The sequence below is a fragment of the Callithrix jacchus genome, chromosome 5, assembly GCF_049354715.1.
Source record: "Callithrix jacchus isolate 240 chromosome 5, calJac240_pri, whole genome shotgun sequence".
Lineage (NCBI taxonomy): Eukaryota > Metazoa > Chordata > Mammalia > Primates > Cebidae > Callithrix > Callithrix jacchus.
The window spans coordinates 70,314,068-70,455,854 of NC_133506.1; the positions used below are offsets into that span (position 1 = coordinate 70,314,068).

Below are 141,787 nucleotides of genomic sequence, written 5' to 3' on the forward strand. Positions count from 1 at the left end.
ATCTTGGTGGCAGCAAAAGGGCCTCCATTTCACATACTTCTCTCTTTTTAGGGGGACAAACCCTTCCAGAAATCTCTCTGCATTGTTAACTAAACAGTGTTATGTATCCTCTTGGATCAATATCTGGCAAAGGGAACAGCAGTGACCAAGATCGGCTTACACTGATCTTGAGTCCTTCCTGGTGCTGGACACATTGCTGTCTAACCGAAGGAGGATTTTGAATCAAGGTGGGGGAGTATCTAAAGGATAGGTGATTAGTGATTCTTGCCCCTGATGTGGTGTCCTGGGTCCAAGCTCTTCCAGAACGCTCACTGTTTCTTGGGCATTTCTGAGATACATGTAGCTCTGTGGTCAGCCTGCTTTTTTGTAGGACAATCCCTATATTCTCCATGTTTGGTGATCCATAGCAGAGGCTTGATTATGTGCAGTTCTATAACTCTGTGAACTTGCTCTTTAGCGGGGTTAGTGTGCACAAGAGTCAATGTCAAGGGGAGGTGGATGGGGGCAACTTTGCTCGCCAAATCCTGCACTATGGCATGGCGTTGTATCTGTTTGGAGGTAGGAAGTAGGAGTATCTTGTTGCAATTCGCACAAAGGCAGTGTAATGTCTGTGGCTGCTCTGTCTTCCAGAAAGGCTATACTAGCATGGTGAGTGTAGAATGGACTTAAGCATGGACATGGGGTGGACGTGAGAATGAACATCTGTCTATATCCCCTCCATTACTAGGTATAATCACGCTAGAAAATCTTTTTTTTTTTTGAGACGGAGTTTCGCTCTTGTTGCCCAGGCTGGAGTTCAATGGCGCGATCTCGGCTCACCGCCACCTCCGCCTCCTGGGTTCAGGCAATTCTCCTGCCTCAGCCTCCTGAGTAGCTGGGATTACAGGCACGCGCCTGTAATTTTTTGTATTTTTAGTAGAGACAGGGTTTCACCATGTTGACCAGGATGGTCTCGATATCTTGACTTCATGTTCCACCCGCCTCGGCCTCCCAAAGTGCTGGGATTACATGCATGAGCCACCGTGCCCAGCTAGAAAATCTTTGATAATCTTTTATCTGGTCCCCTTGGCTCTAGCCTTTCCCTATGCACTTGATATCTACTCCCAGATTTACCTTGCCCCAAATCTCAAAGCAGTTGCTTCCTTGCTTAAAATCTTCTGTGACTGTCTATTTTTTTTTTTTTTTTTGAGACAGAGTCTTGCTCTGTCACCCAGGCTGGAGTGCAGTGGTGCAATCTCAACTCACTGCAACCTCCACCTCCTGGGTTCATGTGATTCTCCTGCCTCAGCCTCCAGAATAGCTGAGATTATAGGCACGTGCCATCACGCCCGGTTAATTTTTTGTATTTTTAGTAGAGATACAGTTTCATTATTTTGGCCAGGCTGGTCTCAAACTCCTGACCTCAAGTGATTCGACCACCTCGGCCTCCCAAACTGCTGAGAATACAGGCATGAGCCACCGCACCCAACTGTGAGTGTCTTATTAAGTATTCATTAAACCCCTTACTTGACATTATGGGCTCCTCAAGATCTGGCCCCACCCTATGCTCCCAGCCTTATTTCTCATTATGAATCTGTCATCAGAGCCAATATTTTTTTTTAATGCCGTTCTCCACCCTCACATTCCTTTCTTCTTTTCTGCTCATTCTTGAAGGCATGGCTCCTATCCCATCTCCTGCGGAAACATTCCTTGGCTGCTCTAGCCTACCCTCTTATCACCTCTGAATTCCTTCAACTCAGCGGTTCTCAACTTTGGCTACATGTTGGGATTACCTGGGGAGCTTTAGAAAATACCATTGCCTGGGTCCAGCCATAGACCTTCGGATTCAATTGATCTTGGACTCTGGGATTTTTTTTTCCATAAAATACATTTATAACTAGTGCAATTCTTTTTTTTTTTTTTTTCCTATGTGAAACGCTTCCTTCCCTGGCTTTTTTTTTTTTTTAATTTATTTATTTTACTTTAGGTGCATACTATATCTGGCATTTCTCCCCATGTTATCCCTCCCCACCCCCCACCCCCCACCGTCTCTGGGATATTTAAAGACTCCCTAGGTGATTCTAATGTGGAGCCAAATTCCAGGACTCATTTGGACCTTCTGTGTTGCATTTGGGAGCTTTGAAAATCAGATTCCTCAGCTGCACCTCCAGAGGTTCTGACATCAGTATAAAAGCTCCCCAGGTGATTCTAAAATGAAGCTTGATTGAGGGCCACTGTTCTATGCTTACATGTTTTTATTAATATTTTGTTTTTTGCTTTTTGTGTTTTTTTAAATGGAGTTTTTCCTCTGTTGCCCAGGCTGGAGTACAATGGCGCCATCTCAGCTCACTGCAACCTCCGCCTTCCAGATTCAAGTGATTCTCTTGCCTCAGCCTCCCAAGTAGCTGGGATTACAGGTATGTCCCACTCCTGGGCTCAAGCGATCTGCCCGTCTTGGCCTCCCAAAGTGCTGGGATTATAGGGGTGAGCCACCACGCCTGGGCCCTGACTCCTGTCTTATAACAGTTTTTTTTTTAGCGCTCACTAAAATCCCATTGTATGCCTACTGTGCAGTTTTTATTCTCTTGAATATTCAGTTCATTTCCACTTTTTAATATTACAGAGAATCATTGCAAGTAATACCTGTGCATCCTTTTTTTCCCCTCTCAAGATAAATTTCTAGAAGTGTATTAATGGGTCATGAGGTTTGCCTAATTTTTAGAGCTTGTAACTCAAATTGCCCAGTGGCCCTCCAGGAAGTACAGGAAAGGGCTGCCCACTTCTTGCATCCTTGCCAACACTGGGTATTAAAATTCCTTTCTCAGCCTCTGATTCTCTGAAGAAAATTAAAAAAAAAAAATTTCTTTTAATCTTTGTCAGTATGATGTATATTTTAAAATATTTTAAACTGTAATTTTAATCCCATGGCGTCTTAATTTAATGGTTTCTGTCACCACAAAACTGGTGTTTGAAGATCATGAAGCAAAGATACAAGTGTCCTTTGTCTCCAAGGTATTGGCTTTGACATGCTGTGAAACTGCCCTAAGGGACAATTAGATAAAACAAATGACTTGCCTCAGAAGCAAACCCTGTCTGTCAAGTTATTGGAGACAGGCTGAGACCCCAGAACCACTGCTCATAGGTGAGTATGCAGTGGAGAAGGTAGGAAGGTTGCTGTAAGTCTGAAGTTAAATACCCTCTTTCTCTCACCTCCAATAAAGGGAGACATATTTTGGAACTTACCTAAAACTGTCTTTGTGATTTTGCCCTAAAAAATACACCTGACTCCTTTAAGTCTAGGGGGGCTGATGGGGGGTGTCCTGTCACACAGGAGGTGGTGCTTTGTGTGGCTTCTAGTCTCTGCTGGCTCTTTAGGAATTCAGAGCCTAAAGGGAAAGAGAAAAATCAGGCAACTTAAGTTGCTGCCATCAGTTCCTGGGATGAATGGCTAAGAGATGATGCTGATAAACAATTTGCATCTAAGAGGCTGTTTGGGAGTTGGAGAATAGCCCATGATTGCAGGTAAACACCACCTACCATGCTGTCCACGTGGCCCCCCTCCTACTTGGGAGGGAGAGATTCTCCTTTTCCTTCTCTCTCCATTGCTTTTATGCTAATGTTTTGGAGCTGGATGAGAAAACTGGATTTATAGGAAGTCTAGTTGGTTCCTCTGGAAAGAGCCATTTCCAATTGAGGCCTGTCTATGTTTTAACTAAATCAGAGAAATGGTGGCTGCAGAGGCTTTAAAAATTTTTTTTCGCCGGGCGCAGTGGCTCACGCCTGTAATCCCAGCACTTTGGGAGGCCGAGGTGGGTGGATCACAAGGTCAAGAGATCGAGACCAACCAGGTCAACATGGTGAAACCCTGTCTCTACTAAAAATATTTTTAAAAATTAGCTGGGCATGGTGGCGGGCACCTATAATCCCAGCTGCCTGGGAGGCTGAGGCAGGAGAATTGCCTGAACCCAGGAGGCGGAGGTTGCGGTGAGCCGAGATCGCGCCATTGCACTCCAGCCTGAGTAGCTGGGATTACAGGCACGCACCACCACGCCCAGCTAATTTTATTTTTAATTTTTTTTGAGACGGAGTTTCGCTCTTGTTACCCAGGCTGGAGTGCAATGGCGCGATCTCGGCTCACCGCAACTTCCGCCTCTTGGGTTCAGGCAATTCTCCTGCCTCAGCCTCCCAGGCAGCTGGGATTATAGGTGCCCGCCACCATGCCCAGCTAATTTTTAAAAATATCTTTAGTAGAGACGGGGTTTCACCATGTTGACCAGGTTGGTCTCGATCTCTTGACCTTGTGATCCACCCACCTCGGCCTCCCAAAGTGCTGAGACTTACAGGCGTGAGCCAAGGCCTAAAAAAATTTTTTCCGTTTTTTTTTTTTCTTTGTTTCATTCAAGAATTTTCTTCCTAGACCAAACATTTTTTTTTTTTAATTTATGTTTACCCTACTTTCGAGCCAAAATGTTATTTTATGTTTTTATTTGTTTTTTTTTGCAAAGGCTCTTTCCCGGTCCTTGATGGTTCCCTTTTTGTGGATGGTGGACAACATGCTTGTTGGAATGCAGATTCCATGGTCCTACATGGGATCCCTGGTAGGCTGGGAATCCGCATTTTGATAAGCTTGCCTAGGTGATCTCATGAACCCTGAGGCAGTGGGTCCTAAACGTAGGTGAGCTCATAATTAATTGGAGGGGGTTAAAAACTATAGATCTTCAGGCCCCACTCCCTGGAGATCCTGATTCCACAGGCTGGAATCTGTGCATGGGAAGAGTTCTCCCAAAGGACTCATGGAAGCAGCCAGGTCTAGGAATCACTACCTTAAGAAAATTGCCAGAGGTGAAATACTCAGACTCTCCTATTCATTCTACAAGACCTAGAGCAGAATAGGCCAGGAAGGGGTTGGAGGCACCAGGATCCTTTCTGCCGCTGCCTGTATGTTCCTTTTTGGACCTGGGCTGATTGCTTGGAGCCAGGCAGGCATTGACTACACAGCTTAGAAGCACTTGTTTTTTTTGTTGTTGTTGTTTTTTTTATTTTAGAGACAGGGTCTCACTGTGTTGCCCAGGCTGGAGTGCACTGGTTATTCACAGGCGTGATCCCACTACTGATCAGGACAGGAGTTTTGACCTGCTCCATTTCTGACCTGGGCCGGTTCACCCCTCCTTAGGCAACCTGGTGGTCCCCCACTCCCGGGAGGTCACCATATTGATGCCAAACTTAGTGCGGACACCCGATCGGCATAGTGCACTACAGCCCAGAACTCCTGGGCTCAAGCGGTCCTCCCACCTCAGCCTCCCGAGTAGCTGGGACTACAGGCACGCGCCACTGCGCCTGGCAGAAGCACTCTGGATCAACCCCGCATTTGCTCCTGGGAGGGAATTGCAACCTCAGAAACTCATTTCATCACTGAGCATGTCTGAGCAGGGGGAGGATATGGGGTGAGATGGCAAGGGCATTGGACTAAGGAGGCCTAAAATATATTTTGTTGTTGTTGGTTTTTGAGATGGGGTCTTGCTATGTTGCCTAGGCTGGGCTTGTCTTTAAAAAATGGGAATTCTGTAAATGGTCCATTCTGAAACTTTCATTTGCACATAGGTCACAGGTGGGATGCCTCTGGTCCTGGGCAGAGTTCTGCCTCTGATTGGTCCTGGGCAGAATCCTTTATTTGTATAGAGTGTAACCAATCAGAGGTTCCTAACGGGTGCTTAGGGGTGTTACCATGCTATTTTAATTCAATAAAAATCCCAAGAAACATTACAATTGGGGTTCTTGAGCCACTCTGTGGAGTGTACTTTTACTTCAATAAGCCTATGCTTTCATCTTCCATTGTTTTGTCTGTGCATGTTGTTCAATTCTTTATTCAACACGCCAGAAACCTGGACAACTCGCAGTCAAGACTTCCCACCCTATAACACAATGAGCGATGATTGTGCCACTGCACTCAGCCTGGGTGACAGAGTGCGGCCCTGTCTCTACAAAAAATAAATAGATAACATAAAAGTAGATTTGTGCAATGGAACACTATGCAGACATTTAAAAAATCATTCATCATGAAGCCCATGTAGCAACAAGGAAAACATTTATAAATGTTAAGTGAAAATAGCAGAACCCCAGATGGTACGCTCTTTGACTATAACCACGCACATGGAGAGAGAGCCTGTAGGCAGGGCCAGGAGGTAACATACAAAACAGAGTAGCTATGCAGAAGGTGGGCTTATAGGTACTTTTTTCTTTGCCAAAATTAAAAACAATTAAAAAAAAGGGGGGGGGTGTTAAAAAAAATGACCAAAAAAAATTTCACTGTTATATTCTTTTTTTATAATATAAATAACTAATTTCTGCCCTTACCATGCTGGCTTGTTAGGGGGACCAAATGAAAAAACAGAAAACTGTTGTGTCTTCCTGTAGGACGTTGGAGGTGAATCTACCATGCATGACTCATTTTCCATGCCTATCTTTCTGGGTAGGGAAGCAGCACGCTGAGGACTCTGGGTCCTTTCAGGCTCTAATGACAATGCACAGCCAGCATTTGTGGAGTATGTATATAGTTCTCTGGGCCAACTACTGTGGGAGGAGGAAAAGAAGTCATTGCTATAGCCATCAAGAGCTCACACAACAGAGATGCAGACATCATTTGGGGGTGTCTGTTTATCCTAGTTATTCTCAACTGAGGTTGATACTTTAAAAACATGTTTTTCTTTTCTTTTTTAAGTTTCGAGGTTGATACTTTTGATTGTCACAATGATTGGCTTTTGATTGTCACAATCATTGGGAGGTTTACTGCTACTCAAGTATAGTGAAGGATGGGATAGTCCTACATACAAAATTAGCTGCAAATGCCCTTAGTGTCTCATGAGGAACACTGATCTATTCCATAGTCAGGGTTGCCAGGTATGGGTATGCAGGTTGCCTACTGTACAATTCTTTTTTTTTTGTACAATTCTTAAGGGAACCATTCACCTCATGACTAAGTGTGTAAAATTCTGAAACCATACTGCCTGAGTTGAAATGCCAACTGGAACTGACCCCCATCCTCTACTCTTCTTCTTCTTTTTTCAATACTGAGTCTTGCTTTTCCACCCAGGCTGGAGTCCAGTCTGCTCACTGCAGACTCTACCTCCTGGGCTTAAGTGATCCTCCTACCTCAGCCTCCCAAAAAGCTGGGACCACAGGCACGACTATCACACCTGGTTACTTTTAAATTTTTTTGTAGAGATAAAGTCTCCCTATGTTGCCCAGGCTGGACTCGAACTCTCAGGCTTAAGCAATCCTCCCGCCTCAGTCTCGTAAAGTGCTGGGATTATAGGTGTGAGCTACTGGACCTGGCCTGGAAGCTTTTGAATATATTGCTTATCTTCTATGGACCTCAGTTTCCTCATTTGTAAAATCGGAAGAGCAATAGTAACATATTTCATAATGATAACATAAGAATAATATGGTATCAGTAATGTCTGTGACTGGCACATAGTAAACATTCAATTCATAGTCAATGATTATTGTTCTCCGAGATCTGACCTCCTCATTGACTGTGGTGGGGACCTGGTGCCTACCCCCTGATACAGACCATGTATGCCTGGATTCCTGCTCTCCCTGAAGCTTAACTTTCCTGGTTCCACCTTTAATCTTACAGAGAACTCCCCTTGTTGCCTAAACTTGCTTGAGATGGTTTTTGTAATCTACAACCAGAAGTCTAATAACTAAGACAAGGAGAAAAGACTCACCTGTAGGAAATGCAGTAGATAATGCAAAAGCACTTTCTTTTTTTTTTTTTTTTTTTTTTTTGAGACGGTGTTTCGCTCTTGTTACCCAGGCTGGAGTGCAATGGCGCAATGTCGGCTCACCGCAACCTCCGCCTCCTGGGTTCAGGCAATTCTCCTGTCTCAGCCTCCTGAGTAGCTGGGATTACAGGCATGCGCCACCATGCCCAGCTAATTTTTCGTATTTTTAGTAGAGACGGGGTTTCACCATGTAGACCAGGATGGTCTCGATCTGTTGACCTCGTGATCCACCCGCCTCGGCCTCCCAAAGTGCTGGGATTACAGGCGTGAGCCACCGCGCCCGGCCTGCAAAAGCACTTTCAAGTAAGTATGAGATTGCTTGGCATAGAAAGACAATAAATGCCACTGACAACACCTAATCATAACTGAATGAAACAAATTCGAACAACAAATTGTTATGTGAATGGAATGCAGCTAGCTAGGATCCCATGCTCTGTTCTAAGAAAACAGACAGGCCAAACAATCAGGACCAGTCCAGACAATGTGTCTGGGAAGTTAAAGGAAAGAGAGACCCTGTCCCTCAAAACCTTCCTTACTAGTATCTGAAATTCCATCATTAGTGACTCATCCCTTTGTTTAGCAGGAGGTCTTCTTTGAAAATATGAATGTTTCTGGGAAGGGTAAATCGGAAACCTACTGACCCTCACTCTACTGAGAAGATACTTACTTTTTTTCTTTTCTTTTCATGTCTGTTCATTGAGAACACAGATAATCAATCAATCAATCAATTAATTAATTAATTTGAGATGGAGTCTCACTCTGTTGCCCAGGCTGGAGTGCAACGATGCAATCTCACTCACAGCAACCTCCACCTCTTGGGCTCAAGCAGTTCTCCTGCCTCAGTCTCCCAAGTAGCTGGGATTATAGGCACGTGTCACTGTACCTGGCTAATTTTCGTATTTTTAGTAGAGACGGGGGTTTCGCCATGTTGACCAGGCTGGTCTCGAACTCCTGACCTCAGGTGATCCACCTGCCTTGGCCTCCCAAAATGTTGGGATTACAGGCGTGAGTCACTGCACCCAGCCAGAGAATGTATTTATTAAGTGACTTTCTCTCTCCTCCACTTCCCAACCCCAGCTACAAACAGGGCAGCAAGAGAGAGAAAGCCTGGGAAGAATAGAAGAAGCCATGTTTTGTAGAATGGATCCTGCTTTGGAATTGCTGATCTTATCAACCACATGTTTATAGAGCAGTGGCCCTTAAGGAACCAGAGAGAATGTTCAGATTTGCTTCTTTCTGGCATGATGAACAGCAGGAATGACTGTAGTTGTTCTCTTTGCCAAGGGCAGATCTGATCTGATTGCTTTGAGGTGAAAGTGAGGTAAAGTGGGGCGGGGATTCGCTTTGGGCTCCCAAGAATGGTTGCTCATCAACCTCTTGCTAAGCCCGTGATTCTCAAATTTTGCTGCATGTTAGAATCACCTGGGAAGCTTTTTTTTTAAAAAAAAAAAATTTGGCTCACGCCTGTAATCCCAGCACTTTGGGAGGCTGAGGAGGGTGGATCACAAGGTCAGGAGTTTGAGACTAGCCTGGCCAACATAGTGAAACCTGGTCTCTAAAAAGAAAAAAGAAAAAAAAATTGGTACCCAGGTTGTATCTCGGACCAATTAATCAGATTGTCTGGGGGTGGTTGCCAGGCATCAGAAGTTTTCAAAGACCTCCCAGGTCCCAGATGCTTCCAACATGTTCCCACGTCCGGGAACCACCGTCATCAGCATTTATTGTATGAGGAAACTCGGGTGACACACAACAGGTGAGAACCTGGCTCCTGCCTTTCAGATACAGGACTTCATTTACTTTTATTTTTTTAATTATGTAGTACATTTTTTGCTGTTGGTGTGCAGGTCTATGAATTTTTTTGTATACTGCCTGAGTTCAAATTTTATGGTATACCATAAAATTAGTGTAGTATAGCCTAACATTTAACCTTTTATTTTTATTTTATTTTGTTTTATTTTTGAGACGGAGTTTTCGCTCTTGTTACCTAGGCTGGAGCGCAATGTCGCGATCTCGGCTCACCGCAACCTCCGCCTCTTGGGTTCAGGCAATTCTCCTGCCTCAGCCTCCTGAGTAGCTGGGACTACAGGCACGTGCCACCATGCCCAGCTAATTTTTTGTATTTTTAGTAGAGACGGGGTTTCACCATGTTTCAGGACGGTCTCGATCTCTTGACCTCATGATCCGCCCGCCTCGGCCTCCCAAAGTGCTGGGATTACAGGCTTGAGCCACCACGCCAGGCCTTAACCTTTTCAATTGTACAATTCAATGCTCACTTCAGCAGTACTTATGCTAAAATTCAAATGATACAGAGAAAATCAGCATGACTCCTTCTCAAGGATGACACTGTAATTTGAGAAGTGTTTCCATATTTAAAAAAAAATTTTTTTTAAGTGTACAACTCAGCCATATGCAGTGGTTCTCACCTGTAATCCCAGGGTTTTGGGAGGCCCAGGAGGGAGGCTCACTTGAGGCCAGGAGTTTGAGACCAGAATGAGCAACACCGGGAGAACCTGTCTCTACCAAAAAAAAAATTAAAAATTAGGTGGGCATGGTGGCAAGTGCATTTAATCCTAGCTGCTCAGGAGGCTGAGACAGGAGGATCGCTTGAGCCCAGAATTTTGTGGTTACAGTGAGCTATGATCATGCCACTACACTCTGGCTAGGGTGACAGAGAGAGACCTTGTTTCTAAAAAAAAAAAAAAAGTTATCGAATAGTGTATAATTTTCTGTTCAGATCTAGATTTACAAAGAAAAAAATTTTGTAGTTTTTAGTATATTTGCAAAGTTGTGCCACCATCATCACTAATTCCAAAAAATTTTTTCTCATCTCCCCAAAATACCCTGCAATCCACAGCAGCTTCTCCCCATTTCCCCTTTCCCCCACCCCCTGGCAAATATGAGCCATAAAGACTCTCTCTATATATAGCTTTGCCTATTCTTGATATGTCATATAAATGAAATCACACAATCTGTGGCCTTTTATGTCAAGCTTATTTCACTTAGCATGCTGTTTTCAGGGTTTATGTGTGGTGTGGCATGTAATAGGACTTCATTCCTTTTTATTGATGAATATAATATTCCATTTTTATTGATGAATAATATTCCATTGTATGGATATACCACATTTTGTTTATCCATTCATCAGCTGAGGGACATTTGGGTTGTTTGCTTTTTGGCTATTGTGGATAATGCTGCTATAAACATTCTTGTACAAGTTTTTGTGTTAATGTATATTTTCATTCTCTTGGATACTTTTTTTTTCTTTTGAGACAAAGTCTCACTCTGTCACCTAGGCTGGAGTACAGTGGTGTAATCTCAGCTCACTGCCACCTCCGCCTGCCAAGTTCAAGCAATTCTCTTGTCTTAGCCTCCCAAATAGCTGGGATTATAGACGTGCATCACCACGCCTGGCTAATTTTTGTATTTTAGTAGAGACAGGGTTTTGCGATGTTGGCCAGGCTGGTCTCCAGCTCCTGACCTCAAGTGATCTGCCTGCCTTGGCCTCCTAAAGTGCTGGGATTCCAGGCTTGCGCTACCGAGCCTGGCCCATAAATATTTTTGTATAGGGGTGATTTCAGCTTAACATTAGTAGAAAACAATTTTATTTTTATTTTTATTTTTTTGAGATGGAGTTTTGCTCTTATTGCACAGGGTGGACTACAGTGTTGCTATCTTGGCTCACTGCAATCTCTGCTTCCCAGGTTCAAGTGATTCTCCTGCCTCAGCCTCCTGGGTAGCTGGGATTACAGGCACCTGCCACCACTCCCAGATAATTTTTTGTATTTTTAGTACAGATGGGGTTTCACCATGTTGGCCAGGCTGGTCTTCAACTCCTGACCTCAGGTGATCCACCTGCTTTGGCCTCCCAAAGTGCAGATTATAGGCGTGAGCCACCATGCCTGGCCAAAAAAAGTTTCATAAATTTCTTTTCATTTGAGCTATTTTGTAATAGAATGAATGACTGTCTGCTTCAATGGGACTATTTAATTCTACAAATATTATGCCAAGCACTGTTTTTTCTTTTCCATTTGGTAATTTTTTTCCTTTTAGTTGACATGTAATAATTGTACATAATTATGGGATTCAGATTGATACTTTTTTTTTTTTGAGACCGTCTTGCCTTGTCTCCCATGCTGGAGTACGGTCCACAATTAGGGCTCCTTGCAGCCTTGAGCTCCCAGTCTCCAGCAATCCTCCCACCTCAGCCTCCTGAGTAGTTGGGACCACAGGTGTGTGCCAGCATGCCCAGCTAATTTTTATATTTTTAGTAGAGATGGGATTTTGCCATGTTGGCCAGACTGGTCTCAAACTCCTGACCTCGGGTGATCTGCCCACCTCGGCTTCCCAGAGTGCTGGGATTACAAGCATGAGCCATCGTGCCTGGCCCATTATAAATTCTGAATACAAATCCTGTGTTGCACATATGATTTGTAAATATTTTCTCTTTGTGTTTTGGACACAATACTTTTTGTGAGAGAAAGATATTGAATTAACATTTACTGAGCACCTACTATGTGCTAGGCATCGTAGTGGATTACTGGAGGAATAGGGGTAAGTTAGAGTCCCTATCCTCAAGAGAGGTTTCCTGGGGGAGGGGTGAAGTTTGGACACTACTGTCCACACTACAGGCAGAAATTTTTTGTAGTGATGGGGTCTCATGTTGTCCAGGCTGGTCTCGAGCTCTTGGGCTCAGGCAATCCTCTGAGCCACAGTAAGGTAGAAGAAGGGAATGTAGGCTGGGTGCCGTGGTTCACGCCTGTAATCCCAGCACTTCGGGAGGCTGAGGTGGGTGGATCATGATGTCAGAAGTTCAAAACCAGTCTGACCAAGCTGAAACCCTGTCTCTACTAAAATACAAAAATTAGCCGGGCGTGGTGGCACATACCTGTAATCCCAGCTACTCGGGAGGCTGAAGCAGAGAACTGCTTGAACCCGGGAGGCAGAGATTGCGGTGAACCAAGATTGCACTACTGCACTCCGGCCTAGGTGACAGAGCAAGACTCCCTCTCGCAAAAAAAAAAAAAAAAAAAAAAAAAAAAAAAAAAAAAAGGAGGAAGAAGAAGAAGAAGGAAATGTAGAGCCCAGTGGTTACTGTAAGGACTTAGGAGTCAGTTTGTCTGGTCCCACCTATAGCACTTACCACCTGCATGTCCTTGGGCAAGTTACTTGATCTCTCAGTACCTCAGTTTCTTCATTGGCAAAATTAGGGCTGCAATAATGCCCAGGAAGGGCTGGGGGCTACTACATGAGAGGGTGTAGGTGGTGAATGGAAACCACTAATGTTAGCTACTGTGTTCTTATTTATTTGTGAGCAACATTGTTCTGTGGCAGTCAGGGGACGCTACCCTCCATCTCCTGGAGGAGATGTCATTGGAGCTGGACCCTCAAAGCCTGGAAAGGCTTCCAGAAGCCGAGATGGGGGCATTGAAGGGTGGAAGCTGCTCTTTAGAACCATATATATGCCGGGCACCATGGCTCACGCCTGTAATCCCAGCACTTTGGGAGGCCGAGGCGGGTGGATCACGAGGTCAAGAGATGGAGACCATCCTGGTCAACATGGTGAAACCCCGTCTCTACTAAAAATACAAAAAGTTAGCTAGGCATGGTGGCACATGCCTGTAGTCCCAGCTACTCAGGAGGCTGAGGCAGGAGAATTGCCTGAACCCAGGAGGCGGAGGTTGCAGTGAGCCGAGATCGCACCATCGCACTCCAGCCTGGGTAATGAGCAAAACTCCGTCTCAAAAAAAAAAAAAAAAGAACCATATATTTTGCCTCAAACCATATCTTCTTCCCCCAAAGAGAGAAGTTTTCTTGTCTGTTTCTCGCTCCATCCCCTCCCCTCTTCATCCTGCGCTGTCCTCTCACCAAGTCTTTCTTCCTTTTCCCTCTCTGTCCTTCTCACCTGCCGGAGGATTCTGTGGGCCGCTCTGGTGTCCTTGGCCTTATAAAGTCACAGACACCTGGGTCATGGACTGCTGCTCTAAGGCTGCAGGGTCACCTTTGGCCCCTCGATGGGGACTTTGCACCCCACTCAAAACAGAAGCAGGATGCTCTCTGGGGGATTTTTGCCCCCTGCAGTCTAGTGCCCTGGTGCCAGTGCTCAGGGAATGAATGTAGTGCTGGGTCACTTCCAGTACAAATTATTGAGCAGTTTTCTGTGTGGACATCAGGCCTGTGTTGAGACAACAGCTCTGCCAGCTTAAGCTTGTTCCGTGAATAATTTACTGCCAGAGAAATGGGAGTTAAATGAGCCAGGAGGCATATTTTGCATGAACTTTGGGGGTACCTCTCACAGCAATTCATGTAATTTGTCCAGGGAGATACTAAAGCTGTCTGAATTCTAATGTCCTGCCTGCCATGCTGACCCTTTGGATCCATTTTATTACCATGGTTGGCTTTGATTTATGTTTATTTTTTTGCTTTGGTTTCTCTTCTGAACTCATGACCAGAATGGTGGTGCATGTGGAAAATGCTCTGTGAGGAATTAGGTACCCAGGTATGCTTGTGCAAGGAAACAGCTGCAGCTGTTGGTTTTCTCAGCTTGACAGGATTGGGACGTCTTGTGGCAAAACTGCCCTTTTCTAAGTGGCTGGCTACTGTGCATGTGCAGGGCCAGCACCATGGATGTGTGACCCGTGCAGGTGAGCAGGGCCCCATGTTTAGAAGGACCCCCTGCTTGATTTAACACTCTGCTGTTACCATTTAGACAAGATAGGTTTGCTTTTGTTGCCCAGGCTGGAGTGCAGTGGCACAATCTCAGCTCACTGCAACCTCTGCCTCCCGGGTTCAAGGGATTCTCCTGCCTCAGCCTCCCAAGTAGTTGGAATTACAGGTGCTGGCCACCATGCCTGGCTAATTTTTGTATTTTTCAGTAGAGACGAGGTTTCAACATGTTGGCCAGGCTAGTCTCGAACTCCTGACCTCAGGTGATCCAACCGACTCTGCCACCCAAAGTGCTGGGATTACAGGCATAAGCCACTGTGCCCAGCCCGGTGAACTTTAAACTTATTCTTTTTTTTTTTTTTTTGAGATGGAGTCTTGCTCTGTTGTCCAGGCTGGAGTGCAGTGGTGATCTCCGCTACCCACAACTTCTGCCTCCTGGATTCAAGTGATTCTCCTTCCTCAGCCTCAAGGGTCGCAGGAATTATAGACGTGTGCCACCACACCCAGCTAATCTTTTGATTACAGCTGGGAATACAGGCACCTGCTACCACGCCTGGCTAATTTTCGTATTTTTAGTAGAGACAGGGTTTCACCATGTTGGCCTGGCTGGTCTCAAACTCCTGACCTCAGGTGATCTGTCCACATCGGCCTCCCAAAGTTCTGAGATTACAGGCATGAGCCACCATGCCCAGCTGGAGTCACACATTTTATGCTGGTTCCTGACAATTCTATAACCAGCCCTGAGTGTGTGCTGTGGTCCCCATTCCCAGTTCTTTATGTTGAATCTAGGTGATCTGCCAAGTTCATTCTGTCCTTTCTGGGGCCATCCCAAAATCTATAAAGGAGGCTATGGTAACCCCGTCCAAGTGTCTCAGGCCCACCAGCCAAGATATCTGAAAACACACATAAATAAAGTGTTTGTTAAAAAAAAAAATCAGTTGCTGCCAGGCTCAGTGGCTCATGCCTGTAATCCCAGCACTTTGGGAGGCCAAGGCGGGTATAAGAAACATGGCTGTGCTTTGGTCAAGAATAGGCTGAGGCAGGACGTTTCCATCCTGCGTGATTCAGTGAGGTTTGTAGCACAGGCATACAACTCCACATATTATCACAGCCATATAGCCATAACATTGAAAGGCCATCCCTTGGCCCTATGCAGCTGTTGTCTTCAAAGGTATAATTGCCCTGCTGACACTGTACAGGTGCTCACATCCAGAGAAAGAGTCAAAGCTGTCCATCTTGCAGATGGACAGGAGGGAGCCAGGACCCAACTTGTCTGGCTCATGCCCAGAGAGAGAAAGAGTTAAGCTGCTAACCCTGAAGGCAAGGAAAAGCCAGCCATGCAGCTGCATGTTTTAGCTGCCATACTAAGCAGCTGAGACAGGGAGGACAGTGTGAGAAAGTTGTTAATGAAAACTGCTGCTGAATGAAATAATCTTTCACCTGCTTGCGGCCCCCAGAGTATTCTTTTTTTCTTTCTTTCTTTCTTTCTTTCTTTTTTGTAGGTAGATGATCCTTCTTACATGCTGCTGGAGTATTCTTCCTGCTCATCCACTCACTCCCCTCGGACCTCAGCTTGACAATTGGCGTAGTCATGGACCTAACAGCAGGCAGATCACCTGAGCTCAGGAGTTCAAGACCAACCTGTTGCTGGACACGGTGGCTCGTGCCTGTAATGCCAGCACTTTGGGAGGCTGAGGCGGGCAGATCACGAAGTCAGGAGTACGACACCAGCCTAGCCAATGTGGTGAAACCCTGTCTCTACTAAAAATACAAAAATTAGCCGGGCACAGTGGCGGGCACCTATAATCCCAGCTACTTGGGAGGCTGAGGCAGGAGAATCCCTGGAACCTGGGAGGTGGAGGTTGCAGTGAGCTGAGATCACACCATTGCACTCCAGTCTGGGTGACAGCCTGAGGCAGGAGAATCACTTGAACCCAGGAGGCGGAGGTTGCAGTGAGCTAAGATCAGGATACTGCACTCCAGCCTGGGCAAAAAGAGTGAGACTCCATCTCAAAAAAAAAAAAAAAAAAAAGACCACCTTGCCCAAGATGGTGAAATCCCATCTCTACCAAAAAGAAACAAAAATTAGGCCTGGCTTGGTGGCTCACGTCTGTAAACCCAACACTTTGGGAGGTCAAGGAGGGCCGATCACGAGATCATGAGACCAGCCTGGCCAACATGGTGAAACCCCATCTCTACTAAAAATACAAAAAATTAGCTGGGCATGGTGGTTCATGCCTGTAGTCCCAGCTACTTGGGAGGCTGAGGCAGGAGAATTGCTTGAACCCAGGAGATGGAGGTTGCGGTGAGCTGAGATTGTGCCATTGCACTCCAGCCTGGGTAACAAGAGCAAAACTCTGTCTCAAAAAAAAGACAGAACCTTCCTTTGTTAGGGGAGCTTGGCTGTCAGGCAACTATGCCACCTTGCTCCTGGCCAAATAAACCCTCCTTCCTCCTGTATTCGGTGTCTGAGATATCCGTTTCCTGCGGCAGCTCCTGTTACAGTACCACTGCGCTACACTCCAGCCTGGGCAACAGAGTGAGACCCTGTTCCCCCCCAAAAAAAAGAAAGAAAGAAAAGAAAAAAATCAGTTTAGTGTAGATATATTTCAAAATTCAAAAGGTACAGAAGGCCAGGCTAGGCAACATGGCAAACCCCCCTACTCTACAAAAAATACAAAAATTAGCTGAGCATCCAGGCTCAGGTGATCCTTCCACCTCAGCTTCTTGAGAACCTAGGTGTAGGTTGGTGCTCCCCTATTGTTCCCTAGTTTTCTTGTTCCTTTTCTGCAAAAGCAAGCACTGCTACCCATCTCTGGGCATCTTGCAAAAAGTCTATGCTTTGATGAAATATATGTACATATCTCCATATTTATTGTTCTTTACCAGATGGCAGGATAAGTTGTACACTATTTTGAACCTTCCTCTTTTCACCTAACTATGCATTATGTAAAGAATTCCAAGTCTTCATAGAAACCTACCTCATTATTTATTTGGTAACATTTTCCTGTTGTTGGATTTACTATAATTCATTTCATGGGTCCCTTATTGATGGCCGCTTAGGTTATTCCTTAACCTTTTCTTCAATAAGCAATGCTCTTAGAATAGGCTTGCCAGATTGAGCAAATTAAAATACAGGCTGCCCAGTTTTAAATTTGAGATTCAGTTTTTTAATTTGAAATCTCAATTTCGAATTTGAAATGCAGATAACAAGGAACACAGTAGAACCCCCTTATCCGTAGTGTCACTTTCTGGGATTTCAGTTACCCATGGTCAACGGCAGCCTGAAAACATTAAATGGAAAATTCCAGAAAGAAACAAATCATAATTTTTCAATTACATGCTGTTCTGACTACTGTGATGAAATCTCACCTGCCCACTGTGTCCTGCCTGGGACTTAAGTCACCCCTTTATCCAGTGTATTCATGCTGAATATGCTGTCGGCCTATTAGTCACTTTGTAGCTGTCTGGGTTATCAGATTGTCTACTTCAGTATTGCAGTGCTTGTGTTCCAGTAACCCTCAGTTTACTTAATGACCCCAAAGTGCAAGAGTAGTGATGCTGGCATATTGTCATAATTGTTCTATTTTATTATTGGTGTTGTTAATCTCTCTTACTGAACCTAATTTAGAAATTAAACTTTATCAAAGGCATGCATGGGGGAAAAAACATAGCATATAGAGGGTTTGCTACTATCTGCAGTTTCAGGCATTTACTTGGGGTCTTGGAAAGTATCCCCCCCAAGATAACAGGGGACTACTGTAATTCCTTAGTATAAACATGTTTCATACTCACGACCCAAGAGGGTAGGATATTTGAGGAGTAGTAATGCTAAACCAAATGTTGCTGTTTATCTGAAATTCAAATTTTGCAGAGAGACCTATATTTTGTCTGGCAACCCCATCCTAGAACAAAGCCTGGTACATAGTAGGAACTCAGTACAAATTCATTGAGACAGAGTGCTGTGGCTCAAAACCTTTGGGCACTTTGTGGGGCTGAAGTGGGAGAATTGCTTGAGCCTAGGAGTTTCAGACCAGCCTGGGCAACAAAGCGAGGCCCATCTCTACACCAAATTAGAATAAAAAATTAACCGGGCATGCTGGCATATGCCTGTAGTCCCAGCTACTTGGGAGGCTGAGGTGGGAGGATTGCTTGAACTCAGGAGTTTGAGGCTACAGTGAGCTGTGATTGCATACCTGCACTCCAGCTTGGGCAATAGAGACCCTGTCTCTAAAAGAAAAAAATAAAAATGAAGGAATCCGCCAGGTGTAGTGGCTCAGGCCTGTAATCCCAGCACTTTGGGAGGCCAAGGCGGGTGGATCACCAGGTCAAGAGATCAAGACCATCCTGACCAACATGGTGAAACCCTGTCTTTACTAAAAATACAAAAATTAGCTGGGCATGGTGGTTCGTGCCTGTAGTCCCAGCTACTTGGGAGGCTGAGACAGGAGAATTGCTTGAACCTGAGAGGCGAAGGTTGCAGTGAGCCGAGATCGCACCACTGCACTCCAGCCTGGTGCCTGGCAACGGAGTGAGACTCTGTCTCAAAAAAAAAAAAAAAAAAATGAATCCCACTCTTGAATGAAAGCCCATGAAGGCAGCTACTTTGTTATGTCCTCTGCTCTATCTTTGGTGCTTCGCAGGCATTCATTCAATACCTAAACAAATGCTGTAGTGAGTGTCTTCATGAATGCTTCATTTGGCCCATGGGAGAATATGTTCGTAGAATAAATTCATTTGTTTGAATGCCTGTTGGATTCTGCCAATTTGCCCCTCCCGAGGCCTCCAATGCTTCTTAGCCAAGTTGTTCAATTGTATTCCTGCTGTCACCTGAAGTCATTTAACCTTTGGGGAACTTCCTCCTTGAGGCTACCCTAAATGGGGTTCAGAAAGGAACTGAAAGTGCCAACCCCATTATACCACCCCTTTTTGCCTCCTCTATCAATCCACGCTAGGAAATGAGGAATTTTAGATGCAAATGGCAGGACATAACATCTGGCTCATCAGAGCTCCAGACTGTCTTGTCCCCAGAGGTGCCAAGGAGCCCAGTGGGCTCTGCGGCTCCTGATGATGAATGTTCATGTGGGTTGAGCCATCCCAGTGGCTCGCTGGGTTCACTGTCCACCTGACTCCAGTCTTAAAATCTGTCACCAGCCCAGGACACTTTAATCATCCTAATGAGTCTGTAACTGAGTGCATGCTTCAGCACCTCCCAAGGGAAAGTCGGTTCTCCTTCTTTCCCCAGCCAACCCCAGCACATGTGGTCTCTGTTTGCCAACCACAGAGATGCAGGTGGAGGAGGAGCTGAGGTTACACGGAGCAGAGGGGACACAGGGTTCAGCCTTTTGAACTAGGAATTGAGAAGCTTGGATCTGAGTCCCTATTTCACCACTTCCTGTATTAGCTTGATGACCTTGGACAAGTTACTTAACCTCTCTGAGCATCAGTTTCCTCTGTCCATTGTTCAGTGGACAGCATGGACACACTGGACAAAGGGGTGACTTAAGTCCCAGGCAGGACACAGCAGGAAGGTGTGAGATTTCATCACACTATTCAGAACAGCATGTAATTTAAAAATTATGAGGTATTTCTGGGATTTTCCATTTATTTTACTACATTTATTTCTGTAGTAAAATGGGGCTAATAGCCCTGAACTATTATATTTTTCCTCTTTTTTTTTTTTGAGACGGAGTTTCACTTTTGTTACCCAGACTGGAGTGCAATGGCGCGAGATCTTGGCTCACCGCAACCTCTGCCACCTGGGTTCAAGCAATTCTCCTGCCTCAGTCTCCTGAGTAGCTGGGACTACAGGCGCGCACCACCACGCCCAGCTAATTTTTGTATTTTTAGTAGAGACGGGGTTTCACCTCGACGAGGATGGTCTCGATCTCTTGACCTTGTGATCCACTTGCCTCAGCCTCCCAAAGTGCTGGGATTAAAGGTGTGAGCCACCGCGCCCGGCCTGAACTATTATCTTATGGGTTCGTCATGAAATGAAATCAATAACTTAAGGGGAAAAGGGTGTATAAGTTATGAAGCATTCTATAATTCTTTTTTGTTGTTGTTTGTTTGAGTTGGAGGTACTCTCTTGTTGCCCAGGCTGGAGTGCAATAGCACGATCTCAACTCACTGCAGCCTCCGCCTCACGAGTTTCAGTGATTCTTCTGCCTCAGCCTCTGGAGTAGCTGGGATTACAGGTATGTGCCACCACGCCTGGCTAATTAGTAGAGACAGGGTTTCTCCATATTGGTCAGGCTGGTCTTGAACTCCTGACCTCAGGTGATCTGCCTGCTTTGGCCTCCCAAAGTGCTGGGATCACAGGTGTGAGCCACCGCACCTGGCAAAGCATTCTATGTAAAATACTTTGGGGTTGAGAGTGTAGTTGGCAGATGGTCTTAATTGGCTTCTAAGTTATTGTTGTTGTTATTATTATTATTATTTTGAGACGGAGTTTCACTCTTGTTACCCAGGCTGGAGTGCAATGGCACGATCTCGGCTCACCGCAACCTCCGCCTCCTGGGTTCAGGCAATTCTCCTGCCTCAGCCTCCTGAGTAGCTGGGATTACAGGCAGGCGCCACCATGCCCAGCTAATTTTTTTTGTATTTTTAGTAGAGACGGGGTTTCACCATGTTGACCAGGATGGTCTCGATCTCTTGACCTCATGATCCACCCTCCTCGGCCTCCCAAAGTGCTGGGATTACAGGCTTGAGCCACCACGCCCGGCCTACTGTTATTATTATTTGTACTAGCGTGTCTTCAAAATTTATTTCCCCCCACCCCACCCCGAGACGGAGTTTCGCTCTTGTTGCCTAGGCTGGAGTAGTACAATGGTGCTATCTCGGCTCACTGCAACCTCTGCCTCCTGGGTTCAAGCTATTTTCTACCTCAACCTCCAGAGTAGCTGGGATTACAAGCATGTGCCACCACACTGGACTAATTTTTGAATTTTTAGTAGAGATGGGGTTTCACCATGTTGGTCATGCTGGTCTTGAATTCCTGACCTCAGGTGATCACCTGCCCGGACTCCCAAAGTGCTGGGATTACAGGCGTGAGCCACCACACCCCGTCCAAAATTTCTATCCAGTAGGGCATAAAGGGCGACAACATGGAGGGTAAAAGGGGGGCTTGGTGTTTACAAAAGACTGGGGAACAGTATTAATCAATAGTGCCCATCAAAGTCAGGGGGCGGGGCTGGTTGGAGTCAGGCAAGCCTCTCTAAACCATCTTTTGGTGATCCCATTGTCTCTTCCCAGGACTAGGAATTGGGGTCCTGCTCCACTGGGGTCCTCTTTCTCTATGTAGAAGCCTCTCTTCAAGCTGTTCATGGAAACAGGCCATACTAACTCCATTAGCTTCTGAAAACCTGCTATTCTAAGGAGGCAGCTGTCCAACCTAATTTAAGATGGGGCTTCTCCTACATTCTCTTGCAGTTTAAGAAGCCAGTTTTCTCGGCACCCTTGAGGAAGGGAGAGTCTTCCCAGAAGTGGCTGGAAGCAGAAGAAGTGCTGAGCCCTGGGGCTCCGGAGGGTGGGTCATTCTTACATCAGTGAATGTTGAAGAGAAGGTCCTGACCCACCCCATCCCTGCCTTCCAGCTCTGGGGTGTGGCTCTGAACTCCTTTTCCCCTCTAAAGTAAATGGAAAGGTGGCAAATCACTGTGTGTGTGTGTGTGTGTGTGTGTGTGTGTGTGTGTGTGTGTGAGAGAGAGAGAGAGAGAGAGAGAGAGAGAGAGATGCAAAAAGCATCACTGACCTGGCCTAGAGGGGCCCCTTTCTGGTAGTACCACTGAGTTTTATCATTGTGTGAAATGGCAGCGAGCTGCAAATTAAGAATAACTTTCAGCCAGGCTCGGTGGCTCATGCCTATAATCCCAGCACTTTGGGAGGGCAAGAAGGGTGGATCACGAGGTCACGAGATCGAGACCATCCAGGTCAACATGGTGAAACCCCGTCTCTACTAAAAATACAAAAATTAGCTGGGCATGGTGGTGCACACCTGTAGTTCCAGCTACTCGGGAGGCTGAGGCAGGAGAATTGCTTCAACCCAGGAGACGGAGGTTGCGGTGAGCCAGGATCACGCCATTGCACTCCAGCCTGGGAAACAACAGTGAAACTCCGTCTCAAAAAAAAAAAAAAAAAAAAAAAAAAAAGAATAACTTTCAACGTGTCCTTTCAGTGTCAATTACCCCCAAAAGCATCATGTTACCCCTTTGCAGAGCGGCTGCTGGCTGCCCTGTGGAGATGCCTTTGCCAGTTGTTGGGCCTCACACCCAGAGGTGGAAAATACACAAGACTGAAAATGGGTTTGTCTAGACTGCTTAGGTGGTGGGAGGAATTTCCTAAGTGGAGAAAACAAACGGACCTAATGAAAGCAGATCCAACCCAGCTTATCTCACATTGTTCCGCACCTGGGGCAGAAAAAAAATCGGGACTCTAACAAAGCAGGGAAGTGAGAGGCAGTGTTTGGATGCTGGAAAAACTTAGTATACTGTTATAGCATGGGCCTGGATGCCTCTACTCCAGAAAGGGAAAGGTAACGCACCCAGCAGAGGAAGCCTCTGTAGTTTGGACAGGGATGACTGGCTCCCAGCATGGCAGGCGGCAGCACACCAGTGTTTCCTCACCAGCACTCTCACTTCCCTGGGATTTTGGGATTGGAGAACTGTTCTGCTCCTTTCAGGGTTCTGTCCCAGGCACAGGAACTAGGTAAGTAAAAGGAAGTGAAAACTTTCCCCCTCCCAGCACCCCCAGATCCTTCTGTCCAACTACAGTTTGAAAGTTTGGGGACCTGGGCTGGGAGCAGACTCCATCTCAAACAAACAAACAAAAGTTTGGGGGAAGCTGTGAATTTTTTCACAAAGTGTGAGCTCTGCTTTGCTTAAGCTCCACTAGCCTCCTCTTTTTTTTTTTTTTTTTTTTCCAGAGATGGAGTCTTGTTCTGTTGCCCAGACTGGAGTGCAGTGGTGTGATCTTGGCTCACTGCAACCTCCACCTCCTGGGTTCAAGTGATTCTCCTGTCTCAGCCTCCTGAGTAGCTGGGACTATAGGTACATGCCACCACACCAGGCTACTTTTTGTATTTTTAGTAGAGATGGGGTTTCACCTGTTGGTTAGGCTGGTCTCAAACTCCTGACCTCAAGTAATCTTACCACCTCGGCCTCCCAAAGTGCTGGGCTTATAGATGCTAGCCACCGCACCCAGCCCACTAGCCTCCTTTCTATTTCTGGAAGCTGCCTTCCTACCTCAGGGCCTTTGTACCTGCTGTTCTCCTCACCAGGCTCTTGGAGAGGCTCCCCTTCAGCTAAAGTCCCTTTCTCAAAGAAGCATTCTCTGGCCCTGCTTCTAAAATACAATTCCCATCTCCAACCCCACAACTTCTCTCATGTCTAGGAGCTGGAACATAAGGTCCAGTGAACAGGGATCTCTGTCATGTTTTGCTCATTGATTTGTCTCCAACACCTAGCACAGTGCCCAGCGCATTGTTGATACTCACTACAGCTTGTTTGAATTAACGTTGGATGAATGAATGAATGAATGGCCATAGCCATTACCGCTATTGTCAGGGCTCAGAAAGTAATACTCCCAAAATAGGGCGCTTTGGCATGCTGAGCACTTTGAATGAAAGGAGAATAGAAGGCTTCAGAGGCAAAGTCTGCCTGACTTTCTCCTCCCTCCTGTCTTCCACCCCTTTTTCTCCCCTGAAATGAGTCATAGGATCAGAATTTCTCTTCCCCATGGCAGCTCATAGAGGCTAGAACCCCTCTCTCCCAAAGCAAGAAATACTTAGAAAGGTCAAGGCCGGGCGCGGTGGCTCACGCCTGCAATCCCAGCACTTTGGGAGGCCGAGGCGGGTGGATCATGAGGTCAAGAGATGGAAACCATCCTGGTCAACAAGGCAAAACCCCGTCTCTACTAAAAATACAAAAATTAGCTGGGTATGGTGGCGCCCGCCTGTAGTCCCGGCTACTCGGGAGGCTGAGGCAAGAGAATTGCCTGAACCCAGGAGGCAGAGGTTGCGGTGAGCCGAGACCGTGCCATTGCACTCCAGCCTGGGTAACAAGAGCGAAACTCCATCTCAAAAAAAAAAAAAAATTGTTTTCCCTGGGTCTGTGGGTCATTATTTCTGAAGGCAACTTTGATTAAATTCATTTGTTATTCTTTTGATTAAAAGAAAAGTTTGATTAAATTCATTTGTTATTCTTTTCTCTCGTTAATCTGTCTTTTGTTTTGAATGTCAGCCATGACCCTTATGATAGAAGGTGAGGAAAGATAGCACACCTTTCCACCCCATGCTACCAGACACCATCCTGTTTACTTATTGATCTGTGGCCAGATTGGAAGCTCTATGAGAGCAGAGATATTTCTGTCTTGTTTTCCAATGCTTATTATCAGTGCCTGCAAGAAGAGTGCCTGAAACATAAAAGATTATCAGAGTTTGTTGAATGAATGGTCCTGTTCAGGGACCATGTTTGTCACAGATAGATGGGTCCAGATTAAAGAGAATATGCTCTTTAGAAAAAAAAAAGTGTCTGGGTGTGGTGGCTCACGCCTGTAATCCCAGCGCTTTGGGAGGCTGAGGCCGGTGGATCACAAGATCAGGAGTTCAAGACCAGCCTGGCCAATATGGTGAAACCCCGTCTCTACTAAAAATATAAAAAATCAGCTGGGTTTGGTGGCACGTGCCTGTAGTCCCAGCTGCTTGGAAGGCTGAGGCAGGAGAATTGTCTGAACATGGGAGGCAGAGGTTGTACTAAGCCAAGACCATGCCACTGCACTCCAGCCTGGGCGACAGAGTGAGACTTCATCTCAAAAAAAGAAAAAAAAGGAGGAAACTGTTGATGCACAGATAGACTGGGGTTGTGGCAGAACTGTTCCCATTTTTTTATACTACAGCATGGATTTAGGGTTTCTATGGCTAAAATTTAAAAAATAGCTTAAATATGTTTGGGAATATATGAAGTCCTGGATAACAGAGTTTTCTGGTTAAAGGAGGGTTAACAAAAATCTTTTTTTTTTTTCATGCCAGATTTGGTGGCTCATGCCTGTAATCCCAGCACTTTGGAACACTAAGGTGGATGGATCACCTGAGGTCAGGAATTCGAGACCAGCCTGGCCAACATGGTGAAACCCCATCTCTACTAAAATATACAAAAACTCAAAAACTTAGCTGTGCGTGGTGGTGGGTGCCTGTAATCCCAGGTAGTTGGGAGACTGAGGAAGGAGAATTACTTGAACCTGGGAGGCAGAGGTTGCAGTGAGCTGAGATCGTGCCATTGAGCTCCAGCCTGGGCAACAAGAGTGAAACTTCAACCCCCAAAAAACAAAAACAAAAACAAAAAAAACAAGGAAACCTCTTCTTTTAGGATGCTTGTTGTAGGTTTTTGTTTTTTTTTTTTTAAGAGATGGTGTCTCACCATGTTGCCCAGGCTGGAGTGCAATGGCTATTCACAGGCACGATCCCACTACTGATCAGCACGGGAGTTTTGACCTGCTCTGTTTCCGACCTGGGCTGGTTCACCCCTCCTTAGGCAACCTGGTGGTTCCCCACTCCCGGAGGGTCACTGTACTGATGCCGAACTCAGTGCAGACACCCGATCGGCAATGCGCACTACAGCTCAGAACTCCTGGGCTGGATACTTCTTGATTCAGGATCAAGGGGCTTGCTTCGGAGTGATTATGTTTAGCATCAGCAATGATATACATAATATACATAATATACATGACAGCAAATATGTATATGATATTTGGGCTAATATCATAGTGATACCTAAGACTAAACCTGGACTTTACATTTGGGGAGAACAAAGTATTGGGTTGTTCAGCTTTTGTATTTCCAATTAAAAGGGAAGTACTAAAACAAAAAAAAAAATTTTTTTTTTTTGAGGCGGAGTTTTGCTCTTTTCACCCAGGCTGGAGTGCAATGGCACGATCTCGGCTCACCGCAACCTCTGCCTCCTGGGTTCAGGCAATTCTCCTGTCTCAGCCTCCTGAGTAGCTGGGATTACAGGCACGCGCCACCATGCCCAGCTAATTTTTTGTATTTTTAGTAGAGATGGGGTTTCACCATGTTGACCAGGATGGTCTCGATCTCTTGACTTCGTGATCCACCTGCCTCGGCCTCCCAAAGTGCTGGGATTACAGGCGTGAGCCACCGCGCCCGGACTCAAAAAAAATTTTTTTTTTTGTTAAAGATACGCATTGAAATGTGTCTGGTCAGCAGAGATTTGATTTTATTTTTTAAGAGATAGTGTCTCAGCCAGGCGTGGTGGCTCACGCCTGTAATCCCAGCACTTTGGGAGGGCGAGGCAGGTGCATCACCTGAGATCAGGGGTTTGAGGTCAGCCTGACCAACATGGTGACACCCTGTCTGTACTAAAAATACAAAAATTAACCGGGCATGGTGACGAGTAACTGTAATCACAGCTACTCAGGAGGCTGAGTCAGGAGAATCACTTGAACCTGGGAGGCAGTTTGCAGTGAACAGAGACAGGGCCATTGCACTCCAGCCTGAGCAACAAGAGCAAAACCCCATCTCCAGAAAAATAAAAAGAGAGAGAGAGAGTGAGACAGGGTCTAACTCTGCCACCCAGGCTGGAGTGCAGTAACACGATCACAACTCACTGCAGCCTTGAACTCTTGGCCTTAAGCAATCCTCCTGCCTCAGCCTCCAGAATAGCTGGGATTATTGATGTGAGCCACTTCACCCAACTGATAACAGGGATTTTATTGTACATCTGGATTATGCTTTGATACTGTAAAATTTTGAATCCGTAATAGTGGGTGACATATGTCATGCAGATACTATATGCCAGACATGATCCTGAGCTGTGTACATTTATTAACTCATTTAATTCTCACAGCAATCCTGTGTAGGTACTTCTGTTATCTTCCTTTTACAGATGAGAAAACTGAGGCTCAGAGATGTTAAGTAACTTGTCCAAGTTTACACAGTTAGGAAATAGCAGAATCAGAATTTGAATCCAGGAAGGCAGGACTAGGTGGGGTGGGGGCAGAGTTCAGACACTGGCTTCTCCACAGCTCTGCCTCCTTCAGCCACCACATTTAAAAAAAAAAAAAAAAAAAAGAATTTGAATCCACTTTCCAGAGCCTACATTATGCTCTTCTGCTGACGGTGACCAACTTGTCCCAGTTTGCACAAGACTTCCCCAATTTGGCCACTGAAGATCCTGTGTCCTGGGAACCCAGTCAGTCCTAGGCAACCCAAGATGGTTGGTTACTTTGGTCTCTCAAATACAACTCTTCAATGTCAGCTGTTTTGTAAATAAAGCCATAATTACCTCTAGCTTGTGTGGCATTCACTTCGCTACTCATTAACACAAGACAAAGGGGTTGTGAAAATGACCTTGTTAGGCTCTTGCTATTAAAGCAATGTTTGGGCCGGGGGCGGTGGCTAACACCTATAATCCCAGCACTTTGGGAGGCCAAGGCGGGTGGATCACTAGGTCAAGAGATCAAGACCATCCTGGTCAACATGGTGAAACCCCGTCTCTACTAAAAATACAAAAACAGCTGGGCCAGGTGGCGCATCCTGTAGTCCCAGCTACTCGGGAGGCTGAGGTAGGAGAATTGCTTGAACCCAGGAGGCGGAGGTTGCGGTGAGCCGAAATCGAGCCATTGCACTCCAGGCTGGGTAATAAGAGCGAAACTCCGTCTCAAAAAAAAAAAAAAAAAGCAACGTTTGGAAATCACATATGGATAATATATGGGAAAATATCTGTGTGGAGGACAAAAACAGGAGCCAAGGAAATTATTTCCAAATGAACAATAAATGGCAAGTGAGAAAGAATAGAATTGGCAAAGAACTGGGTGTGAGGGGACAAGGACAGCTGGAAATACCAGAAATAATGATGGTGATGGCAGTGTCATCTCTCACACTGGGTGTGTTAGGTGCTAAGTTCTGTCTAATCACTTTGCCAGCGTTAATACATTTAATTCTCAGGCAGCATGTGAGGTAAGCACTACCTACTATTATTTTACTGTGCAGGTGACACAATTGAGGCTTAAAGAAGTTAAGTGAGGCAAATCCTTGTAGCAGGAAAGGAAGCAGCCAACCTCAGTAAGGGATTACTTGAAAAAGCGCCAAGTGCTTGGGCCCAGTGCAGTGGTTCATGCCTATAATCCCAACACTTTGGGAGGGCAAGGCGGGTGGATCAGGAGTTCGAGACCAGCCTGGCCAACATGATGAAACCCTGTCTCTACTAAAAATATAAAAAATTAGCCAGGCATGGTGATGGGCGCCTGTAATCCCAGCTACTCCGGAGGCTGGGGCAGAAGAGTTGCTTGAACCAGGGAAGTGGAGGTTGTCATAAGCCGAGATTGCACCACTGCACGCCAGCCTGGGCAACAACAGCGAAACTCCATCTCAAAAAGAAAAAAAAAAAAAAAGAGAGAGAGAGAAAGCACCAGGAAAAGGGATGTGGACTCAAGTTTGTTCTTGGCTCAAAAAGCTTTTTCAAAATGTTGCCTGCTTGTTCCAGAATTTCTGAGAACAGACACACTTTTTCTAGCCCTATAATCTTCTCAGATTTGAAATGGAAATCAGGATAAGGACTGAGTATCAGCCTACCCCTTTCTCTTACCAAACGATTACTTTTCTGCAATCGGTAAACTTCTTCCTCTTCTTTTTTTTTTTTTTTTTTTTTTGAGATGGAGTCTTGCTGTGACTCCCTGGCTGGAGTGCAATTGCATGATTTCAGCTTACTGCAATCTCTGCTCCCCCGGTTCAAGTGATTCTCCTGCCTCGGCCTCCCGAGTAGCTGGGACTACAGGCATGTGCCACCATGCCCTGCTAATTTTTGTATTTTTTGTAGAGACAGGGGTTTCATCATATTGGCCAGGCTGGTCTTGAACTCCTGACCTCAAGTGAACCACCCACCTTGGCCTCCCAAAGTGCAAGCATTACAGACATGAGCCACCGCTCCCAGCCCAATAAACATCTTTTGCCTGCAGAGCTTGCCACATGTTCCAGGTTTTTCTGAGTTAGTAGGAGTCAAGCATCTCCTGAGTGACCTGGCCAGACAAGTGGATGTCAATGAGTGACTGATGAGAATACATGGAAACAACTGCCCCCATTGGATATCCCAGTGTGCAGGAGAAGCTGTGCTGATATCTGTGCTCAGGCCTCTTTGGAATGCCATTATAATTTTATGCACCAAGGTGTATTATTTTAAGTGTTTCAGTTACACTTAAGGGCTTGCAATTAATTTTTCACAATTGAGTTACAAAAGAGTTACAAATAACTCCCTTCCTAGTGTTCCACAAAAGTCTTTCCTTTTAAAATAGCCGGGTGCAGTGGCTCACACCTGTAATCCCAGCACTTTAGGAGGCCAAGGCCGGCAGATCACCTGAGGTCAGGAGTTTGAGACCAGCCTGGCTAACATGGTGAAACCCCATTTCTACTAAAAATACAAAAAATTAGCCAGGCATGGTGGGGCATGCCTGTAATATCAGCTACTTGGAAGTCTGAGGTAGGAGAATCGCTTGAACCCAGGAGGCAGAGGTTGCAGTGAGCCAAGATCAGGTTTTCACTCCAGCCTGGGCAACAGGAGCAAAACTCCAGCTTGGGCAACAAGAGCAAAACTCCATTTCAAAAAAAAATTGAGCTGGGCATGGTGGTGCATGCCTGCAATCCCAGCTACTTGAGAGTCTGAGGCAGGAGAATCGCTTGAACCCAGGAGGTGGAGGTTGTGGTGAGCTGAGATCATGTCATTGCACTCCAGCCTGGGCGACAAGAGGGAAACTCCGTCTGAAAAAAAAAAAAAAAAGCCAGGTGTGATGGCTCAGGCATGTAATCACAGCACTTTGGGAGACTGAGGCAGGCAGATCACCTGAGGTTGGGAGTTCAAGACCAGCCTGACCAACATGGAGAAATCTCATCTCTACTAAAAATACAAAATTAGCTGGGCATGGTGGCAGGTGCCTGTAATCCCAACTACTCGGGAGGGTGAGGCAGGAGAATCGCTTGAACCTAGGAGGGAGAGGTTGCACTGAGCTGAGATGGCTCCAGTGTACTGCAACCTGGATGACAGAGCAAGACTCTGTCTCACCAAAAAAAAAAAAGAAAAAATCCTTTCCGGAATGTTCTCATCTTTCCTAGTACTTATTCTCGGTGGATGTTCTAAGAATGTCTATTAAATGAATTAATTGCCATAATGTGACTCACTTCCTCTATAGATTATAAAAAGAAAGCTCTTCCCAGCCAGGCACAGTAGTGCACGCTTATAATACCAGCACTTTGGGAGGCCGAGGTGGACAGACAACTTGAGCCCAGGAGTTTGAGACCAGTCTAGGCAACATAGTGAGACCCTGTCTTGGCCGAACGCAGTGGCTCACGCCTGTAATCCCAGCACTTTGGGAGGCTGAGGTGGGCGGATCACAAGGTCAGGAGATTGAGGCCATTCTGGCCAACACAGTGAAAGCCCATCTCTAAAGAAAAAAGAGAGAGAGAGAGAGAGAGACCCTGTCTTTAAGAAAAAATGTAAAAATTAGTCAGGCTGTTTACTCGTGTTGTCCAAAAAAAAATTAGTCAGGCATGGCGGTGCACACCTATAGTTTCAGGTACTCCAGAGGCTGAGGTGGGAGGATTGCTTGAGCCCAGGAGGCAAAGGTTGCAGTGCACTCCGACCACCACTGCACTCCAACTTGTGTGACAGAGCAAGACTCTGTCTATGAAAAAAAAAGAAGAAGAAGAAGAAGAAGGCTTTTCTTCGAGGCTGCATTGAGCTGTGATTGTACCACTGCACTCCAACCTGGGCAACAGAGCAAGACTCCTGTCTCAAAAAAAAAAAGAAAAAAAGGCTTTTTGCCACTGTTAAATCTTCCACAGCTCCTAGCACATACTGGGTGCTCAGTTGCTTTTATCATTTGCTTGCTTGCTTGTATGACAAAATGCCTAGAGCCACCCTGCAACCTGGGATACATTTGAGTTCTCATTTTTCCCAGAGCTGAGAGGGAGCCCAGGCTGGTCGTGGCTGACCTGGAAGAGTCTGTCCAAAGGAGCAAATCATCTCCCCATGAGGATTATTCTATTTATTTCCTCAGTATTGGGTCTGGTTGGAATCTAGCCAGGAGCTCAGATGGTCCAAGACAGATTTGAGTTAGATGTTCACACCCAGCACATTCTGCCTGCCCGGGGAACAGGAGCATCTGTCAGGTGCCAGGAAAGTCAATGACAGATGTCTCCCTGTGAGTGCAGGGAGCACTTCTGTAACTTCAGCTGAGGGAGATTCCCCAAGCGACAGCACTGCCTCCGCCCCCATTTACATTTTGATCTAATTTCTGCATGTGATATCAGAACTGATAGTCTTCTGGTGGCAAGGGAATAAAGCAATGACAGGCCTGAATCATCTTCATGTGCTCAGCTGGGGAAATCACATTTTTCTACCGCTGGGATTGCCTACTAACAGAAGGGCAGGGTTTTCACCTCTGTGGGTTTCAGGCAATGGAATGTCCCGCTGCCTCCTCAAATTAGCTTCACATGCCACCGAGAGCAGCAAAAGGAGCTTGGGGCTGCGTGTCGATTCATAAATTATTTGCTAGCCCCTGTGGTATTCCTTTTTTTTTTTTCTTGAGCGTTTTTGTGCTCGAGCCATAGGTTTCGGATACAGCTTGCTTGAGAAGCAAGACCTTTCAATGCTGGAAGATCTAATCATTTCTAGGGTCAGCAAGCATTTATTTGAAGAATTTTCTGCAGGGCTGGCAGGCATGAGAAATGCCTCTTTCATGCAGTGGGGAATTAAGGTCTCTGAACTTGCAGTACATGAATCCAAGAAGCCGGTAGAAATGCTCACACTTTGGAATTTAGCTTTGTGTATCGTGGCCAGGGCAAGAAAACCCAAGTTTAAGTGCCTCCTCTGCCCCCTTATTAGCTGTGTCACATCGGATGAGTCACTTCATGCCACAGAGCCACATTTGTTCATGCATCATATGGTCACTGAGCATCCAAAGAACATGGAATGAAGGAAGGAGTGTGCTGAGCATCTGCTCTGCCCCTGGCACTGTGGCAACCGTTTTTTCATAGTTTTCTGTAAAATGTAGTTGATACTATACCTGCTCTTTGTCCCTCTGGGATTGCCGTGAGATTCAAAACAAGATAATGTGGGAAAGTACATTGGGAGCAGCAAAGCATATAACCATGTAGAGGCCTGTTACCTTTGCCTTAATTCAGATTTTCCACATTCTCTCATTCTCCCAAGTATGTAGGAGCTTGCCTGGGTGTGGCTTTGTGGGGCTGATTATTCATCATACCCCATCCAAGTTCAGTGTAGACACACAGCTGGGAGTGTAACATTTCCTTCTGAACCCATGCCCCTAGGTGTACACGTCATCTTGAAATGTACACCACCAGTAAGAACATCAGTTTCCCACATGCTGTAGAAGGTTGAGGCTGAAATGGGCATGAGTCACGTGAAGTTGAAGGGCTGGGTTTGGTGCCTTTGTGATGTTCATTCCCATGTTGTCAGGGATAAGATCTGAGTGATTACATGAAACTTGGTCTCCTGCAGTGAAAACAGCATTGGCTCAGGAGTCAGACTCACCCATCAAGGCCTCTTTGCTCGCCAGTTAGTAGTTGTATAAAGATGGCTTGGCCCAGTTTGAGCAAAAAGGAGAATGTAGTGGTAGGATTCTAGAGCATCTAGAATAAGGGCTAACTGGAATGAGGACTAAAATGTCCCCAGCATACTCCCTCCTGGTTTTCTTTGCGCTCCCTGCCCCCCACCCCTGACATGTTGGTCCTTCCCCTCCCCTCCCTTCCCTTCCCTTCCCCTCCCCTTTCCTTCCCTTCCCTCTTTTTTTATGGAGTTTCACTCTTGTTGCCCAGGCTGGAGTGCAATGGCACAATCTCAGCTCATCACAACCTCTACCTCCCAGGTTCAAGCAATTCCCCTGCCTCAGCCTCCCAAGTAACTGGGATTACAGGCATGTGCTACCACATGCAGCTAATTTTGTAATTTTTTTTTTTTTTATTAGAGACAGGTTTCTCCAGGTTGATCAGGCTGGTCTTGAACTCCCGACCCCAGGTGATTCACCCACCTTGGCCTCCCAAAGTGCTGGAATTACAGGTGTGAGCCACCACGCCTGGCCTGGCTTTATTCTTTCAGTCCAGCTTTTTCCCCAGAGAGGGGATCATGGCTTTTGGTATCTCTTGTGTCTCATGGACTTAGCTTTGCTATTGAAGAAGGCCTAGTCTCTTCCCTCAATTCCGTTTCCAAAAATCCTGGGGCTTAGTGTGGTGGTTTTTGCTTGCAATCTCAGAGCTTTGAGAGATCAAGGTGAGAGGACTGCTTGAGCCCAGGAGTCCAAGGCTACAGTGAGCTGGGATTGTGGCACTGCATTCCAGCCTGGGTGACAGAGTGAGTCCCTGTCTCAAAAACAAAACAGAACAGAAACAAAAGCAAACTTATCTGAATAATATTATAAGAACATAATTGAATGTGAAATTTTTCTGTTTTATATAAATTATGTTTAAAGCTAATAAAGGGGAAGGTGAAATGTAGAAAATTATAAACAATTTAAGAAAATAAATCAGGAACTTAAAGATATAACAAACCAATACATTAAAATAGATATCATTATATATGCAATTTATAACATACAAGAGTGTGTGTAATTAGTCTTTCTTTTTTTTTTTTCTTTTTTGAGACGGAGTTTTGCTGTTGTTACCCAGACTGGAGTGCAATGGCGCGATCTCGGCTCACCGCAACCTCCGCCTCCTGGGTTCAGGCAATTCTCCTGCCTTAGCCTCCGGAGTAGCTGGGATTACAGGCACGCGCCACCATGCCCAGCTAATTTTTTGTATTTTTAGTAGAGATGGGGTTTCACCATGTTGACCAGGATGGTCTCAATCTCTTGACCTTGTGATCCTCCCGCCTCGGCCTCCCAAAGTGCTGGGATTACAGGCGTGAGCCACCGCGCCCTGCCTAGTCTTTCTTTTATATTTACAGAAATAGCTGAATGGCACCCAAAGAGCAAATTTCTCTGTGTTCTAGAGGAAGAAAGTTATCATAAGGAGAAATTATAATAACTTTGAGCACTGTCTCCTGAGTAGCCAAGGGAACAGTTTCTTCATCACAAACCCAGCTGGCATTTACAGATAGCTGTGAAAGACTAGATCAGGCCTTGGCAACTGGGGGCAATATGGCTCTTAGAAGGAACTGAAGGATATAGTTCAAGGCTTAAACAGCCCTGCTCAAATTTGCCTCTTAAAAGCAGTCAAAATTGAGGCCCCATCATTTGAGGTCTGGCCAAATGGCCTCGCCGCCTCGCCTGTCTCTCCACCTCCCTGTAACTTGTTATAGTTTCTATCTACTTTGTAGGGTCATGGTAAAAATGGTGCAAGTATCTAGCCACATGCCCTAAGTAGGTACTCAATAAATACTGCTTCACTTTCTTTCTCCTATGGCTCTACATATTGTTTTTTAAAAAATCATGAGCACAGCCAAGGCCAGATGTGTTGGCTCACACTTGTACCCAGCACTTTGGGAGACTGAGGAGAGCAGATGATGAGGTCAGGAGTTCAAGACCAGCCTGGCCAACATAGTGAAACCCCATCTCTATTAAAAATACAAAAATTAGCCCGGCATGGTGAAACACACCTATAGTCCTAGCTACTCAGGAGGCTGAGGCAGGAGAATCACTTGAACCCAAGAGGTGGAGATTGTGGTGAGCTGAGATCAAGCCACTGCAGTTCAGCCCAAGCAACAGAGCGAGACTCCATCTCAAAAAAAAAAAAAAAAAAATCATGAGCACACAAACAAGGTCGGCTGTAGACATTTCATTGTAAGAGCCGGCTACATGGCTCAGATATTGGCTGTGGTACCCTCTGCTTTGTTTAAATAGGATCCCATAGTGATTCTCAATTTGAACTGAGCAAGTGCAGTTTGAAATATATCTTAGTATTCTAAATGCTTTCCTGGCCCATAAGGAATCAGGCAGGCTACAGCATGTTTGGATAGAGATTCACATCTAACCCATGAACATATATAAAATGCTTATATTAGTTTTCTTGTATTACACAGGCACAGGGACAAAATTATAATGTACGGTATGCCAAAGGCTCAAAATAGCAGGACAGTTATTTAAATTGCAGTTTAGAATTCCTCAAATCACTACCTTTTCCTAAGAAGTCCATATCCTCATGACATTGTAAGCTCAAAAAAGAAAGGAGGAAATATAGTATCTATCATCTGAATGTGCAAACCCCCTTCACGTGGCAGAACATTTGTAGCTAGCCACGTGGCTTTGGGCAAACCACTTGATGTCTTCAATTTGAAAAACATTTGCATACCTTCCTCATGCAAGGCTTTGAGGTGGACTTCTGGGGGATGACTCAGACCAGCTTTTAAAAAGAAGGGCCTGCTGGATATGGACTTTTGGTAGAGTTAAGTACAGAATCTGCCATAGTTCTAGAAGCAGAATGGTATATTCGGGAATGGGAATAAGCAAGTCGTCTGATTTGGTTGAAGTATATGCGGCGTGCAGAGACTGCAGGGGGCTAAGGTTGTTAGGGGGCTATTTATTGGGAGGAGAGACCATCAGATGGGGAGACATCACAGATTTGGAGCCTAGGTGATTTGGAAAACAGGTTGCCTTTTTTTTTTTAGATGGAGTCACCCAGGCTGGAGTGCAGCAGCACAATCTCAGCTCACTGCAACCCCTGCCTCTGGATTCAAGTGATTCTCCTGCCTCAGCCTCCCAAGTAGTTGGGATTACAGGCGCCCACTACCATGCCTGCCTAATTTTTGTATTTTTAGTAGAGATGGGCTTTCACCATGTTGGCCAGGCTGGTCTTGAACTCCTGACCTCGGGTGATCTGCCCACCTCATCCTCCCAAAGTACTGAGATTACAGGCATGAGCCACCACTCCCAGTTTTAAATGTACTAAAGATCCTAGGTTTTAAGATCCTAATTGGACATTCAGCTGGAGTGTCCAAAAGGCAGCTGACATGTGGGATTGGATGTTGGGAGTGTTTCCGAGGGTGGACATATAGATCTGAGAGCTGCTGAAAGTGAAAGTTGAACCTGATTGGGTCTTAACAAGGATGTAGGTTCAGTTCATGCAATCGTGACACCAAAATAATGGTAGGCTTACACCAGACAGAGGGTATTTTTTTTTTCTCTTTCACATAATTCAAGAGTAAGCAGTCTAGGGTTGGCATGGTGGCTCTGGGATTTCAGAGACTCAAGTTCCTCCTATCTTTTCGCCCCACCAAACCCAGGGTCATGCCTTTGCTCATATTTTCCAAGATGGCTTAACACTACTGTATCTGTAGTTCCAGCCAGTGGGAAGGAGAAAATGAGTTAAAAGTATGACCTGGAACTACTGCAGAACTGGAACCCTGGTCTTTAGCTAAACTCACGCTAAACCCACAATAAAGATTACATTTCCAGTCTCCCTTAAAATGGCCAATCAGAGGCGAGCCAAATACGTATGAGCAACTTTTAGATCCATTCTACAAACATCTTTTGAATAGCACTATGTCCTTCCATACTGAGTCACAGAGAACAGTGCTCACTTCAGCAGCACATTTCCTAAAATTGGAACCACACAGGAAGATGAGCATGGCCCCTGTGCAGGGATGACGTGCAAATTCGTGAAGTGTTGCATATTTTTTAAAGAAAGGCCAGACACAATGGCTCACGCCTGTGATCACAGCACTTTGGGAGGCTGAGGTGGGGGGATAGCTTGAGCCCAGGAGTTCAAGACAAGCCTGGGCAACACAGCAAGACCTCATTGCTATTAAAAAAAAATGTTTTTTGGCTGGGCGTGGTGGCTCACGCCCGTAATCCCAGCACTTTGCGAGGCTGAGGTGGGCGGATCAAGAGGTCAAGAGATCGAGACCATCCTGGCCAACATAGTGAAACCTCGTCTACTAAAAAATACAAAAATTAGCCAGGCGTGGTGGCGTGTGCCTGTAGTCCCAGCCACTCAGGAGGCCAAGGCAGGAGATTTGCTTGAACCCTGGAGGCGGAGATTGCAGTGAGCTGAGATCATGCCACTACACTCCAGCCTGGCAACAGAGTGAGACTCTGTCTCCAAAAAAATAAAAGATAAGAAGATGCAGGCCAACAAGGCCACGGCCATGAGTGCAGGTGCTGAGGCTATCAAGGCCCTCATAAAGCCCAAGGAGATTAAGCCCAAGATTTCAAAGGGTGTCAGTCACAAGCTTGAGCCACTTGCCTGCATTGGCCACCCCAAGCTTGGGAAGTGGGCATGTGCCCGCATTGCCAAGGGGCTTAGGCTGTGCCGGCCCCAAAGGTCAAGGCCAAGTATCAAACCAAGGCCCAGGCTGCAGCTCCAGCTTCCGTTCCAGCTCGGGCTCCCAAAGGTGCCCAGGCCCCTACAAAGTCTTCAGAGTAGTTATCACCGTCTGCCAACATGAAGCCAGAAGGAATGGTGTGACCCCCACCCCCCGGGCTGCCATCCACATGGTGCTGGGGTCCTCCTGTGCTATTTGTACAAATAAACTTGAGGCAGAAAAAAGAAAAAGAAGAGTAAGCTAGGTCAGAGGGAATTTCATAGATTGAGATTTAGAAATTGAGCCACTTTAAATAATGATAGAATCTAACATGGCTGGGCATGGTGGCTCACGCCTGTAATCCAAGCACTTTGGAGGCCAAGGCGGGTGGATCACCTGAGGTCAGGAGTTCAAGACCAGCCTGACCAACATGGTGAAACCCCATCTTAAAAAAAAAAAAAAGAATCTAACATGTGAGTTTGTTTATATTATCTCCTAAACTCCTTCCAACTCTAAAACTCTATGAGAAATATGAGTGAGTGAATACTGCACTTACATCCAATCCAAATGGCTGACAGTGTGACCCCAATCAATCCTTGTTACATGTGAAATCCCAAGTCCAAGTCTATCCCCATAGACTTGGACTATTTTAGGAATTTCTGCACGTGCTCAATGATGAGGATAATCAATCACCACTATTGGACCTCTATGTCTTTCAAAAAAATTTTTTTATTGAGACAGGATCTCACTCTGTTACCCACGCTGGAGTGCAGTGATGCCATTATAGCTCACTGCAGCCTCAAACTCCTGGGCTCAAGCAATTCTCCAGCTTCAGCCTCTTAAATAGGTGAGACTACAGACATGAGCCAGATGCCCAGCTAATTTCTAAATTTTTTGTAGAGTTGGGGGGGGGCTTACTATTTTGCCCAAGCTGGTCTTGAACTCCTGGCCTCAGGGGATCCTCCTGCCTCAGCCTCCCAAAGTGCTGGGAACAGCCAGGTGTGGTGGTTCATAACTGTAATTCCAGCACTTTGGGAGGTCAAGGTGTATGGATCCCTTCAGCCCGGCAGTTTGAGACCAACCTGGGCAACATGGATTCCATCTGTACAAAAAATACAAAAATTAGCCAAGCATGGTGGCCCATGCCTGTAGTCCCAGCTACTCAGGAGGCTGAGAGAGAATTGAGCCCAGGAGGTAGAGGTTGCAGTGAGTCATGACTGTGCCACTGGACTCCAGACTGGGACAGAGCAAGACTCTGTCTCTAAATAAATAAATAATAAAACAAAGTGCTAGAATTACGGGCATGAGCTACCATACCCAGCAAAACTTTTAATAGAAATTCTACTCACACCAGTATTTCAGAGTGGGCTGTGGAAGTTACGTAAGATCAGAGTCTGTGTCATGTAAAAGCAAATATATGACTAAAAAGGAAAAAAAAATCTTTGCTGCACACATATCCGTGTGATAGAGGTTCATCCTCACTTCCCCCTTTCCCCTCCCTCAGCCAATTTGCAATTAAAAAAAGAAGGTAAAATGACGATGTCTTGGAACAAATTACTTTGTTTGAAAGACGGAACCACAGGTTGGTGTTCATGGGAGGACTCAGACCTGGCACACTACTATGAGGCAGAGAGGATGCTTGTTAGGAACTTGTGATCATAATTGAACCAGGCAGGGGAGGCTGGGCCCCTGAACTCTGTCTCTTTATACTGAGTTTTGAAAGCAGAGCTTGGCTCTCCAATTGCCCCATATGCTGGTTTTATTTGGTGGCTCAGCTGGGTGGAGTGAACTCTGGGAAGAGATGCATTCATTTTCAGTTACCTCACCAGATTGCTAATTTTCACTCTGAAGGCATAAATCACCATAATTACCGTAATCCCAAAACGAAGGGGCTGCTTTTCTGGCACAAGGGCAGCAGCTATGGACACTGCCAAGGCGGTCCTACCTGAGAGCTGGGGAAAGGGCTGCAGATGGCTGGCTCTGCCGGGACACTGAGATTTGGGATAGAGGGGGTGCTGGGAACCCATTCTCCTTTACCTGGGAGAAATGGAGTTCCTGGAGGAGCCGCTTCTTCTGCATTCGTGGCAAGCCTGTGGCTTCAGACAGAGCTTTGGCCCTGGGCTCACTGCATAGCCTACACTGCACAGCTGTTGACATGCTTGACTTACGAACAGAGCATCAACAGAACCTCAGAATTTCAGTTCCTCTTCTCTCATCTTTTCCCATCAACTCATGCCTTGTTTTGGCTGGCTTTTTGTTTTTGCATTTCTCCTGAGGAAATCCTTATAAATTCCTGAATAAATTACCTCAAACAGAAACCAGAGGCTACAAAAATCCCTGGTCCCCTGGAGCAGAGGGTAAATATCATTAGAGAGGGGGAAAAATCAGAGAAGGGGGAAAAAAAAGCCCAATGTAACTTGTCGCTTTGTCATTCATACTTACAATCTTGATTAAAATCGTTTTCTTTTTTCTCTTTTTTTCTTTTCTTTTTTTTTTTTTTGAGACAGAGTTTCCCTCTTGTTACCCAGGCTGGAGTGCACTGGCGCGATCTCGGCTCACCGCAACCTCCGCCTCCTGGGTTCAGGCAATTCTCCTGCCTCAGCCTCCTGAGTAGCTGGGATTACAGGCATGCGCCACCATGCCCAGCTAATTTTTTGTATTTTTAGTAGAGACTGGGTTTCACCATGTTAACCAGGATGGTCTCCATCTCTTGACCTCGTCGTGATCCACCCGCCTCGGCCTCCCAGAGTGCTGGGATTACAGGCATGAGCCTCTTTTTTTCATTTTTTTTTAAAAAGAGTCTCACTCTGTCACCCTGGCTGGGGTGCAATGGTATAATCTTGGCTCACTGCAACCTCCGCCTCTTGGGTTCAAGCAATTCTCCTTCCTCAGCCTCCTGAGTAGCTGGAATTAAAAGTGTGTGCCACCATGCCCAGCTAATTTTTGTATTTTTAGTGCAGATGAGGTTTCACCATGTTGGTCAGGTTTATTTCGAACTCCTGACCTCGTGATCTGTCCGCCTCAGCCTCCAAAAGTGCTGGAATTACAGGCGTGAACCACTGCGCCCGGCCCGTTTCCTTTTTATTTTATATTTACGTTTATTATTTTTATTTTTTTAAATATTCACCTGGGTGTAGGTGGGCTAAGGCCAAAAAGGGTGTTAGCCTTTTTTTTTTTTTTTTCTTTTTTTTTAAATAGAGATGGGGCCTCGCTATATAGTCCAGGCTGGTCTCCAACTTCTGGCCTCAAGCAATCCTCCCACTTTGGCCTCCCAAAGTGCTGGGATTGCAGGTGTGAGCCACTATGCCCAGCCAATGTTTTTTGTTTGTTTGGTTTTTGGTTTTTGGTTTTTTTGAGACAGAGTCTCCTGTTGCCCAGGCTGGAGTACAGTGGTGTCATCTTGGCTCACTGCAAACTCCACCTCTTGGGTTCAAGAAATTCTCCTGCCTCAGCCTCCTGAGGAGCTGGGATTACAGGTGCCTGCCATCATGTCCAGCTAATTTTTGTATTTTTTTTTAGTAGAGATTTGATTTCACCATGTTGGCCAGATTGGTCTCAAACTCCTGACTTAGGTGATCTGCCCACCTCGGTCTCTCAAAGTGCTGAGATTACAGGTGTGAGCCACTGCGCCCAACCCAATGTTTTTCTTTTTAAATAAAATCAACCTAGGCTGGGCGTGGTGGCTCAAGCCTGTAATCCCAGCACTTTGGGAGGCCAAGGCAGGTGGATCACGAGGTCAAGAGATGGAGACCATCCCGGTCAACATGGTGAAACCCCGTCTCTACTAAAAATACAAAAAATTAGCTGGGCATGGTGGCATGTGCCTGTAATCCCTGCTACTCAGGAGGCTGAGGCAGGAGAATTGCCTGAACCCAGGAGGCAGAGGTTGCGGTGAGCAGAGATCGCGCCATTGCACTCCAGCCTGGGTAACAAGAGCGAAACTCCGTCTCAAATAAATAAATAAATAAATAAATGAAATCAACCTAAACTAAGTCTAAGACATACCAACTAGATCCTGAATCAAGGTGACTTAAAAGATGAATAACTGATAAATAAATATGAAAAAATTCCTTACCATTCCCACAGAAGATGAAGAGGCCTAGATGAAGGGATAACATTTTTCTGACAAGTTCACATCTTAACAGTGTCTGGGTACCTGGCTTTGTGCTTGCTTTTGCCCGACATTTTAAAGACTCTTAAAACACAAGAGAAAAATAATAATAAAATAAATAAAAAATTTTTTTAAATGCAAGAGAAAGGGGAAACTTGACTATACCAAAAAAGAAAAAAAAAATCTGCTTAGGAGGAACATTTTTTTGCCTAATACTATAAAGCCTTGGAGAATTTAGAACCTAAAGCATCTGTTATTGCCGATGGCAGGTTGGTGACCTAAGAAGAGAGGGAACTGTGGGCCAGGAATGTTATGCACAAATGGAGACGTGCTTGGGCATTGGAAAACAAGGCAGATGAGTAACAGACTGCAACAGGATAAGCTGCCCTATGAAGTGGCTTTGCCCGGCAACCCTAACCTGCCTGCCCTCAGATGACGGGGAACAGATCAGCTTTGTGTTTTTCTTTGTTGTTTTCTTTTTCTGTCTTACAATCATCTGCCCTCATGTTTAGGCAGCAGAGAGACCTAAGTTATAAACACAGCTCTTCCAGGAGCTCTCTTGGCTGAGCACGGCATTTAGAGTATTCTAGTTCTTCCTTAAAGCTTTTCACTTTTTTTTTTTTTGAGATGGAGTCTCGCTCTGTTGCCCAGGCTGGAGGGCAGTAGCATGATCTCGGCTCACTGCAATCTCTGCCTCCTGGGTTCAAGTGATTCTCTTGCCTCAGCCACCCGAATAGCTGGGACTACAGGCATGCACCACCACACCCAGCTAATTTTAGTCAAGACAGGGTTTCACCATGTTAGCCAGGCTGGTCTCCAACTCCTGATCTCTGGTGATCTGCCTGCCTCAGCCTCCCAAAGTGCTGGGATTACAGGTGCGAGCCATCCTGCCCAGCCTAATAATGAAAATTAATTATAACTGATATTATATTGGAAAATATTCTATCCAAAGGACAGTTAGGATATATTTACTTTTGCACTGAGTTCAATTCACAGTCTCTTATGGGGAGGAAGAGTAGAAGGATTCCATGTGCATCTGTGTTTGGGCTATCAAGTTATCTGTATCTACATAATTATTTGTTTTCCTTTGGCTTCAGAGAAATTTTTGGTGTTACAAGAAATATGTATATCGTGTAAAAACTGTCACTACTTAAAATGTGTAGTTAATGGCACATGTAAATAAAATGTAATGTTTTGCTGTTAATATTTGCTATTGATATATATGTTCAATAATTCCCAAATTATTCTAATATTTAGTATGAATTAATTCTAGTATTTATTGCTATTACTGCTACTATATGTTATGGTTCCATAGCCCATTTTCTGACAGAGCTTTAAAAACAAAACAAACTCCAGTCTGGACATGATCACACCTGTAATCCCAGCACTTTGGGAGGCCGAGGCTGAGGGATCACCTGAGGTTGGGAGTTCGAGACCAGCTTGGGCAACATGGAGAAACCCTGTCTCTACTAAAAATACAAAATTAGCTGGGCATAGGGGTACATGCCTGTAATCCCAGCAGTTTGGGAGGCTGAGGCAGGAGAATTGCTTGAACCCAGGAGGCAGAGGTTGTGGTGAGCCGAGATCACACCATTGCACTCCAGCTCGGGAAACAAGAGCGGAACTCCATCTAAAAAACAAAAACAAACAAAACTCCCTAACTGTTCCTCCTTCCAGTTAAATATTGAGGAAAGCAGAATAGAACTATGACTTTTTAAAGGCAAAGAAGCACAGAGAATCGACATCAAATAGAATAAGCCCTTGACATTGTAACTCCAAGCTGGCGAGTTGAGCACATTAGATCAAGTGCAGAGTTTTCCATTTTATTCATGGGGAGAAAGAGGAAGCGAGAGGGGAGGAGTGGGAAGAACTCAGAGGTTACAGTACTGATTCCTTAGGAACCTGGATGCATGGAGCTCCTGGAGGCAGTGAGAACAATTGCTGGGGTTTTCTCTACCTGTCATTTTTCAGTCCATGGTGAGATGTTGAAGAAAGAGTCCAAAGGTGCATCACTGTAAAAAATGTTGCCAAAGTGAAAAGCAGGAGTCTGATTTCCTCCTTTTGATTGCTCGGAGAGCCACTTGCTTTAGGGTGCTTCTGTTTCCTTATTCATCACACAGAGCACTGGGGTGTGGGGAAAATCGCCATCCCACATTGGGGTTGCCACAAAGGAAAAAAGGACCTGGAGCAGAAGTTGGGAGACCTGAGCTTATGATCTTGAATTCACAGCACAGCTAATATTTGGGAGAACAAGGTTTGTTGTTTTTGTTGTTGTTGTTTTTTGTTTTTTTGTTTTTTCTTTCTTGAGACAGAGTCTCACTCTGTCATCCAGGCTGGAGTACAGTGGTAAGATCTCTGCTCACTGCAACATCCACCTCCCAGGTTCAAGTGATCCTCCCATCTCAGCCTCCCTAGTAGCTGGGACTACAGGCACATACCACCACAGCCACCTAATTTTTGTATTTTTAGTACAGACAGGGGTTTCACCATGTTGGCCAGGCTGGTCTTGAACTCCTGACCTCAAGTAATCCACCTGCCTCAGCCTCCCAAACTGCTGGGATTACAGGGGTGAGCCACTGCGTTTGGCCCCTGAAGGAATAAGTTCTAGGAGGACTCAGGAAAACGAGGGATTGCAAAACAGGTTTTCACAAGAGTGGAGCCAGCCGGCTCTGAGGGTTTCCAGTCTAAGGGGATTTGTGCTTGTTAGACCACAGACCAGCTCCACTGTGACCATCTTCTCAGCCTTGTGATTTGTTTTTTGAGACAGACTCACATTCTATCACCCAGGCTGGAGTGCAGTGGTGCAATCTCAGCTCACTGCAACCTCCACCTCCCAGGTTCAAGTGATTCTCATGCCTCAGCCTCCTGAGTAACTGGGACTACAGACGCCTGCCATCACCACGCCTGACTAATTTTTCTATTTTTTCTTTTGTTAAATGTTTTGAGATAGAGTTTTTGCTCTTGTTGCCCAGGCTGGAGTCCAAGGGTGAAATCTCGGCTCACTACAACCTCCACCTCCCGGGTTCAAGCGATTCTTCTGCCTCAGCCTCTAAAGTAGATGGGATTACAGGCATGCACCACCGCACCCAGCTAATTTTGTATTTTTAGTAGAGACGGGGGTTTCTCCATACTGGTCAGATAGGTCTCGAACTCCTGACCTCAGGTGATCCACCTGCCTCGGCCTCCGAAAGTGCTGGGATTACAGGCGTGAGCCACTGCTCCTGGCCAATATTTCTATTTTTAGTAGAGATGAGGTTTTGCCACGTTGGCCAGGGTGGTCTGGAACTCCTGACCTCAAGTGATCCACCAGCCTTGGCCTCCCAAAGTACTGGTATTACAGGCATGAGCCATTGCACCCAGCCTAGCCTTGTGATATTAACAGTAACTGACATTTGCGGTGTGCCGACTGTGTGTCACACTCCTTCCAGTTATTATTCCATTTAGGGTAGAGCAACATTATTCTATTTTGCAGGGGAGAAAACTAAGGCCCCAGAGATTAATTTGCCCAAGCACCCAGCTGGACAGTGGAAGTGCCAGTTTCCTCGTGTGTTTGCCTGGGGCTTATCAAAGACCGCCTGACGACAGGAACCACAAAGAAGTGAAGCCGGGAATTTGCGGATCCACAGTAAAGCAAGTTCGTCTTTAAGATTCCTTTTTCTTTTTCTTTTTTCTTTTTTTTTTTTTTGAGACGGAGTTTCGCTCTTGTTACTCAGGCTGGAATGCAATAGCGCGATCTCGGCTCACTGCAACCTCCGCCTCCTGGGTTCAAGTAATTCTCCTACCTCAGCCTCCCGAGTGGGGACTACAGGCGCGCACCACGACGCCCGTTCACCTTGTTGACGAGGATGGTCTCGATCTCTTGACCTCGTGATCCACCCTCCTCCAAAGTGCAGAGATCATAGGCGTGAGCCACCGCGTCCGGAAAAGATTCCTTTTTTAAAGGGTTCTAAAGTGCAGGCTGTTTTGAGGCTTCCTCCCGGCGCCTCTTGTGCAGGCCACGATCGCCCTCTGCCGGCAGGAGCGCGCGGAGTGACCGTTTCCGGGCCTGAGGGCGGTGGAGATTTTTCTTGCCTATAGAGGGCGCGGCTTGGCGTGCAGAGTAACCCTCTCTAGCCGTCCCTTCCTTATGCACTTCCTGTCTGATCTCTATGATCCATCCAATTGCTCCTTGATTAGTTCCTTACGTTTTCAATTTACCGTAAATAAAGGCGACGCGCGTCGACCTGGAAGTGAAAGCTGCAACTCGGCTTTCGAGTAGCTCCGTGCGCCGGCTGTGAGGAAGGAGGTCCGGGGCAAGCTGCAGCCATGGCTGTGGCTGTAGCCATGGCAGGATCCGTAATCGGGTCGGAGCCAGGCCCAGCGGAAGAACTTGCCAAACTTGAATACCTGTCTTTGGTGTCGAAGGTTTGCACTGAGCTGGACAATCACTTGGGGATCAACGACAAGGACCTAGGTGAGCCCTGGGAAGTCCCTGTGGCCTCAGTTTGGGATTGAGGAAAGCGGAAGGAGAAAGAAAGGTGGCTGATGGACCGAAAATATGTTCGTGTTAGTCTGTGGAGGCAGCTGGTCCTGAGGGTTTCCTGACTAAAGGGATCTGTGCTTGACAGACCACAGACCAGACCCGGGCGCAGGGAACTGCGGCCGTGGCCTCGGCTTGAGAGCCCTTGAGAAACTAGAAACTTTCCCAAAGCTGTCGGTGAAGCCCGGGGCGGTCAACTCTGCTTGTTTTTGTTGTTGTTTTGTTTTTTTGTTTTTCTCCCAGCCAACATCTTTAACAACAGCAGCAGGTGCTGCGATGACGATAATGATGGCTGACGTTTATTGGGTGCTCACTGTGTGCCAGATGTGATGCTCACCTCTTTATTGACATCTTTTTTGGTCTTCACGCCTCTCTGTGACATAGTCCTAGTCTGTGTTTTTTTTTTTTTTTTTTTTTTTTACCGTTCTTTCTGTACTCTTTTTTGAGACAGGGTCTCTCTCTGTTGCCCAGGCTGGAGTACAGTGGCACGATCTCAGCTCACTGCAGCGTCGACCTCCTGGGCTCAAGCAATCCTCCCACCTCAGCCTCCCGGGTAGCTCGGACTACAGGCATGCCCCACCAAGCTTGGCTAATTTTTAAATTTTTTGAAGAGACGGGGGTCTCACTATATTGCCCAGGCTGGTCGCTAACTTCAGGGCTTAAGCAGTCCGCTTGCCTCGGCCTCCCAAAGTGCTGGGATTATAGGCGTGAGCCACTGCGTCCTGTACTATGTCTTAAACACCAGTCACTATTCGGGGCAAACTACATCTGGGGAACCCAGCCTGAGGAATTAGAAAATGCTAGGGTCCTAGATCTAAGGCCATAGACAGATGGAGCCCTTATGAAGGTAAAAGGGGATGGATGGGATAAAGGGCAACCAATGGAGGGATTGGCTTTTGATAAGTACAGGGTTGCTTCCTCAGTTGTAACAGGAGTGAGGACAGAATATAGTTGCAGGTTCGGATGAGTTTAGATACTGGTGGTAGGAAGATGAGTGAGAGAGTTCCAGCCCAGTCTTCAGTTTTCTAAATGAAGATGAAATCATCAATTGGAGGGATGGAAGGGAAGGGGCAGGTGACAGGAGGGGGTTAGGGAAGTTAGATGAGTGACCTTTGGTACGATTCATAGTTTCTCTGAAGCTGTTTTTCTCTGTGAAGTGGGACAGTGTCGTCACATGTAGCACTTAGGAAGATGCCCTGCAGCCAGTATATTTTAGTTTAGTTTTCTCTTGCCTCCCAGTCAAGATGTGTCTGTCCTGTATATCTTTTCCTCGGTATTCTCTCCTTTAGTTGATAATGAGGTGATCATTTTGTCGGTTTTGCTATCTCATTAATATGTTTCCTTTATTCAGCAACTATTGAACTAGGGGGCTAGGAATACCACAGAGAACAAGAGAGATTTCTGCTTTCAGGGAGCTTAACTTTCTCTGTTTTTGTTTTAACTCCTAGTACCTTGGCCTTTTAGAGGAAACAAGTTACTGACATCTTCCGGTGTTTGTTTTGATGTTAACTTAATTTATGTACAAAACATAGAGCAAGGTATAAACTCTGTTTTGGTTTTTTTTTTTTGAGTTGGAGTTTTGCTCTTGTTGCCCAGGCAACAAGTTATCTAGATCTTTCATGAGTTAGTTATCTAGATCTTTCATGTTATTTATTTATTTATGTATTTAGGATTAGCATTCAAATGAAAGCATTAAAATTTTTTTGTAGGACTCATAGTATGAGGCTTATTATCTCAGTCTATGGCAAAATTCACTTCTTTCTTTCTTTCTTCTTTTTTTTTTTTTTTTGGTTTTTGTTGAACCCCCCCTCCCCCGCCCCCATGCACTTCTTTTCTGAAAGTCTCTCTTTTTTTTTTTTGAAACAAAGTCTCACTTTGTCACCCAGGCTGGAGTTCTGTGGTGCTATCATGCCTCACTGCACCCTTGGCCTCTTGGGCTTAAGCCATCCTCTCACCTCAGCTTCTCAAGTAGCTGGGATTACAGATGCACACCACCACCCCTGGCTGATTTTTGTATTTTTTGTAGAGATGGGGTTTTACCATGTTGCCCAGGCTGGTTTGAACTCCTGGGCTCAAGCAGTCTCCCCACCATGGCCTCCCAAACTGCTGGGATTACAGGCGTGAGCCTGTCGCTTAATTAATAAATAGCTCTAATATTAGAAGTTTCAGGAACTAGACTGGGAGCAGTGGCTCATGCCTGTAATCCCAGCACTTTGGGAGTCTGAGGCTGGAGGATTATCTGAGGTCAGGAGTTCAAGACCAGCCTGGCCAACATGGTGAAAACCTGCCTCTACTAAAAATACAAAAATTAGCCAGGCATGGTGGCAGGCACCTGTAATCCCAGCTACTCGGGAGGCTAAGGCAGGAGAATCACTTGAACCTGAGAGATGGAGGTTACAGTGAGCTGCGAGACACTGCACTCCAGCCAAAGCGAGACTGTCTCAAAAAAAGAAAAAACATGTTTCAAGAACTAGGCAGGTTTGTTTAGAAATATTTGGGGAACAAGTTAGTCTTTCATCAGTGTGGAGATTGCACTGCCTAGCAGCTGCCTGGCCCTCATAGACAGATTGGGTCTGTCTTTCTGTTGTGTGCCTCTGTGTGTCTCTGTGTGCATGCTTTTTATTGTCACCTTTAGAGTCTAGTCTAGGTGCCATTGTGCCCAGGTAGTAGTTTTGTGAGAAGAGGGTACGATGATGTGGGGCAAACAGTTGTTCCTAGTTTAAATACGCTCAAGGGCTACATGGAACCATTTTGTAGTAATATCTTTCATTTGTATAAATTCACTAGAACATGTGGATAATCTCAGCAGTCTAGATTTTCTTTCTTTTATCAGATGGTAGACTCTGGTTTCTATGACTGTTGGATAACCTAATCAGTTTTGTTTTCAACATCTCGCAGCTGATTTCTTGCTCATATCTCTCTTCTGAATTCTGTTTCTTATTTGAAGCTGAATTTGTGATCAGTCTTGCTGAGAAAAATACCACCTTTGATACTTTTAAGGCTTCTCTCGTCAAAAATGGTGCAGAATTTACGGTATGTATACCTGGAGAAGGTAATCTGTAGATATTAATGTTTTAATGTCACTATCGAATTTAAGTTTTGATGGGAATTATATAGGATTTTGATATAGGAAGGAGACAATTTTACACATATCAAGTAAACCATTAAATGTGTAATGTTTTCATGCCATTCAGCAGTGGTGATGTAAACAGATTTTCTATAATACCTCTCTAGGAAAACAGGGCAAGATTTTCATCATTAAGTTTTTGTAGGTATTTACATTCTTATTCTGTGAGTCAGGAAGTCGGAAATGAGTCTTGGGGGTAGTTCTAAACCGTGGGAAATAAAATGATGGCAGGGAGCCTAATAACTTTTATCCTCAAAGAGTACTAAGTATTGGCTTTCTCTGAAGCTGCTGTACTAGGTTCATGCTGCACCAGGTTGACACTGTTTCCTTTATTGCAATTAGCTAAAAGCAAGTGCATAACAATCCTTCCCTAAAGGACATTCTTTGCCTTTTCCTTTTAGAAGTGTATTTAAGCACCTTTTCAAAGTGTATTTAAGCACTGATCCAGGAGTTGACAATTTTTGTTCTATGTTTCTTTTCAAAGGATTCTCTTATTAGTAACTTGCTGCGTCTCATACAAACCATGCGACCTCCAGCAAAGCCTTCCACTAGCAAAGGTAAGCAGAGCTTCCAGCTGAGCTGAGAATGATGTAGATTCTGAGCAGCCTGTAAATTGCATTTGTTTTCCTCTCAGCAGTTGCTGAGCAAGTAAATATTCTAGTAAGATTTTTAAAATGGACTGGGTGTAGTGGCTTACTGCTGGCCCAGAACTTTGGGAAGCCAAGGTGGGAGGATCACTTGAGACCAGGAGTTTATGACCAGCCTGGGCAACATAGAGAGGCCTAGTCTCTACAGAAAAATAAAAAAATTATCCAGGCATGACGGCGCACCTCTGTAGTTCCAGCTACCTGGGAGGCTAAGGCAGGAGTGTCACTTGAGCCCAAAAAGGCAAAGCTGCAGTGAGCCATGGTCGCACCACTGTACTCCAGCCTTAGTGACAGAGTGTCTGACCTCCCGTGTTTCAAGAGGAAAAAAATTTCAAATGACTTAAGACAAAATCAGAATGATAAGGTATAACCAAATGAGTATTGCTATACTCCTCTCTCTGCTCCATTTCCAGATAGTTTGTGGTCAGTGTTTTTAGAAAATTAAATTACATTTGTAGTAAGGGGTATGATTAATATGTAGCAAAATGCAATGTTTTGTTTTTAGTTTGATACAAATCTAACATTGAAGAAGTTATTTTGTTAACCATTAATAATATTAAACATATCTCTTTTTTTTTAATCCCTTCATGCTCTTTAATGAAATAAGATCCAGTTGTTAAACCTAAAACGGAAAAAGAAAAGCTGAAGGAACTCTTCCCAGTCCTTTGCCAACCGGACAACCCTTCTGTTCGGGTACTGATGCCATTTTGAGAATGTCTACTATAAATGTGTATTCCCAACCCTTTTTCTTTGTCTCATTAGTAATTTTATTAATTTTAAGTTTGCCATTGTAACTTATTTTTCAGAAAGTGTTTGATCCCTCCCTAAGCATGTACTATGTATTGAATATGTTAAAGGGTTCTGAGAATGATATTCAAGGGAAACGAGATTGGGAATTTGGGGAAGTAGTGATTGGGATATGAAACTGGAACAGATGCCTGATGTATGAAAATAGATGTTTTTTGCCCTGTTCCTAGCTAAAGGTCTAATTTTAAAAGCATTTTGGTTTTTAAATTTCATTTGAACAGATATTAGGTACTTACTGTATGCCAACGCCATTCTAAGTACCTGGGTAACAGCAGTGAACAGAACCGACAAGAGTTTCTGCCTTTGGAGATTATATGCTGGTTTTAGGGTAGGAAGCAGGAAATAAACATGTAAACATTCGGGTGGGGAGGAGATAGGCAATAAACAAACAAGTATATAACACAGCAGATAGCAATAAGGGCTACAGAAAAAATAAAGCTGGGGTTGAGGGGAGGGAAAAAGAGAGTGTAGAGGGAAAGTTGCTTTTTTTTTCTGTGCCTCCCTCAAAAGAGAGTTGCTTTTTAAATTTTTCTAATATCTGTTTTCTATTTATAATCATCACTTGCGTTCTTTTATGGCAGAGATGATTAGTATCTAACTGCCTTTCGAAGAATCGCCTGAACCCAGGGGGCTGAGGTTTCAATGAGCCAAGATCGCGCCTCTGCCCTCCAGCCTGGGCAACAGAGTGAGATTCCGTCTCAAAAAAAGAAAAAAATCTAACTGCCTTTCATAGAATTATGTTAAGGACAAAGGGGATTTGTCAAATGTAGCAGTGATTCTCAAGAGCCTTTGTCCATTTCTTCTGCATCTATCTCAAATCAAGCTGGAAATCTCTGTCCCTCTTCTGTTTCCCTCACATAGTGGTTAGTGATTTGTAGATGTACCTGAAGTACATACAGATTCCTGAGTGGTTTTCTTCCTTCTCCTCTACCTGTGCAGACCATGTTGGATGAAGATGATGTGAAAGTTGCTGTGGATGTCCTGAAAGAATTGGAAGCTTTAATGCCCAGCGCAGCAGGCCAGGAGAAACAAAGAGACACTGAGCACCGGTTTGTCCTTACTGTCCTGTCTTTTGGAAGTTTAGGATACTGTGACAGTTGAATTTTGTGGACCAGCCAAGCAAAACTGTGTGCAAGTTTACAGAATCTGGACTGGTCATATATCATATTGTTGGATCCATTTTTATTGCTCCCTGCTAAGAGTATGTAGCAAATACCAGGATGTTCAGAAGAGAGAAATCAGGGTTGAAAGAGGCTGAATATGTTTGTGGCTTGATTCTTTATTGGCCTCTAGAGGTGCCGTAGTTACTGAAACTCTAATTCAGTTCAACACCTAGTGGGCACCTACCATGTACATGACACTGTACTGGGTGCTGGGGGATGCAAAGATGAAGCTGCATTGGTTTTTTCTTTTTTAAACAGGTGCTTATTGATTTGTTAGGGACAGGACAAAGAAGAAGAAGCGGAGTCGAAGCCGAGATCGAGACCGAGATCGAGAACGAAATCGAGATAGAGACCACAAGCGGAGACACCGATCCCGCTCGCGATCACGCTCTAGGGCCCGGGAGAGGAACAAAGCCAAGTCTAGATGCCGGTCCAGGAGCAGGAGTCAGAGTCCCCCCAAAGACCGGAAGGACCGGGACAAATACGGAGAGAGGAATCTGGATAGATGGCGGGATAAGCATGTGGACCGCCCTCCTCCAGAAGAGCCCACCATTGGGGACATTTATAATGGCAAAGTTACCAGCATCATGCAGTTCGGTTGCTTTGTGCAGCTGGAAGGACTAAGGTAATGGCTGGTGCTCTTCTGTTCACACCAGTGATGGGCAGAGTTTCTTTTATCACTGAGGATTTTCACATTCTAATAAGTTATTTTGATTAATGACACTTTAGAAATGGACTCTTGAAATGATATGTTTATTTGTTTCTCTGTCTTCAGGAGATCTGTCCTTTGCTTGTTGGGACAAGTAGAATTCCCTCCCCACCCCATTTCTCCCCGTGGGAAGAGTGATAATACTATTTTATTGTTTGACCACCTTCATGGTACTTTTCTCTTGAGGTCAAGACCATTTTCTTTTGTTAGTTCCAACAAGGTTAGAAACTGGTTGGGGGAAAGTATTTTTTGGTATGCTCCAGATGTCTCTGACTCTCCCTCAGGAAGCGGTGGGAAGGCCTGGTGCACATTTCTGAGCTCCGACGGGAAGGTCGTGTGGCCAATGTAGCTGATGTGGTGAGCAAAGGCCAGAGGGTCAAAGTCAAAGTGCTGTCCTTCACCGGGACCAAGACCAGCCTGAGCATGAAGGTAGGTGAGACGGTCAGCCTGTTCTTACATCCGATGTCCAAGGGAATGGAAGAGGACAGCAAGTGAGCTAGCTCCCTTCTTTTTGTGCCTTAGGATGTGGATCAAGAGACTGGAGAAGATCTAAACCCAAATAGACGACGAAATCTTGTTGGGGAGACCAATGAAGAGACCTCAATGCGGAATCCTGATAGACCCACTCACCTGTCCCTTGTCAGTGCCCCTGAAGTAGAGGATGACTCACTGGAACGCAAGCGCCTCACCCGAATCTCTGATCCAGAGAAGTGGGAGATCAAACAGGTTGGGGCCCTTACCTTTCATGGCCAGATAGTCATTCAGCATGTAGCATGGTGCTTAGGGGTGTGTGCCCTTGAGCACGATGGCCTGGGATGACTTGGCCACTGTGTTAGTTTGTTTTCACACTGCTGATAAAGACATACCTGAGACTGGGCAATTTACTAAAGAGGTTTATTGTATTTAAAACTCCACGTGGCTGGGGAGGCCTCACAATCATGGAGGAAGGTGAAAGGCATGTCTCACATGGCAGCAGACAAGAGAAGAGAGCTTGTGCAGGGAAACTCCCCCTTTTTAAAACCGTCAGATCTCATGAGACTTATCCACTCTCATGAGAACAGCATAGGAAAGAGCTGCCGCACGATTCAGTTACCTCCCACTGGGTCCCTCCCAGAACACATGGAAATTCAAGATGAGATTTGGGTGGGGGCACAGCCAAACCTTGTCAGCCACTTACTAGCTGTGTAATCCTCAACTAAGCTACTCTACCTCGTTGTGCCTCAGTACCCTCATCTATAAAACGGGACCAGTGTTGGTGGTGTGAAGATTAAATGAGTAGTTAAGAGAGGTGAAACTCTTAGGTTAGTGCCTGGCATATGGTAATTGCTATGTAAGTCCTCATTATTGTTTTTATCTTTCTTCACTAAATGTCATAACCATGGTATGTCAAGTACCATGCAGAGCTAGGGCTATAAAGATGAATATAACATGGTTCCTGTGCTTAAGGAACTCAAAGTCCAGCAGAGGAGACAGATCTAAACAAATAATTGTGAGGGGTTACATATTTTTAATTTTATTTTATTTTTGAGACAAGGTCTTGCTCTGTCGCCCAGGCTAGAGTGCAGTGGCATGACCATGGCCCCCTGCAGCCTCAACCTTCCAGGTTCAAGCTATCCTCCCACCTCAGCCTCCCAAGTAGCTGTGACCCCAGGCACATGCCACCATGCCCAGCTAATTTTTTAATTTTTTGCAGAGACAGTCTTGCTGTTACCAGGGCTGGTCTCAAACTCCTGGGCTCCAAGTGATCCTCTTGTCTCAGTCTCCCAAAATGTCGAGATTGCAGGCATGAGCTGCCATGTCTGGCCTACATGTTGCATAATAAGAAATGTACCAGAGTGCTGTGGAAACAAGGGAAAGAGCAGATAACTTCCTCGGGGTGACACTTTTGAGCTTATGCTTTTCAGCACTATGTTGGAGAACCACCCCCACAACCCTGGAATGGGATGAATGACATTTGAGGCCTTGACATCGTGGGACAGGAGAAAAAAATTGGGTTTCTGGCTGGGCACGGTGGCTCATGCCTGTAATCACAGCACTTTGGGAGGCCAAGGCGGGCAGATCACGAGGTCCAGAGGTTGAGACCATCCTGGCCAACATGGTGAAACCCCCATCTCTACTAAAATACAAAAAATTAGCTGGGCATAGTGGTGCGTGCCTGTAGTCCCAGCTACTCATGAGGCTGAGGCAGGGGAATTGCTTGAACCAGGAGGCGGAGGTTGCAGTGAGCCGAGATTGTACCACTGCACTCCAGCCTGGCGATAGAGCAAGACTCCATCTCAAAAAAAAAAAAAAAAAAAAAAATATTGGGTTTCCAGGCTGGGCGCGGTGGCTCACGCCTATAATCCTAGCACTTTGGGAAGCCGAGGTGGGTGGATCACCTGAGGTCGGGAGTTCAAGACCAACCTGGCCCTCATGGCGAAACCCCATCTTTTAAAAAAAAAAAAAAAAACTGGGTTTCCTATATGAAACCTCTGTAATTAACTCTCTGAGAAAAGAAGAGTTTGGGCTGGGCATGTGGCTCCCACCTGTAATCCCAGCACTTTGGGAAGCCAAGGCAGGAGGATTGCTTGAGGCCAGCAGTTTGAGACCACCCTGGGCAAAGAGTGAGACCCTGTTGCTAGAACAAATTTAAAAGTTAGCCAGGTATTGTGGTGTGCACCGGTAGTCTCAGCTATTCAGGAGAATGAGGCAGGAGAATTGCTTGAGCCCAGGAGTTTGAGGTTGCAGTGAGCTTTGATCAGGCCACTGCACTTTAACATAGGTGACAAAGCAAGAGCCTATTTCAAAAAAACAAAACCAGAAACAATGAAAAAAGTTTTGATCTTAGCAGATTACAAATGCTGCCTTCTATTCTTTGGCTAGATGATCGCTGCCAATGTCCTTTCCAAGGAAGAGTTTCCAGACTTCGATGAAGAGACTGGCATTCTCCCTAAGGTGGATGATGAAGAAGGTAACTAGTCAATTGGATTGAGAAAGATAATTGGCAAGTTGAGCCATTGTATTTTGTGATTTGCTTGTAGTTTAGTGGCTATTAATTATTTGTTCTTTGGGTCTCACTACTCATCTCTCAAAAAAAAAAAAAAGATCTCACCACGATAGAAACAAGAAATTCATTTCTCTGACAAATGCTTATATATTATTATATTTGTTGCTTATACTAAGCTCTCAGGGCCAGGCATGGTGGCTCACGCCTGTACTCTCAGCACATTGGGAGGCCGAGGCGGGCAGATCACCTGAGGTCAGGAGTTTGAAACCACTCTGGCCAACATGGTGAAACCCTGTCTCTACTAAAAATACAAAAATTAGCTGGACGTGGTGCTGGGTGCCTGTAATCCCAGCTACTCAGGAGGCTGAGGCAGGAGAATTGCTTGAACCTGGGAGATGGAGGTTACAGTGAGCAGAGATGGCACCACTGCACTCCAGCCTGGGTGACAGAGTGAGACTCTGTCTCAAAACAAAAACAAAACGCTTTCAGGATATAAAAAGTTAAATTTGTATTTTTGAGAGTAAACTTGATCTCATATTCTTAGTAATTATTCTGAAAACCGTGGATTCACCTAGGTAACCTCTGAGTTGCCCTGGAAACAACTTTTAACTCAGCCCATAATGACTTTTCTGAAATTATGAAATCTTATAATAGAATTCTATAATTTATATTATAATAGTGAGCACCTATGAACTCATCACCCAGCTTAAGAAGTAGAATTTTGGAAGCACCTCTGAAGCTCTCCATGCTCCCCTCTGCTTAGATCTTCTTTCTCCCTCCTCGGAGTGACCACCATTCCAAATTTGTGTTAATCGCTCCCTCACTTTTCTTTAGAGTTTTACCGTCTACATATCTATCCCTAAACATTATATTGTGTGGTCTATTTTTGAACTTAACTCATATTTCTTTTTTTTGACTTATATATTTTTGATATTTATCTGTTATTGGTATTTCCAATGTTATAGAGTGTTTTTATACATACATTATCTATAATTTATCCATTTTACTTTTGGTAAACATATGAGTTGTTTCTTGGTTTTTTGTTAATCTTTGTGAGTAAGTATTTTGAAATTGCTATATTGTCTCTCAGTGCTTATGTGCAAAACGTCCTTTTTTTGTGAAATACGTAGAATTACTGGGAAGGCCAAGTGTCATGGCTCACCCCTGTAATCTGAGCACTTTGGGAAGCTGACTGAGATGACAGGATTGCTTGAGCCTAGAAGTTTGAGACCAGCCCTGGCAACATAGCTAGGCCCTATCTTTACAAAAATAATAATAATAATAAATTAGCCAGGTGTCGTGTTATGTGCCTGTACTCCCAGCTACTAGAGAGGCTGAAGAGAGAGGATTGCTTGAGCCTGGGAGGTCAAAGGCACAGTGAGCTATTGTCATACCACTGTGCTGTAGCCTGGGCAACAGAGCAAGACCCTATCTTTTATTTGAAAAAATTACTGGGTAGTAAGAAATGTGTGTGCTTGACTCTATTGGGCAGTTCCAAATTGTTTGCTATTGGTTTCTGTACCATTTATACTTTTGCCATAAGCTTAAGCAAATTCCATTTGGTGTTCTTCAGTTGTCCAACGGATTTTTTGCAAATTTATTATGGGTTAAGGATGAAGTTGGATGGCCAATGCCATGGTACCATTTAGAATGTCAGGAGAGCATTTTATCACAGGCTTAACTTCTTTTGAAAGTAGGTCTGGGCTGGGTGCAGTGGTTTACATCTGTAATCCCAGCACTGTGGGAGGCCAAGGTGGGCAAATCACCTGAGGTTGGGAGTTCAAGACCAGCCTGACCAACATGGAGAAACCCTGTCTCTACTAAAAAAATATAAAATTAGCCGAGCATGGTAGTACATGCCTGTAATCAATCCCAGCTACTCAAGAGGCTAAAGCAGGAGAATTGCTTGAATTCAGGAGGCAGAGGTTGCAGTGAGCCAAGATCACACTACAGCACTCCAGCCTGGGCAAGAAGAGTGAAACTCTGTCTCAAAAAAAAAAAAAAAAAAAAAAAAAAGGAAAGAAAGTGGGGATGATCAGTTCTTGGCCTGGAGCACAAATGCCCTAGAAATGGCTGGTGGTGGGGGGAATAGTCACTTGGGTTGGAGTTTTACTTGCATTGCTGTTTTTTTTTTGGACCCAGAAAGCTTTCTTTTTGAGATGGAGTTTTATTCTTGTTGCCTAGGTTAGAGTACAGTGGTGCGGTCTTGGCTCACTGCAACCTCTGCCTCCTGGATTCAAGTGATCCTCCTCCCTCAGCCTCCTGAGTAGCTGGGATTGCAGGCACCTGCCACCATGCGCGGCTAATTTTTTTATATTTTTAGTAGAGATGGGGTTTCACCATGTTGGCCAGGCTGGTCTGGAACTCCTGACTTCAGGTTATCCACCCTCCTTGGCCTCCCAAAGTGCTGGGATTACACGTGAGAGCCACCACGCCCAGCATTTTTGTTTGTTTTTGAGATGGAGTCTTGCTCTGTCATCCAGATTGGAATGCAGTGGCGCGGTCTAGGCTCATTGCAACCTCTGCCTCCCAGGTTCAAGCGATTCTCCTGCCTCAACCTCCTGAGTAGCTGTGATTACAGGCATGTGTCACCATGCTCGGCTTATTTTTGTATTTTTAGTAGAGATGGGTTTCACCATGTTGGTCTGCCTGGTCTCGAATCATGACCTTGTGATCCGTCCTCCTCGGCCTCCCAAAGTGCTGGGATTATAGGCGTGCGCCACGGCACCCAGACTTTTTTTTTTTTTTTTTTTTTAAGACAGAGTCTCACTCTGTTACCCAGGCTTGAGTACAGTGGCTTGATCTCAGCTCAGTGCAACCTCTGCCTCCCAGGTTCAAGCTGTTCTCCTGCCTCAGCCTCCTGGGTCTACAGGTGCCTGCTCCCAAGCCTGGATAATTTCTGGATTTTTAGTAGATACGGGGTTTCACTATGTTGGCCAGGCTGGTCTCAAATTCTTGACCTCAAGTGATCTTCCTGCCTTGGCCTCCCAAAGTGCTGAGATTGCAGGCATGAGCCACTGTGCCCCACAAGGGGAAGCTATTACTGATAAAGATTGCTTGCTGGTGCCTATGGAAATTAATTTTTTTGATGAAAATTGTTATTCCTTCTTCTTTATGACTAATTCTTCTTTTGGGGGAACTTTTAGATGAGGACCTTGAGATTGAATTGGTTGAAGAAGAGCCTCCATTCCTGAGAGGGCACACTAAGCAAAGCATGGACATGAGCCCCATTAAAATCGTCAAGGTGAGAATTGCTGGACCTTTAACCTGGAAATGTCAAGCAGACTTCTTTTTCTAAAGTAACGGGTCAGGTTATTAAATCTGCATAAGTAGAACTTGGGCCACAGAAAGTCTTATTGGCTGTCAGCCAGGGTCTAGAATAGTTTTGTTTTAAATGGAGGTTGGGTTGGCTTTATTGCTTTTGCCTGTTTAATTCTTTTGTGCTCCTTTTGTGTGTTTTGGGTGGAAGCAGAGATAGACAGAATGCTTAATCTACCATCCTTGCCTTTGCCTGGGTTCCTTAGGGCTTGAATGTTGCAGATTGAAAGGCAATTTTGAAGGATTTACTTGAGCAGTTTGGGACTGGCCACCATAGAAAGCTGTAGCATTGGGTGTTGGGGAGGGCAGAGCTGCGAGGGGAATGTGAACTCGAATCCATAGAACAGTAAAAATTTTAGGTATGGAAAAGGGTGTATTAAAGGTCTCCTGTCCCAACACATACGTAATGCTTATAATCCATGCAAATAATTCTTCTGTAGTGTTCTTCTTATGTGGTCATCTCATAGCTGCATGACATTGTTAGTGGCAGGGAATTCACCAGCCCTTCAGGAGGTACATTTCATCATTAGATGGATCTGATCGCTAGTTCTTCTTTAGGCTAACCTAAAACTTCACTCCCTAAAGCGTCCACATTGGTCTTGATTTTGGATCCCGGGGTCATATAGGAAAATTCTGATCCCTTTCTTATGTTCTTTATACATTTAAAGGTAGCACATCATTCCTATCTCATCTTGAAACTAAACATCCAATTCCTTCAATGATTTATCATTGTCCTTGTTAATTTTGTCTGAATATGCTACAGTTTATCCATTTCTTTCATATAGTCGGTTACATTGGTAGGATCTTTATTCCAGGTGTGGTCTCATGTTTTAGGTTACAGGGGCTTAACATCTACATTTTATTTCCTGGACATTTAATTCATGTTGATTTTTCTTCTGTTGTATCAGAACCCAGATGGCTCCCTCTCCCAAGCAGCAATGATGCAAAGTGCCTTGGCCAAAGAAAGGCGGGAACTCAAGCAGGCCCAGCGGGAAGCTGAGATGGATTCTATTCCCATGGGGCTCAACAAACACTGGGTTGACCCTCTGCCTGATGGTAGGACCCTTGGAGGGGTGGATGGACCTTGTTTAAAAATATGAGTCTTCCAGAACACAGGAGGGGGCACTCCCAGCACACACTAAAAATTCACCCTTGGGCCAGCATAGTGGCTCATGCCTGTAATCCCAGCACTTTGAGAGGCCAAAGCGGGTGGGTCACCTGAGGTCAGGAGTTTGAGACCAGCCTGGCCAACATGGTGAAACCCTGTCTCTAGTAAAAAAAAAATACAAAAATTAGCCAGGTGTGGTGGCATGCACTTGTAATCCCAGCTACTGGGGAGGCTGAGGCAGGAGAATTGCCTGAACCCAGCAGGCAGAGGTTGCATGAGCCAAGATCAGGCCACTGCATTCCAGCCTGGGTGATAGAATGAGACTCTGTCTCTAAAAAAATTTACCGTTGATTTTTCACTTCAGTTACAGCATGTCTGGTTTCTTTCTTAAACATGTGTTTAAAACCCAAAAAAAATTTTTTTCTTTTTTTTTTTTTTTGAGACAGAGTCTCACTCTATCACCAGGCTGGAGTGCAGTGGCGCGATCTTGGCTCACTGCAGCCTCCACCTCCCAGGTTTAAGTGCCATGACCAGAGTTGCATTTCCAAAGGATGATTCAGAGTGCCCTGCAGGATGAGTTGGATGGGGCACATGTGATGATTTAGGAAGCTTTTATAATAATTCAGAAGAGAGAGGGTGGTGGCTTGAACATGGAGGTAGCAAAGAGGAGGGATGGACTTGAGAAAAGTGATTTGTTGAATGTAGAGTAACAGGAGTGGCCAAAGATGACTTCCAGCTTTCCGATATGAGCACTAGGATGAATGATGGGAACACCGGAGGAGAAACGGGTTTGTGGGAAAAGATGGGGAATTCAGATTTGGACTTGTATCCAAGGTAACAAGAGGATGTCTTAGGTTGAGTTATCCAGTGTAGAATTGAGTATAAGAGCTCAGAAGAAAGGTCTGGGCTGGAGACAGAAGTTTGAGAATTCTGTTAATTTAGATAACAGTTTAGCTGCATGTAATAGAGATTCAAAATACTAGATTAGGCTTGGCATGTTGGCTCACACCTGTAATCTCAACACTTTGGGAGGCTGAGGCAAGAAAATCGCTTGAGACCAGGGGTTCAAGACCAGTCTGGGCAACATGGTGTGACCTTGTCTCTATTTTATTTTTTGAGATGGAGTCTCACTGTGTTGCCCCAGCTGGAGTGCAATGGTGCGATTTTGGCTCATTGCAAACTCTGCCTCCCGGGTTCAAGTGATTCTCCTGTCCTAGCCTCTGAGTAGCTAGGACTACAGGCATGAGCCACTATGCCTGGCTAATTTTTTCATATTTTTAGTAGAGACAGGGTTTCACCATGTTGGTCAGGCTGGTCTTGAACTCCTGACCTCAAATGATCCGCCCATCTTGGCATCCCAGTGTTGGGATTACAGGTGAGCCACCATGCCCGGCCCTTGTCTCTATTTTAAAATCAAATTTAAAAAAAATGACAAAATAAAAAAATACTAGATTAGAAATATTCATTCATTGTTTAACAATATCATCTTCCATTTCCTCAGAATAAACCCCATTCATTCCCTTTTGCCCTTTAGTGAGATGTTCTCTGTGACCCTTCTTTGGCCTCTGCCAAAACTCACTTATTTTGTTAGTAGGCATAAGTTATTTTTTCATAGCTGGCTTTTGGCATCAAATTTGTAAAATGTTTGCATATTCTAGAGCACCAGTAAAATTCTCTCATTATTTTTGCTCCTCACTCAAGCCACAATTCCAAGGCGAACCTTAAAAATTCAAGTCTGTAATCCCAGCACTTTGGGAGGCCAAGGCGGGTGGATCATGAGGTCAAGAGATCGAGACCATCCTGGTCAACACAATGAAACCCGTCTCTACTAAAAATACAAAAAAATTAGCTAGGCACAGTGGTGCGTGCCTGTAATCCCAGCTACTCAGGAGGCTGAGGCAGGAGAATTGCCTGAACCCAGGAGGCGGAGGTTGCGGTGAGCAGAGATCGCGCATTGCACTCCAGCCTGGGTAACAAGCGAAACTCCGTCTCAAAAAAAAAAAAAAAATATATATATATATATATAAGCTACGTCCGGGTGCAGTGGCTCACACCTGTAATCCCAACACTTTGGGAGGCTGAGGCAAGCAGATGGCTTGAATCCAGGAATTTGAAACCAGGCTGGGCAATGTGGTGAAGCCCTGTCTCTGCAAAAAATACAAAAATTAGGCCCAGTGTGTTGGCTCATCCCTGTAATCCCAGCAGTTTTGGAGGCTGAGGTGGGTGGATCACCTGAGGTCAGGAGTTCAAGACCAGCCTGACCAACACAGTGAAACCACCTCTCTACTAAAAATATAAAATTAACAGATGTGGTGGCGTGCACCTGTAATCCCAGCTACTAGGGAGGCTGAGGCAGGAGAATCACTTGAACCCGGAAGGCAGAGGTTGCAGTGAGCTGAGATCATGCCATTGCACTCCAGCCTGGGCAACAAGAGCGAAACTCCATCTCAAAAAAAAAAAAAATTAGCTGGGTGTGGTGGCATGCACCTGTAGTCCCAGCTACTGAGGAGGCTAAGGTGGGAGGATGGCTTGAGCCCAGAAGGTGGAGGTTGCAGTGAGCTGAGATCATGTCACTTCACTTCAGCCTGCTGGGCATCAGAGCCAGACCCTGTCTCAAAAAAAAAAAAAAAATTAATCTGAGAGAAGCCAGACACAACAGATCACATATTGTATGAAATATCCAGAATAGGTCAACCCATAGACATAGAAAGTAGACTAGTAGTTGCCAAGGGGAAGGAAAAGGGAGAAATGGGGAGTAACTGCTAATCAGTACATGGTTTCTTTTTGAGATGATGAAAATGTTCTAAAATTAGATAATGGGGTTGGCTGCACAACTTTATAAATATACAGTACAACACTGAGTTAGACATTTAAAAAGAGTGACACGGAGGCCAGGTGTGGTGGCCCACATTTGTAATCCCAGTACTTTGGGAGGCTGAGGAGAGAGGATTCCTTGAGCCCAGGAATTTGAGGCTGCAGTGAGCTATGATGGCAACACTGCACTCCAGCCTGGGCAACAGAGTCTCAAAAAAGAAAAAAGAAGAGTGTGATATGGCATGTGAATTACATCTCGCTATAGCACTTATTTAAAAGGCAGAGAGTGTGGGCACGGTGGCCACCCCTATAATTCCATTACTTTGGGTGGCTGAGGTGGGTGGATTGCTTGCTCCCAGGAATTTGAGACCAGCCTGGCAGCATAGAGAGATCTCCTCTCTTCAGAATTTAAAAATGAGGCAGAAGGACTACTTAAAACCAGGAGGTCAAGGCTGCAGTGAGCCAGGATTATGCCACTGCACTCCCAGTTGGATAACAGAACAAGACTCTGCCTCAAAAAAGCATTCCAGTGTCCAACAACAATCAGGTCTTCAGTTCTCTCAACTAACCTTTCTTCTGACATCACAGGTGTGTAGCACCACTTATTACAGTCTCTTTCCCACTCCCTGCTGCCCCTTCTATATTCTTTTCTTCACATTAATTTGTTTCTTTGAGTACTTTTGGTCACAGATCACTGAATTGAAGTGCTGCATGTGTAGTGCTTACCTGCTGTTTTATTTTTTCCCTGGTGCATCCTTTTTTTTTTTTTTTTTAAACATGAGGTTTCACCATGTTGGCCGGGCTGGTCTTGAACTCCTGACCTCAGGTTATCCACCCACCTCAGCCTCCCAAAGGGCTAGGATTACAGGTGTGAGCCACCGCGCCCGGCTTTTTTGTTTGTTTGTTTGTTTGTTTGTTTTTATAAAGACAGAGTCTTGTTCTTGTCGCCCAGGCTGGAGTGCAATGGTGGGATTTTGGCTCACTACAACTTCTGCCTAGTAGGTTCAAGTGATTCTCCTGCCTCAGCCTCCTGAGTAACTGGGATCACAGGTGCCCACCACCATGTGCAGCTAATTTTGTATTTTTAGTAGAGACAGGGTTTTACCATGTTGTCCAGGCTGGTCTCAAACTCCTAACCTCAGGTTATCCACCCATCTCAGCCTCCCAAAGTGCTGGGATTATAGGCATGAGCCACCGTGCCCAGCCCCCTGGTGCATCTTGAGGTAGCTTGAGGACAATCCTAAATTGCCTGTTTTCCTTTACAGCGGAAGGCAGACAGATTGCTGCCAACATGAGGGGTATTGGGATGATGCCCAATGATATTCCTGAGTGGAAGAAACATGCTTTTGGGGGCAACAAAGCCTCTTATGGGAAAAAGACCCAGATGTCAATCATTGAACAGCGGGAGAGCCTGCCCATCTACAAACTGAAGGAGCAGTTGGTCCAGGTGAGAAGCCCTTTTATGATGTATTGGTGGGGAGTAGGGTTGTTTTCTAAAAGAGGGATGACATTTTAAAATTGAAACTAGCAGGACAAGTATGTGCCTACTTGAAGTGGCTCTTCCAAAAGGGATAAGAAAAAGGAGAAAACTTGGTGGGTTTTTTTTGTTTTGTTTTGTTTTGTTTTTTTTATTTGAGACGGAGTTTTGCTCTTGTTACCCATGCTAGAGTGCAATGGCGCGATCTCTGCTCACCGCAACCTCCGCCTCCTGGGATCAGGCAATTCTCCTGCCTCAGCCTCCCGAGTAGCTGGGACTACAGGCACATACCACCATGCCCAGCTAATTTTTTGTGTATTTTTAGTAGAGACGGGGTTTCACCTCGTTGACCAGGATGATCTCGATCTCTTGACCTTGTGATCCACCCGCCTCAGCCTCCCAAAGTGCTGGGATTACAGGCTTGAGCCACCGTGCCGGCATTTTTTTTTTTTTTTTTTAAAGATGGAGTTTCACCGTGATGGCCAGGCTGGTCTTGAACTTCTCACCTCAGGCGATCCACCCACCTCAGCCTCCCAAAGTGCTAGGATTACAGGCAGAGCTACCACACCCGGCCAAAGGAGAAAACTTTCTAAATACTTTTTAAAATAATGGGGGCAGAGATGTTAGCTCATACCTATGATCCTAGCACATCAGGAGGCCAAGGCAGGAGGATCATTTGAGCCTGGGAGTTTGAAACTAGGCTGGGCAACATAGGGAGACCTCGTCTCTACAAAAAAATTAAAAATTTACCTGAGTATGGTGGTCCTTGCCTGTAGTCCCAGCTACTCAGGAGGCTGAAATAAGAGGACTGTTTCAGCTTGAGAGGTCAGGGCTACAATGAACTGCAGTCACACCACTGCCCTGCATTCTGGGTGACAGAGTGAGACTCTGTATCAAAAACATGTATGTGTACAGACACACATACATATGTATATGTCCATATATTTTCTTTTTCCTGGGGACCGTAGAACAGTTCCAGGTGGGCAGAATATTGTGTTGCATGGACCAACAGCTCTGGTCAGTAATTAAAAATGAGGAAGGCCGGACATGGTGGTTCACGCCTATAACCCCAGCACTTTGGGAGGCCGAGGCGGGCAGATCACCTGAAGTCGGGAGTTGGAGACCAGCCTGACCAACAGGAAGAAACCCTGTCTCTACTAAAAATACAAAAAAATTAGCCAGGTGTGGTGGCGCATACCTGTAATCCCAGATATTTGGGAGGCTGAGGTAGGAGAATTGCTTGAACCCGGGAGGTGGAGGTTGCAGTGAGCCACCATCGCACCATTGCACTCCAGCCTGGGCAACAAGAGCAAAACTCCATCTCAAAAAAAAAAAAAAAATGAGGATACTCAGCCAGTAAAACTCATCTGGGCAAGGGCCATGCTTCGGTAGTTCACATTCTGGAATTCAGATTTTAAGACCACCGAGCCTTCCTTGAGGTAATCAGGTTTACTAGTTTCCAGTTAATCCTTTCAACAATATCTTTTATGTATACAAGCAAGTACAAATAAAGGCACACATATTTTATATGTGTACTTTATGTGTTTATAGTTGGCAGTGATATATACACTGTCTTACATCTTGCTTTTTCCACTTGATATATCTCAGAGATTGTGTGTGTGTGTGTGTGTGTGTGTGTGTGTGTGTCCGAATTTTGCTTTGTGCATGCTGGAATACAGTGGCGTGATCTCAGCTCACTGCAACCTCTATCTCCTGAGCTCAAGTGATTTTCCCACCTCAGCCTCCCAAGTAGCTGGGACTGCAAGGTGTGTACCATTCATACTCAGCTAGTTTTTTTGTATTTTGTAGAGATGAGGTCTCACTACATTGTCTAGGCTAGTCTTGAACTCCTGGACTTAAGTAATCCTCCCTCCTCAGCCTCCCAAAGAGCTAGGATTACAGGCATGAGCCATGGCACCTGGCCTTTTTTAAAAAAATTATTTCCAGGCCAGGTGTGGTGGTTCACCCCTATAATCCCAGCACTTTGGGAGGTCAAGGCGGGCAGATCACCTGAGGTCAGGAGTTAGAGACCAGCCTATCCAACATGGTGGAACCCCATCTCTACTAAAAAATACAAAAACTAGCCAGGCGTATTGGTGGGCACCTGTAGTTCCAGCTACTTGGGAGGCTGAGGCAGGAGAATTGCTTGAACCCGAGAGGTGGAGGTCGCAGTGAGCTGAGATCATGCCAGTGCACTCCAGCCTGGGTGACAGAATGAGACTTCATCTCAAAAAGAAAAAAAACAAAAGCTTTTTTTATGTGCCTTGTTATTTGGATCAGCTCTGGTTTATTTAGCTAGTCCTGTATCCATAGAAATATAGTTGATTGTAATCCTTGGCTGTTACAAACAATATAGAAATAAGAAATAACTTTTGAAGAAAGATACTAGAAATTTGGGAGTTACAGTGGGAAGGAACACTTTTTATGTCTTCTAAATTTATTGTTGACTTCTTTAACCATATGTGTATGTCCCCCTTTTAGAAGATAGTATATAGTCATTAATTATTTTATTCCAAAGTAGCATGTGGCAAATTTTAATGACCATATTTATATTCTGTTGCTTTAGGCCGTCCATGACAATCAGATCCTGATTGTTATTGGTGAGACAGGATCTGGAAAGACAACACAGATCACCCAGTACCTGGCGGAGGCAGGCTACACTTCCAGGGGCAAGATTGGGTGTACCCAGCCCAGAAGAGTGGCAGCAATGTCAGTGGCCAAAAGGGTGTCGGAGGAGTTTGGTTGTTGCTTAGGCCAAGAGGTAAGTAGATAGTGGAGTCACTCTAAAAATACCAGAAGCAACGGCCCAGATCGCCTAACCTATCAAATGGAAATATGAATAATACTGCCTTTTCTCAGGTTTCTCCTGACGGGGAGAGGGTTCCCATTGTCATAATCAGTCTGTTCAGGGTATGGTCTAAGCCATACCTTACTATGAGGAAATTACTGTACATCTTGATCAAATTCTTAAGATTATGAGTAACAGTGACTGCGCTGAAATCTTGCCTGGTGATTGGGAAAAGGAGACATTTGTATCCTAGGTTTTCCCCTTCCATTCTGCTTTAGGTGGGCTACACCATTCGATTTGAGGACTGCACTAGCCCTGAAACAGTCATCAAGTACATGACAGATGGAATGTTGCTTAGGGAGTGCTTGATTGACCCTGACCTCACTCAGTATGCAATCATCATGTTGGACGAGGCACATGAGAGGACAATTCACACTGATGTGCTCTTTGGATTGTTGAAAAAGGTAACTAGATGCTCTTTAATGACCCTTCTGCCTGTTGGAAACCAAATTCTGGGAGTTGGATTTGAGTACCTGTGTCTTTTTGGGTAGTCCTTTTCAATAAGCCACATTATATTTCTCTTAGACAGTTCAGAAACGGCAGGACATGAAGCTGATTGTCACCTCAGCCACCTTGGATGCAGTGAAGTTTTCTCAATACTTCTATGAAGCTCCCATTTTCACCATCCCAGGTCGAACATATCCAGTGGAAATACTGTACACAAAGGAACCTGAGACAGATTATCTGGATGCCAGCCTGATAACTGTTATGCAGATCCATTTAACAGAGCCACCAGGTAAAGAAAAAGCAATATTCTTCCTCTTAGGCCAAGAGTCCTCATATGAGTATTTTTTTTTTTTTTTTTTTTTTTTTGCTAATCTTTTTAGAAACACCTTCTAAATATTCATCTCTCTGCAAGCCTCAGGCTTGTATGTTTGAAATGGTGGTGGTAGCCAGGTGCCGTGGCTCATGCCTGTAATCCCAGCACTTTGGGAGGCTGAGGCAGGTAGATCACAAGGTCAGGAGATTGAGACCATCTGGCCAACATGGTGCAACCCCATCTCTACTTAAAAAACAAAAATTAGCCAGATGTGGTGGCAGGTGCCTATAGTCTCAGCTACTCTGGAGGCTGAGGCAGGAGAATCACTTGAACTCGGGAGGTGGAAGTTGCAATGAGCCAAGATCGTACCACTGCATTCCAGCCTGAGTGACACAGGGAGACTCCATCATACACACACAAAAAAGAATTGGTGGTGATTATAATGTCATATTGTCATATAAACAAACTTCTACTGTTTACTTACTGGTCAGAATATGAATGCATATTTTCTGTTATTTGAAGTTTTATTAATATCACCATAGCCTTTGTGTAGAACACACACACACACAGTTAGAAGGTAAATTAATGCTTTATTCTCCTCGTAGGTGATATCCTGGTCTTCCTGACTGGTCAGGAAGAGATTGATACTGCTTGCGAGATCCTGTATGAAAGAATGAAATCCCTGGGACCTGATGTTCCGGAGTTAATTATCCTCCCAGTGTACTCTGCTCTTCCCAGTGAGATGCAGACCCGAATCTTTGACCCAGCTCCACCAGGCAGCAGAAAGGTAACACAGGCAAAAGAAAGCTCCCATGTGCCCTGATCGTGTGTTCTGTGCAGCTTGTCATAGTAGGGATTGCTTAGGGTGTATGCAGGTCTTGTTTGTTAGGTTTTAGAGACTGGTCCAACCAATTTGTTTAGGAATGAGCGTCTAGTATGTGACCTCTGCTCTTATTCCTCATTTCCTTCATTTGACAAATATTTTTTGAGCATCTGCCAGACTTTGGGCTACACATGGGAGCCACATTATGAGAACAAGCATCTATCTGCTGTGGGGCATCCCCAGTCAACAGACTTTCAGCATATACTGTGAAAAGGCCACTCATGCGTGGATACCCAGGTGGGAGCACCCGATCCTGTCTTCTTAGGGGAAATAAGGATCTAAGCTAGTCCTGGAGAGCTCACAAAAGGCAAGGGGACAAGCTTTCTGAGGGCACAGAACTGTCTGTGATGGCCTGGAGGCAAGGAAGTGGGGCCAGTTCAGAGAATGGTGTAGTTCCGGTGGCTGGAACCAAGTATATAACTGTGTGTATGAGACAACAGGAAAGAAGACAGATGGATGTAGGTATATTTTTAATAACAGCTTTATTGAGATATAATTTACATACCTTTCAATTAACTCCCCCAGCCCCTGCTTTTTTTTTAAATTTTTTGAGTCAAGATCTCTGTCACCTAGTCTGGAGTGCAGAGGTATGATCTTGGCTCACTGCAACCTTTGCCTCTAAGGCTCAAGTGATCCTCCTGCCTCAGCCTCCTAAGCATGTGGGACTACCAGTGTGTGCCACTATTCCTGGCTAATTTTTTTCTTTGTTTGTTTTGTTTTGTTTTGTTTTTTTGAGACGAGTTTCGCTGTTGTTACCCAAACTGGAGTGCAATGGCATGATCTCGGCTCACCGCAACCTCCGCCTCCTGGGTTCAAGCAGTTCTCCTGCCTCAGCCTCCCGAGTAGCTGGGACTACAGGCATGCACCACCATGCCCAGCTAATTTTTATATTTTTAGTAGAGGAGGTTTCACCTTGTTGACCAGGATGGTCTCGATCTCTTGACCTCGTGATACACCCGCCTCGGCCTCCCAAAGTGCTGGGATTATAGGCGTGAGCCACCGCATCCGGCCGATTTTTGTATTTTTTTGTAGAAACAGTTTCGCTCTGTTGCCCAGATTGGAATTTACCCTTTTATTTACAATTCAACGGCTTTTAGTATACAGTTACTCCATGGTATGTGGGGGTTGGTTCCAGGACCCCCAAGGATACCAAAATCCAATTATGCTCAAGTCTCTTATATAAAATGCTGTAGCAGTTGCATGTAACCTGTGCACATCTTCCTGTATGATGCTTTAAACCATCTCTAGATTACCTATAATACCTCATACGGTGTAAATGCTATATAAGTAGCTGTTTTACTGTATTTTTAATTTGTATTATTTTTTATTGTATTTTTTTCCCCCAGATATTTTTAATCTGCTATTGGTTGAATCCACAGATGGGGAAGCAGCAGATGCAGAGGGCTAACTGTATTCACAGAACTGCGCAGCCAGCACCACAGTTGTGTTTAGAACAATTTTATCTCCCTAAAAAGAAATCCTGTACCCTTTAGCAGTCACCTCCTACCCCCATTTACTCCTCTGCTCAGCCATTGGAAACCACTGATCTATACTTTCTGTCTCTGTGGATTTGCCTATTCTAGACATTTCATATAAATGAAAGCATATATTTGTGGCTGGCTTATTTCCAGTGATTTTTCCAGACTTAGAGTTTATCAACATTGTAGTAGGTATCAGTACTTCATTTCTTTTTATTGCTCAATACTCTTGTGTTGTATGGGCACAAAAAATTTTGTTTATTCATTTATCAGTTGATGGATGTTGGAGCTGGGCGCAGTGGCTCATGCCTGTAATTTCAGCAGTAAGAGAGGCTGAGGCAGGTGGATCAACTGAGGTCAGGAGTTCAAGACCAGCCTGGCCAACATGGTGAAACCCTGTCTCTACTGAAAATACAAAAATTAGCCAGGTGTGGTGATGGACACCTATAATCCCAGCTATGTGGGAGGCTGAGGCAGGAGAATACCCTGAATCCAGGAGGCAGAGGTTGCAGTGAGCTGAGATTGCATTCACTCCAGCCTGGGCAACAAACAAAACTGTCTCAAAAAAAAGAAAGAGAGAGATAGACATGGGAGTTGTTTCCACTTTGGGGCTATCATGAACAGTGCTGCTGTGAACATTTATTTACAATTTTTTGTGTGAACCAGTTGCAGTGACTCATGCCTGTGATACCAGAATTTTTTTATTTATTTATTTTTTTTTGAGACAAAGTCTTGCAGTGGTGCAATCTCAGCTCACTGCAACCTCTGTCTCCCGGGTGCAAGTGATTCTTCTGCCTCAGCCTCCCGAGTAGCTGGGACTACAGGCATGTGCCACAACGCCTGGCTGATTTTTGTGTTTTTAGTAGAGAAGGGGTTTTGCCATGTTGGCCCGGCTGGTCTCGAACTCATGACCTCAGGTAATCCACCTGCCTCTGCCTCTTAAAGTGCTAGGATTACAGGTGTGAGCCACCACACCCAGCCATTCCCAGCATTTTTAGAGGCCTAGGTGGGACGATCCCTTGAGCCCAGAAGTTTAAGACCAGCCTGGGCAATATGGTTAAGACCCCTATCTCTACAAAAAATTAAAAATTAACCAGGCATGGTGGTGTGTGCCTATACTCAAGAGGCTGAGGGGGAGGATCACTTGAGCGCAGGAGGGTGAAGGGGCTGTGAGCCGTGGTCATACCACTGTGCTCCAGCTAGGGATACAGAGCAAACCAGACCCTGTCTCAGAAAACCAAGTTTTTGTGTGGACGTATGTTTTCATTTCTCTTAGGCATATTCCTAAGAGTAGAAGGCAGATGGACTTAGCTAGTGCAGTGGCTCACGCCTGTAATCTCAGTACTTTCAGAGGCTGAGGCAGGTGGATCATGAGGTCAGGAGTTCAAGACTGGCCTGGCCAACATAGTGAAACTCTGTCTCTACTAAAAATACAAAAATTAGCCAGGCGTGGTAGCATATGCTTGTAGACACAGCTACTGGGGAGGCTGAGGCAGGAGAATTGCTTGAACTTGGGAGGCAGAGGTTGCAGTGAGCTGAGATCATGCCGTTGTACTTCACCCTGGGCAACAATAGCAAAACTCCGTCTTAAAAACAAGTTAAAATGGACAAGACTTGGTGGGTATTAGCAGGTAAAGGGGAGAAGGGTGAGGGAAGTCAGGCATGACTCAGGTTTCTGGCTTGGACAGCTGGATCGAAGATGGTGCTGAGGAGGGAAACATGGGAGGACAATCAGGCTTGAGTGGAAAGATGGTGAATTTCTCCCCTATTCTATTACTAATAGTTGGAGTTCTTTCTAAGCAGGGCTTCTGTAGTTCTGAGCAGGTAGAAGCCTTTCAGGGCCACTAAGATGCTGGCATGATGCGTGTTATTCCAGTGCCTCCTAGTGATGATTTTTCCGAACAATTGTGTTTTATTGGCTGAACCTGTGGGTGGAAGAACAGTGACAGTGTCAAGCTGAGACTAATAATCCTCCAGATCACATAGATGGCTACACACACACACACACAGACTTTGAAATTCCTGTGTCATCTCATGGTTCATTTTATGATCAGTTAAAAAAAGCAGTCTCCCTCTTGTTCCACATACATATTCCACAGAATACAAGCAGCCCATTTTTTAGTCCAGATATCTCGGTAGGGGAAAGAAAAATCTCATTTTGCGTTGGCACATGTGATGCCAGGAAATCTGTTTCCCAGGGTGCCAGAAATTAAAATTGTAATAATCAACATTGGATCTAGAAAATGAGATATACAGTAGCTATTTGTACCAAATGAAATTGGCTTTGATTGGCCTTAGCTTTTTCCTGTACCTCTCAGGTACCATCCCTTTTCCAACTTAACCCTTCAGCTGAAGGTACCTCCCTGCTGCCCGTTGGAGACTGAGCTAGGATTAAGTGTCATTTTGACCATCCACAGAGGGAGATAGTCACATATTCCTTTGGGAAGATGTCTGGGTTCAGAAGAACCATTTCATACCTCAGGGCTGAGCCGGGCAACTCACTGCAGCTTTGCCTCTCTTGCCTGCAGGTTGTGATTGCCACCAATATCGCAGAGACGTCGCTGACTATTGATGGCATCTACTACGTGGTGGACCCAGGATTCGTGAAGCAGAAAGTTTACAATTCCAAGACGGGGATTGACCAGCTTGTGGTGACGCCTATTTCTCAGGTATGGCAGCTTTTTTTGTATCAACAGTTTTCCTAATAATCCTGGTTAGGGCCTTTCTGAAATTTTTTGTGGTTATATATTTCAAACTTTATTGTTTTCAAAGTTGAACTTTTATGATACTGGGTGTTATAATGGCACGAGGGAAGGGTTTTTTGTTGTTTGTTTTTGATCTTTTTTTACCTCCAAGTCTGACTGATCCTTGAAGTTTTTAGTCTTTAGAATAGTATTTCACCATTAAAATGCCCCCATGAGGCCAGACACCATGGCTCACACCTATAATCCCAGCACTTTGGAATGCTGAAATGGGAGGATTGCTTGAGCCCAAGAGTTCTAGACTAGGCTGGGAAACATAGCAAGAGCCTGCCACCACAAAAAAATAAAAACAAATTAGCCTGGCATGGTGGCATGTGCCTGCAGTCCCAGCTGGTTAAGAGTCTAAGGTGGGAGGATCACTTGAACCCAGGAGTCCAAGGCTGCGGGGAGCTAGGATAGCACCACTGCACTCCAGCTGGGGCGACAGATCAAAGCCCTATCTCTAAAATAATTTTCTGCTTAGGCAGGAAATTACATTTAAAAATGAATTACCTGATTATTTTTTTGAGAGAAGTTTGGCAGCAGTATATTCAAAATTTAAAGGTTCATCTCTCTAACCTAACTGTTCTGCTTCTAGGAATATATCTGAAAGTTAGAAATGATTAAATACATGTCCAAAGGTAATGGAAAAGGATGTTCATTGAAGCATTGTTTATATCAGGGGAAACCTGGAAAAAATTCTAAATGTATTCCAAAAGGGAAGTAGTTGAATAAATTATGGTATAGTCCTGCCATAGAACGTTGGTGGCATTAACGTGGTGGCATTTATCTATCTTTAATGACATAAGCATGTAACTGTGATATTTTATTTGAAAAAGTGAGCCTATAAAACAGCATGAATGGTATAATTCAATTTTTGTTTAAAAATAGATGGTCTTTCAACCTTAGACTTCTCAGAAAAAAAGAAAGATGGTGTGCATTTCTGCGGTGTGTGTGTGAGTGAGGTGTGCCTAAGATTGAAAGCATGTAGTCTAAATGTTAGCCAAGATTATTTCCGGGTGGTGCTGCTAGGTGAAGTGCATTTTCTTTTATACTTTTTATTTATTTATTTATTTAAGACGGGGTTTCACCATATTGGTCAGGCTGGTTTCAAACTCTGAACCTCAGGTGATCTGCCCGCCTCAGCCTCCCAAAGTGCTGGGATTACAGGCGTGAGCCACCGCCCTTGGCTTCTTTTATACTTTCATGTAGTCTTTCACAAAGGGTATGTATTACTTTCATCATTTGTAAAAGCCAGAAGGCTATTTTTATTTCGAAACTTAAGTAATAATCATAGCTACCACTTACAGTGAACTTACCAAGTACCAGGTACTGTCCTAGATACGCTCATTAACTCAGTGCATTCTCGCATTGATCCTGTGTGGTACATATTTTCACAGATGAGGATCCTGAGCCACAGAGGGGTTAGGTCACTTGCCTAACATCACAGAGCTAGTAGAGCCAAGATTTGAACCTGGGTAACCTGACTCCAGCTTGTGTGCTGTATACCACTTGTCAGGGTGGTGGCGATCAAAAAATCAGTTACGCATGCCTTTCCTGATCTGGAGAGAGGCATCTATAGAATGCTGTAGAGTCCAGCCACTGTGCGTGATTGCTGCCTGGATCTGTGTGCTTAGTTGTCCTTCACACTCCATCCTTTGGTTTGGAGCTGGCATAGTAATTTGTAAATCCTGGTACTGTTTGTAACAACAGATGGTTTTGTCAGAAAACGGCCCTCTTCAGATTGCTATTCATTGTTTCCTAGCAACCTATAGCTAAACTACATTTAAAAAATTTTTTTTTAAACCAGCGTTTTCTTCTCCCAGTATAGAAGTACATTATTTTTGAAAAATAGAAGAAAAAAAATTAATTACCCATCATCTTACTACGTCCACTGTTGTCATTTTGCTGTTTTTCTTTCCAGTCTTTTTACCTTTGTGTGTGTGTGTGTGTGTGTGTGTGAGAGAGAGAGAGAGAGAGAGAGAGAGAGAGTTTCGCTCTTGTTACCCAGGCTGGAGTGCAATGGCGCGATCTCCGCCTCCTGGGTTCAGGCAATTCTCCTGCCTCAGCCTCCCGAGTAGCTGGGACTACAGGTGTGCACCACTGTGCCCAGCTAATTTTTTGTATTTTTAGTAGAGGCGGGGTTTCACCATGTTGACCAGGATGGTCTCCATCTTTTGACCTCGTGATCCACCCGCCTCGGCCTCCCAAAGTGCTGGGATTATAGGCTTGAACCACTGCGCTCGGCCTCCAGTCTTTTTTCATGTTTATTTCTTTCATGGTTACAATTTTAGTAATCAAATAAGTAGGCAGTTTTGTTTTGTTTTGTTTTGTTTTGTTTTGAGTATTTAATTTTCCTACTGGAATAATACGTGTTCAATATTTGGTAATGTCTAAAGAAAATAGACCTCATCTGCAAATCTGTCAGAGTTGGCCACTATTCACATTTTAGGTGTTTTTCCCTTAGTCATTTCCTTCTAGTAGTTGATATATAAAGACTTTTTACCAAATTAACATTATATTGTTTTGTAACTTGCATTTTGCATTTAATGTGAGTGAACATTTTCTTCTGTTACTTAACATTGCAAACATGATTTTTATTTTTATTTAATTTTTTTAGAGTCAGGGTCAGTCTCTGTTGTTGCCAGGCTATAGTGCAGTGGCATGATCACAGCTCACTGCAGCCAGCCTCAGCCCCCGCCCCAGGCTCAGGTGGTCCTCCCATCTGAGCCTCCTGAATAGCTGGGACTACAGGCATGAGCCACCACACCAAGCTAACTTTTGTATTTTTTGTAGAGATGGAGTTTCAACATGTTGCCCCGGCTGGTCCTGGGCTCAGGTGATCGATCTCCTGCCTTGGCCTTCCAAAGTGCTGAGATTATAGGCGTGAGTCACCACGCCTGGCCTGCAAACATAATTTTTAAAATGACTGTAAAATCATTTGTATGATTGACATAATTTATTTATTTCACTTACATTTTTGGTCATAACTGTGAGGATGTGTTCTGTCATAAGTTTTATGCTTTCTCTTTTTTTTTATATTTTTTTGAGACGGATTCTCGCTTGGAGTGCAGTGGTGCAATCTTGGCTCACTGCAATCTCTGCTTCCTGGGTTCAAACGATTCTCCTACCTCAGCCTCCTGAGTAGTTGGGATTACAAGCACATGCCACCATGCCTGGCTGATTTTTGTATTTTTAGTAGAGACAGGGTTTCACCGTGTTGGTCAGGCTGGTCTTGAACTCCTGACCTCATGATCTGCCCACCTTGGCCTCCCAAAGTGTTGGGATTACAGGCGTGAGCCACTGCACCCGGCTACTTTCTCTTTTATATTGTGCCATACTATTTTGAAAATACATGTCTGAGATCCGTATAATATTTCTTTCATTAACCCTGCTTATATTGCCTCCCTTGAACAAACTTCCCTGAAGTGCTGAGTATGGAGAGGGAAAGATAAGAGCATTGGAGTCTTGGAAATGGTCCCAAAGGAAGGGAAATCAACCCCATTTCTGATTTTGCCAGTTGCTAATTGTCCCCCTTTTAACACAGATCCTGGGTAAAGCTGTTAAGCAGTATTTAACAGATATGTTGCTTTTATATGCCCACCCCGCTAGGCTCAGGCAAAGCAACGAGCTGGCAGAGCTGGGAGAACAGGCCCAGGGAAGTGTTACAGACTATATACAGAACGTGCCTACCGAGATGAAATGCTCACCACCAACGTGCCGGAAATTCAGAGAACCAACTTAGCAAGCACGGTGCTGTCACTCAAGGTAGAAATCACTGTCTGGTTAGAATGGGTTGGTGGAAGAGTCCAATCCTGGCCTTTGTAAATGAATCTCAGTTTTATGAAGCTTGTTAAATACTTTAGTAACCTCACGGAACCAGTCCCTTTGAGTGAAATGCAAATGGCTGTGATAACCGCCTCTCACGGCAGGTCTGGGGCTAAGTTAGCATGTCTGCTGTGAACACACATTTTTTCTTACCATAACAACTAGCAGGATATTAGGTTGTAAACGGTTGTAGTTAGGAGCATTTTCTAAAAGGAAATTAGAAAAATATAATCAATGCCAAACTGTGGACAAACACACTTAACCTCAACCACTTTAGTGTTCAGATCTAATTCTGTTCCTTTAGAACAGAGAAAAAACTCCCTCTTCCAAAACTTTGCAAGGGAACTGTCAGCACAGATTTCAGACTGGCTCTCAGGGGCTTGGTTTTCATTCTGAATCATGGTTCTTCCTCTCTCAGTCCCCAGTGAGGACTTCATTCTCTTTTGGCAGGAGGAGCTGTATGAGTAATTTCCCAGCTGATGGCATTTCCCCCAACACTGATGCTACCCTGGAGCCCTGGCACTTTCTGGTGCAGAGTGCTCTATTGTCATTTATTATTTATTCCCTGTAAGATAGGCTAATACAGAGCTTCAGAAAGAAAAAAGAAACCTGCTCCAGTCTCTGGAGCGCCAACAGAGAGGCATCTGTGGCTCAGACTTCAGCTCCAAACTGCGTGACTTTGGGCAAGTTTATTTACTTTGCCCTCTGCTCTGTGTTCTCTGAAAAAGGGGGCTGTTAATATTATTTGTTGGAGGCTGGGTGCAGTGGCTCACGCCTGTAACCAGCCCTTTGGGAGGCTGGTTACAGCCAAGATAGGCAGATCACCTGAGGTTGGGACTTTGAGACCACCCTGAGCAACATGAAGAAACCCCATCTCTACTAAAAATACAACATTAGATGGACTTAGTGGTGCATGCTTATAATCCCAACTACTTGGGAGGCTGAGGCAGGAGAATCGCTTGAATCTGGGAGGTGGAGGTTGTGGTGAGCTGAGACCATGCCACTGTACTCCAGCCTGGGCAACAAGAGTGAAACTCTGTCTCAAAAAAAAAAATAGTATTTGTTGGAAAGATAAGTGAGATAATGTAGGTGAAGATACTTGGCACAGTGCCTAGCTTGATGATTGCTAACATAATTCCTCGTAGTTACTATTCACACAATAAACATGTATTGAACACCTGCTGTGTTTATGGTCACCATCACTTTATGAGAAAGGAATAGAAAGCTTAGGTCCTACCACATCACACTTTATACACACTTGAATCATCATCATTCAGTCGTTTCTTTTATTCATCAAATTAGCTAATAAATGTATTAAACACCTGCTACATGCCAGGCATGTAGATTGCACTGTGTTGTAGTTTTGTGAACATAGTTCTCACTCAGTGTGAACTCTCTGAAAGCAGAGGCCATATCTTGGCCATCTTTATATCCCTCCCACCTAGCATGGTATGAGGTCCCTCATAGATATATAGTAGAAATGAGGTATGCAAGAGACAGGACAAGCTGGTAGACTATTTTGTTATTATTTTTGTAAAATACATAACATTTATGATTGTAAACTTTTTAAAGTGTACAATTTAGTGGCATTAAATATATTCACAATGTTGTGCAACCATCACCAACATCCATTTCCAGAACTTTTTCATTGTCCCAAACAGAAACTCTGTACTCCTTAAACAGTAACTCCCCTTTACCCCCTCTCTCTATCCCTTGGTAACTGCTATTCTACTTTCTACCTCTGTGAATTTGTCTATTCTAAATAACTTCATTTAAGTGGAATCATACAGTATTCTTTTGTATCTGGCTTGTTTCACTTAGAATAATGTTTTCCAGATTTATTCATGTTGTTTTCAAGGTTTATTCGTTTCTTTCATTCCTTTCTAAGGGTGACTAGTATTCTGTTGTATGTATATACCACATTTTGTTTATCCATTCATCAGCAGAAACATTTGGATTGTTTCTACCTTTTGGCTATTATCAATAATGCTGAGTCTGCTTTCAGTTCTTTTTTCTTTTTTTAAGAAGGAGGCTTGCTCTGTTGCCAGGCTGGAGTGCAATGGTGGAATCTTGGCTTACTGCAACCTCTACCTCCTGGGTTCAAGCAATTCTCCTGCCTCAGCCTCCTGAGTAGCTGGGACTACAGGCACGTGCCACCATACCTGGCTAATTTTTGTATGTTTAGTAGACATGGGTGTCACCATATTGGCCAGGCTGGTCTCGAACTCCTGACCTCGTGATCTGTCCCCCTTGGCCTCCCAAAGTGCTGGGATTACAGATGTGAGCCACCGTGCCCGGCCAAGACCAGCTCAGCCAACATGGTAAAACCCCATCACTACTGAAAATATGAAAATTAGCTGGACATGAGGGCGGGCGCCTGTGATCCCAGCTAGTCAGGATGCTGAGGCAGGAGAAATACTTGAACTCGGGAGGCTGCGTTGAGCTGAGATTGGGCCACCGTACTCCAGCATCGGTGACAGAGTGAGACTCTGTCTCAGGTATGTGCTTTCTATTATAACAGTCTGAGTTTTATGTGGCTCAGCCCTGGAAGTTATACCAATCTCACTGGTGGCTTCCTAATTGCAATTGAAGAAATAGGAAATAAAGTAACAAATAGCTTCGCCACGTGCTAACACTGGCTAGATTGACCCTCTTATCACCTGCCTTCTTCCTTTCTGTTCTAGGCCATGGGTATCAATGACCTGCTGTCCTTTGATTTCATGGATGCCCCACCAATGGAAACTTTGATCACTGCCATGGAGCAGCTGTATACACTGGGGGCCCTGGACGATGAGGGCCTGCTCACTCGCTTGGGCCGCCGGGTAGGGGATAGACTTAACTTTCTGTCCTTTTGGGAAGATTCCCTGGTCAGCCTTCCACATCCTTTGGTCTGTACAAAATCAAGAGTTGAGACCGTGGATAAGCTTTGAGTAGAATTATCAATGCTTGTTTTTAACCTGAATTTCTCCACTATTACTTTAAACTGTTTTGTCTTTATAGAAAAAGGCGTTCACAGTTAATTTTGCCTTAGGATATATTAGTGAGTCTAGCTTTACTTAGAAAAGGCATCTGCAAAATTCTCACCTGCCCCAACAGTAGTTATGTGCTTGGTCACATACATCCCGTTCGATTTTATTTGGGAAAAGAATAAACAACAGCATTCTTCTGATAGCGAAAGGTATCCCACGGCATCATTATACTTTGGGAAAATTTGTGTTACCCATTCTGACCAAGGTCTTGCTATGGTGCATCCAAAAGTGTCTTCCACAGGGAAGTAGTTGTCGTTTTCCTTTCTCCCTCTAGATGGCAGAGTTTCCTCTGGAGCCAATGCTATGCAAAATGCTCATCATGTCTGTGCATCTGGGCTGCAGTGAGGAAATGCTGACCATTGTATCCATGCTGTCTGTGCAGAACGTCTTCTATAGGCCCAAGGTAGGAAGTTCACATCCGGGTTTAGATGGGGTGCTGTGAAGTTGGGGTAGTTGGCCTGTTGCCATTCCAATGCTGATGTGGAAATTTTTTTTTTTTTGAGCTGGAGTCTCACTCTGTCCCCAGGCTGGAGTGCAGTGGCACAATCTTGCAGTCTCCACCTTCCGGGTTCAAGCAATTTTCCTGCCTCAACCTCCGGAGCAGCTGGGATTACAGGCGTGCACCACCATGCCCTGCTAATTTTTGTACTTTTAGTAGAGATGGGGTTGCACCATATTGGCCAGGCTGGTCTCAAACTCCTGGCCTCACGTGATCCTCTTGCCTCAGCCTCCCAAAATTCTAGGATTACAGGCCTGAGACATCATGCCTGGCCTGATGTGGACACTTTTGATAGGGCCTTGTAGGGCTCCCTAGAATTGCTCCATGTTCAGTTAGTAGCTGTTGAGTCGGAAATGATCCTCTGTCCCACTGCTTGGCAGGATAAACAAGCCCTTGCAGATCAGAAGAAGGCCAAATTCCACCAGACCGAAGGGGACCACCTCACCCTGCTAGCTGTGTACAACTCCTGGAAGAATAACAAGTTCTCCAACCCATGGTGCTATGAGAACTTTATCCAGGCTCGTTCCCTGCGCCGGGCCCAGGACATTCGCAAGCAGATGTTAGGCATAATGGACAGGTAAGCCGGAATCTGATGACTCCCCATGTTTGAGTTGAACCACCTTGAGTATCATGTCTGTTCATCCTGTATGTACCTATAAAGCTGTAGGCACCTTTTCTCTTGCTCCTCACATAACCCTCTTCCTCCAGCTTTTCCATCTTTGTTATATTCCTTCTGCCCAAGCCAGGGTATGGCTGAGAATTACCTCAGAAAGTTCCTAAGAGGAAGATTATTTGTCAGTTGTTGAAGAAATGCTCTTTGTTTACAAGCCTCTGGAACATTACCACTCTGGAATTGAATTCCTGTCTAAACAAAGTGTCTGCCTCTGAGTGCCTCCATCTGCCCACTGTGTAGAGCTGCCTCTGTAGGACACTTAGGGCTGGAAGGAAGGTCCTGGTGACTACTCTGGGCACCCCAAGGTGGGGGTGTTGGGCACTGCCATTGTGGAAAATAAAACCTCTGAAAGCAGAGTGGGGTCACATCGTTTGTCCTATCTTGATAGACATAAGCTGGATGTTGTTTCCTGTGGCAAGTCCACAGTCCGAGTACAGAAGGCCATCTGCAGTGGGTTCTTCCGTAATGCCGCCAAGAAAGACCCGCAGGAGGGTTACCGGACCCTGATCGACCAGCAGGTGGTCTACATCCATCCTTCCAGTGCCCTCTTCAACAGACAGCCAGAATGGTAGGTGGATGGATCGCAGGGTCTAGGGACAGAAAACCTGTAAATCTGGCATTTTGCGACCATGGCTTCCCTACTCCCAGTACTTCCTGTTATAACATTGCTTGCATTTCTTGAGCAGCAGAAACCTGAGTTAGGCACAATGTATCAAACCCTATGCCAGAATGAAAATCATAGGGGTGAGACCTAGTTGCAAAAAAAATTGTGGTTTAAAAAAACTACCTAGAGGTGTAGTTTTAAAGTAACATTTTTTTTTTTAAAGGACTCTTTCTCTAGAACCCTAATATGAAACTGATTCAAAACCACCATGTTATCACAGGAGAAGGGTTAGAAATGCAACTTCTTGCCTGTTTGGCCTTCCCCATCCCTTGTGGCAGTGTGTGAGACCGCTCTTCAGGGCCTTAGAATTCTGTGGAAACATTCTAATAAACCACCCCATGGAGCAAGAAGCAGATTAGAGAAGGGATGTGACTGGCTCCACGTCACTTACTAGTTAGAGCCAGAGCCAGGACTAGAACACATTCTCCTGAGACCTTTCTTGTGTTTAGAGGTGTGTGGGTGCTTCAGTATCGGGGTGTGGCTATCATAAACAGTCTGTAGTCTTGTAGGGGTCAGGCGTGAGAGGTAAGAGGATAAAGTGTAAGCTCAGCTGAGGCCTGCTAGGGATCAGGTTGACTGTAGAGTGGGACCTGCATCCAGAGGCTTGAGTTCTATTTCTGTCCCCCCATAGGGTCGTATACCATGAGCTGGTGCTGACCACCAAGGAATACATGCGTGAGGTTACCACCATCGACCCGCGGTGGCTTGTGGAGTTTGCCCCGGCTTTCTTTAAGGTCTCCGACCCAACTAAGCTAAGCAAACAGAAGAAGCAGCAGCGTCTGGAACCCCTGTACAACCGCTATGAGGAACCCAATGCCTGGAGAATATCCCGGGCCTTCCGACGGCGCTGAAAGGCAAGCGTGTTCATTTGCCTCTCCGGCAGCAGTAGTCTGGGGCTCGCACTTATTCTCATTGATGACAGGCTGGTCCTGAGGATACAGCTGTCCTGTGACTGACTGTCTTAACTGGGCATTTTCTCAACTTGACTCTCATTTCTTCCCTGCTGGTAAAATAGAAACAGGGATTTAGGCTTGGCTTTGGCAAGAGCCTCCAGCTCCCATCACCCCAAGTCCTTGGGGCCTGTTGGGAGCTCCTAGCTAACACGGGGACACAGTGCATCAGCTTCAAGAAAGGGGCAACTTGTGCAGTCCCAGGATGGGCAAGGAGAGTGGGCGAGTGTCTTATGCAAGGACATGGTGAGGGCGCTGATGCCCCAGCTGGCAGGAGCTACTGTGCTCGTCTAAAGTGTGTGCCCCGGGGTTTCCCACCCCTTCTCCAGCCCTGTACTTTGGTTTGACCTCCATGGAAATATTTATTTTCTTAAGGAATCTAAAATGATTTTCTGTGACTGTTTCTTTGAGCTGAAAGGGTAGGATACTGGCTTGGGCACAGAGTGAGGGAGATTTAGTATCTGTGCTCGGGTGCATATGATGAGAATCCCCTAAAACCAGAGCGCAGGGCCTCTTTGGGCTCCGAAATGATGTACAGCCCAGACCTCCAGCCTTGTCTTTCAGCATCAGCGGCCATGCTGGGGGATTGCCCCATGATTAACCACGTCCTCTCCACAGAGCACGTCAGTCTGGAGGCCTGAGTGGTTACAGATGCCACATATTAAACACAGAAGGATTCCCCCTGCTCCCTCAACCTCGCAGCACATTCACAACGTGCAGCAAGTCCGATTTCCTTTTGAAACATACTAAGTAACAACGCAGCTTTTACTTTGTTTTTATCTTTTTCCCCTGAGGTCCTGGATGGACTTTAACAAAGGAATTTTATGGTGAAAACCTCCCTTTTCCCACCCCAAACAGAAAACAAACATAACACCTCTCCTCTCAGCTGGTCTGTGCTGCCTGGAATCTGTGCTCCAGGGCTTGTTCTCGTGGGTTTTTCCTGGCACTTGGCTGGGGAATGGCCACCTCCTTGTGCCCCTCTCACAGCTCCTGAGGAGGCTGTTTTTTTTTTTCTTCTCATATAGATGGGTTCTCACTATGTTCCCCAGGCTGCTCTCCAATTCCTGGCTTCAGGCAATCCTCCTGCCTCCGCCTCCCAAAGCGCTGGTATTACAGTGAGAGCCACTGTCCTTGGCACTGAGGAGTCTCCTTACCTGGAGGAACATCAGGCAGGTCTTGCCAGGCCAGGTTGTGGAACTTGTGGAAAGCTGGTCTGGACGTAGTGCTTGTAGAGAAGCCGCTGGGAGATTGGGCACGTCCTGTTATGGTGCTGCTTCTCCCACCCTTAACTAGCAAGTTCTGAAGTGATAAATGCTAGAACTACTGTAGAACTGTATGCCAGAAACTAAAAGAGACTAATCAACATTCCAGGATATAAAGGAATGTATATTGTCACTGGGCAGCAAACCGCACCCTAAAGACAATTCAGAGAGCCAAGGGAGAGGAATATAGGCCAGGCATCCTGCTGACTGCTGATCCCTGCCCCTTTGTTAAGCTGAGTGAGTGTCTTCTGATTCTGTCTGTGTGCCTTTGTACCCAGGCCAGTCATCAAGGGGCAGGGCGTTGTTGTGTGTTAACCTTGAAGCCTTCTGGGGAGAGACAGAGCAGGGACCTCAAATGGAGCCAAAGGGGGAACGGGGACTGACATCCACCTCCCCAGTCTCGTTTTGTTTTGTTCTTATTTTTTTGAGATAGGGTCTTGAGCCCAGGCTGGCGTCAAACTCCTGGGCTCAAGTTATCCTCCCGCCTCAGCCTCCCCAGTAGTTCGGACTATATAGGTGCACACCACCACATCTGTCTCCCGATCTTAATTCCAGCCTAAATCTTCCCCATTCAGAAACAAACTCCTGGTGGCCCAGCCTGTCCCGACTGAGTGCCCAGCACTGACAGTGTTGGCACCTGGGGAGGGAGGCTTGGGTTTTAAGCTGAGGTTGAAAAGGAATGTTGAATAGGTCAAGGATAATGGCAGCAGGGTTGGTTATCTTTCTGGCTCAGGTGAGGAAAAAAGAATCCCCATTCCATGGGTGTTCCTTGACCATCTCTACCCTAGAGCTGAGGTCACTTCTCTGCTATGACAGCATAGCTGGGGTCTGACCTTTTGACTCTCAGGAAAGCAGTATGGGGAGCTGAGCTGAGCCTGCTCTGAGGGAAGAGGAGGGGGTCCTGTCCAGATGCAGAAGGGGAGCTTGCCTGCTGCTCTCACAATGGAGCCCTTGTTTCTCTTCATTGAACCAGTATTTCCCAAGATTGACAGCCCAGGAGAGGATGTGGGTCTCATGCAGAGATCTGGGGTCTTTTTGGCCATTAAAGTATAATGTTCACCCCAACCCAGCGGGAAGCAGGCTCAGGAGTTGCCTGCCTCTGCACATGTGGTGAGTGCACCGTTTATATGGGGACCGTCCCCATGGGGCATGTGTGAGCTCCGCTGCTGGGTCAGGCTCCTCAGTCCAGGTTTACTTCATCCTGCCTGGATGAGTTGCTTTGACTGTCTACTGCAGCCCAAAGCACTTCCTCCCCGTGGGTGCTGTAGCTGTCTCACTGGAGCAGTGGCCCTCCAAGTCTGAGGATTTGAACAAAGAACTGGGACTGGTGACCTGTTAATGAACAGTTCAGAGGGCACAGGCCATCCTCTCAGCCTGTAGAGACCTCGCTTTCCCTGGATGCTGCTTCTCATCTCAATCCCTCTCTCTTCATGTGTGTACTCAGCCCTCAGTTTCCACCGGATTTTTACACCTTCTTCCCACCATGATAGCTTGGCTTTCATGTGGAATTAAATTATATATTTTTAAAATTTATTTTCTGTTTCTTGCTCTAAAGGGTATCAGTGCATTGATGTTTTGTGTTTCTAGGAAGAGGTAATGTCGCGTTTTATTTATGGATGGTGCTTGGGGTGTCCCTCCAAGGGATGGTCTCAGGTTGGTGCTGGGCCAAGGCTGCTGGCAGTTCAGGCGTGAACACAGTTGGGCTGGCCCAACCTCAGAACAGCTGCAGTTTCTGTTTAACACGAGAGCCCCTGTTTGCACCTGAGCCTGTCTGCCGGACAGTGGTTTACACAGGAGCTGGGTCTGGAAGCACCCACTCTGCCCCTCCCACCTCTTGTCACCTCTACTCGGTCATACTTCCTCCGCAGGTGTCACCATGTTGTCCGCTTTGCCGTTTCTATCCATACCCAAAAATCTCAGCCTCAGGACTCTGATCTCTCCCAGATTTGGGCAAGGAGAATCTAGGTGATTCCCACTCCCCCACTGCCCTGAAGATCTAGTCTCCACTGGCCAGAATCCAGGGCCTGCTCTAGCCTCTCCCTGTACCGTCTGGCCTGGGAGTCTTTCTCCTTTGGCCCATTCTCCAAACAACTGTCCCCAACCCCAGCAAAAGTAGCAACCTAGGAGCTGAGGTAGGATGGAGGACATGCAATTGGGGTCTATGTGGGGCAGCAGGGTCAGGGGAACAGTTAGGATCACAGAAACCAAAAACCAAAACTCTGCCTGAAGAAGTCCCAGCGGGGACAGCCTTGCAACTCAGTGGCCCACCTGCCCCACCTGCAGGGCCAGGGAGACTGCTGCAGGAAGCAGGCTCAAAGTGCACAAGGGACGCCTGTCCAGGTTATCAAGTACCCTGTCCATTATTTCTGGATCTTCACACAGTAATGCTGGGAAGGGGGAAGGGCAGGTATTATTAAGCCCATTTTTCAGAAGAGAAATAGGTGCCTTTTTTCAAATCCACATGGGGATTAAATGTCAGGGCCCGGCCCCAAACCAGTGAGCTCTGCTCCAAGGCCAGAGCTCTTTCCATCCCCAGGTCTATTTTCACAGACAGCAAAGAGGACACAGGATAACTAATGGGAGAAGTGGGGCTTTATTAAGGTCTGGCAGATGTGGTGGAGGTGGAAGTGGAAACTGGGCCTAGGAAAGGGCAGAAGAAAGGCAAAGGGCCCCTTGGAGCAGGAACCCATCCCTCTCTGCTTCCACCCAGCACCCCCCATCCCAGGTTCCTTTTCATCGACCTCCCTCTGCCTCCGGGAACACAGAGCACCAAGAACTGACAAGCTGGGACCCGCTTGGGGCAGAGTCCCCCGCAGTGGGAAGATCTGGGGATCTCAGAGAACCTCCTCTCCCTCTTGCCAGTTTAAGTTGGGAAGCGCCTTCTCTGTCCCCCAGAACAGAACAAACTCTTGTTCTCCGTGGTTGGGGAAAAGGTGTTGGGGGCTTGGACACAGGAAGCAGGACCTGGGCAGAAGCTGATTTGAATTCCCCCAGGGCCCAGGTGGAGCCCCCAGGGGAGTTTCTGAGACTCCACCTTTAGAGACTTGCCATTTCTCCACTTTTCCTTCCCCGTGGCTGGTGAGCAGCTCAGAGTCTGGGCCAGGGCAACTGTTAGGACAGTGGGGATCTGCCCAGAGTCATCTGTGGGTTTCAGATGAAGTTTCCCCAACACCAAATTCATCTATGTGTACACAGGGCAGCACCCACCTGTGGCAGGGGGAATAGCAGCTGGGGGCTAGTAAGAGTAGCCACCCTTGGGGCCAAACAGCTGGGCAGGGCCAGCGAGCTCTGGGAGGTACGCGGGGCTCTCGTCCAAGTGAGACAAAGGGACTGTGTCCTCCTCACTGACCGGCCGGTCAAACTCGGCCTTGAGAGCTGGACGCTGATTGTCCGGAAAGGCCAAAGAGAAGAGGGCCTCGGGCTCGCACACAAACTTGTACACGTAACGCTCTCCAGCCACCTATGGGGAGAGAGAAGGGCTGGTCAGCCTGGCTAGCCCCGAAGCCTTGGTATGGGGTAAGGCGGAGGAGAGGGGAATGCAGCCTTCTACCAGTCCAGGCAGATGCTCAGGGCATTTCTCTCCCATGCTGGCTCCCCTGAGAAGCTGACTCTCCCTTCACAGTTCTTACTCCTTTTTCATGTCAATTTCTCCCTGCTTGGGGCTTCTCAGTTCCAGTGTAGCACTTTTTTTGGGAGAGGAGATCCTTGGGATTGTCCACAATTTCTTGTCCCTCTGACTGATTCATTAACTGATCCTACAGAGTTCCTGAGAACTGCCCTTCTGAGCCTTTCCCCCATTAGCTTCCCACAGCCACTGCCCCCACCACCTTGTCCCTGGACCCATAGCCCCCACCTTCTGCATGATGCCTTTCTCATAGTAGTATCGGAGCGAGCGGCTCAGTTTGTCGTAATTCATGGCTGGCCGGTTCTTCTGGATGCCCCAGAGCCTGGCAACCTGGGGACAAAACAGTTTTGGGGTAGAGATGCTACCTTGGCAGAGGAAAAGAAATGGGGGAAAGGTCAGAAAGAGCACTTGAGAGTCTCGGTGCAAAATACTAAGCCAGCCTGGCAACAAAGCATCAGCCCATAAACTTAGGCTTGGCAAGAATTCCAGTCAGGTAAAGCAAGGATTGTGGTGGAGGCATGTGCCACCATTCCCCAGGTTCTCCCATCTCCAGGCCCTCAACTTTGGAAAGGAGGGCTGGGGGTATCTGAGAGGCCCACCTCCTCAGGCTCAATGAGCTTGAACTCCATTCCCCGGCCCGTCCAGGCAATGAAATGGGCATTTGTTGGGTCATCCAGCAGGGCCACCAGAAATTGCCACAGCTGCAGGGCACCCCGGCGCTGGTAGGGTGGCCCCTCTCGAAATGCACCAACCCCTTCCTGCTTGATGTCTCCTGGGGAACACAAAAATAGGAGGTGTGGGGTTTGGGTCTTTTGGTCCCCCAAGCAACTGCCTCCCCTTACCCCAGGGATTTCTCCAAGGGGTCTCCCCAGGCACTTTTCTGTGGGTCCCACCCTCTTGCAACCATGAAATGTGATGTGACTCCTGCGGGGATACAGCATGATAGGACTTTGACCCTCCCATGAACAGTCACTTCTCTGACCTTCAAATTTCTCAGGGACAACGCAGACATCATCTGGGAATGGTCGCAGGGTTTTCTCATAGCCATAGCCTTGTGGAGGAAGTTAGGGGTTACTCAGATTTGGGGGTTCACTGATGAAACCCCAGAGTCCAGAGGGACTGCTGGCCAGGGAGACCCTCCCCCATGGTGGCGCTCCCTCCCCCAACATGGAGGGCTTGGCAGGGGAAGGGGAACTGCCTTACCCATGGCCCCGTCACCTGGAGAGGGCCCGGAGAAGCCCTCTGTGTGGAGGTACATTGATGCACACCCAGTGAGATCTGTGGGAAAGAAAGGGGTATGTGAGTGGTGGCTAGGGTGGAGCTGGGGGGGAAGGGAGGAGGAAATCCTATCCACATTCAAGAATTTCTTCCTAGGCCGGCTCAGTGGTTCACACCTGTAATCCCAGCCCTTTGGGAGGCCAAGGTGGGTGGATCATGAGGTCAGGAGTTCAAGACCAGCCTGACCAACATGGTGAAACCCGTCTCTACTAAAAATACAAAAAAGTTAGCCAGGTGTGGTGGCGCTTGCCTGTAATCCCGGCTACTCAGGAGGCTGAGGCAGGAGAATTGCCTGAACCCGGGAGGCGACGGTGGTGAGCAGAGATCCCGCCATTGCACTCCAGCCTGGGTAACAGAATGAAACTTAAGTCTCAAAAAAAAAAAAGTTCTTCCTTCCAGCCTGCTTCCTGGTGACTATTCTTTGCCCAAGTTGCCTGCCAACCACAAAATCCCAGGGGAAGTTCACCCAGAGGGAGTGTGAAGCTGGAGCCCCTCAACTTGAGGGCTGGGGCAGAGGCTATGGAAGGCAGCAGCGGGGGCTGGGCAAGCTGTTCTGCAAGGCCCAAGCTGCCAGGGAGCAGCTGTTTCCTGTGGGTTCAGAGGGAGGAGGGAGGGTGAGATGAACGTCCGGGGAAAGGGTTCAGTGTCCACGCCTGAATCCCTCAGAATGGACACATGTCCGGTCAGCAGGTCAGATTCGCAGCCCCGTGCACACGTGTGTGTGTGTGTGTGTGTGTGTGTGAGACAAACTGAGAGTATGTGCCTGCATGCACTTGGGGAAGAGGCAGTGGGCACTGGGCCTTGTTTTTTCAGGTCTAACAGAGCACATTCCATTTCATTTCATTCCATTCCATAGGATAGGAACCTCCCCACTCCATACCGGGGAGGTGGCTGTGTGAAGCCACCAGTTCAAGTTCCAACCCCTTCCCGCCCTCCCCCCACTCCACTCCACTCCCACCTATGAATGAGAAGATGGTGAAACCCGACACCTCAGGGAGGAGGCGGGAGGGTGGGCTCATTCATGCATCCATTTTGTGAATGGAATTCCTGACTCCATTCAGGCGTAGCTGGGGGGAGGGGCAGGAGTTCAAGGGCATGTAACACGATCCTCCCCGGTCTACAGCCTTTGAAGGTCAGCGGCAAGAGTGCCTCCCTCCTCCTCTCCCAGCTCACTGCCAAGCCTGGGTCAGGCTTAGGCCCTGGATTTGAGGACAGGAGCGCCCATCCGGTTCTCAGCCGGACAGCCTGGGGGTTTGTGGCTCATCCCCCTGCCCCTGAAAGGTTGTGGGCACCACAAAAAGAGAAATTCTAAAGTTCTAGCTGGCTCTGGGCCTACTCTAATAAACTCAGATTTGGGGCTAGTAACAATGTAACAAAAGCTAGGCTGAAAGAAGAAAAGGCAGGGTTTTCTGGGCCCTTCCTGGGACTGGCCCTCCCTCAGCCCTTGTAACCTTGAACTATAGCTATTTATGAATCTAGCTGAGTACATTTCACTCCAGTAAGCAGCCAGGTGGAACTAGAACTTAAATAAGTTCCTACTTCCAGTGCCCAGCCTCTGGCCAGGGCATACATACATCAACTGGGAGGCTCAAACAGGATGTGCAGACCACGTATTAACCTGCCAGCAGGATGAAACTCCATCTCTACTAAAAATGCGAAAATTAGCAGGCTGTGGTGATGGGCGCCTGTAATCCCAGCTACTTGAGAGGCTGAGGCATGAGAATCACTTGAACCCAGGTGGTGGAGGTTGCAGTGAGCTGAGATCGCACCACTGCACTACAGCCTGGGCGACAGAGGGAGACTGTCTCAAAACATGCAAACAAACAAAACACCTGTTGAGAACTAGCAAGAATGATGAGCCTGTCTAGGTTCAAGTTCACGTTTCTCTTCATTCAAATCCCTTTGTGTTTTTTAACTTCTGTGGGGACAGGGACCAGACACATCCTATTCATCTTTGTATTTGCCAACTCTGCACACTCACGTTCCTGTCACAGTAGTTTGGTCTTAGTGGGTAATTAAAACCTCAAACACCTGTTCAATAGAAATAAATGCCTTAACTTTCCTATTAAGTCACAAGCTACCTGAAGGCAGGATCTACATCCCCCTTTATTTTATTTTTATTTTACTTTTTTATAAATAGACAGGGGATCTCACTTTGTTGCCCAGGCTGGCCTTGAACTAACTTCTGGGCTCAAGCGATCCTCCCGCCATGGCCTCCTAAAGTGCTGGGATTACAGATAAATTACCATGGGGGAGGGTTGTTTATCTTTTAATCTGAACATAGGTTTGCTAATAGAAAAATAACAATAGGCTGGGCATAGTGGCTCACGCCTATAATCCCAGCACTTTGGGAGAGGCCCAGACCAGCAGATCACGAGATCAGGAGATCAAGACCATCCTGGCTAACATGGTGAAATCCCATCTTTACTAAAAATACAGAAAAATTAGCCAGGTGTGGTGGCATGCACCTGTAGCTACTCGGGAGGCTGAGACAGGAGAATCGCTTGAACCCAGAAGGTGGAGTTTGGTTGCAGTGAGCCAAGACCATGCCAGTGCACTCCAGCCTGGGCAATAGAGCTCTATCACAAAAAAAAAAAAAAAAAGAAAGAAAAGTAACAATTTGGCTGGGTGAGGTGGCTCATGCCTGTAATCTCAGCACTTTGGAAGGCTGAAGTGGGCAGATCACATGAGGTCAGGAGTTCGAGACCAGACAGGCCAATATGGTGAAACCTTGTCTCTATTAAAAACACAAAATTAGCCAGTCATGGTTGCTGGTGCCTGTAATCCCAGCTACTCGGGAGGCGGAGGCACAAGAATCGCTTGAACCTGGGAGGCAGAGGTTTCGGTGAGCAGAGATGGCACCATTGCATCCCAGCCTGGGCCCCAGAATGAGACTTACGTCTCAAAAAAAAAAAAGAAAAATGATAATTATTTTGAAATTATGAAAAAAAAAGGGGGTGGGTGGGTTGGATGTAAGAAATGATAAACAGGGATGTAAAAGGCTCAGGAGACATTCTGGCCTCAACGGAACTCTTCACGTGATCACATGCCACCCTGCTGCACCCCAGTCTCTCACCTGAGTCGTAGGCGAAGTCCGTCTGCTCCTGTTTGATCACCACCCCCGCCCCTGGGTACCTGTGCCCGTTGACCCCACCCTGGTCCACCGTCGGCTGGCCCGCCTGTTCATACAGGGGGTCATGGTATTCTTGCTTGAAGCTCTGCTGGGGATAGGGTGGGCAGGGCTCCGACAGCTGGTGTTGGTAGGGGGCTGGGAGGTGTTCCCGGCCCCCTCCCTGAGATGTGAAGTTGTGGCAAATGTCCAGGGGCTGCTGGAAGACGGAGCTGGATGTGGTTGGATGGAGAAGGAGGAGAATAGAGCTTTAATCCCTCCTCCAGCCTGTTACTCCCAGGCTTACAGAGTGGGCTCTGGAGTGGGGTCTAGAGGGTTGGAGTGTCAGTATCTCTCCCTCTCTACTCTGCCGACCCCCCACCCCCACCGCCCCGAAGCTTAAGTCTTTATGGAGAACACTCAGGAACTGAAGAAAAACTGTTTGAGACCTGGGCCCACAAGCAGTGGGGTTTCCCTGTCTCCTTACCTATGTTCCCCAAGGTACCCATGGCCAGGGTGGGGCTGGGAGGTGCCAGAGGATCTCAGGAAATTCCGTTGCTCTGCCCGGGGAAAGGGCTGCAGGGGCGACTGTCCAAGGGCACCAGGGGCAGGGGACTTGATGGCAATTTGTCTGGGGGGGTCATAGGCACTGGAGTTGAGAAGGAGACAGGGGTGAGGGAGTAGAGAAGCCAGCAAGCATCTCTGAACCCTTCATTCCTAGGAAAGTGAGGTCACCAGGATTATGGGAGAAGGACGGATAGAGGGGGCTGAGAAGGGAACCACAGAAGCCACAGACAGCCCTAGCGAATTCTTTTCTTTTTTCAGAGACAGTCTCCCCCTATTGCCCAGGCTGGTCGAACACCTGGGATTCGTTGCTCAGAGCAGTGGTTTGGGTGGGACAGTGGGCCTCGTGGTGGAAACAGACTCTGCTCTGGCTTCCGGATGTATTCCTGAGGCCCTCTGCTGCATCTTCCGTCTGATTGTTTGGAGGAAATCCTTAGCTGTATTGCTTCCTTAGAGGAGCTGGAAAATCCTTTGTCTAACTTGCTTCTCAGCTGCTGCCTCTGCCCCTGCCTCCCTTCTCCGGACACCCTTCCCCTACCCTTTACCGGGTCCGGCTGCGGCTCACCTGGAGTAAAGGCACTGCTGGCCATGGTGGTAGGGGAGTGGCGGCTTCCTGCTGCAGGACAGGGCCGGGTCTGTTCGGGGACTCTGGGGCTCCTTCTTGATCCTGGTGGTGGGGCTGTGAAAAGCTACTGCGGGGGTGAGGGGGTAGAGGGGGCAGAGCAAGGCCGGAGCCTGTCACACAAGAGGCAGGCAGGGCGTCTGACACCTTCCGTGCTTTGAGGACCAGCTGGGTGACTGCAACAGCTTCCTGCCCTCTCTGGGTATCAGTTTTCCCTGATCCAAGGTGAGACACTTAAGAACATTTTGGCTATTTACATTATATCTAGTTTATATATCAGACTAGTGTCTGATTATTAACCAAATAAATCCTCTAAAGTTCAACATTTAGGCTGGGTGCAGTGCTTACACCTGTAATCCCAGCACTTTGGGAGGCCAAGGAGGGCAGATCACTTGAGGTCAGGAGTTCAAGACTGGCCTGGCCAACATGGTACAACCTGTCTCTACTAAAAATAAAAATAAAAAAAACTAACTGGCTTAGTGGCTCACGCCTGTAATCCCAGCACTTTGGGAAACCGAGGCGGGCAGATCACCTGAGGTCAGGAGTTTGAGACCAGCCTGATCAACATGGAGAAACCCCGTCTCTACTAAAAAGACAAAATGCCAGGCATGGTGGCACGTGCCTGTAATCCCAGCTATTCAAGAGGCTGAGGCAGGAGAGTCACCTGAACCTGGGAGGCAGAGCTTGCGGTAGACTGAGATCGCGCCATTGCATTCCAGCCTAGGCAACAAGAGTGAAACTCCGTCTGAAAATAAAAAAGAAAAATTAGCCGGGCATGGTGGTGGGTACCTGTAGTCCCAGCTACTCAGGAGGCTGCGAAAAGGGAATTGCTTGCTTCAAGGGAATCTCTGCCAGGAGGCAGAAATTGCAGTGAGCCAAGATCACACCACTGCACTCCACCCTGGGCGACAGAGCAAGACTCTGTCTCAAAAAAAAAAAAAAAAAATTAATGCAACCCCAGGCCCCAGAAAACACTTTCATAGGAGTGAGCACCTCCAACCTAGGGCCTGTAGTTTTCCTCAGTGCCCTGGAAAATTCCAAGGGTGCGACATGTTTTCTTATTTGAGGATATAAAGAATCTTTCTTTTTCTGGTTGAGGTTGGATATTGGCCCACTTGAATGTCAGCTGAATAACATTATCTGTGAAGAACATTGGCCTTTCCTGTGGCCCCTGCTGGGTTCCCAAACTCTAGCCACAAGGTTCCAAGCCAGTGTGAGTGAGATTCAGTTTTAACTGCAGTCCAGTCAAATGCCCTATTTGTAACCAACTATTCTCTGCTGTTTTCGATTTTTTGTGCCCTGTTCTGTTTCACTGGTGTAGACAATTGACAGCAATGTATCTGACATTAAAGTGGGCTTTCTTTTTTTTGTTTGTTTGTTTTGAGTTAGGGTGTCGCTCTACTGCCCAGGCTGGAGTGCAGTAGCACAGTCTCAGCTCACTGCAACCTCTGCCTCCCGGGTTCAAGCAATTCTCCTGCCTCAGCCTCCTGAGTAGCTGGGATTACAGGCGCCCACCACCACGACCAGCTAATTTTTGTATTTTTAGTAGAGATGGAGTTTTGCCATGTCGGTCAGGCTGGTCTCAAACTCCTGACCTTGTGATCCGCCTGCCTTGGCATCCCAAAGTGCTGGGATTACAGGCGTGAGCCACTGTGCCCAGCCTATAGCAGGGTTTCTCAACAGTGGCACTATTGACATGTGGGCTGCCAGACAGTGTTTTATGAATATATTGTGGGGAGCCGTCCTGAGTTTCATAGGGTGCTTTCGGCAGTATCCCTGACTCTACCCACTAGACGCCAATAGCACCCCACCCTCAACAGTGACAACCAAAAATGTCTACAGATATGACCAAACGTCTTCTGGGGAGCAAAATCGTGAAAGTGACTCAGAACACTAGAACTGGACTCTGCTGAACTGGCCCAGGCCCCTCACTTCAGATCTAAGGCAGTGGAGGATCAAACGGATAGTGTCTGCTGGAGGGTCACACAGCAAGAACACGGCCGGCCCCGGGTTTCAACCAAGGTTTTCATTCCAGTTACTGCCTTGGTCTTTGAGATCAAACCCAAGAATGGGGAGCCCTGACCTTTACCCCCACTGTTTTCAGGAGAGAACAGCTGATCTGTGATTCTCTATCCTATGACTCACTTCCTGCCACCCCCCACCACTTCCGCCCTCTCCCCAGGGACCTCTACTCACAGTTTTCTGAATGGAAATCAGGAACAAACTGCTCATCACTGTCTGGTACCTGAGCTGCAGAGAGAGATCAGAGGTAAGTTTGGGGTGGGGCCCTGGTGGGCTCCTGGGAGGCTCCATTATTGCAGCCCTGCAGATTAGCAACAGTCAAGAGAGAACCAACAGCCTTTAGACTGGGGTGTCCACATTTTAAGAATTGTCTTCGGCCACACATAAAATACACAAATACACTAACACTAACGATATCTGATGAACTTAAAAAAAAATCACAAACAAATCTTATAATGTTTTAAGAAAGTTTATGAGGAATTGGTGTTGGGCCTGGGCTGCATTCAAAGCCACCCTGTGCTGCGTGTGGCCTGCAGGCCCACGTGTTGGACAAGCTTGCTTAAAACTAAAGGTAGCTCCACCTAGGTCCTAGTGCCCTCTAGCTCTGGGCTCCACTAAGACTCAGGAGGGAAGACTGTTCCCAGAACCTGCAGGAGCAGATTCCAGTCTTTCTTTTTCTAGATGCTTTGTCTTCATTTCCTCCATTTTTCTGAAGTGGAACAGCCTTGCCTGTCAAAGTTTACAAAACTCCCTCAAAGCTCACAGCAGTCATATCTGGGATGGGCAGACAGTGGGATCCTGTGGATTTAAAATCACATAGGAGGTGGGCGGGTGCTATGGCTCATGCCTATAATCCCAGCACTTTGGGAGGCCGAGGCAGGTGGATCACCTGAGGTCCGGAGTTCGAGACCAGCCTGGCCAACCTGGTGAAACCCTGCCTCTGCTGAAAATACAAAAATTGGCTGGGCGTGGTAGCTGGCATTTATAATCTCAGCTACTCAGGAGGCTGAGACAGGGGAATTGCTTGAACCCGGGAGGCGGAAGTTGCAATGAGCTGAGATGGCGCCACTGCACGCCAGCCTGGGCAACAAGAGTGAAACTGTTTCTCAAAAGAAAAATTAAATAAAATAAATAAAATCACATGGGAGGTGACTGGGTGCGGTGGCTCACACCTGTAACCCCAGCACTTTGGGAGGCTGAGGCAGGAGGATCACTTGAGGTCAGAAGTTCAAGACCAGCCCGGCTAACAAGGCGTAACCCCCTCCCCGTCTCTACTAAAAAATACAAAAATTAGCCAGGCATGGTGGTGGGCACCTGTAATCCCAGCTACTCGGGAGGCTGAGGCAGAAGAATCACTTGAACCTGGGAGGCGGGGGTTGCAGTGAGCCGAGATCACACCACTGCACTCCAGCCTAGTGACAGAGTGAGACTCCCTCTTAAAAAAAAACAAACAAAATTTAATAAAATAAAAAGTAAATATATAAGTTAAAGTCACATGGGGGAGGTTCTGAGTCTGGGCTGGACCCAGGAATCTGCATTTTAAACATCCTTCCAGGTGGTTTTGAGATGTACAAGAGTTCTGAGGCTGGGTACAGTGGCTCACTTCTGTATTTCCAGCACTTTGGGAGGCCAAAGTGGGGAGATTGCTTGAGTCCAGCAGTTTGAGACCAGCCTGGGCAGTGCAGTGAGTCCTTGTCTCTACAAAAAAATTAAAATAGCTGGTATGACAGCATGTGCCTGTAGTCCCAGCTCTTCAGGAGGCTGAGGTGGGAGGATTACTTGAGCCCTTTAGGAGGCAGAAGTTGCAGTGAGCCAAGATCATGCCACTGCACTCCAGACTGGGCAACAGAGCTTGCTCTCCCTATCTCCAAAAAAAAAAAAAAATTCCTGAGCCAGGGAAAGGAGATGGAATGGAGGCAAGAAGGAGGTTTGACAGAGGGGAAAAGTTTGATGGATATGGTAGATCAGCTACTTGGGAGGCTGGGGTGGGAGGATACTTGAGCCGAGGAGTTCAAGTTCAGCCTGGACAACATAGCAAGACCTTGTGTCAAAAATAAAAATAGGGCCTGGTGTGGTGGCTCACGCCTGTAATCCCAGCACTTTGGGAGGCAGAGGTGGGTGGATCACCTGAGGTCAGGAGTTTGAGACCAGCCTGACCAACATGGTGAAACCCTGTCTCTACTAAAAATGCAAAAATTAGCTGGGTTTAGTGGCACATGCCTGTAATCCCAGCTACTCAAGAGGCTGAGGCAGGAGAATTGCTTGAAACCGGGAGGCGGAGATTGCAGTAAGCCGGTATCACGCCATTGCACTCCAGCCTGGGTGACAGAGCAAGACTCCATCTCAAAAATAATAAAATGAAACAAAATAGAAAAGGAGGATGACAGTGGGAGAGCAGGAGGCTGGTGACTGGGACCACTGCAGAAGGCAAAGGACACTGGCTGAGCACCTAGGTGCCTCATCCCTTTAATATGCAGCTGAGGGGAGGGATTCCCAAGGTTGGAGATCTGAGGAGCTCTCCCAGGATGCCAGAATGGGTGGAGCTAGGTTTAGGAATAGGCAGGAAAACTGAAATGCAGCAGCAGCTCATCCAAGGCTTCTAACTGGGACAGCAAACTCTGATTTCTAGTTCTTATCCTGGCCTCCCCAGAGGGGAGCTTCCCAGGTGGTTATACAGCTAAGCATCTCCCTTGATCCCAGCCTTTGCCCACTTTTGCCCCGCTCTCAAAAATAAAGGGATCACATCAGGAAGTGTAGACACCAAGAACTTCCTGACATTCCAGAGAGTGGTTCTAGGTGATGAGGTGGAACCTGTAGCCCGACGAGGCTGGACTCTCCTTCCCTGGAGACTACTCTCAGATTGGACAATGGGGAAACTGATAAAATGCCCAGAGAGGTCAGAATGGCTGGTGAGGGGGATAGGATGGCTAGAGAAAACCTCCACACACACCCCGCCTACACAAATACGCATCCCATCCCTTCGGCTTCCCTCTAGGCTATTGGATTTCAGCCACAGCCTCTTATGAGAATACCCTACTCTTACCTCCTATAGTCCCTTGCTCTCCACCTAGCTGCCAAGGTGACCTTTTACAACAAAAACGGAATCATTTCTCTTTTATTTAAAGCATGAAATCCAAATGCTTGCCCTTGGCTTCCAAGGCTCTGCATGACTGGGCCTTGCCTGCCTCTGACCCGCCTCTCCTTGCCTGAGTCGGCAGCACTCTGATCTCCTTCCTAGCCTCAAACCTGCTGAGCTTGTTCCTTCTTCCTCAGATACTTTCCTGCCTTCCTCTTTGTTTCCTGGTCATCAGAGTCTCAGCTTACTTTGACATCTCTGCAGAGGCCTTCTCTGACCGCCTCTAAACCAAAGTGGTTCCTCCTGGCTCTCTATTGAGCCTCTGTTTTGTTTTCTACCTGGCACATACTGTCACCTGAACTTATTATGTTTACCCGTTTATTATCTATCTGTCTGTCTATCTATCAATCGATTTATCTATCATCTATCTCCTCCACCAGGAAGTTAAGTTCTATGAGGGCAAGAGATTTATCTCTGGTCATCTGATTCTCCAACACCCAGCACAGGTCAGAGTAGACAGCATGTTAGAGTAGACACTCACTGCATTATTTCTTTCTTTTATTTTTTGAGACAGAGTTTCGCTGTTGTTACCCAGGCTAGAGTGCAATGGCACGATCTCGGCTCACCGCAACCTCTGCCTCATGGGTTCAAGCAATTCTCCTGTCTCCGCCTCCCGAGTAGCTGGGACTAGCAGGCGCGCGCCACCATGCCCAGCTAATTTTTGTATTTTTAGTAGAGACCGGGTTTCACCATGTTGACCAGATAGTCTCGATCTCTTGACCTTGTGATCCACCCGCCTCGGCCTCCCAAAGTCCTGGGATTATAGGCGTGAGCCGCCGCACCTGGCTGGCTGCATTATTTCCTGAGTGTGTGAATAAACAGGCAATAATCGTTTGTCCTCAGGCTGGGAGGAGTCAGCACTGTGGGCTTGGGGACATGCACTGAAGAGATCCTGACCAGCCTATCCCTTCCCTGCAGGCTCCCCCTCTCCACACACAAGGCAACACTAGAGAGGGGCAGGTCCTCTCTGGGAAAGCACATCTCACAGGGGATACTTTAGGTTGTGATACGTTGCTTGGCAAGAATATTCTTCAACAACTTGCTTTAAATATTAGAGGTGTCAAGTGTTTATAAACATAGGCTTGTATTAATAGTTTATTTCTTGACAGAAGGATTAGGGAGAGGGAGTTTAAGAATTGGGAGCCACCAGCAGCTAGAGAAGTGAGGAAGAGTCAACATAATAATACTTTGGTCTAAAGTGCCCAAAGAAATCAATAAGACCTGAAATCCAGTGGCAAGAACAAACAGAAACACACAGGTGGCACCCATCTTTTCAGGAACACAAGCATGGCAAAAAGTCAGCCATTCCCAAACTGGCCTAATTCAAGTCACCAGAGCATAGTTAAAAACACGATTCCGGCAGGGCGTGGTGGCTCAAGCCTGTAACCACAGCATTTTGAGAGGCCAAGGCGGGCAGATTATCCAAGGTCTGGAGTTCCTGGCCAGCGTGCCAAAACTGCATCTCTGCTAAAAATATAAAAATTAGCCAGGCGAGGTGGCACATGCCTGTAATCCCAGCTACTCGGGAGGCTGAGATAGGAGAATCACTTGACCCGGGAGGCAGAGGTTGCAGTGAGCCAAGATCATGCCACTGCACTCCAGCCTGGGCAACAAAGTGAGACCCTGTCTCAAAAAATAATAATAGGGCCGGGCACGGTGTCTCATGCCTGTAATCCCAGCACTTTAGGAGGCTGAGGTGGGCGGATCTCGAGGTCAGGAGATCAAGACCATCCTGACCAACATGATGAAACCCCGTCTCTACTTAAAAATACAAAAAATTAGCTGGGCATGGTGGCGCGTGCCTGTAATCCCAGCTACTCAGGAGGCTGAGGCAGGAGAATTGCCTGAACCCAGGAAGCGGAGGTTGCGGTGAGCCGAGATCGTGCCATTGCACTCCAGCCTGGGTAACAAGAGCGAAATTCCATCTCAAAAAAAAAAAAATCTGTCTATTATGAGAAGTCTCCTCTGTCACTCAGGCTGGAGTGCAGTGGCACAATCATAGCTCACTGCAGCCTCGAGGTTCTGGGCTCAAGTAATCCTCCCACTTCAGCCACCACAACCTTAAAAATAGGCACATTTGGATAGAGGGTAGGAGGCCAAATCTGTCTACCTGCCCAAGATGCAAAGCCCAGGCTCATTCCCGCTGTGCCCTCTGGTCCGTTCAGAGGCAACATCCCCCAAGGTGGCAGGCAGTGAGAGTGACAGAGTGACCAACATTTCCCTCCCTCCTACTAGGCAAGAAAGGTCCCAAGGGAAAGGGTGGTGCAGAACTCAGGGGTGGCTGACGCACTCCAGGGCTCCCCCCCCCCCCGGGATTCATTAACTGCCACTTTCCATTGAGGTAATGGGCTGGGGGTATCTCTTGCTGGCGTCACTGGCGCTGGAGAGCAGAGAGCACTTGGCATCATCTTGCCTTTCTTCCTGCCTCGTGCCTGACAGTTTAACCAGAGACCCCTCTGGCCCAGCAGTCCAGGAGGAGGCCTCCTCAAGCACATAGACCACACCCCAAAAGAGGTGGCACCATCCTCTTCCCAGAGCCAGGAGAAATCTGTCCTTGCTCAGCCCCTCCCCCAAACACTGACCTTCTCCCAAAGTGGGTAGGGTAGGGCCCTCAGTCATCCAGAGACTGTCAACAGGATAGAAATAGGAACACTGAGCCTCGCGTTCCTGGAGAGCAGGAGAATTTTTAATTACCATGTTTGGTCTTGAGTGTACACTGCTCTCTTTATGTATTCGTTAACTTGGCTGAGTTTTGGCTGCCAAGCCACAGTGTGCCAGAGTCTGTCCCCAGCTCCATCCTGGCACTAAGATGGAGTTTATCTGTCTGAAGACGAGGCAGATGATTAAGGACGGGGTGGGAAAAGTGCCAAGACAGCATAATGCCCAGAGAGAGAGAATTTTAGGGACTCTCCTGTCAAAATGGGGGTCAGTTAAAAAAAGAGGAGGGGTTCTGGGGCCTCCCAAGCTGGATTCTGGAAGAATTGGGAGGTTAAAACAGAGACAAACTGAAGCCTACCATTCGTTAGCCACCCACACCATATATACCCCGTCACCCTCTTCCCAGGGTCCAGTCATAGTGTGAAGGGGATAGACGCATTCTCCAGAGGTTCTGCTCCATTGTGTCACTGCTGTCCCTTACCCTGCCCCCACCCTGGCAGCATCTGTACTGGAAGGAACCAGTTGTCTAGTTGTGGAGGGGACATATTTGTCTCCAGGAGTCTTCTGGAAGGGGAAGAGACAGAAAGAGGGAGAAGGAGGCATTGTAGCTGGTAAAGACTCGGGAGGGGATTTCTCTCCCCACAGACATGCCGAGGCACTAGTGTACATGCACATGGACATGCATTCAGGGATGCACACACCCTAATTCCTTTCACTTCACTCTTGCGGCAGCACGACAGCACAGGGTGAAATGTGCCCTCCATGCACACTCTCTATGCACACCCTCCGCACATGGGATCTTTTTTTGGAGCTACAAATATGACTGGGAAAGCCAAAGGGCAAGGGGATTGGAGCCCTTGGAAGAGGGTTGGGGAGTGGCAATTCCTGTGAAAAAGGGAGTGCAGATTGATCCCTTCGAGAATCTGATAAAAGCTACGGGTCATTCTCTTCCTAAAAAAATCCATACACTTTTGTGTATGGTGCACTTCCAGCAATTTTACACACAGTATCAGAGGGATCAAGGGTCCCTGCAACCCATCCCCAGGGCTCTGGCAATCCACAGACCCCAGCCTCATACAAAGGAGTCATGGCCTAGAGTCAATGGCTCTTACTACCAAATAGACAACAAAGTCATTGTCCCCAAGGTTTCAGGGCTCCTGACAAGCCTGGAAAGGAACCTTCACCAGAAACCAGCACATCTTTTATCATAGCCAGACACATTTTGGGCTCAGCCTGCCTGAGCCTGGGTCTCCCTGTAGCAGCCTGATTCTTTCCCCAACATCTCAACAGATCCGAGGCACCCCCAAATCAGACACACCCTCCTAGCTTCATTCCCCTCTGTCTACAAAAACCCAACCCCAAATATATGAGCTGCCTCCATAAAGCCCCACTTACACTCACCCTTCAATGCCGGACACAGGACACCGAACCGGCACCGAAACGGAATCTCCCTATACTGGCCCGGCTCCAACCTGTGCATCCTCCAAATGCTGTCTTCGAAGTGCCCCCCATACTACCAGGACCCCCTTGCTGCTTCTCTCCAAATTGGGGCTTTGGAAGAAACCAAGCTGAGAGAGGGAGATTGGGCTCTGGTCCCCATTCCTCCTAATGTGTCCCACCACTGGCAAGTTTCCAAAGGAGCTAGTCCCTCCCTGCCACCCCAAAGCTCCCCCCAGGTTGCTGGGGTCACTGACCTGGTGGGAAGAGACAGGAGAGGAGGCTGGGGTGGTGCTGGGATGGTGCAGGGGGACAGGGCCCCGGCAGCTGCATCTGTCTCCGCAGAGAAAATGAGGAGCGATCGACCTCAGCATCCCCCTCTCAGGCCTGGCCATCCATCGCCAGCTGGGAACCTGAGCTGCTCCCTCAGAAGGAAGGAGAGGGAACCAAGGAGATCCCAGTGTCCACACCCCCTCCTCCTTGCAATCCCCACCCCCACCTCCCCACCCACTGGATTTAAATGTACAGGACAGCAGCATGTAACTAACACACACACATACACACACACATGCACATGCATACTCTTTCTCTCACATACTCACACACTTGCTATCTTACTGACACTGAAAGACAGACATGCGTACCCTCTCCAGACCCCCCGCCAAGGGGTAGAGCGCTTTTTCCTCCCCCTCCCATCTCAAACCCGGGCACAGATGGACCAGCTGCTGCCGAAATGCCAACCTCAGCCCACCCCTAGCTCACAGCCCCAGGAGCTGCCCACTGTGGGTACTCTCAGCTGACAGGCAAGGAATGAAGCCGGTGAGCCAGACAGAAATCAGGCGCTGGGAAAGGAAGTCTTTGAGAGCCCATGGAAACTGACACCTCTGCGTTCTTCAGCTCCAGCCCAGCTCCGGAACCTCAGGAGGAGGATGGGGAGATGGGGCAAAGCTCTGCCTGTAAATTGGAGCTGGGCATGCAGGACTTGCAAGGTCGGGAAGACGCACACAATACCCCCATATCCCTCCAGCACTCACACTGCCATTCAGCCATTAATTCCGCAAAATGTCTTGAGTGCTTGCTCTATGCTAAATAGTCATTCTGTCAACATATATATTTTTAGAATACCGTAGTGGGCAGGACAGACCTAGTCTCACTCCAAGGATCTAGTCAAGAGTCATTTTCCTTTTACTCTAAGCTTCTACAGAGAGTTCCAGGGCAGTTGGATTTGAGCTTTGAAAAAAAATTACCAAAGAAAGATGCCAGGGTGGAGGGATAAGGAGATCCTAAGGAAAAGACCTCAAAAAGGAGTTCTTAGTGTTTTGGCTTCTTCGTTTTCATAGCATTAAAATAAAGGAACCCTAAGATGGGGCTAGTAACCCTTTGCTCTCAGAGGCTGTCTAAACCACCATTTTCCCTCCCACCTGCAGCCCCACCAGCGACACCCTCAGGCCCCACCAAAACGCACGGATGAATCCAACCAGGAAACCTCTCAAACACACCACTTCCCCAGCAGGCCCAGCCACGGACCCCACCCCAGCCAGCTCACCGCTAACTCCCCAGCACACAGGAAGGGGAATTTGCCTGGGGGCGGAGGTATTCAAGCAGGATGGAGGAGGGAGGAACACTTGCTATTAGAATTACAATCAAGGCTATTTGGGGAGCCCTGGGCCCCTCTGTGCCGAAGGGCTGCCGAAAATAATTATTTAAACTTGTTGTGCTTTTGGCATGCACAGTAAATTGTTTGGTGCTGGGATTGGGAAGAAGAGAACCTCAGGGGATAAGAATCAATGCTATGACAACTCCGGAGGATAGGTGACAAATTAATTGTTCCCCCCCACACACACAATGACACCCCAACAAGCACCTTGGCCTGGTGGCTTCTGCAAAACAAACTTTGCAAATGAAAATTTCAACCAGGAAAATGGGCCTGGGGCCAAGTTCCATTCAAATAAGCAAATACCCCACACAATGGTCTGATTCATCCCCAAGCCTAGTTACACAAGCCTGGCTCAGAATAGAGAAAATAAATATCAATATAATGTCCACACCGGGCTCTGCGGTGAGTAGAGTGGCAAGGAACCTGGTCAGAGAGGGCCTTGGAGGCAGGGAAGGGAGAGGAGAAGTGTAGGGCTAGGGTGGAACAACAGGGGCTACATAGAGTGTCCCCCTCTCCAGATCCCCAGAATAGAAAAGGTCACAAAACTACTCACCTTCAGCGAGCCACGTCTCCTGGAAGTGACTTAGATCCTGGAAGAGATCTGAGGGGTAAATAGTGGAATTGGAGGTGAGGTGGAGGGGACAGTAAGAGAGAAGGAGCCCTAGCAAGCCCCGGTGAACCCCCCTCCCGCGCCCCGCCTCGGGAGTAGGGACCAAGAAGAATGACCAGATTCCCTTGGAGGGCTAGTTTTTTGGGGGTTCCAGGATCGGCCGGTGTGTGTGTGTGTGTGTGTGGCGGAGGACGGTCGCGGTTTGTGTGTCTTGCTCTTTACCTTCGGAGTCGGAGGGCGGCAGGGAGCCCGGGTCCATGAGCTTCCCCTGCGGGACCATCAGCGCTTCGCGCAGGCTCCCATTTCCGGGCGATTTCTGCGAGAAGGGGGAGAATGCCTCCAAGTCACCCCGAGGCGCCTAGTCTGGGGGACGAGGTTGGGGTCCCCGGGTGGCTCAGGGGCGGGGCAGCCCAGGACTCCTCTGGGACGGCGGGGAGGGGGGCTGTGGTGAGAGTAGGGGCTGGGTGCGGGGCGGGGCGGGCGTGGAGGCCGGCGCGGCGCTCACGCTGCTGAAGGTGTAGGGCACTTGCTGGTCCAAGTATCCGCCTTTCATCCTCCGCTCCATCCGGCCGCTCCCTCAGGCCGCACGGCCGGGGCCCCTAGTGGGGGCCGAGACCTGGGGGGGAGGGGACTGCGTTCGCACACCGTCCAGGGAGGGCTGCGATGGGGGCGGGGAGGAGTGGCGGGAGGGGGCAGTCCCGAGGCTCTGAGTCCGACAGTGAAACTTCTCCGACTCACTGGGGCGATGGGGAGGTTTCCGTCTGCCAGGCCGAGCGCCACCACCACTCCCCTCCCGCCAAAGGCCAAAGGAGGTCCCACCTGCTTCTGGGAGCGGGGCTCGCCGTTTCTGCTTTCTGCAGCCCTGCTCTACCCGGGCTCGGTTACATAAGACGTACGTGTGTGTGTGTGTGTGTGTGTGTGTGTGTGTGCGCGCGCCCGCGCGCGGAGGAGCAGGCGAGGCGCACACCGTCGCATGCCCACAACTCCCGCGCCCCCTCCAACCCTGAATCCCAGTGCCTCCTACCCCCGCCCTGGAATCTGCGGAGGCGGGCGGTGACACTGAGTGTGGTGTGCGTGGGAGGGGAGGCGGGGAATCACACTCTCCCTCCCTCCCTCTCCCTCCCGCAGCCTCACCTGAGGCCGGGGCGTCTGGGCTGGAGCCGTGCAGGGTTCCGAGCATGCCCTGGGGCCGGCACCGAGGGCCGCGGGGCTAGGCCGGAGCAAGGCGGCCCCGATCCCGGGTCCCCCGCGCACCGACTTGTTTTTCGGGCGCCGCAGACAGTTGTGAGCCCGGGGGAGCAGCTGATTGGTGCATTTCCTTTGCTCGGCCTCGGCTCTCTCTCCCCCCAACCCGGTTCCCTTTGTTTCATTGACTTTTGTGAATGGAACCCCAGGGCTGGGCACGCCCGCCAATCCGGAGAGTCGCCCGGCCTAGCCAGGGGGCGGAGTTTCCCAGCCGCAGGGGCCAATCAGAATGTAGGGGTTGGCTCCCGGCTTCATTCACTGCTCCGGCTCCCATTCATAAAAAAATAAACTCGCGGCCGGAGTTCATTCATAAAGAACCGAGAGAGAAGGAGAGAAGCCGAGGACCCCGTGGCTTCTCCACGGTCTCCGCCACAGCCTTGGGTCTGAGGCGCCGCGCACTCCGGCTGGCGTCTGCACACGTCCCTGCATCTGCGTGTACGTGGGAGTATGAACATGTCTGTGTGCGCCCAGGGGAGAGGCGACCGAGCTTGTGTGCCCAGAGGAACAATAATAACTAGCATTTATGAAGCGCTCCGCTCCCACGTGCTCATTTCGTTCCCATAACCCGACGAAGTGGATCGTTGGTATCTTACAGATACTAAAAATGAAAGCTCAGAAAGAGATGGTAACTCGCCTGAGGTAACTCAGCTAGTCAGCACTTCGTGTGTTTAGTGCCTCAGATCCATCACACTCTCCTGTAGAGCCCTCTGAAGCCATGATTAAATGAGTTAAGCTATGTGACAACTGATACATAGTAGGTGATCAATAAGTGTAAACTGCCACAGAATCCAGGCTTGTCCTCAAAGGTCTGTTCTCTGCAGATCTGTTTTGTGACCCACTTTCTATTGATTGCAGCAAGAACTAGTGGCCCCAGGGTAGATGATTTCTGAAAGTGTAGCTCCCTCTCAGCCATCTTCCCTCTTAACTGACAGCAGCAAAAGGAGCAGGAGCAAAAGCCCCAAAGGGGACAGGATGGTTTTCAGTTTTGGCTCAGAAGCCGGTGGAAGTTTCTGTCATCTCATCCATTCACCACTTCTTTCAATAAACATTTATTGTGTCAGATTCAGTGCTGGGTGCCAGGAAAGCAGCTATGAACAAGACAGACAACTGAGGGGAGCTGGGCTGTTAGGGCTGTGGCCATAGGGACACACAGGACATGAATCCTCAAAGGCCTCTTTTGTGAGACAATTCTCTGTCTCTTCAGCCTATGTACTCCTTTGAGGACAGCCTGATTTTGTGTCCTGCCTGTTTGTGATAAACACAAAATAATGTTCAAACACCAGGCCAGTAGGAGTAGCTTCCCAAATTCATCTAACCTAACACCCACCACTTTACAGATGAGGCAGTGGAGTTTCAGAGAAGGAAATGACACATGTAAGCATCTTTGTGCCTATCTAGCCAGAAATGGGGCTAAAACATAAAATTGTTGTTTAGGGCTCATTCCATGAGATCACCTTGGGCAAATGAAAATAAACTTCCCTTTCTTCTCTGCTGTAATATTCTTTTTTTTTTTTTTTTTTTTTAGACGAAGATTTGGTCTTTTGATCTCAGCTCACTTCAACCTCCCCTCCCGGGTTCAAGCAATTCTCCTGCCTCAGCGTCCCAGTTAGCCACTATGCCCAGCTAATTTTGTATTTTTCAGTAGAGACGGGGTTTTTCCATGTTGGTCAGGCTGGTCTTGAACTCTGAACCTCAGATGATCCTCCCTCTTCAGCCTCCCAAAGTGCTGGGATTACAGGCATGAGCTACTGTGCCCACCTCTGCTGTAATATTTTATAAGGCTCATACCTATTGTCCCTTTCCTCCAGGAAGCCTTCCATGATAGCCTGAATCAGTTCCTTTAGCCCCATACAACATTCTTGACTACATCTCTGGTGTGGATATTTTTTACTCTGCCTCATGATATAGACATCCTTTTGTATGGAGAGCTCTCCAGAGCTCATTTGCCTCTGTAAGTCCTCCTCAGCCTGTTTTCATGCTTATGAGGGTGGCATAAAATGCTTGTGTAGTGAATAGGTACAATACAGACCAAACTAATTGAGCTTAGCAGGAATCCTGCCCAAGGAAGAAGAGACAAGCCCAAGCAAATCCCAGCTTTGGGCTGGATGGAACCAGTTTAGAGAAGAGTATGAGTTCTGGCCAAGAGAAGTGGGGAGGAGGACAGAGGGTTCTTCCTATAAGGCAGCTTCGATGTGGTCTCCATGACAATGAAGAAGAGTCCAGTGGGTCTTTAAGTTGGTACTGGGCACTTCGGTGGTGTGGAGCCTCTCTAGAGGTGCCAGTGCCCCTCCAGTTCTGAGTTTTTGTTTGTTTTGTTTTGTTTTTGACAGAGTTTCACTCTTGTTGCCCAGGCTGGAGTGCAAAGGCTCCATCTTGGCTCACTGCAATCTCCACCTCCCCTGTTCAAGCGATTCTCCTGCCTCAGCCTGTCACTTGATTACAAGTGCCTGTCACCACCCCTGGCTAATTTTTTGTAAGTTTAGTAGAGACGGGGTTTCACTATTTTGGTCAGCCTGGTCTTGAACTCCTGACCTCGGGTGATCCACCTGCCTTGGCCCCCGAAGTGCTGGGATTACAGGCGTGAGATGCCACACCCATCCTTTTTTTGTGTTTTTTTGAGAAACGAGAGGGTCTCCCTCTGTTACCCAGGTTGGAGTGCAGTGGTGCCATCATAGTTCACTGTAACCTTGAACTCCTGGCTTCAAGCAATCCTCCCACCTCAGCCTCCCAAGCAGCTGGGACTACAGGCATGCGCTATCATGCCTGGCGTGTGTGTGTGTGTGTGTGTGTGTGTGTGTGTGTGTGTGTTGTGGTTTTTATAGAGACAGGGTCTCACTATGTTGCCCAGGCTGCTGGCTCTGAGTTCTTATATTTTTTGGAGGACCCCTGGCTCCCTGGTGACTAAGTGCCCCTGCATCATTCCCAATCCTCCCCAGCCCTGGCAGAGGCTGAGAGAAGATACTGCTGCTGTCACTGACCTCTGATTGAATGCCCAGGCTCAGAGCAGTGATATTTCCAAGGGGAACATGTGCCTCTTACACCACTGGAAGTAGCTGGGGAGGAAAGAATAGAGGAGCTGGAGGTTTCTGTTGGGAATCACATCACAACAACCAACATGTACCGAGCCATGCCCTGCTGTAAGGGCATGACCTGCATTAACCCATGCAACCTCACAATGAACTTGTGAGGTATTAGGATTGTTATTCCCATTTTACAGATGAGGAAACAGAGCCCTCACAAATACACATCTACCCCAAGGGCACCCACAACAGACTCAGACTGAAGACACCCCAAACAGACTCACAGACATGCACTTTGAAGGTGCATACAACAGGCCAGATGAAGGCCACACCTGAGCCAAAGATACACATAGACCCTCATGGAGGCAGGATGTTCACAGTCCCCTCCTGGACACACAGCTTCGTGGACACATGCAGCACACTCCCTGACACCGTCCTACACATTTTTTGGTGGGGGTTGCACAGATAAGTGCTTCTTTCCCCACTAGTAGATTGGGGGTGCTGAACTCTGACCTGTTTCCCAGTAGCCTAAGTTATACAATGTAAATGTGGGGTTTTGATATGCAAATGTTCATGTAAAGGCAGGCTGTGGCTTGCTCTGGAGGCTGGAAGATAGGAGCACTGTGATGAGTAGGGAGAGGAAGCTGTTGGATTCACCTGGATCAGACATCAAGATGGCTCAGCAGCCATCAGAGAAGCAGGCTTTCCCCAGGGCAGGTTTCATGAATGAGCGGCATAGGGCTGGATTGGGTTCTCTGGGTTGAGTTAGCTGGGGACATTCTGTGGGTGACCTGTGCCATGTGACTGTGAGAGGAGGATGGAAGTCCTGGCTTCCTCATGGTCTGGAAGAGCTGAGTTTCAGAGCCTTAAAGGGTGAAAATCACTGGGGTAGCCTTGTGAGACAGCTCTGCAAGGCCAGATGGATGACATAAATAGGGTCAAGTAATGTCCTGTGTCCCTTTAGTGTCTCTCAGACTGGAGACACTAGAGGAATGAACCAGACAGCGGGGTCTGGTGGTGGGGATGGAAGAGGGGGAGCCTGGGGTTCTCTTCATGGGCTGGTGGGTCAGGATGATCAGAAAGAACCACTCTGACTTCCTTTTGTCTTGTGTCACTGTCCCCCTTTCACATTGCTTCCTCTAAACTGCAGGGCTTCTGAATGATGGGTGCATGGATCCTGAAATTAACTGCCTGCACCAAGATGCCTGGTGCCCATTTTTCTTTTATCTATTTATTATTTTTTAAATTTTTTTCAGTTGTTAAACAATTCTTTATTGAAATATTTTCCTTTGTGCTTCTTAACTAGCTGGGCATTCCACAGCACCACTGCTGATGTCATCTATGATGTCATGAGGGTGGCAGCCATCAACATTACAGCCCACAGACTGGGCAGTCCCCTGGATCTCTGTATGGTTCCAGAGAGTTCTCTGGCTAAAGATCAGTGCCGCATCTGTCGAGCGATGTTGACAGTCTCATTGAAAGTGATATTCCTGCTGTGTTTAATGTTTTTCTGTTTCTTTCTGTCTCTTGGTGGTTCCTTGAGGGCTTTGATGATCAGGGCAGGGGCAGAAGGCACCACCTCAATCTGGGCCTGTCTGTTCTGAATGGTCAGTTTCACCGTAAACCTCAGGCCCTTCCAGTCACCTGGTTGCCTTGGCAATGTCATCACCAACCTTTTTTGGAGACAGACCCAGGGGGCTGATCTTGGGAGCCAGCACAGAAGTGGCAATGACGTCACCCCTGGTGCACCTCAGATATATGACTTTGATCTTGTTGGGGTTGAACTTCAGTGGCGTGGTGGAGGCGGCTGCTGTGGGATGAACCCGGATTTGAGATGACCAAAGAAAGTTGCACCTTGGCCTCCTCCGAGCCAAAAGCCATTTATTTATTTATTTATTTAAGACAGGGTTTCACCATGTTGGTCAGGCTGGTCTTGAACTCCCGACCTCAGGTGATCCACCCACCTTAGCCTCCAAAGTGCTTGGATTACAGGCATGAGCCACCACGCCAGCCTATTTATTTATTATTTTAATGTTATAGAACTAAGAAGATTTTTTTGGTGGGGGAAGCATGGGGACAACGTGTCACTATGTTACCCAGGCTGGAGTGCAGTGGAACGATCATTGCTCATTCATTGCAGCTTCGATCTCTTGGGCACATGTGATTCTCCCATGATCAGCCTCCCAAGTAGCTAGGCGTACAGGTGTTTACCACCACAACTGGCTAATTTTAAAAATTTTTTGTAAAGATGGGGTCACACTGTGCTGCCCAGGATTATCTCAAACTCCTGGGCTCAAGTGATCCACCTGCCTAGGCCTCCCAAAGTGCTGGGATTATAGGCATGAGCCATTACACCCAACCTGTTGTTGTTTTTTTTTTTAATTATAGATGTCTTTTTTTTTTTTTTTTTTGAGATGGAGTTTTGCTCTTGTTACCCAGGCTGGAGTGCAATGGCGTGATCTGTGCTCATCGCAAACTCCGCCTCCTGGGTTCAGGCAATTCTCCTGCTTCAGCCTCCTGAGTATCTGGGATTACAGGCACGCGCCACCATGCCCAGCTAATTTTTTGTATTTTTAGTAGAGACGGGGTTTCACCATGTTGACCAGGATGGTCTCGATCTCTTAACCTTGTGATCCACCCGCCTTGGCCTCCCAAAGTGCTGGGATTACAGGCGTGAGCCACCGCGCCTGGCCAATTATAGATGTCTTTACAAATATCTTGTCAATATATAGTCCCTTCAACATGGTTGGAAAAGCACCACTTTTGGAGAACGTGCTGGGGAGGGAGGTAAAGCAACTACTTCCCTTGTTCGTCTCCATCTTCTATTTAGCCTGAGCTCTCTCTTGAGACTCCAAAGAAATGGGGCTCTCAGCCTACTAGCTGGGAGTATATTGGGCTAAAGAGGAAGCACCCAGATAAAGCTGATGTCTGGCTTGATTCCTAGGGGCACCCTGTGGAGGAGGAGAGCAGTCTCCATAGAAAAGTCCTAGAGAAGGACTCTTTCCCTTGGGTGGTACAGGGATTGGACATCCTCAAGAATCTTGGGAGAAACAGGAGAAGATCGGATTATCCCAGCCTGACTCCTGAGGGATCTCCTCTGGCAAACAGAGCTGACAGAGCTGCAGTTAGGAATTTAATTTTTTTTTTTTTTTTTGAAACACAGTCTCACACTATTGCCTGGACTGGAGTGCAGTGGTGCCATCTCAGCTCTCTGCCTTCCTGGTTCATGAGATTCTCCTGCCTCAGCCTCCTGAGTAGCTGGGGTTACAGGTGCCTGACACCACGCCCAGCTAATTGTTTGTATTTTCAGTAGAGACGGGTTTCACTATGTTGGCCAAGTTGGTCTCAAACTCCTGACCTGATGATCCACACACCTCGGCCTCCCAAAGTGCTGGGATTACAGGCGTGAGCCAGCCTTTCATTTTAATATTTTTAAACAAGGCTAAATAAATGCATCCTCCTTTCTTCTGGAATATTGTACCAGGAGGAAATGTTGGAGCCCAGTGCTGGAAGGGCATCGACCAAGGGTGCCCCAGGGAGAGCAAGTTTTATTTTTAGAAGGTGTTGGTGACTTTAGCTTTTCATACTTGCTATTTGCAGCAGCTCAGGGCTCCCTCCAAAATGCAAAGGATTCCTTGTCCTGTTCTGTCTCCCCCTGTTAGATTTCAACCTCTCTGCTTCTACATGAAGCACCCCAGCTCAAGGACAGGCCCTCTCAAAAAGCTGCAGGATATAACATTTTCTTTTCCTTTTCATTTTTTTCCCTTTCCGTCGAAGAGAGACAAACGGACAAATGTCAGCAGTTGAAGAATGAGAATGGAATTGGTGCCATTTGGGGAGAGTCCAGGATGCTCCCCTTGACTTGAATGATGAGGGGCCACAGTGCCTGCTGGGTGGGGCTCTGCTAAGGGAGAGCAATTCCTCTCGATAAAGATTAAACACCACTTATTCCACTTACCCTTTCCTCAGTCCTCTGAGAGTATCTATATTTGCTCTTGTTGTCAGGAATAATGGGCAACTGAGTGGACGCCCCAGTTCGATAAGGCAGGCACAGGAACAGCTCTGTCAGAGCTGGCAGAAGCCTGGGGACTTAACTCTTACCTGAATCTTTTTGGGAGAATTGTGGTAGTGGGTAGTGAGGAGAATTCCTGGTTTTATTTCTGAGGGTTGTGTGTGTGTGTGTGTGTGTGTGTGTGTGACAGAGTCTTGCTCTGTTGCCCAGGCTGAATTTCAGTGCAATGGCACGATCTCAGCTCACTGCAACCTCTGCCTCCTGGGTTCAAGCGATTCTCCTGTTTCAGTCTCCTGAGTAGCTGAGATTATAGGCCCACGCCACCACACCTGCCTAATTTTTTAATTTTTAGTAGAGATGGGATTTCACCATGTTGGTCAGGCTGGTCTCGGACTCCTGACCTCGTGATCCACCTGCCTCGGCCTCCCAAAATGCTGGGATTACAGGTGTCGTCCGGCTATTTCTGAGATTTTTTTAAAAATTATTTTAATTTTTTTGGTAGAGTCAGGGTCTTGCTATGTTGCCCAGGCTGTCTTGAACTTCTGGCCTCAAGGGATCTTCCTGCCTTGGCCCTTCAAAGTGTTGAGATTACAGGTGTGAGCTACCACATTGGCCTTGATTTTTTTTTTTTTTTTTTCTAAAAGATAGGGTCTTGCTCTGTCACTCAGGCTGGAATGCAGTGCTACGATCTCAGTAGGTACATGCCACAATGCCTAGCTAATATTTTTGTGTGTGTATGTTTTGTGGAGTCAAGGTTTTGCCACGTTGCCCAGGCTGGTCTCTAACTCCTGAGCTCAGGCAACCATGCCCTGAGCCCCCGCACCCAGCCTTTTCGTTTTATATCCAAAACAGAAACTCTTCTCTCTGGCTAGTCCCGGACTGCCCTGAGGCTGTAGGGCTTTCCTGAAACTCAGGGAGCTGCTGCTGTAGATTTATTTCTCCTGTTGATTCTCATCTATCTTGCTGGCGACCCCAGCCCAGATTTATCTGGTAATTTACAACCACGGTTGTTAATTTATGATCTGGAGCCACTGAGCCCAGAGCCCAGGAAATGATGTTCCTTCTGGGCAGGGGCGGCTGCTTTCCTCTTGCTTTGTGGGGACCACGTGCCTAGGTGGAGAAGAGGATGGCAGAAAGAAAGGATGTCAGGGGGACGCATACTGGGAGGACACATTACCTAACCAGACAGGGACCAGGCATTCTGGATCCCAATTTGAGTTTCCAAAATATGGTATTTGGGCCAGGTGCAGTGATTCACACCTGTAATCCCAGCACTTTGGGAGGCAGAGGCAGGTGGATCATTTGAGGTCAGGAGATCGAGACCAGCCTGACCAGCATGGCAAAACCCTGTCTCTACTAAAAATACAGAATTAGCCGGGTGTGGTGGCACATGCCTGTAATCCCAGCTACTTGGGAGGCTGAGGTAGGAGAATCACTTGAACCCAGGAGGTGGAGGTTGCAGTGAGCCGAGATCATGCCATTGCACTCCAGCCTGGGCAACAAGAGCAAAATTCAGTCTCAAAAAAAAAAAATACGGTGTTTGCACGTGTGCTTTACACTTTATTGTTTTCTTAAGCCTTTTCAGATATCTTAATACATTTCCCAGCATTCCTCAAAGTAGATGTATTTAGTTCCATTTTCTAGTTGAGCACTCTAAAGTCCAGAGAGCAATTTGCATTACGGCACCAGGGAGAGGGAACCAAACCACCGCTTTGGACTTGCCAGCTCCATTGAGTTCCAGAGATAGTGACTTCTGAGGGCTAGTAAAGACAGTAGCCTGTTGTTCTTACTAGCCTGATCCCCGTTCTCCGGTATCCTGATCCCACATGACCCTCCCTTTCTTGACATTTCCTTTTTATGTTCTTCCCCATCCCACCCCACCCCCAACCCCCCCGACCAACAAGCCCCACTTTCCTGTTAAGAAATGCCTACTAGGGTCTTGTTAATTGTGTATCTTACATGGGGTGGTTTGGGATTTTCTTCCTTCCTTTCTTTCTTTCTTTCTTTCTTTCTTTCTTTCTTTCTTTCTTTCTTTCTTTCTTTCTTTCTCTCTCTCTCTCTTTCCTTCTTTCTTTCATTTGAGACGGAGTTTCGCTCTTGTTACACAGGCTGGAGTACAATGGCACCATCTCGGCTCACCGCAACCTCTGCCTCCTGGGTTCAGGCAATTCTCCTGCCTCAGCCTCCTGAGTAGCTGAGATTACAGGCACATGCCACCATGCCCAGCTAATTTTTTGTATTTTTAGTAGAGACAGGGTTTCATCACGTTGACCAGGATGGTCTCGATTTCTTGACCTCATGATCTACCCGCCGCAGCCTCCCAAAGTGCTGGGACTATAGGCGTGAGCCACCGCGCCCAGCCTGGCATTTTCTTAAATTGTGTGTCAGACCTGAATGCCTCCCACAAAGGGAAACTGATAGTGGGGGGAGCATTTTGCTCCCTAGAAATTGAGAATGTAAAGTATATTTAATTAAAATGATAAATCTGATTTTCAGTTTTGTTTTTACTACTGCTAAAACGAATCTATTTTATGCACATTTGCAGAAGGCTGAAGCCATCAAATCAGAGAATATTAGAGCCGTGAGGCACCTTAGAGATCTGTCTGGGCCAAATGCTTCATGGTAGAGACAAAGGAACTGAGTCTCAGATTGGGGAAGTGCCGGGTTGTGTGAGTGGTTGAGGTGGAGCCAGGCACTGGGGCTTGTTTTCCCGCCTGCCACCTTCTCTCTCCTACTTCAATTTACGTGCATCACAGGGTGGGAGTCTCCAGGCTCCAACTCCTCTCTCTTTAAATGCCTTCCCTCTCCCCATGCAAACACATGCTGGGAGGGAGATGGGCCTCTGGAGCTCCCCTCTCCCCAGTGGGTACTGTTCATTCTGTATCAGTTCTCTTTGTCTGGCTTCTCTGACCCCGTCTTTTCCCAGGCAGGATCCTTACTTGGCATGATCATTTTGTGAGATTTTATTTTATTTATTTTTGAGATGGAGTTTCACTCTTGTCGCCCAGGCTTGAGCGTGGTGGTACAATCTCGGCTCAACTACAACCTTCGCCTCTCACGTTCAAGCAATTCTCCTGCCTCAGCTTCCCGAGTAGCTGGGATTAGTCATGAGCCACCATGCCAGCTAATTTTTGTATTTGTAGTAGAGACGGGGTTTCGTCATGTTGGTCAGGCTGGTCTTGAACTCCTGACCTCAGGTGATCCACCCACCTCAGCCTCCCAAAGTGCTGGGATTACAGGTGTGAGCACCATACCAGGCCTGGTAAGATTTTAAATGGCATTTTGTTCTCTGTGTTTTCCCCTCTGTCCTTCTTTCTACAAGGTAGTAACCAAACCTCTGCTTTTATTGTCTCAGCTGTGCCTGCAGAGTTGAAAACAGGACACTGAATCCACATTTTATGTTGCATTTGCTTAAAACAACATTGTATACATCTAAGGTTGTGCCAAGACAGTTGTCTTATTCCTTGGGAAATGTCTTTCTGGGCCTGAGGAGCTGGACAAAATGGAAAGAATGACCTAATTGGTCCAGTTTTGTTTTCTTTTTTTTGAGATGGAGTTTCGCTCTTGTTACCCACGCTGGAGTGCAATGGCGCGATCTCGGCTCACCGCAACCTCTGCCTCCTGGGTTCAGGCAATTCTCCTGCCTCAGCCTCCTGAGTAGCTGGGATTACAGGCACACGCCACCATGCCCAGCTAATTTTTTGTATTTTTAGTAGAGACGGGGTTTCACCATGTTGACCAGGATGGTCTCGATCTCTTAACCTCATGATCCACTCGCCTTGGCCTCCCAAAGTGCTGGGATTAAGGCTTGAGCCACTGCGCCCAGCCCAATTTTTTTTTTTTTTTTTTTTTTTTTTTTTTTTTTGAGATGGAGTCTCACTCCATCACCCAGGCTGGAGTTCAGTGGCATGATCTCAGCTCACTACAACCTCCACCTCCCAGGTTCAAGTGATTCTCCTGCCTCAGCCTTCTGAGTAGCTGGGATTATAGGCACATGCCACCACACCTGGCTAATTTTGGTATTTTTAGTAGAGAAGAGGTTTCGTCATTTTGGCCAGGTTGATTTCGAACTCTGGACCTCAAGTGATCCGCCCACCTCAGCCTCCCAAATTGCTGGGATTACAGGCGTGAGACACCATGCCTGGCCTCATTTTGTCCAGTTTCTATTGGGAATCGTTTTTGTCATCATCTCCCATAACTCCAACTTCAATTCATTCTCGACAAGCATTTACAAAAACACGCAAAAGAAACATGTGCTAGGCTCAGAAACATGCCCAGAGGCTTGGAAGTAAGGAAGGCCCTTGCCCCTGCCCAAGGAGCCCACCATCGGTGATGGCATTGTAGGTTCGTGGGGCTGAGTGTAGCTATAAGTCAGTGTCTTTGCTAAAGCCAGAGGGCTGCCTTTCAAGAGGAAACAGCGAAGGGTGATGACTTTAGTCCTGGAGTTCCTGTTCCTTTAAGTTCATGTCTAATGCCATTTCCTCCATGAAGTCTCTCCCGGTGCATTTCTTCTCCCAGGGAGCCAACACTCTCCTTCAGTTTTATCAATGTAAGTTGTAAAAAAACATATTTGTTCATTGGAAAAGATAAGGTCCTGGCTGGGTGAGGTGGCTCATGCCTGTAATCCCAGCACTTTGGAAGGCCAAGGCGGATGGATCATGAGGTCAGAAGTTTGAGACCAGCCTGGCCAGCATGGTGAAACCCCATCTCTACTAAAGATACAAAAAATTAGCCGGGCGTGGTGGCACGTGCCTGTAGTCCCAGCTACTCAGGAGGCTGAGACAGGAGAATTGCTTGAACCTGGAAGGTGGAGGTTGCAGTGAGCAGAGATTGCACCACTGCACTCCAGCCTGGGTGACTGGGCAAGACTCCATCTCAGAGAAAAAAAAACAGGAAAAGATAAGGTATTTTTCATGATGTTGATCTTCCCCAACCTTGTGTTACTATTTTTTTTTTTTTTTTTTTGAGATAGAGTTTCACTCTTGTTGCCCAGGCTGGAGTGCAATGGCACGATCTTGGCTCACCGCAACCTCCACCTCCCAGGCTCAAGCAATTCTCTTGCCTCAGCCTCCCAAGCAGCTGGGATTACAGGCATGCGCCACCATGCCCTGCTAATTTTTATTTTTAGTAGAGATGGGGTTTCTCCATGTTGGTCAGACTGGTCTCAAATTCCCAACCTCGGGTGATCCACCTGCCTTGACCTCCCAAACTGCTGGGATTACAGGTGTGAGCCACTGCGCCTGGCCCCTTGTGTTACTACTGAATCCTCTGTGGATCTTTCTTGGGTCCCCCCGTTGGATTAGAAGTTCCTAGAGGGCAGGCTGGGTGCCTCACTTCTTTGCTCCCTTTGGCACCCAGGCCTGCCCCTGGAACAGTCAGGGCTTTGCAAACTCGCTGCTGAGGCTGAATCAGAGGGAGCAGCTTTGTGCAGCCTCTGGAACTTAGTTCGCAGCCAGAGACTACTCTCAGGAGGATATGGAAGGATTTGTATGGCCTGGAAGATACAAAGTGTTTTTTTTCAATGATTGAAAAAAAAATTTGAAAAACACAATATTTTTGGATATGTGAAAAATATGAGAAATTCAGTTTTTTTTCCTTGGAGATAGAGTTTTGCTCTGTCATGCAGGCTGGAATGCCTTGGCTCAATTCAACCTCCACCTCCTGGGTTCAAGCGATTCTTGTGTCTCAGCTTCCTGAGTAGCTGGGACTACAGGTGCACACCACCACACCCGGCTAATTTTGGTATTTTTAGTACAGATGGGCTTTTGCCACATTGCCCAGGCTGGTCTCTAACTCCTGTGCTCAGGTGATCTGCCCGCCTCGGCTTCCCAAAGTGCTAGGATCACTGGCATAAGCCACTGCTCCTGACCAAGAAATTCAAATTTTAGTGTAGTAAATAATTTTCTTAGGACACAGCCATGCTTATTTATTATTTTAGGTTGCTTTGTGTTATAACAGCAGAGTTGAGTAGTTGCAAGAGAGACAGTATGGCTTGAAAAACCTGATATATTTACTCTCTGGCCCCGAACAGAAAAAGTTTGCAGCCAGAGAACCTAGTTCACAAATACTAGTATTCCAGGTTGAAGGTTGGGCAGCCCAAGGGAGGTGGTCAAGTATCTCTGGGCAAGGCAGGGGCAAGGGCAGCCCGCCAGGAAGCAGGAAGGGAACTTGCTAAGGTTGCCTTGCTGGGAAGTGGTAGAGTCAGCCTGGGAAGCCAGTCTTGTTTGCTTTCAGAAGCCAAATACCTGACCACAGCCACAGAAGAGGCCTGGAGTTCATTATTTAAAGGAGGGAGAGAAGATCAGAGAAGACTTCTTGGAGGAGGTGGCATTGGAGCTAGCATTGAGGTGGGTAGGATTTGGGTGTGGGGCTAGGGGCAGGATATTCTGGGCTTAGGGATATCTCCTAATATCAGGACCTAGGGCAGGAGTCTGGGAAGCACAAGGTTAAATTGGGGGTTTGGCGAGGGGAGACTCCAGGGTGGTATGGAAGGGAGTTTTGGGAAGTGGGGAGACAGTCCTTGGAAACCTTTGAGATATTTGCTTTGGAATTTTCTCTTTGGAATTGTGGCTCTGTGGCCCCAGGTCTGTTGTCTCTGCTGGCTGGCCTCAAAGTTGAGGGTAATTCCAGGCCAGTGTGAGAGAGAGAGAGAGACCCTGTGTGTGAGAGAGAGAGAGAGAGACCCTGGATGGTCAGAAGCTCCGGTTGCCTGGGCCTTTGTACATCGGTGGCCTTGGACACGTTTCCCTGGGCGCAGGCCTGGTCTTGATGGCAGGGCTTTACCGGATGCAGCCTGGGCTAACTCCCCGGTAGATTCCAAGTCCTGCCTGTGCATTTTCCGTGGGGCCATCACATCCCTGGACCTGAGGGAAAGAAAAAGGGGGAACTGGTTTTCCTTTGCAAGCATGTAGATCATGGCTTCTCCTTACAGGCCCTGCTGGACCCCGTCCTCCCTCTGGGATGGAGCAGGGGAAACTTTATGTTTGGGAAGCTGGGAGGCCAAAGTGCTGGAGCTTTAGCAGCTGACACCCCTAAAGAATAACTCTCAGGTCTCCTGGCAACTGCGTCAGTGCTTAATAAACATTTGTGAGTGAAGGAATGAGTGAGTGGGTGCTGGGGGAAGGGGTTTGTCCATAGGGATGCAAAATAGGCCTCTACCTGCCAGACACTTCCTGTTTAGTCGGGGAGGTGGGTGGGAGGTGGCAGTGCACTGTTATAACAATAACTTTTTTTTTCGAGACAAAGTCTTGCTCCGTCATCCAGGCTGGAGTGCACTGGTGCTATCTTGGTTCGCTGCAACCTCTACCTCCCAGGTTCAAGCAATTCTCCTGCCTCAGCCTCCCCAGTAGCTAAGACTACAGGTGCATGCCCTACGCCCGGCTAATTTTTTTGTATTTTTAGTAGATTTCACCATGTTAGCCAGGATGGTCTTGATTTCCTGACCTCGTGGTCTGCCCACTTCTGCCTCTCAAAGTGCTGGGATTACAGGCATGAGCCACTGCGTCCGGCCAATAACAACATTTTTTAATTACTGAAGTTTGAGCACCAAAGGCAACCCAGCAGAGGTTCATGTCAACAGGAGGGCAAGGAAGGCACTCCGGGAGGCGTTCCCGTTCTAGCCTTCAGAGGCTCTGAGTTCCTGCTCTGTTTAGCACTGACTTATCTTCGAAGTTCCATCATTCTGGGTGCTACACCCTCACTTGGTCTCTGCTGCTGTCTGCCGAGGATGGAGACTTCAGAACCACGGCCTCGTGCAGAGGGGTCACTGGTATACGTGGGTCTCCCTGGGGTAGAGGGAGGGGGCACTTGTGAGTTTGGGTCCTGCTGGCCCTCTCTAGGAGTTACAAAGCTTACTTTTGCTGCTCAGACAGGGCTGAGGGTGTGAGGTGTGCTCTTTGTCCAACCCAATTTCAGCAACTGCATGTGAGGGGGAAACATGGCAGCTTTGAGCCACACTCCTGGCACCCTGCTTGTCCCCATGGTAGGAGGGTGTCTGCTCATGCCTCCAAGTCACTCACTTTTCCATGGCTCTGTAGCCCACCTCTCTTCCCTGGTCCCCTCAGGTTCTCAAACTCTGGCAACGTCAAGGCATTCAGCTCTGACCCTGCTCTGTTCTCTCTTCCAGGGCAGGCCGCTGCTACAGGGAAGGGAGCCCATCAGAATTGTCTCTCTGTGGCTTTGCGCTGTGGAGTCTCACCCAGCCCTCTATATTATTGTACCACAGCCTGGAGGCTCAGAAAGGTTAGGTGACTTGACTGACTCACATAGCCAGGAATGGCAGTTGGAGCCTGAATGCCTCTGAACTTCTGTCTAGTGTATCAGTAGATTCAGTGGACCGAGAACAAGAGACCTGAGGTCTGTCCCAGGCACTCGTATTCAGAGGCACAGGGCAAGGAGGCAGAGGCCCAGCTGAGGAATCCTAGTTCTGAATAACAGAGATAACAGCCAGAGCCAGAGAAAGGAAGGTGAGAAAGAAAGGGGCTGCTGGTGAGGCTCTGGCTTCTCTACGCCTAGTGGCTGCCGATTCAGGATGCCTTCTGTTGCTCAGTCCTTGTGGGCAGGTGAGGGAAGCATAGGGCCTTAATTTAGGCAGAATCCTTGGGGCCTGCCTTCCAGAGGAAATACTAGGGTAATGGAAACTGAAAATAGGTGTTATACCTGGGATTTCAACTTGGGATTCCAAACAGGAGCATTCCTGGGACTGGGGTAGAGGGGGGAGGTAGTTCTTCATTGTTTCCATTTTATTTATTTATTGAGCAACTGCTACATGCCAGGCAGGCACTGTTTAGGAGATGAGAATACAGGGCCAATGACAGTCAAGAACAACAGCAAATCTTTCTTTCAGCCTTCATCGTGTGCCAGCATAAATGCTTTGCAGGTGCTATTCATTTATTCTACATCATGTATGTATACAACGCAGAGAAGTTAAGTGATTTTCCTCAAGTCACAGAGCTAGTGAGCAGCAAGAGGAGTCAACTGAGTGAGCTCAGGCCAGCAACCCTGCAGATCAGGTCTCCCTCCAGCAGAAGTGTGCTCTGAATGTCCTAGAGATTCAGAAGAGGGGCTCAGCTTGGGAGGTGGGGAGGAGGCATTTGAGCCAGCCCTCATGGGATGAATGAAATTCCATCCTAGGAGAGGGGAAAACGTCCCAGATTTAAAGAAGCAGCATTGCCAAGGTGCAGGAGCCAGAAAGGAAATCCTAGGGGAGTGACAAATCTGGGGGTAGTCCTCAAAATTCCTACCCTCAGGCTAGGGAGTGTGAGTATTTTGAAGATCGTGTTTTTGGATTATAATCTATAGATCATGGGAGTCACTGAGGTCGGGGGCGGGGTTGGGGGCATGGGTAGGTTAAAACAATTCTGACTCAATCAGACCCTAGACAAGAGGAAGGAGGTCACTGCCTTGGGAATCTTCAAGAGTAGTTCATCCCTGATCCTGTCCCTTGCAGCCTATAGGTCCCCCTTTTGCCACATAAGATGTGATGCCATCATTCAACTCATCATTCACCAACAAGCTATGGGGTCTTGAGCAAGTGAACCTTTCCTTTTTTTTTTTTTCCGAGAGTCTCTCTCCGTCACCCAGGCTGGAGTGCAGTGGCATGATCTTGGCTCACTGCAACCTCCAACCTCCCTGGTTCAAGCAATTCCCTTGCCTCAGCCTCCCAAGTAGCTGGGATTACAGGTGCACCATGCCCAGCTAATTGTTTTTTGCATTTTTAGTAGAGACAGGATTTCACCATGTTGATCAGGCTGGTCTCGAACTGAACTCCTGACCTTGTGATCTGCCGGCCTCAGCCTCCCAAAGTGCTGGGATTACAGGTGTGAGCCACTGCGCCCGGCCTGAGCAAGTGAACCTTTCTATGCCTCAGTTTCCTCATCTGTAAAACAGCAATGCTACTAGTACCTGCCTTAGAGAGCTGGGTGTGCAGTTAAAATGAGATATTCTAGGGAAGCTCAGGGTTTCAGTGAGGGCTCAATAAATGCTAGTTCCTGTCATCAGATGTCACTTCCCTGCTCTGTCCAGGTCCAGGCAGCACCTCAAAGTCCTGACTCAGGAATGCCCCCACCCCACCTACCAGTCTGATCTAAATCCCTCCTGCTGCAGATGGAGCCCAGCTTCCCTGATAGCCTTTCAGGATGGGAAGCTCCATGTTCAATGCTCCTCACCATTATCCAGCCTCTCTAATCTCAGCTCTTCCCTTTCCCCTCCCCTATGATTATCATAAACCCTCTCAAGTTAGGCAGTCTTGGCTGGGCCCCATGCCCCTTTGAAGTCCTAAGCCAGGTTCCCAGCTCTGCATACTGACTTCTGAGAAAGCTGCTTCCCATCAAATCCTGCCGCCAAAAAGACTCTCCTCTTAGGTATTCCTGCCAACTCCGTTTTATAATCTCCAAGCTGGGGGGCGGGGGGGCGGGGGAGGACAGTACAAGCACTTTGTCTGCAGGAAGGAAGCAATTAAATTATTAGCACTTTGAGAAATTAAACGACATAACTTACTGCGGAATAAGTTTAGCAAAAAAAAAAAAAAGAAAGAAAAGAAAAAACCCTTGTAATGTGAGAAAACAATTAAAAAGAATTATATAAGGTTGGGCTCGCTCCTTTATTGCAATAGAGTTAGCAGTTCATTGATTATCGTCCTGTTATAATGCAGCAGGATGGTGCGGGCTGCCGCGGAGGCAGCGACATTCAGGAAGCAAAGCGCTTAGCTGCGTCCTGCAAGAGGGCGAAGTGGAGGAGCTGAAAGGTTTTCCTGGAGGGCAAGCTGGAGGGGAGAGTGGGGTCAGAGGAGGATCACCAGAGCAGCTCTTCTTCCCTTCTCCCTACTCCTGCCTTGGTAGACATGGGAAAGAGCTGCTCAATTTCAGCCGTTTGTCAGTTGCTGGGGCACAGTCGATTCCCTGTGCCCAAGAGATTCTGTTCCTAGGTATTTATCCAGTGAAATGTCCACACGGCTCCGTAAGGAGATGTGGATGGGGATGATCAGAGCAGCCTCACAGGAGGCACCCTGGGTGTTCCTCACTGGGAGAGTGGAGAGGTCAAACGGGTGGAAACACCAAGGGGTGCCAGGTAGCAGCAAGAAGCAACTGACACCTGTACGCAGAGCCCTGCGGATAGATCTCAACGACGTAGTGCTCCACAACAGCAAATAGTACAGCTTCTCACTGCCCATAGTGACATAGGGGAGTCTCCCAGACAAGCTGAGCAAAAGAAACAAGACATGAAAAACGGGTGCGATTCCATGCAAAGGAAGTTCAAGAAAAAATCCAACTAACGGTGGCGACGGCGCTGGAAGAGTCGGTGCCTCAGGCAGGGAAGGGGGCAGTTTATTGACTGGGAAGGGACACAAGGGAAATGTGCTTGAGGTGCTGGAGATATTCTATATTTTGATCTCGGTGGTGATTACACAGATGTATATATAGGCTAAAAATTGCACAGTTCAGATCAGTGCCCATTACTCACTTCACTGTATATGTGTTTTACCTTGACAGGAAAGGAAAAGAGCAAAAAAAAAGTTGCAGAGGGAAACAATAGTAGGAAATAAGGAGATATATAACACAATACTATTTATGAAAATAAACCCCATGCCAGGCCGGGTGCGGTGGCTCATGCCTGTAATCCCAGCAGTTTAGGGGGCCACGGCAGGTGGATCATGAGGTCAGGAGTTCGAGACTAACCTGGCCAACATATTGAAACCCTGTCTCTACTACAAATACAAAAATTAGCCAAGTGTGGTGGCACATGCCTGTAATCCCAGCTACTCAGGAGGCTGAAACAGGAGAATCACTTGAAACCAGAAGGTGGAGGTTGTAGTGAGCCATGATTGACCCACTGTACTCCATTCCCTTTTTTCCCCCCAAATAAATAAATGAATAAATAAAATAAAATAAAAATAAACCCCATGCCTATGAAATAACTACACATCCTGAAAGAACTCAGCAAACAGGCTGGGTGCAGTGGCTCATGCCTATAATTCCAGCACTTTGAGCCCAGCCTGGGCAACACAGTGAGACCCCATCTCTATAAAAAAATGAAAAAAATTACAATGGCACACCCCTGTAGTCCCAGCAACTTAGGAGGCTGAGGTGAGAGGATTGCTTGAGCCCACGAGGTCAAGGCTGCAGTGAACCACTGCACTCCAGCCTGGGTGACAGAGCAAGACCCTGTCTCAAAAAAAAAAAGGGAATGTATGAATGAATGAAACTAAGAACAGGGCACTACACAGACCAATTATGACAACAGGCCACGAACAGTAGACCCAACCCTCTCCTTCCAAAGTAGAAGTGTGTAGAAAAGCACTAATTAACCACATCAGGAGGTCTTTGGGCTGGGTGTGGTATGTGTAGGGTGTTGGGGCATTTTGATCTGGGAAGTGAGTGTAGATGCAGTCACTGATGCCTACCAGGAGGTAAGGGAGGTATGGATCTCACATTTGTAAACTTCTCTGCAGTTTGCAAAGCATTGCTATGCCCACCACTTCAGAGAGCCTCACGCAGGGCGTTTCCTGACAGAAGTAGACTGAAGCCAGCCCGCTTGCTACCACCCCAATATTGGTTCCCCGGCAGGTGATCTAACTTCTCTGCATCTGGTCCATGAGGATGATAAAAAGAATGTCTAGAGTGAGAGGGGAGCTAGAACACAGTTTAGACAAAGGGTCAGCCACGTTTTTCTTTTCTTTTCTTTTCTTTTTTGAGATGGAATTTCCCTCTTGTCACCGAGGCTGAAGGGCAATGGAGTGATTTTGGCTCACTGCAATTGCCGCCTCCTGGATTCAAATGATTCTCCTGCCTCAGCCTCCCAAGTACTGGGATTACAGGCACCCATCGCTGCACTCATCTAATTTTTGTATTTTTAGTAGAGATGGGGTTCACCATGTTGGCCAGGCTGGTCTTGAACTCCTAACCCCAGTGATCAGCCTGCCTTGGCCTCACAAAGTGATGGGATTACAGATGCGACTCACCCACCACACCCGGACTGGTGGCTACCTTTTCCTTCTTAACTTTCTTTTTCTTTCTTTCTTTCTTTTTTTTTTTTTTTTTTTTTTTTGAGACAGAGTTCCACTCTTGTTACCCAGGCTGGAGTACAATGGCACGATCTCAGCTCACCGCAACCTCCGCCTCCTGGGTTCAGGCAATTCTCCTGCCTCAGCCTCCTGAGTAGCTGGGATTACAGGCACGCGCCACCATGCCCAGCTAATTTTTTGTATTTTTAGTAGAGACGGGGTTTCACCATGTTGACCAGGATGGTCTCGATCTCTTGACCTCGTGATCCACCCTCCTCAGCCTCCCAAAATGCTGGGATTACAGGCTTGAGCCACCGCGCCTGGCCCTTTTTTTTTTTTTTTTTTTTTAAGAGAAGAGGTCTCGCAATGTTGCCCAGGCTGGAGTGCAGTGGCTATTCACAGGTGTGATCCCACTACTGATCAGTACGGGAGTTTTGACCTGTTCCATTTCTGACCTGGGCCGGTTTACCCTTCCTCAGGCAACCTGGTGGTACCCCATTCCTGGAAGGTCACCATATTGATGCCGAATTTAGTGTGGACACCGGATCAGCATAGTGCACTACAGCCCAGAACTCCTGGACCCAAATGATCCTCGCACCTCAGCCTCTGCAGTAGCTGGGACTACAGGCACGCACCACCACGCCTGGCTACCTTTTTCTATAGACGGTCAGGTAGTAAATATTTTAGCCTTTACAGGCCATAAGATCTCTGTCATACCTACTCCAGAAGCAGCCATAGATGTAAATGAATGAGCACGACTGTGTTCCAACGAAGCTTTATTTATGGACACTGACATTTGAATTTCATGTAATTTTCATATGTCACAAATTATTATTCCTTTTTTTAAATTTTAGGTTCAGGGGTACATGTGCAGGTTTGTTATGTAGGTAAACTCGTGTTATGGGGGTTTGTGGTACAGATTATTTCATTACCCGGGTACTAAGCCTAGTACCCAATAGTTATTTATTTATTCATTTTTTTAGAGACAGGGTCGGCTGGGCACAGTGGCTCACCCCTATAATCCCAACACTTTGGGAGGCCAAGGCAGGTGAATCACTTGAGGTAAAGAGTTTGAGACCAGCCTGGTCAATATGATGAAAACCCATCTCTACTAAAAATATGAAAATTAGCCGGGTGTGGTGGCATGTGCCTATAGTCCCAGCTATGTGGGTGGCTGAGGGAGGAGAATAGCTTGAACTCAGGAGGCAGACGTTGCAGTGAGCTAAGATTGTACCACTGCACTCCAGCCTGGGTGACAGAGTGAGACCCTGCCTCAAAGAAAAAAAAATGAGAGAGACAGGGCTTCATTCTGTTGCTCAGACTAGGATACAGTGGTGCCATCATAGCTCACTGCTAGCTGGAACTCTTGTGCTCAAGTGATCCTCCTGCCTCAGCCTCCCAAGTAGCTAGGGCTACAGGCACGAGCCAGCATACCTGGATAATTTTTAAATTTTTTGTTGAGACAGGGGTTTTGCTACATTGCCCAGGCTGGTCTCGAATTCGTAGCCTCAAGGAGTTCTCCCACCTAGGCTTCCCAACGTGCTAGGATTACATGTATGAGCCACCAGGCCTGGCCGTGAAGTATTATACTTTTGATTTTTTTCAAACCTTTAAAAAATGTAAGAATGACTCAGCTTGCAGGCTGTACACAAACAGTAGGAGGCCGTAACTGCTGATCCCTGGCCTAGAGGATAAGTGAGTAGGAGCAGTCCTTGGCGTCTAGCAAGTGCTCAAGAGACCTCAGTTATTATCATTCTCACCCCTACTGTACAGGTGAGGGGCAAAGTGACTTACCAGAGTTACCAGGGAGTTGGCAGCAGAACTGGGCCTCTCATCTGGATCTCCTGAGTCTCAATGCACTTTGAACAAATGCTCAAGGAGGAAAGAGTCTAAGTGGTACACGGCATCCCTTTTTCCAGGGCCCACGTCTTGCAGCATAAAGTCTGGCTTCTAGAGAGGCTGGTGGTCCTGTTGGCTCTTGTTTCCTGCAGCAGCAGTGTGCTCAGTTTCCTGAGGTGGATGTCGTCATGGACATCCAAGTGCACCTCTACTTACATTTATATAAAGTTCAACACCAGGCAAAGCTAATCTGTGCTATTATTATTGGAAGCCAGGAGAGTGGGCCAGGTACAGTGGCTCATGCCTGTAATCTCAGCACTTTGGGAGGCTGAGGCAGGCAGATCACTTGAGATCAGGAGTTCAAGACCAGGTTGGCTAGCTTGGTGAAACCTCCATCTCTACAAAAATACAAAAATTAGCTGGGTGTGATCATGGGTGCCTGTACTCCCAGCTACTCGGGAGGCTGAGGCAGGAGAATGGCTTGAACCTGGGAGGTGGAGGTTACAGTGAGCTGAGATCATGCCATTTATTGCTGTGCACCCTGGGCAACAGTGAGACTCTGTCTCAAAAAAAAAGGAAGAAGAAGAAGAAGGAGGAGGAGGAGGAGGAGGAGGAGGAGGAGGAGGAGGAGGAGGAGGAGGAGGAGAAGGAGAAGAAGCATCCAGGAGAGTAGTTACCTCTAGAAGGAGGCACATGGGAGCCTCTGGGGTTGAGGACATGTTCTGCCTCTTGATCTGGAAATGATCTTTGCGAAAAGGCATCAGACTTACACTGGGTACACTTCTGGGCAGATTTCTAATCCAATAAAATGTACATAGAGTCCAATATGATGTACATAAAAGGCATCTTGGTAAAGCAGTAAACTTTTAGTGTTCACTTTTAGTTTTAGGGACAGGAAATAGAACTGATGTCATCTAAACACTATGTTGTGCTGAGCAGCAAAGGCCATCACCCACAAGCCTTGCCGGTGTGACAGAAGGTCCTCTCATCCATACACATCTGGCACCTTAACATAGAATGTGCCAGTTTTGGCTGGGCACAGTGGCTCATGCTGCAATCTCAGCACTTTGAGAGGCCAAGGTGGGCAGATCACTTGAAGTCAGGAGTTCAAGATCAGCCTGTGCAACATGATGAAACCCTGTCTCTACTAAAAATATTAAAAAATTAGCTGGGCATGGTGGTGTACACCTGTAAGTCCTAGTTACTTTGGGAAGGAGGCTGAGGCAGAAAAATCGCTTGCACCCCGGAGTTGCAGTGAGCTGAGCTCATGCCACTGCACTCCAGCCTGGGTGACAGAGCAAGATTCTGTCTCAAAAAAAAAAAAAAAAGAAAAAAGTACTGCTTTCCTGGAGCACAGAAAATGTGTGAATGTATGGGTGTGAGAGTGTATGTGTGTGGTGTCTGTGTGAGATGTGTGTTTATGTGTGCATATGCACGTGTGAGTGTAGGGTGTAATGGTGTGTTTGTGAGTGGGAAGTGTGTGAGTGAGTGTGTGAGTGAATGTGTGAGATGTTTGTTTGTGCATGAGTGGGTCTATTTGTGGTGTGAGCTGTGTGTATGTACAAGTGGTTATGACTGTGTTTGTGAGTGTGAGGTGTATGAGTATGTGTCAGCATATGTATGGGTTATGTACGAGATGTGTATGTACTTACGATGGGTGTCCTTGTGCATGGGTGTGATTGTGTGTATGTGTACATATGTGTGATGTGGGAGATGTGTGTAAGTGGATATGAGCGTGTGTGTGAGTGTATGAGAACTACCCTAAAACAGAGCCCAGAAACGTTCTTCTCCCTTCGGAGTTGGGATTTGGTGCTTTCTGGGGGCCCGCGTGGGCACACATGTGCAGTGTGTGGTATGTAGAGCGCAGGGACTCATCTCTCTGGCGGGAGTACCTGGCAAACACTTGCTGCTGTTCCTCCGCTGAGCAGCCTTCATGTGTTTTTATAATGCACGTCCCTTGATTGCTGCAGATTTATGCAAAGAAAATGGGCTCTGGTAACGGGCCGACCCTTTTAGCTGTTGCTCATTTGGGTGGATCTCAGGCCCTCTATTTGTTTCTGGAGGCTTTGCTGGAATTCTCTCTGAAATGTGCCAAGCTTCCTGCCTAGGAGAAGACATTTATTTAATTCAGATGATTTAATTCTCTCATTTAGAGGGAACAAAACACACATTTTGCATTACAGGGGCCTGAAGGAGAGAGTGGGGAAGACAGAGGGATGCAGAAGGTTGAAATCTGGTGGAGCTGGGAGAGGACTTCTCTCCAAGGGAACATGTTTCACACTTGAGCCTGGTTATGGTGGCCCAAAAAATAAGGGCCCATCTTTGGGACTCTTCTGTGAAAAACAACTGGTCTCGTTGGCCAGATTTGAGAAAGAACGTTCCCTCCTTCCACCTTGTGTCACCCAGCTTTTGTCACCCAGCTTGGCCCTCCTGGAGACCAGGCTTCCCCCAGTCCCAGCCTCCAGCAGCAGAGGCTGCCCACTGCAATCTCCTGGCCCATCTCTGCGGGCTCCTCGCTCTCCCTCCCTTGAACTTGACTGTTCTGGTTCCAAGAAAACTCCACACCTTGCTTGTTTCTCTCTACTGCTTGGAACATCCTCCTTCACTCCTTTTTTTTTTTCCTGAGATGGGGTCTCACTCTGTCGCTAGGCTGGAGTGCAGTGGCACAATCTCAACTCACTGCAACCTCCACCTCCCAGGTTCAAGCAATTCTCCTGCCTCAGCCTCCTGAGTAGCTGGGATTACAGGTGCCCACCACCACACCTGGCTAAAATGTTTGTATTTTTAGTAGAGAGAGGGTTTTGCCATGTTGGCCAAGCTGGTCTTGAACTCCTGATCTCAAGCAATCCGCCCACCTCAGCCTCCCAAAGTGCTGGGATTGCAGGCGTGAGACACCGCACCCGGCCCTCCTCCACTCTTGGTCTACTTGGTGAACCCTTATTTGTCCTTGTTATGCCCTCAGCTCAGACTTTGTTTTTAATGATGTGCTTTCCCATTTCCTCTCCCTTGCAAATATCTTTTTCTTTTTTCTTTTTCTTTTTTTTTGAGACAGAGTCTTGCTCTGCTGTCCAGGTTGGAGTACAGTGGCACCATCTCAGTCCATTGCAGCCTCCGCCTCCCAGGTTCAAGTGATTCTTGTGCCTCAGCCACCCAAATAGCTGGAATTACAGGTGTATGCCACCACACCCAGCTAATTTTTATATTTTTAGTAGAGACAGGATTTTACCATGTTAGCCAGGCTGGTTTTAAATTCCTGGCCTCAAGTGATCCGCCTGCCTCAATGTAAGTGCTGGGACTACAGGCATGAGTCACCGCGCATAGCCACCTCTTGCAAATATCTTGACTATAGTGCTCACCACACTGAGCTGTAATTCTTTGCACATGTGTTTTTCTCCCACATTCAGCCATGAATTTCTCTTGGGTGGAGACTGTGTCTTATTCATCTCTGAATCACCAGATCCTAGCGTAGTCCTTTCCTCACAGGAGATACTGGACTAGAAGCTTGCTGAACAAATGAATGAGCACACGATCAGGAGAATGGACAGGATGAACTGCACAGGTCTCAGATGCAGGCACACAGACATGCACACAGTTCCTCAGCATCCCATCTCTCCCGTGCCAAAGTCATTATGCTAATATTCACCCCTGCAAATGCATACTTCTCACCCCTGTGGCGGCTGAATTGAATTCTAGCAATTCATCCTTGTTCTTCGCATGTTGGCATTTTGCTTTCAGAAGGGCTCTGGTAGCTGTAGCTGTCCTTTCATTAATTTATTTATTTTTATTTTTTATTTTATATATATATATTTTGAGACAGAGTTTCGCTCTTGACACCCCAGCTGGAGTGCAATGGGGCGATCTCGGCTTACGGCAACCTCTGCCTCCCAGGTTCAATCGATTCTCCTGCCTCAGCCTTCCGAGTAGCTGGGACTACAGGTGCCCACCACCATGCCTGGCTAATTTTTGTATTTTTAGTAGAGACAGGATTTTGCCATGTTAGCCAGGCTGGTCTCAAACTCCTGATCTCAGGTGATCTGCCTGCCTCGGCCTCCCAAAGTGCTGGGGTTACAGGCGTGACCCACTGCACACGGCCTTATTTTTTATATATTTTTCTGAGACAGAGTCTTTCTCTATTGCCCAGGCCGGAGTGCAGTGGTGTGATCTCGGCTCACTGCAACCGCTGCCTCCCAGGTTCAAACAATTCTGGTGCCTCAGCCTCCTGAATAGCTGGGACTAGAGGCACGCACCACCACGCCCAGCTTATTTATTTATTTATTTATTTATTTATTTATTTATTTATTTAAGATGGAGTTTTGATCTTGTTGTCCAGGCTGGAATGCAATGGCACAATCTTGGCTCACTGCTACCTCCCCCTCCTAGGTTCAAGAGATTCTCCTGCCTCAGCCTCCCGCATAGCTGGGATTACAGGCGCCCGCCACCACACCCAGCTAATTGTTGTGTTTTTAGTAGAGACGGGGTTTCACCATGTTGGCCAGGCTGTTATCAAACTCCTGACTTCAGGTTATCTACTCACCTCAGCCTCCCAAAGCGCTGGGATTACAGGCATTAGCCACTGCACCTGGCCTAATTTTTGTATTTTTAGTAGAGATGGAGTTTCACCTTGTTGGCCAGGCTGATCTGGAACTCTTGACCTCAGGTGATCCGCCTGCCTCGGCCGTGTCTGGCCCAGCTGTCCTTTTAGACAAGGTTTACGTGAGCTTGAGCAGCACAGGATGAGGGGAAAAGCGGGACTGGAGGGGCATTCCAATGTTGAACCAAGACCAAGTTGGGGCTTGGAGCTTTGGGGTCCTGGTTGGAAATGGGCTACTCTGGATGTGATAAGGGACTGGGGTGGGCCCGCGGTGAAAAGAGATCAGTGACTCAGAGTAGGGAAGGATCAAAGGCTCCCTGGACAGAAGTTATCTCTATATAGAGGAGTGTTCCTGCAGGCAACCGGCCACTCCTCTGCTGAACCCTCTTAGGCTCTAGTGAGACCAAATACAAGTACCTGGCACACTGAATGAATGAATGAATGAATGAGTGCATGAATGCTGATCCACATGCTATTTTACATCTCTGGGACTCACTTTTTCTCATCTGTAAGTTTTGGGGGTTGAATTAGATGCCTCCAGGATTCCCACTACCACTTCTTCTCCCATCCCTGCCTTGTCAATTCGTGGTACATGCACTGCACATGCATAAGTATATGCATCAGTAATCATATACCTACATCAAATATGAATTTTGCTGGCCGGGAGTGGTGGTTCATGCCTGTAATCCCAGCACTCTGGGAGGCTGAGGTGGGCAGATCACTTGAGGTCAGGAGTTCGAGACCAGCCTGGCTGACATGGTGAAACCCATCTCTACTAAAAATCAAAATACAAAAATTAGCTGGGCATGGTGGTGGCACATGCCTGTAATCTCAGCTACTCAGGAGGCTGAGGCAAGAGAATGGCTTGACCCTGGGAGGTGGAGGTTGTATTCAGCCAAGATTGCACCACTGCACTCCAGCCTGAGCAGCAAAGTGAGACTCTACCTCAAAAAAAAAAAAAAAAATGTGCCTAATTATTCTTGGGAGCCCCTTGAGCTCTCAGTAGAGAAGGATGGAGACTCTGGAGTCAAACAACCCTCTGTTTAAAGTTTTTGTTTTTTTGAGACAGAGTTTAGCTCTTGTTACCCAGGCTGGAGGGCAATGGCGCCATCTCGGCTCACTGCAACCTCCGCCTCCTGGGTTCAGGCAATTCTCCTGCCTCAGCCTCCTGAGTAGTTGGGATTACAGGCATGCGCCACTATGCCCAGCTAATTTTTTTGTATTTTTAGTAGAGACAGGGTTTTACCATGTTGACCAGGATGGTCTTGATATCTTGACCTCATGATCCACCCGCCTCGGCCTCCCAAAGTGCTGGGATTACAGGCGTGAGCCACCGCGCCCGGCCTGTTTAAAGTTTTGAGTTTGCCATTAGCTAACTATGTGATTTAGGAAGTGTTTCTTCTCTTTGCTTCTGGTTTGTCATCCACGAAGTGAGAATAATAATCATTCTGTTTATCACTCAGAGTTACAAGCATCAAGTGAGAGCATCTGTTCAAAAGAGTTTTGAGATCTGCCAATGTCACTAAGGTGTTATTTATGATTATCCCACATAGTAGGTGCTTGGGAAAGGCTCACTAAATGAATGGATGACTCCCTGGACTTGCTTCCATTTTTACTCCAGCTCTGTGAACAGAAATTCTTTAGAGGTTTTTTTTTTTTAATGGACTTTACCCTAACACTGCAGAAACCTTGAGGCAATACAGCCAGAAGTTCCCCAGCACTTCATAAAGCTCACCACCTAAGTGCTCCAACTTTGTCCCTTTCATAAGTCAACAGGGTGGGTGGGGGCTGGGAGGGGAAACAAAGGAGCTGTTAGCAGGTAGGAGCAAGTCAGCCCATCTCTGTGCAAGTCACCACCAATAAAACCTAATCAATGCAACCCCTTTTAAGTTGGTTGGATCAGTGACCCAGAAAATAGCGCCCCTGCAGAAAAGGAAATGATAGTCAATAAACTCAGACGTCAATGGGAAAAATCTATTAAAGAGAGTGAGATATCAGGAGACCTCTGGTGTTAACGGAGACCCTTTGGAATGAAGCCATGGATCCGAGAGCAAGTTTTTAACCCTCTTGAGGCCCGGAGGCTAGGAGTAGCCTCTGCCTCAACTCAGATGGCAGCGGAGCCTGCAGCTTCTGCAGCTTTGCTGGGACCTGGGTCTTCCCACACGTTATTGAGGAGCACATGCTGTCTAATTTCCTTGTGCTACTTGCCTGTTCAAACTGGTGCTTTGGGGTGCATGTGTTCCCTCCTAGGTGGGGCTGGCCTGAGGCTCCGTTTGCGGTGCTGCCTGGAAATGACACCTCTCTGGCCCATAGAGAAATTAGCTGGAGGTCTCTACCCCCGCTCCCTCCAAGTTATAACCGCTGCTCCGACCTGGGTGTTGGGAGCTAGAGGTCAATGCCTTGCTCTTGACCAGGTCTCCTGACGCTGCACTGCCAGTTAGCAGGCGCCACTCCTCTAGCGTTCACAAGGAAGTGAAAGCTGTCCCCAAGAAACCGACTGAAGATAAGGTAAATTGCATGGCACAATGGCATTCGCTTGGCCTGCACATGGCTTCAGCGACTCTTCCGGCTCACTGTCATCAAGCAGGGCAGAGAACGAGGGACATTGTGGTGGGCTGGTGGGTTTCAGGGTGAAGCCGTGTTAAACATAGAAAAACTTGAGAGCACATCGGCAGGAGAACAGCTCTCAAGATGGCGTGTGCTGGTTCTGGGAATGCTGCACACCCTGTGCCGTGCCTGTCATCACCAGCAGCGCCAGGTTGCACGTACTGCATCTGCGTCTGTGTCTGTGTGTGTAGCTGCTGAGTTTGTCTCACAGAGCCAAGCTGCTGCTAAAGAACATCACCAAGAGACAGTGACAATGTCTTCAGTGAAGGACATTTGGACATGCTGATGCATTGTGAATAAATGTGAAAATGTTAGAGTAAGTTTAAATGGGGGCATGTTTATTGGAATTCTGGTGAGTTTGACAGGGCCTGGCTTGTGCAGAGGGCTGCAGGGAGCGAGACTTGTGCTTTTCGTCCTTTCGTTTGCTCTTGGAGAGCCCGTTTGCTGGTGAACTCTCTGTCCAGTGACTGTATGTACCCTTTAATGATTATTGTTATTATTGTTATTGTTTAATCTTTCAGTTTTACAGTCTGTCTTTGGAAACGGGAGTCCTAGGGCCATAGTATTTACACCATCTAGATCAGCAGACTGTAGGGGAGATATTGACAGTTTCCTGGTCTATTTGAGACAGTTCCAGGGCCCACAGGTGGGTGTCTATGCTTCAAGAAGCCACAGGCCGGGCGCGGTGGCTCAAGCCTGTTACCCCAGCACTTTGGGAGGCCAAGGCAGGTGGATCACGAGGTTAAGAGATCGAGACCATCCTGGTCAACATGGTGAAATCCCGTCTCTACTAAAAATACAAAAATTAGCTGGGCATGGTAGCGTGTGCCTGTAATCCCAGCTACTCAGGAGGCTGAGGCAGGAGAATTGCCTGAACCCAGGAGGCGGAGGTTGCGATGAGCTGAGATGGCGCCATTGCCCTCCAGCCTGGGTAACAAGAGCAAAACTCCATCTCAAAAAAAAAAAAAAGAAGAAGCCACGAAGTTCACACGAACCAGCTAAGATTAGCTTAGCCAAGATTAGTTGATCACAGTTACATATCCCCAGACTGTAGGCCAGGCGCAGTGGCCTGTAATCCCAGCACTTTGGGAGGCTGGGATGGGTGGATCACTTGAGGTCAGGAGATCGAGACCAGCCTGGCCAACATGGTGACACCCCATCTCTATTAAAAACAAAAACAAAAGATACTTGCCCTCCAGAAGGTGGGATATTAATAGTGCTTGCTTTGGCAGCACGTATACTAAAATTGGGACGATACAGAGAAGATTAGCACGGCCCTTGTTCAAGGATGACATGTAAATTCGTAAAGTGTTCAAAAAAAAAAAAAAAGAAAATTTTTTACATATCCCCAGACTGGAGGTAAGGGGCAACCTCACAGCTCCCTCCTTCCTTGTCTCCTGCTGCTGCCCATGTTGCTTATGGGATGTCCGCTGTTGCAGGGATGGAAGTGGTTAAATGCGGTGGGGATTGTGAAAGATGTTCTAATATGTTTGTGGGGATTGCTTATAAGCAACTTTATGAATATGTAATTTTTGGAGCTGGACTGGTCGTGTTCCTATTACACAGGAACACGTCAGGAGAATCACCTTTCCTAAGAGTATGAGAACCAGCTGGGTCTCTATCTTCATTCACTCCCTCAGATTGGTCATGGATTCTGGGAGGTTGGGGGAGGTTTAGTGGTAAAAGAGTAAATTGACAAATATGCCTCAGACACAGGAGTCAAGTCTCTGGTTTCTCTGAGTCATGGGTTCATGCTTTCTTTAGGGCCTGGCGGTTTTTCTTTGGCATTTCAGGGAGCATTCAGAAAGCACTGGTGTGCCCCAAGTCAGCACGGTGGGCCCAGAGGCTAGAGTGAGGCTTCCTCCACTCCCATCCCAGGAGTAGGCCAGGGGTGTTCCTTAGAGACCTTGCTCCCTCATCCCCTTCAACTCAGTGACACCCTCAACAGCAGAGGCCCATGAAGATGGAGTGGGATGTAGCTGAGGATAATGAATTACTCATCCCTGGGGAGGCAGCCTGAGCTCTGGAGTTAGGTGAGCTTTCTTGGAGTTTCACGGTGATCTCATTCTAGGTGCATGAAATTGGGCAAGTCACTTTACCTCAGTCTCCTCATCTGTAAAATGAGGGCCAATAGGAGTATGTCTCTCACAGTGTTTTTAGGATCAAACAAGACAATGTATGTATAATAACATATTTATTGTGGTCACTGGCACAAAAAAGGAGCTTGGAAGTGGTAGTTTTGTTTTGTTTTGTTTTGTTTTGTTTTTGAGACGGAGTCTTGCTTTGTTGCCCATGCTGGAGTACAATGGTGCCATCTCCGTTCACTGCAGCCTCCACCTCCCAGGTTCAAGCCATTCTCCTGCCTCAGGCTCTTGAGTAGATGGGATTACAGGCACCTGCCACCATGCCCAGCTAATTTTTTTATTTTTGGTAGAAACGGGGTTTCACCATGTTGGTCAGGCTGGTCTCGAACTCCTGACCTCATGATTCTCCCTCCTTGGCCTCCCAAAGTGCTGGGATTACAGGCTCGTGAGCCACCGGGCCGGCCCAAAAATGGTAATTCTTTTACTCTTCCAAGATAGGATCTTATTTGCAAAAACGAGTCCTATGTTACAAGCCGTGAGCGAGGGATTTTTTGAAACAGAGCCACTCTGCTGCTAGGAATGTGTGTCCGTTGTGGAACGGTGGTGGGGTGGGCAGAAGGCCTGTGACCCTCGGGCTTTGACCACAGGTCTCAGTCGGGAATTGTGTGCTGCTGCCACAAGGTGGCAGTGTTGACAAAAAAAAAAAATCACATCCTTCGCTGCTACGAGGCCCAGATGGGAAGAATTTTACCTACGGTTTAAATTCTTTTTAGAATGGGAATACTTAGAGATCGCTTAATTCCATGACTCCACACCTTGGAAATGGAGGCCCAGAGAGGGGAAGAGCTTTCCAAGATCACAGAATGAGTTGGTAGCAGAGCTGTGCCCCTTATCCGGGACTCCTGATAGTTTACTGCTGAAATGCTCATTTGCCGTCCTGTTCTGCCCTTGGCTTCGCATCCTGGGCTTGGGGTCGGGGGGCCGGGGCCTCAGAGCCCTTGGTTCAGTCTTTGGATCTCTGTTTTCAAGTGCAGCCAATGGGACCCAAAAAGGTTTACCTGATTACCTGAGATAAACTGTGGGGTCCTGGCTGTGCACGGTGGCTCGCACCTGTAATCCCAGCACTTTGGGAGGCCGAGGCGGGAAGATCATGAGGTCAGGAGATTGCTACCATCCTGGCTAACATGGTGAAACCCCGTCTCTACTAAAAATACAAAAAAGTAGCTGGGCCTGGTGGCGGGCCTGTAGTACCAGCTCCTCTGGAGGCTGAGGCAGAAGAATTGCTTGAACCGGGAAGGCAGAGGTTTCAATGAGCCAAGATCGCACGACTGCACTCCAGCCTGGACTACAGAGTGAGACTCTGTCAAAAACAAACCAAAAAGCAAAAAAACCCTTGGGTCCCAAAGTCCCCAAGATCTTGACTCTATATCCAATATCCACACCTCATTTACAGTTTATCAGTGTCCTAGTGACAGAAGCAATGTGAAACCCATGATCTTCCCTCCACCACCCCCCTCCCCAGCAATAGCTTGGTATTCCCTTAAGTCCAGGGTGAATGGGTGGGGTGGGGTGGGCTGGTTTGTCCGCTCAGTCCCAGGATTGGGATGGCCCCTGTCTGGCTGTGTTTGATAAGCAGGTGTAGCCTGAGGTGCATTTGGCTTCTGCTGCATGTTAGGAACCAGGTGAGTGCTAATGAATGCCCTGACTCTCAGTGAGTAACTGGGAGAAGATTACACCCAACTCCCGGCTGAGGACGCTGAGGCTCAGAGGGGTGAGTACCTCACCCAGGACTTCCCAGCGCTGAGCCCCTGCTCTTCAGGAGCTGGCCCGATAGGGTGAGGAGGGAGATGGCACACCTTTGTGATCCATGTCCTCCGCCAGCTTCTCTGTGCTGCCACAGAAAGTCCCCTATGAATAGAACTTTCTTCGCACAAATTCCTCCCCTCCTGCAACTTCACCCCCTCCCCACTGCAGCTTCCCACGAGTTCCTTTCCAGAGCAGTCGCTTGCTGAATGGGTTGCTAGTGGAAATGTGGTTTTCAAATTTGGGAAATCTCCATTAAGTCCTTTTATTTAAGGAGGATGTCATTATCGCGCCTCCCTGAGGACTATTAGGGTTGTATTAGGCAAGGCCGCAGACTTCCTAGGTACTGTCTGGGGTCTGATTCCTGGGCAGGAAAATGCAAGACAGGAAGAAGGGGAGGGGGTCAGAGAGAACAGAGGCTGGGGCGGAGGAGGGGAAGGAAGAAAGGAGGAGAGAGAATGAAAAAGAATGTGGGAGGGAGGGAGGAAGCAACTAAGGGAGAGGCAGAGAGCCCCTCACTCCCCAGGCAGAGGAGACCCTCAGCCACCCGGCCACCCGATAGCTTAGAGGGTTTACAATGAAACTGGACTGCTGCTGGAACTGGCTTCTTTCATCACACACAGGGGCTCCTGGGAGGTTCTTTATGCCCTCCAGGTGCCAGCCCACCTTAGGGCCTCCAGGTTCAGATTCAGGAGGGGCCTCAGTGAGGGCTGGGAGGGAGGAAGAGGATGCCAGGGAGGGCGGTTCTGGAAACTGGGTCTGGGCTCAGTTGGCCGGAAGGGTGTTGGCTTTCCTGACCACTCTGATGAACGGAAGATTTTCCCATTCTCTGCTGCCCCCTCCAGGAGAGCTCCAGGAAAGCAGACCTTCTCTCTGTTCTATGTTCTCTCTGCTCCCAGTCAATAGAACAGTGCCAGACACATAGTAGGTGTTCCGTAAGTGTTTGTGGTGTGGATAATAAATAATAGAAGTGTAAACAATTCCACAGCTTCCCCATCCTCTCCCTTGCTGCATTCACAGCCAAGTCTTCTCACAGATGGACCTTCTCTCAGTTCTCAGCAAAGGCTGGTGACCTTTTGCACACACACACACACCCTGGGCAGGGTTTAGGGAGGGTCAGGAACCGCATGGCGAGCAGCTGACATTGGCTTGGCCAAATGAGAAAGGGAAAAATATATGCCCCTCCTGGGACCTTCTTGTTAGGGGGTTACCATCTGCAGGCTGCCTGCTGGAAGTGCTTTAGGCTCTGGGCGGGAGGACTGATCCTCTGTGACAAACATCCTGGCTGGGAAATCCCTGGTCCGAGGGGCCCTAAGGCCTGGGCGGCCTCCTTGCACGCCATCCTGCCCTCTTCAGACCTTCCCCTGGCTCCTGGGCCTAAGGCCAGGACCCCTCTCTCTGCCTCTGAGGGGCCCCTCTTGAGAGCTAACCCAGTGCCCCTAGGGCGTCCCCTCCCTCGGAGCTCCTGTGCTGAAGTGATTAATGAGGCAGGGACAAAGCCTTTCTTCCCAGCTGTGTCAACACGCCCCTGCCCTCGTGGCCCCGCTAGCTGCAGGTATGGGGAAGCAGCCCCCCACCCCCCACTGCCCTAGGCAATTGCCTCTTCCAGGCCTGTTTGCCCCTTATCTGGGCTCTCTTCGGGGGCCCTGGCCTCCCACTGGGCCATCGGCGTCTGAGGGTGATGATAATGATGATGATTTTATGATGCTTACAGCACTTGAGGTTTGCTGAGAGCACGGCTCTCCTTTTTCTCAGCTCCTCTTTCCAGCTGCCTGAGCCAGGGGATCAGGTGTGGCCATCTTTGGGTCACAGGGAGCAACTGGGCTACAGTTGCTGGTGCTGATACCACCTCCTCCGTGAAGCCTTCCCTGATCACCTCTGGCAGTCTTCGTGTCTGTCCCTCTTCTCCAGTCCTTTGTGTGTGAGGAGCTCATCTGTTCCCCTCACTGCTTCCTTAAGGGAGGAGATTCTCCTTCTCTGGGTATGCATCTTTGGACCTCACCCCTCTTTCCCCATACTTCCATTCTCAAGACAGCCTAGCACGGTGCTTGGCGCATGCTCTGTACTTTGATAAATACTGATTGAATGAACCAATGACCTGTAGATCTGGAATGATCTGGAATTCCACAGCATAGGTCTGTATTGTCTATGGTTCTGCAGACGGATTGCCTTGCGTTGGGTCTGGCTCAGACTGGCCCAGGACCACACACCCTGCCTGTGGCCCCAGGTGGTCTTTGTGGGCTTCCTAGTGGTTGCTGCCCAGGAAACCCCGTTGGGGAGGACGGTGACCTTGTGCCTCTGGGGAGTGGTGAGGGTGCAGTGGAGATTCAGAAAGCCGGAAGCAGCCACATGCTTTGTTGCTTTTCTTTTTTTAAAATGAACTTGCCAGGCGCGGTGGCTCACACCTATAATCCCAGCACTTTGGGAGGCTGAGGCAGGCGGATCACGAGGTCAAGAGATCGAGACCATCCTGGTCAACATGGTGAAACCCCGTCTCTACTAAAAACACAAAAAATTGGCTGGGCATGGTGGTGCACGCCTGTAGTCCCAGCTACTTGGGAGGCTGAGGCAGGAGAATTACTTGAACCCAGGAGGCGGAGGTTGCGGTGAGCCGAGATCCTGCCATTGCACTCCAGCCTGGGTAACAAGAGCGAAACTCCGTCTCAAAATAAATAAATAAATAAAATGAACTTTACATTTTAGAATAATGTTAGACTTACAGAAAGACTGCAATGATAGCACGCAGTTCTCAAATACCCTTTACCCAGTTTCCCCTCATGGTA

General features: G+C 47.2%; 2 protein-coding genes, 3 non-coding genes and 1 pseudogene across 41 annotated transcripts; 4 read left to right on the top strand and 2 right to left on the bottom strand.

Annotated features, from left to right (window-relative positions):
- Positions 1-10,028: 10,028 nt before the first annotated feature.
- On the top strand, positions 10,029-10,135 carry LOC118154257 (U6 spliceosomal RNA). Its single transcript, XR_004744142.3, has one exon. It is a non-coding gene; the product is annotated as a U6 spliceosomal RNA (small nuclear RNA).
- Positions 10,136-36,953: 26,818 nt separating this feature from the next.
- LOC118154238 (U6 spliceosomal RNA) lies at positions 36,954-37,059 on the top strand. Its single transcript, XR_004744128.3, has one exon. It is a non-coding gene; the product is annotated as a U6 spliceosomal RNA (small nuclear RNA).
- An 8,988-nt stretch (positions 37,060-46,047) lies between these two features.
- DHX8 (DEAH-box helicase 8) lies at positions 46,048-85,614 on the top strand. Of its 4 annotated transcripts, none has more exons than XM_035299645.3 (23): positions 46,048-46,248; positions 49,262-49,347; positions 49,926-49,998; positions 50,696-50,781; positions 51,835-51,944; positions 52,336-52,683; positions 53,052-53,196; positions 53,290-53,493; positions 55,630-55,717; positions 58,900-58,997; positions 59,980-60,127; positions 64,259-64,440; positions 67,037-67,231; positions 67,537-67,722; positions 67,844-68,054; positions 68,684-68,865; positions 72,968-73,108; positions 76,793-76,948; positions 79,693-79,830; positions 80,312-80,440; positions 80,917-81,113; positions 81,598-81,777; positions 82,505-85,614. In XM_035299645.3, exons 1-23 carry the CDS (start codon positions 46,101-46,103, stop codon positions 82,722-82,724), a joined length of 3,651 nt encoding a protein of 1,216 aa, XP_035155536.1. In that variant the 5' UTR covers positions 46,048-46,100; the 3' UTR covers positions 82,725-85,614. The 4 variants fall into 4 exon arrangements, with proteins under 4 accessions (XP_035155536.1, XP_035155538.1, XP_054111662.1 ...); XM_035299647.3 differs by having other exon boundaries at positions 52,342-52,683; XM_054255687.2 differs by lacking the exon at positions 76,793-76,948.
- A 1,045-nt stretch (positions 85,615-86,659) lies between these two features.
- ETV4 (ETS variant transcription factor 4) lies at positions 86,660-106,155 on the bottom strand. 34 transcript variants are annotated; one of them, XM_078375521.1, is made up of 15 exons: positions 105,938-106,155; positions 105,309-105,419; positions 105,026-105,119; positions 104,747-104,794; positions 102,794-102,961; positions 95,480-95,533; positions 93,948-94,028; positions 93,227-93,353; positions 92,585-92,746; positions 92,065-92,330; positions 88,914-88,988; positions 88,693-88,761; positions 88,310-88,482; positions 87,939-88,040; positions 86,660-87,545 (listed from the first exon to the last, which is right to left on the bottom strand). In XM_078375521.1, exons 5-15 carry the CDS (start codon positions 102,867-102,869, stop codon positions 87,321-87,323), a joined length of 1,410 nt encoding a protein of 469 aa, XP_078231647.1. In that variant the 5' UTR covers positions 102,870-102,961; positions 104,747-104,794; positions 105,026-105,119; positions 105,309-105,419; positions 105,938-106,155; the 3' UTR covers positions 86,660-87,320. The 34 variants fall into 34 exon arrangements, with proteins under 34 accessions (XP_078231647.1, XP_078231640.1, XP_054111685.1 ...); XM_078375513.1 differs by lacking the exon at positions 102,794-102,961 and having other exon boundaries at positions 87,079-87,212; positions 87,293-87,545; XM_078375514.1 differs by lacking the exon at positions 102,794-102,961 and having other exon boundaries at positions 92,585-92,728.
- Positions 106,156-110,343: 4,188 nt separating this feature from the next.
- On the bottom strand, positions 110,344-110,942 carry LOC108591567 (large ribosomal subunit protein uL11 pseudogene; annotated as a pseudogene).
- Positions 110,943-136,333: 25,391 nt separating this feature from the next.
- LOC118154245 (U6 spliceosomal RNA) lies at positions 136,334-136,440 on the top strand. Its single transcript, XR_004744133.1, has one exon. It is a non-coding gene; the product is annotated as a U6 spliceosomal RNA (small nuclear RNA).
- The last annotated feature ends 5,347 nt before the right edge of the window (positions 136,441-141,787 follow it).

Coding starts and splice junctions, on each gene's coding strand:
- ETV4 (XM_054255708.2), bottom strand. CDS start 105,368: ATGGAGCGGAGGATGAAAGGCGGATACTTGGACCAGCAAGTGCCCTAC. Junction 93,354..93,947: donor GCTCTGCCTCCCAGGTTCAG/GTGACTCTCCTG, acceptor TCACCCCCGCAG/TAGCTTTTCACAGCCCCACC. Junction 92,331..92,584: donor GGGTACCTTGGGGAACATAG/GTAAGGAGACAG, acceptor AACCACATCCAG/CTCCGTCTTCCAGCAGCCCC.
- DHX8 (XM_035299645.3), top strand. CDS start 46,101: ATGGCTGTGGCTGTAGCCATGGCAGGATCCGTAATCGGGTCGGAGCCA. Junction 49,999..50,695: donor AAAGCCTTCCACTAGCAAAG/GTAAGCAGAGCT, acceptor TAATGAAATAAG/ATCCAGTTGTTAAACCTAAA. Junction 67,723..67,843: donor TCTTTGGATTGTTGAAAAAG/GTAACTAGATGC, acceptor TATTTCTCTTAG/ACAGTTCAGAAACGGCAGGA.